The sequence below is a fragment of the Nannobrachium achirus genome (assembly GCF_963921795.1).
Source record: "Nannobrachium achirus genome assembly, chromosome: 20".
In the NCBI taxonomy this organism is placed as follows: Eukaryota; Metazoa; Chordata; class Actinopteri; order Myctophiformes; family Myctophidae; genus Nannobrachium; species Nannobrachium achirus.
In genome coordinates this window covers 59,038,550-59,182,728 of record NC_137827.1, presented here as the reverse complement: position 1 = coordinate 59,182,728, position 144,179 = coordinate 59,038,550, and the positions used below count along the sequence as shown (strand labels likewise).

General features: G+C 42.3%; 6 protein-coding genes across 6 annotated transcripts in view; 3 read left to right on the top strand and 3 right to left on the bottom strand.

Annotated features, from left to right (window-relative positions):
- Nucleotides 1-9,339, bottom strand: part of LOC308305424 (piggyBac transposable element-derived protein 4-like) — a 16,497-nt gene extending 7,158 nt beyond the window's left edge. Inside the window, exons 1-4 of the mRNA XM_080750225.1 lie at nucleotides 9,210-9,339; nucleotides 5,746-5,835; nucleotides 1,183-1,717; nucleotides 1-231 (exon numbers count right to left, since the gene is read on the bottom strand). The exon at nucleotides 1-231 is cut by the window's left edge and continues 31 nt beyond it. Coding sequence (XP_080606351.1) covers nucleotides 1-231; nucleotides 1,183-1,700 — 749 coding nt within the window. The 5' untranslated portion in view covers nucleotides 1,701-1,717; nucleotides 5,746-5,835; nucleotides 9,210-9,339. The remainder of the gene's footprint in view (nucleotides 232-1,182; nucleotides 1,718-5,745; nucleotides 5,836-9,209) is intronic.
- A 6,005-nt stretch (nucleotides 9,340-15,344) lies between these two features.
- LOC308306278 (heat shock protein beta-11-like) lies at nucleotides 15,345-24,343 on the bottom strand (the record flags this gene model as incomplete). The annotated part of the gene is made up of 2 exons (XM_080751178.1): nucleotides 15,345-15,662; nucleotides 23,990-24,343. 2 exons carry the CDS (start codon nucleotides 24,341-24,343, stop codon nucleotides 15,345-15,347), a joined length of 672 nt encoding a protein of 223 aa, XP_080607304.1.
- Nucleotides 24,344-28,100: 3,757 nt separating this feature from the next.
- On the bottom strand, nucleotides 28,101-52,172 carry LOC308305303 (uncharacterized protein). Its single transcript, XM_080750071.1, has 5 exons — nucleotides 51,476-52,172; nucleotides 40,266-40,492; nucleotides 39,300-39,354; nucleotides 33,399-39,154; nucleotides 28,101-33,023 (listed from the first exon to the last, which is right to left on the bottom strand). Exons 1-5 carry the CDS (start codon nucleotides 51,780-51,782, stop codon nucleotides 30,036-30,038), a joined length of 9,333 nt encoding a protein of 3,110 aa, XP_080606197.1. The 5' UTR covers nucleotides 51,783-52,172; the 3' UTR covers nucleotides 28,101-30,035.
- Nucleotides 52,173-78,175: 26,003 nt separating this feature from the next.
- LOC308306277 (uncharacterized protein) lies at nucleotides 78,176-121,973 on the top strand (the record flags this gene model as incomplete). Its single annotated transcript, XM_080751177.1, has 8 exons — nucleotides 78,176-78,376; nucleotides 87,160-87,681; nucleotides 92,620-92,700; nucleotides 102,735-102,850; nucleotides 115,261-115,380; nucleotides 115,748-115,890; nucleotides 118,166-118,250; nucleotides 121,758-121,973. The coding sequence occupies exons 1-8, from the start codon at nucleotides 78,226-78,228 to the stop codon at nucleotides 121,971-121,973; spliced, it is 1,434 nt and encodes a 477-aa protein (XP_080607303.1). The 5' UTR covers nucleotides 78,176-78,225.
- A 1,854-nt stretch (nucleotides 121,974-123,827) lies between these two features.
- LOC308306276 (uncharacterized protein) lies at nucleotides 123,828-128,948 on the top strand (the record flags this gene model as incomplete). The annotated part of the gene is made up of 4 exons (XM_080751176.1): nucleotides 123,828-123,989; nucleotides 127,150-127,288; nucleotides 128,255-128,370; nucleotides 128,637-128,948. 4 exons carry the CDS (start codon nucleotides 123,828-123,830, stop codon nucleotides 128,946-128,948), a joined length of 729 nt encoding a protein of 242 aa, XP_080607302.1.
- A 4,346-nt stretch (nucleotides 128,949-133,294) lies between these two features.
- On the top strand, nucleotides 133,295-137,640 carry LOC308306275 (heat shock protein beta-11-like; the record flags this gene model as incomplete). Its single annotated transcript, XM_080751175.1, has 2 exons — nucleotides 133,295-133,597; nucleotides 137,035-137,640. The coding sequence occupies 2 exons, from the start codon at nucleotides 133,295-133,297 to the stop codon at nucleotides 137,638-137,640; spliced, it is 909 nt and encodes a 302-aa protein (XP_080607301.1).
- Nucleotides 137,641-144,179: the final 6,539 nt, after the last annotated feature.

Genomic DNA, 144,179 nt, shown 5'->3' with positions numbered 1-144,179 from the left:
TCTGCCATGACCCACACCTTGACGCCCTGTCGCGTTTGCTTGTGGGTCTGATAGCGGCGGAATTCCAGTTTCCCCTTGTATTTCACCATGGTCTCGTCTACGGTCACGAAGCCGTCGACCTCGTAGAGCGACTGGAATTTACTGGAGAGGTGGTCGAGAAACCATCGCATCTTCCACAGCTTGTCGGAGCGGTCCACGTCCTCCGCGTGGTTATCTTGCAGGTGGAGATACCTGAAAATACACACAGATATTCACGCAAGTATGTGAGCTGCTTTGGATGAAAGCATGTATGACATAATTATTGTTCGAGTGGGGCCTGTTTTTTTTTTTTCTTATAATTTTTTATCCCACGATTTTGTAACCCATTTTTCACCCAGTGCCAATTGCCTATGTAATCCTGGGCTCTGCTCTCCCTCTGCCGCGCCTGGGGAGACAACGGACTGACCTCATGCTTCCTTCTATGCATGGGTAGTCCAAGTTGTTTCTTTTCACCTGACAGGGGGGATTTCCCTGAAGGAACACGTTATTCCAACCAGTTCCTTTCCCCTCCATCAGGTGCCACGGCTGGCCAGGGGGAGGCAGTATAGAGACCAGGATTACTGCATGTTTTTTGTGAGGGTATCAACCCTAGGAGACATGCAACAAACATGCAAACTCCACACAGAAAGGCCCTACCACCAACCCCACCTAGGGTGTCGGCGCTGATGACGCCGAGGAGGGAACACGCCCCCAGCACCCACAGCGTCCCCCGGCGGGAATCGAACCCAGGACCTTCTAGCTGTGAGGCGAATCGCTAACCACTGCGCCACCGTTTTTTTTAGATTTTAAATTTTGCCAATCAGAAAGCAGCATTCTCAGTGACTTGTGAATTAATTCTCTCCATTGACTTTAATTAAAATTTGAACCCCTCCAAAATATGGAGCAGGGACCCCCACAACCCCTGCTCCATATGTTGACATGGCACACTGTCTAGAAAATAAAAACATGGCACTTATGTAAAGTATTTGTACTTTATTATGCGCTGTCTTTAATTGCTGTGTAAAGCACTTTGAGGCTGAGCTACATTTCATGTCATGAAAGCTGCTATAAAAAAAATAAAGTGTATTATTGTTATTATTATTATTTATCATCTTCATCATCTCATTATAATTAACATCATCAAACAATTACCATCATAATTACCTCCAAATCAAGGAAAATCTGTCCCGTGATATTACTTGGGGTAGGTTGGTTTGGAAAAGCCATTTGGTTTGTCTCCAGTAGTCTCTCCTGGCGGGCAGCTTGAGGATCCCCATGGCGATACACAGCCCGATAAACGTCCTCATTTCTGTCACAGTGACAGGCGTCCATTTTTTATTTCTGGAGTTTTCTGGCAACTCGCACTTGCTCTCCTCCGCGTACGCGTTCGTTTCCGTCACTAGTCGCAGGAACAGCTCGTCGGTGAACATCTTAGAAAACACCTGCAGCGGTGTGGCGTTGTCCGGCAGCTCAACCTTCACCCCGGGCTCGCGGTTAAACTCTGTGGCAGCGACCGGGTGGTAATCCTCTGTCTTCCAATGCTCTTGGAAGTCATTGACATCCTCCTCCTCATCTTCTTCTAAAAACATGTCTCCCATCCACTGGTCCCCGCCGAAATAACCGTTAGCGTCAAGATCCTCGATGTCGCTGCCTTCACTCTGTGGCAACTGTTCCTCTGCCATTGTCACCTGCCGACTCGCTGAAACAAGGTAAAGAACACAGTATTCAGAACGGGTACACTATATTGTGTATCATTATTTTATGATTTAACTGTTGAAAAATAGCAGATATACAAGCTCACAGCGAGCTTGTAGATCTGCTATTTTTGAAAAATCGTGAAAATTAGAATGTTGACCCGATTCTATTAGTGTCTTTTGAATCCTTCTAAGATTTTTTTGAAAAACCTATGTTTCTATGTCAGCGATCTGGCTCGCCATTGTCAAAGAAAAGGTCCTCGCCATTGAATGTCAGTGGTTCTCAAACCTTTTCATGTGAAGGACCCCCAAAATGATATTTATTTGGCCACGGACCCCCATCTCAAAATATCTAGTTCCAGGGACCACCCAGAAGCATACGTTTGCTTTAAAAATACATATATTCAAAGATTTGCACACATTTTCAAAACTTTTTCAAAAATAGCAGATCTACAAGCTCGCAGCGTGGCGGTGCCGCGCTGTGAGCTTGTTGCGACCTTCACACTTTTGCCCTGCTCATATCTCCTCAACCGTTGCCCCGATCCATGCCCAATTTTGCACACACAATCCTTGCCTGCCAAACCACAACCTCCACCCATCAATTCCCACATGGCCCTCTTCTAGCGCCACCATGAGAAAGATTCTTGCAAAACACATTTTTGGACACTGCTCCTGCAAATCGGTACACAGTATGTCTACACTCATCTCATCAACATGGATCTGTCCCATTTAGCGCCTGATTTTTTTAAAACACATTTTTGGACACTACTCCTACAGATTTGGCCCTAAAATCACGCAAATCGCTACAGAGTATGTCTACACTCATGTCATCAACATGGATCTATCCCATATAGCGCCACCGTCAGGCCGCTTTTTTCAAACACATTTTTGGACACTGCTCCTACACATTTTGGCCTAAAATCACGCTGCGACCTGACGGTCGCTTATCTCCCGATTAGGGAGTCTTACTGGTATATCTGCTATTTTTCACTGGTTAAAGCATTCAATAATTCTAGGCCTAAATGTAAACAGTATGACTCCCTAATCGGGAGATAAGCGAGCGCCAGGTCGCATGTAAAAATAGACCTGATGGTGGTGCTAAATGGTATAGATCCTTGTTGATGACATGACTCTAGACATACTGTGTACCGCTTTGCGTGAATTTTGGGCGAAATCTGTAGGAGCGCTGTCCAAAAAAATAGTTTGAAAAAATCGGCCTGATGGTGGCGCTAGATAGATTCGCATTTTGATGACATGACTGATGGTGGTGCTAAATGTTATAGATCGTTGTTGTTGACATGACTCTAGACATACTGTGTACCGCTTTGCGTGATTTTAGGGCGAAATCTGTAGGAGCAGTGTCCACAAATGTGTTTTTGAAAAATTGTCCAGATGGTGGCACTAGATGGGACAGATCTATGTTGATGACATGACTGTAGAGATACTGTGTACCGGTTCTCGTGATTTTAGGGCAAAATCTGTAGGAGCAGTGTCCAAACATGTGTCTTACAAGAATCTGCCTCATGGTGGTGCTAGAAGAGGGCCATGTGAGAAATGAGTGTTTGTGGTTTGGCAGCCAAGGAGTGTGTGTGGCAAGTTTGGCATGGATCGGGGCAACGGTGGCGGAGATATGAGTAGGGGAAAAGTGTGGCGTGACAGAGGGAGGGAGGGACTGAAGGAAGGACTGACAGCCAGTAGAGGTTTAGATAGTATAAGTAACTGCGACCTACAGTAACAGTTGCAATAATCCATGGATGAGTGCTGGGAAAAAAGAAAAAAAAAAAACATTCCATAATGCATTTTGACGTGGCAAAATCTTGATATTCCGACAATAATCCGACGGCCCAAAAATCCTATGTGCCGATAGTCCGGCTATGGAAAAGCCACATTTGTGGCCAAATGGTCAGAAAAGACGTTTGTCCGAACAAAATTGTCCCTATGTGTCGAAACTCAAATGTCCGATGTCCCAAAAGTCTGAGGATGCTGTGAAAATCATACTGCCTCCAAGTCTAACGGAGCTGCTGCTCTCCCTTCCTCCCTGATGGGCCATTAGTCACTGATGGACACTCGGACGCTAAGAATGTAATTCTTCTCTCTCTTTCTCTTGGCTGATCACTGACAAGGATGTGCAACACATTGTTTTTATAATGCTTGCATAGGAGCAATTTGTGTGTGTTTGTGTTAACGTTTGTGTGAGTGTGCGTGTGTGTGTATCCCTCTCTGTCATTGTTATGGCCTAATCATCATATATATCCACCTGTTTCCGCGGGAGTTTACTGGAGATTATTTGGACCTGTTTGGACCACACTTCCGGTTTAACAGCAGACATACAAGCTCACGTCGCGTCGCAGATGCAAACGTTGTGAGCTTGTAAATCACACTCGGCTGCGACGCCGGAAGCTCGGTACAGCGTCTGCGCAATGCACTATGGGGCGTTGGAAACTCGTGGATATATATACCTTAAAATACTTTTGCTGCCCCTTACTTTGAAGGGATGAATTTTCCTTGCTGACGCGCCGCTTCCTCCATAGGTTGTTGCTCTTATTTTGAAGGGCCGGGCGGGAATTTGCGCCGATGTTTTTTCACTTTAATTTCTTCAACGTTTACCCCATCTAGTCACGTGACAGTGTGTTGACATGAACGTGTCATGGCGGCCGCCATCCGAGTGCAGATTGAGCTGTAAGCATGCCAGCCTTGGGATCAAAATGTATTTTTTCGAGTAAATGAAGTCTCTTTATTGAAAGATCACTTGAGGAGATTCACTTTGTGTGCACGCCCAACATGTGTTGTAAACAAATCGCGGACATTACCGATGCAGAATGGACAGCCAAGACGTACAGTAAGTCATAACAGTGTTACTGTATATACAGTACGGCGTCATGGTATTAACCCTTTCATTGACGAGCTGACATGTCAACGGCAGCATAAGTGTTAACAGAGCATCGGCTGACTTTTGGGACATCGGACAATTGGGAGTCTGGGACATTTGAGTTTCGGAACATAGGGACAACTTTCTTCGGACAAACAACTTTTCGGACCATTGGGCCACAAATTTGGCCTTTCCATAGTCAGACTATCGGCAAATAGGATTATCGGTGTTGTGCCCTGCACTGTCCCTCAGCGCCCCCTGTCGTTTTCCCCCTCCACTGACTTGATTTTGCTCATTGACTCTCTTTATTGACTCTCAGCTGTACCTGGTTCTCCTAATTTGTGTCTTGGGTGTTGCTACTTAAGTTAGCCTGTGTGTCTCATTCGGGGCACTTGCATTTACAGTGTTAGTCGTTACTCTGCTGCTCTACTGTCTCGGTTGGACTTTTGACATTGAACACGTTTTTCCTGGCCCCTCGGGCTCCACCAGTCTTTCTTGCCCTGCGAGGCTTTACGTTTATTCTGTTCCCACTGCCCTGTGAGGCGTACCTCGGTTGTTGTTTTGCGACACAAGTTTCCGTACTGTAAGTTGCTCCGCTTTATGTTTACCCGTGTTTTTGACTCTCAGTAAAGTTTTATTTTTGTCTTTGCTACTCCTGCCTACTCCACATCATTATTCTGCGCTGCTTCTTAGCCTCTGCCCAGCAAGCCTAAAGGCCCTTCCATACTTCGACCGAAACCGCCGTTTTCGGCCAAAAGGTCCTTTTCTACCATAAAATTATATCCCTCGGGACTTCTGAAAAGCATTGGACCGAACGGGAGTTCGGAAATTTGCACGTCGGAAAACACAACTCACCGAACATTTCGGTCGAAGTATGGAGAGGCCTTAACAATCGGGACATCGGAAAATATTGCTACAGTACGCACCCTTTTGACGTTCCACCACATTTTTGGAAAAGGACAAAAACATCTAAAATGATGTTAACATCTAAACAAGCAAAGTTTGCAGGCCAATGTTTTATTGCGGAATATATTCGTTGCAACCAACTTTTATTTCCAGCAGTTCACGTCAAAAAGTTAACATAAATAGCAAAGTAAGAACATCGACGCCTGGTCGAAACAAGAACAACAAAATGGAAAGTAAGAAAGAAAGCATGAAACTTACTGAGGTCCCAGGTGATCTTCAGGTTCCTCCTAGACAAACACTGGAGAAGTTAGGATATCTTCACCTGCAGTCTGGACTCCACACACTGGTCTGGAATGAAGGAATTGAATAAGGATTTTGATACATAAATAGTGCTGTCAAATTATTACATAATTGTCTAATCACAATTATTAGACATAATCGTGATTATTTTTCATAATCGTTTCCATGTTGAAAAATGTTCATATAGACCTATATATTTGTTTTAAGTCAAATAGTGGAAATAGATCTACAAGCTCACAACTCGTCACATCGCGACGCGTTGTGAGCTTGTAGATCAACTATTTCCACTATCAATGTTCTTTTTAAGTAATGTGTCAAATATGTCATATCTGCCATGTGCAACATCAAAGTCTAAAACGACAAAAACACAATTAAATCGTTAATCGCAATTATTTGAGTGACAATTAATCGTCATGTAAAATGTCATAATCGTGACAGCCCTATACATAAATTAATTATACATAACTACAAGAAATGTTGGAAACTAACAAGCCAAGCTGTGCTGTTAAAATGAATAATCTCAATATCAAAGCATCTGAGGCTACCTACACACAGTAAAGTCATATGCCCTGTCACTTCACTGACTTCCATAGGGAATGAATTGGACAACACCCTCTCATCCAACAAGGAGAGTGACAGGGCATATTATGACTTTTACTGTGCGAAGTTCTGCGAACGCAGCCTGAGAAGCTATGTGGAAGCACCTAGCAACCCTTACCCTAGGTGATGGTAAAATGAATACATTATCTACAGTACGGTATATAAATAGGGCTGTATATGTCGACGTTCTAGTTAGCAACTGTAATGCCAGGGCTTCAAAATCGGGCCTCCCGCGGAAAGTCCAATATCTTAACCGTTGACTCAAAGGGATATCCCTATGGACCGAGGGAGATACTAGACTTTTGAGGCTGTGAATCACTCTGCTACACTCACCCCCTTTTTGACCTCCTCTACCAGGGAAACCCCATCCAGGTCACAGCACCATTGTTCGTAACGCCTGGGATTCGAACCGGGGTCTCTCGCGTTAAAGTCCAATATCTTAATCAATGACCCAAAGGGTCCCTCGGTACCTATACCTTATTCACACCGCGGCCATCTTGGATCACATTACCACATGGGGTGGCAGCCTGCATTACAAACCATTGTAAACAATGGAGCGATGGTCCCGAAATATGAGTTCTGTTCAACCAATATTTCTTTTGACCAAATTGACAAATGGGCAGATGATAACTTCAACATCACCAAAAGGATTAAATAGAAAGGCTACAGTAACTGGACTGATTACCGGTACATCCACGGTAACAATATTCAAGGTAAGTTAGGTTGCAACCTTACTGTGTACAAATACTTGCCATCTGTGTGCAGTGCTTGCTCCACCATCATATTAACTATGCGTTGTTAGATTGTTCCTGATTAATATGCAAAAATAGCGATACAGTTAATATGATGGCAGAGCAAACTCTATTCTGCACAGATACTGTAGCAAGTAACACTGTAACACTGTAACCTATACCTAACTGCAATGAATATTGTGGATGTACCCTTCTATTTAATCCTTTTGGGGATGTTGATGTTATCATCTGCCCATTTGTCGATTTGGTCAAAAGAAATTGGTTGAACAGAACTCATATTTTGGGACCAGCGCTCCATTGTTTACAACGGTTTGTGATGCAGGCTGCCACCCCATGTGGTCATGTGATTCAAGATGGCCACGGTCAATGGACTCTATGGACCGAGGTAGATACTAGAGACTTTTGAGGGTGTGAATCACTCTGCTACACAACTATGAACTGCAACTGAGGTTGGGGCAAGGTTATGTTTCAAACTACTTCAATAACATAAAAGACACACAAAGGCACAACACCAGAGGGAAGAACCAAAAGAAGAAGAACATCAGCGGGAGCGCCACTGGTGTTGTGAACATGCAGTGTGCACAATCTGCTTAACCCAGATTCGGGACATACATGGGGTTACTTAGAGCAGTGGTTGCCAAACCTTTTAGTTCATGACCTAAGAGAGATTATTAGACCTTTGCCCGGGTCCCAAACTATTGAAACAGCATAACTCGTCGCAAGCTTGTAGACCAGCTATGTTCGCTACTTCTTAAACATTTCTTGTCACATTTATTCATGAAAATCTTCGCTTTTTGCGGAATCAAATGTTTTTTGCTTTCTTTCTTTCTTTTATACATATATATTTTAATAATAATAATTAAAAACAAAATGTAGGAAACAAAGATTAAGGGAGCCATAAAACATGTGTCTGTCGACCTAGTGTGTGTGTTTGTAACACCAGAGGGCGCTCCACTGGTGTTGCACTCCAATGATTATCTGTTCAACCCAGATTCGGCTCAAACATGGGGTTACTTTAGCCTTACATTAAGACGATACAGTTGTGGAAAAAGTACACTTTTTTTTTTACTTAAGTAAAAGTATCAATACTGCACTGTAGATGTAATCCATTACAAGTAAAAAAGAATTCAAAATGTACTTGTGTAAAAGTATGAAAGTATTGGCATCAAATTGTACTTAAAGTAACAGTACAAAGTACTAAATATTTGAAAATAGCAACTGCAAAGTAACTAGTAACTAAAGTTTTCAAATAAATGCAGTGGAGTAAAAGTACAATACATGGATCCGAGATGTAGTGGAGTAGAAGTAAACATATTGGAAATTGGAAATAATCAAGTAAAGTACAAAAAAAATTGTACTTACAATACAGTAGTTGCTTTACACCAGTGGTTCTCAACCTTTTTAGGCTGTGACCCCCAAAATAATATAATAATATTTTAACTGGGGACCCCCCACCCTGACGAGCACTAAGAGTTGAGGCATTACATTTTGTATAACCCGGTTCTATTGTGAAAATAGCAGATATACATGCTCACAACGCATTGTGAGCTTGTAGATCAGCTATTTTCACAATTTTGTCATTTTATAGGTATTAAAAAGTCCTTGTCATTTTAGAAATCTGCATATGCCCTCTATACACGTAAACTTTGTTGGTTTGTTTACTGTTGAGTGAGAAAACACTGTTGCACATTAAGTTAATCATCTGGGGACCCCTCAGAATAAGTTGTGGACCCCCCTGGGGGTCCCGACCCACAGGTTGAGAACCACTGCTTTATTGATTGATTGATTGATTGATTGAAAACTTTAGAAGAAGTTTGCATAGGAAAAAGTAGTTTCATGACGGTACAGTTCACTGGTACAAGGTCTACTAAAAGGAGATCCTAGAAAAGACTAAGCTTATTTCCATAGGAAACCATTTAAATATCTCATATAAAACATACAAATATTTACACCACTGAAACACAGGTTACACAGTGCTTACAGTGTTTACAGACCGTGCACATTGCAGAACAGCCCGTTCCATCACATGTAATTAGATAGCATTTATACAGAGGACATACTCAAACTTACCTTACTGTGTGATGAGGACTGGTTCCATGCACCATGCAGGCTGCTGCGTGTGTCTCTATTTCAGGACGACCCGTGCATACATCTCAGCAACAGTCTGTGACGGACACTGAATGGATTAACTCTTAGCTGTCTAAATCTGTGTTTGTTCGTTCGTTTGTGCGTTAAAAACGGTTACATTCTCTCATCAAAACGTCCTAGTTGTTGTTATTGTTGAACAAGGACCGCATGGTAAAGTCAGCTACAGGCTACCGTAGTGGCAACTTCCGGCTGGAGCTTTCAGAAGGAATGTCTAGCATCAACACGGCCGATGCGGTAAGGTTTCAAAATAAAATGTCCAACATTAGTAGAATCCAGTGGTGTAAGTGGATTTAATCAGGTTCTGTTACTGCTGTAGGCTACTAAGTAAAATTTTGAGGTCGCCTACTTTTACTTTAGTGGAGTATTTCCAATATTCAATGCTTTTACTTCTACTCTTACTTCTACTATATTTCAAATCCAAAAAAAAGAAAAGCTTAGTTATTAGTTACTTTGTGGATTTTGATTATTATTACAAAACATACAACCACTTCAGCCCTATTACCCCTATACATTTCGGCCATTTGAAAATATGTCACAATGCGTCACGACTCACAAGCCACACATTTTGAGCTTAATTCATAATTCTGCATAATGTGTTGCCTTTAGGTACTTTAAGTACATTTATACAATACCTTTGTATAACATTTAGGCCTATATGCCTATAAATTGTTTGAATTCCGACTTTCACTTCTAACAGATTATAGGCCTATGTCTACATTGCAGTACTGATACCTTTTTCATTTACTAAGTAATACATGCCTATGTGAAGTCAGCTGCATTAGCGTTAGCTGCAATAAGACTTCCGGTGCCGATCTCTTCAGAATAAGAGTACCCCTGAGGCAATTGAAAAATGTTGAAAAACGAGTAATTGTCCCATGATATGCACATTCAAAATATAGATTAAGCATTAAAACGAACACACACAATGCTAATTGTGTTTCTGGGTAAAAAAAAAGTTTTATTAACATTAGAAAAACATTATAAATGGATAAATGCAGTTCACTGGAGTGCATAGCCTTTACAAATTGGGCACTGGACAGGAGGCGGCTCTTTGCGTCGGCACTTTGGAGACACGCACGCGTTCGGGGAGACCTCCTCTATCACTCCACACTCTCTGCTAAGCAGGAGAGGTGTAAAATCAATTTCTGTTGGCTGTCCAGTGCAGCCACTCGCTCAAAATAGTGACATTTTCAGACATTTTCAAACTCTAGTTGGCGCTGGAGAGCAGACGGCTCTTTGCGTCGGCACTTTGGAGACACGCACGCGTTCGGGGAGACCTCCTCTATCACTCCACACTCTCCGCTAAGCAGGAGAGGTGTAAAATCAATTTCTGTTGGCTGTCCAGTGCAGCCACTCGCTCAAAATAGTGGCATTTTCAGGCATTTTCAAACTCTAGTTGGCGCTGGAGAGCAGACGGCTCTTTGCGTCGGCACTTTGGAGACACGCACGCGTTCGGGGAGACCTCCTCTATCACTCCACACTCTCCGCTAAGCAGGAGAGGTGTAGAATCAATTTCTGTTGGCTGTCCAGTGCAGCCACTCGCTCAAAATAGTGGCATTTTCAGGCATTTTCAAACTCTAGTTGGCGCTGGAGAGCAGACGGCTCTTTGCGTCGGCACTTTGGAGACACGCACGCGTTCGGGGAGACCTCCTCTATCACTCCACACTCTCCGCTAAGCAGGAGAGGTGTAAAATCAATTTCTGTTGGCTGTCCAGTGCAGCCACTCGCTCAAAATAGTGACATTTTCAGATTCTAGTCATTTTTATACACCACGCTTCTTTATACGGCTTAGCAGAGAATAAACAAATACAGACGATTTAAAGTAAAAAAAAATACCCTTTTATTACTCATTGTTAATAACAGTGTACACTTTCACTGGAAATGAAAACATAACATTTGGACTGAAAGGTTACTTTAATAGTTTAGTAATCACAGTTTTGATCAATTTACTATGTGTGTGTGTGCGCGCTAATAATGGCAAACATTATTCAAACACAAATCACACAAAACTGTTCAATTAATGGTGCAACATGCAATGTACCAACAAGTGCAAACACACTCAAATGTAAAAAGCAATAAATATATGAAGTGCGACATGCTTTGTACCAAAGTGCAAACATCACTCAAATGTAAAAAGGCATAGAACATGCAATAAATGTATAAATGAAGTACAACATGCTTTGTACCAAAGTGCAAACATCACTCAAATGTAAAAAGGCATAGAACATGCAATAAATGTATAAATAAAGTACAACATGCTTTGTACCAAAGTGCAAAAATCACTCAAATGTAAAAAGGCATAGAACATGCAATAAATGTATAAATAAAGTACACACACACACAAACACACACAAATTGATCAAAAGATAGATGTACGTACAGTATATAAAGCATGCAGCTCAGTCCAAACATCGAATACATAGTCCTGTGATCTAACATTTGTTTTAGATAATCACAGTAAGCACAGTAAGACTGACAAAAATCTGACTAAAACAAACCCCAAAGGAAGAAGCTTAACTTATACTTATCTTTACTGCCGTCATGAATGGGAACTTCGATTATATCAGATGGGACTATAGGGATGTGGAGTACAAACCCTTGATTATTAACACGGGACACAGAAATAGTAATGACATCAGGTGCTTCAATCCAACATGTTTGTCTCATCATTTCTGCACCACATCTACATCTCTTTACACCTTCCATGATTGATTGTTCGAAAAGAGAAGTGAGGGATTCATCTTTCTGTGGCAGCGGTAATGAAAATGTAGTCCTTTCAGAAGTGCGTGTGCTTTCATCTTTTGAGCCACATTTTTTACAGATGTCTGTATGTTCTGCATTAACAGTTACTTTGACAGAACACAAATCCAACCAGGTTAATAGGTTTTGTATCAAATCTAGTGGATCATTGTGCCTTAACAAGGACAATGCTGAGATGCTCTTGACTAATTCTTCAGTGACACCATGGATTGTTGTAGCATCAAATGTGTGCCCTGGATCTTGTAAAAACTCCTGGATGAGAATTGCTAAATTCGCAGGCATAGATGACATCTGAACCATAGAAGCAGCTGTCAAGTGTTTCAATTTATCTTGCACTACTTGCAGATGTAGGATGGATTGTAATGTAGCATTGAGCCAGCAGTTATTTTCATTATTCTCAAACCTGCATATTCTATTGCATATTTCAATGTTTGTGTCTCTGTTTTGTGCCTTTGATTTATCTGGCACACTTTCTGGGACATCATTTTGTGAGAACATCTTTGAACGTGAAAATGGCCGTACTTGAAAAGACTTTCTAAGTTGTTTCGGCACTTGTGCTGGTTTATCCCACCCCTCCTCAGGTGGTGGGGGAAGGACACGCTGTATCTGTGGTGGCCTGTGCCTTACTTACTAGTTGAGCCAACTACAGTTTGAAAATGTCTGAAAATGTCACTATTTTGAGCGAGTGGCTGCACTGGAAAGCCAACAGAAATTGATTTTACACCTCTCCTGCTTAGCGGAGAGTGTGGAGTGATAGAGGAGGTCTCCCTGAACGTGTGCGTGTCTCCAAAGTGCCGACGCAAAGAGCCGTCTGCTCTCCAGCGCCAACTAGAGTTTGAAAATGCCTGAAAATGTCACTATTTTGAGCGAGTGGCTGCACTGGAAAGCCAACAGAAATTGATTTTACACCTCTCCTGCTTAGCGGAGAGTGTGGAGTGATAGAGGAGGTCTCCCTGAACGTGTGCGTGTCTCCAAAGTGCCGACGCAAAGGGCCGTCTGCTCTCCAGCGCCAACTAGAGTTTGAAAATGTCTGAAAATGTCACTATTTTGAGCGAGTGGCTGCACTGGACAACCAACAGAAATTGATTTTACACCTCTCCTGCTTAGCGGAGAGTGTGGAGTGATGGAGGAGGTCTCCCCGAACGCGTGCGTGTCTCCAAAGTGCCGACGCAAAGAGCCGTCTGCTCTCCAGCGCCAACTAGAGTTTGAAAATGTCTGAAAATTTCACTATTTTGAGCGAGTGGCTGCACTGGACAGCCAACAGAAATTGATTTTACACCTCTCCTGCTTAGCGGAGAGTGTGGAGTGATAGAGGAGGTCTCCCCGAACGCGTGCGTGTCTCCAAAGTGCCGACGCAAAGAGCCGTCTGCTCTCCAGCGCCAACTAGAGTTTGAAAATGCCTGAAAATGCCACTATTCTGAGCGAGTGGCTGCACTGGACAGCCAACAGAAATTGATTTTACACCTCTCCTGCTTAGCGGAGAGTGTGGAGTGATAGAGGAGGTCTCCCCGAACGCGTGCGTGTCTCCAAAGTGCCGACGCAAAGAGCCATCTGCTCTCCAGCGCCAACTAGAGTTTGAAAATGCCTGAAAATGCCACTATTTTGAGCGAGTGGCTGCACTGGACAGCCAACAGAAATTGATTTTACACCTCTCCTGCTTAGCGGAGAGTGTGGAGTGATAGAGGAGGTCTCCCCGAACGCGTGCGTGTCTCCAAAGTGCCGACGCAAAGAGCCGTCTGCTCTCCAGCGCCAACTAGAGTTTGAAAATGTCTGAAAATGTCACTATTTTGCGTGTGTTCAAAGTGCCAACACAAAGAGCCGCCTCCTGTCTAGTGCCCACTAGAGCTTTTGGGGGCGTTTTCTTTTTTTTATACATTGAACTCCTTACATCCTTGTTCCATCTTTTACTTAGTACATTTTACCTTTCACTCTGTACTTGGTCTCCGGCTTTTTCACTTCAACACCAAACCTATTGCCAAAAATAGCAGATCTACAAGCTTGTAGATCTTCTATTTTTGGCTAAAGTTCTCCTCAGAAAAGGGATGAGAGGGTTGTCCATTTATTCTAAAAGAATGGTCCTATCACACATAGATTTGGTGCCTTTCCCTGTAGTAATTCTGAGGACCCGATAGGGGTCCTGGACCCCCTGTTGAAGACCCCTGGTGTACATGCACACACGGTGTATTTTCATTACTTACATTAATATAGCCCATATAGCCTACCATACATTACATCTGCCCAATCTAAATAAACAGATAAAGTAAAATTGATAATTAAGTAACTGGACCTCATTAGATGTAGCCTACTTGTGTCAACAACCAATTGAAGCTCTTCTATGGATTACAATAGAAAGAATGGAATTAACTTGTTAAGTGGCCTTTAATGGCTCCCATACCACGAATTTCAATCTGAAAGAACCTGGAAAATGTGTTAGGACAATTAGAAGTACACTAGTATAGAGACATACATCATACATGTACTTCTTAAATACATTTGTGTCTTTTAAATACACATTATTTAGTTGACTTTTATTTTGAAGGCTGGAGCTTCGCTTAATGCAGCCAGCTGGCAGGCCGGAAACGCTAATGCAGCTGACTTCACGGACCTGTAATACATGTGTGAACTTTTTTCTTCTTTTTTTTTTTTCTTCTTTTTTTCCCTGAAATGGCACCTCTGCTTGTGGCCCATGCAGCTGCTACACATCATTTTATCAGTTCCACTTCCATTACCTGCAGACCTTGTTCAACTCATGAAGGTCTTGACAGAGTGCTGGATCCACTAGTGAGAAGGTCCTTATTTTGTGTTATTTCATAGGCCGCCTACAAACAGGAAACTGGAACAAAACATGTTGAGATGGGGGTCCGTGGCCAAATACATTTTGAGGGTCCTTCACATGAAAAAATACACCACTGACATAGAAACATAGGTTTCACCTATTGTCATTTTTCGAAAATAGCAGATCTACAAGCTCGCAGCGCTGTGAGCTTATATATCTGCTATTTTTCATTGGTTAAAGCACAAAATGTGAGTGAATCCTTGTAGCCTACCCAGGGCCCAGAATTTGGTGCGACACGACACCCCTGGATATTACTTGTAATAACGTCTCTTGGCTAAAAGATTTGATCATATATTATTTATTAAACACATGTGATTTAAACACCTGGTGAATCAGGCACATCTTTGATTAAACATACACTTAAAAAATCATGTCCAGAAAAAAGGCAGACATTATAGAGTTCTGTTTTGATCTTTGTAGAAAACAAACAAAAACAAACATTCGATTGGGGGTCCTGACTTTTAGTCCGTCTCAGTCTTGGTGCCTGAGGCCACCTCCGCCGCGGTGGTCTTGGGTGTTGTGGCGGCGGTCGACAGCAGCTCTTCCCGTGGCGGGGTGAGGGTAATGGGGACCACCCTCTCCTTGGACCCCGCAGGGTCCTTTTGGCAGGGTGCCTGGATGCACAGGAGACCCCCGTCCAGGGAGCAGGTGACAGACTCGGGGTTGACGCCTTCGGGGAGGTGGAACTCCTGGCGGAACTGGTGGAGGCGGTGCGAGCTGTGGCCGTCCACTTCCTGTTTGCTCTCGGAGCGACCGCTGACCCGCAGCTTCCTGCCCACCTGTCCAGGAGAAAGGAAGGCTGTCAATTGACCGAATTCCCGTTACGCAACGTCCTGGTGCTGACGTCACGGTTGAAGGGGAAAAACTACTAAATATCCCATAGAGTTAACACAGAAATCGCAAATGTAATGCAATTTCCGAATAGTACAGTATAAAATACGGCTAGCATGATCAAGAAAACAAGATAGTAAAAGGCACAAAGCGTTATAATTTACTTTACGGTTCAAAATAATGATTTGTTGGCTTTAAGTCCAGCAATTTCTATGTTATTTTACCCTCCAAAGCTGATGTCAGCACCAGGAAGTTGCTGAGAAATTCGCTGAGTGCGCGTGCGTGGGCGGGCCGTGAGTAGGGTCTATTGTCTGACCACTTTCAACCTGGTGCCCGCATCTTGGTTATTTATTTATAGGCCAGGGTTTCCCAAAGTGGGTGCCGCGGAACCCTAGGGCAGGGGTTCCCAAACTGTTTTGTCTCAGGGCACCCCATGAATATCTTTTTTTAATCCGAGGCACCCCTACATTATAATTTTCACTCCCAGCACCTTATATTTATAGCATATCGTCGTTGGTGGAAACCTTGTTGGTGGAAACCTTGTATGTCCAAAACCGTTCGTTTTGTATTTATCATCTATAAAATGTACTAAACTAGTGAAAAAAGCAGATCAACAAGCACACAACGTCTCACATCGCGAGGCGTTGTGTGCTTGTAGATCGGCTGTTTTCAATAGTGTTGTGCGACAGTCTTGTATGATGAAGACGTACACATTTGAAACTTGGAGATACAAGGTTTCTGCCCGACAGTGACAATATTTTAGTGATTATGTTGACGAGGAAATGGTTCTAACCATTTTGGTTAGAACTGACTGAAAATAACGTTGTACTTCAAGTTTAAAATGATACTAAATATTTGTGTCCAAATAAATTCCAAATATTATCAAATGATCTCACGGCACCCCTGGACTGCCGTCGTGGCACCCCAGGGTGCCCCGTCACCCACTTTGAAAACCCCTGCCCTGGCTGCCGTGATGCAAGTCCAGTGGTGCCGCAAAATAATCTGAAAACAGTTGGAATTCATCAATATCACTTCACTATGCTTAGAAAAACAGACCTGAATTGCACTGTACTTGATGAGTAATCTTGCCATCTACGGCCAACTCTCTCCACCAAAAATAGCAGATCTACAAGCTCACAACGCGTCACGTTGTGACGCGTTGTGAGCTTGTAGATTGTCTATTTTTGGTGAAGCTTCCCCCAGAAGAGGGATGCTGGGGTTCAAGTGGTTAAACGTCAAGGATAAAGTTATTTTCAGTCAGTTCTGATGGAAACTGATATTTCTCCAATATGATGTAAGATTCGCAACAGTGTAATTCAGGTGTGCCGTGGATGAAAAAAGTTATTTACAGGGGTGCCCTCAGTCAAAACAGTTTGAAAACCCGCAACAAAAAAGAAGTTGATTAACAGGGTGAGAGTTGATCATTGAATTACCCACCCAGATTTTCAGGTCACAAGTAGTGCCAGACCATTATATCATCCATTATTAGATTTTGTTTATGACATTGGTATCTTATGTATAGATCTTTTTCCAGAGCGCTGTGGTGTCTGCGCACAGCTGCACACACACACACACACACACACACACACACACACACACACACACACACACACACACACACACACACACACAGAGTACGGTATGTGCCGCTTGACACCGCAGTTACGGTTGTCACTCTGATAAATCGTCTATAGCTGATGTATCCAGTATGTTATGCAATATAATGTCACATGTTGTACATTTTCACCGTAATGCCCAAAATATTGATGCCAGGTTGAAAGTGGTCAATACAAGTTGATAATCCACTTGGTGATAAAATGTAGGTCAAAACATTGGTAAATGGTGAACTAGCATCTACTGGGCTCTAGTCACAAGCATGTGTCCCTAATCTTAACGTTGCACTTTACCCATGCTCAACCTATCTTCATATAATTGGTCCTCAATGCTCATGGCTTAAGATGGCTATGGGCAGTTTCGAACAAGATTTCAAACTTTTTGAGCGGTGCTAACCGCTCCTACACTTGACTTTGTGTGTAGGGCCCTATGTCCCTACCGTATGTCTCTATGTCCATACTTGTATCGGTATGTGTGTGTCCGTATGCAGTACCAACGCTTCAGAGCATAATGCGCGGAACAGACTCCATGTATGGAGATGTCCCTATGTAAGTGTTCCTAATATATGTATGCAGCTCAACCAAGGACAATGGCTTATTTTTCAGCATGCTTTCCAGACAGAGGAAGGCAGTAGTTTCTATTAGAATCCCCATTGATGATGTCATTATTAGGCTAGGCAGGTTTCTGAACTGTCCATGGGCCATCAATGAGACACGGAGTGAGCCGACGTGTCATTATCTTATAATAATGAGTTAGCGAGGACCAGGGACGTGCAGAGAATGTTAGAGAGGCAGGTAGTCCATGGGCCATACGAGTTGTCGGTATCAAAAAGGTGGCAAAGGTTACCATGCATTTTATAAAAGCTCTATATCTGTAGATTATATTTTGGTATGATAACCCTTTCTTAGACACAGCTAAATTGGTTTTATCAGCCACTAGATTTGTTGTCCCATTAACTTTACATTACAGGGGGAAAAAAAGCAAAAAATGAATCTGCTTTAAATAGCATATGAGGGGTCAAACTAGGGGGTTTTCATGATGCTGAATCCATTGCAAGCATCTGTTTTGCACAAAAAAACATTCCTTGGGCTAAAAACTGTCCCACAAGACTATGGTTTAGTGATGAAAAGTGATGAGTCATCACTTTTCACACTTTTGTGGGGGCTGTTTTAGCCCCAGGAATGTTTTTCGTGCAAAACAGATGCTTGCAATGGATTCAGCATCATGAAAACCCCCTTGTTTGACCCCTCTTATGCTACTTAAAGCAGATTCATTTTTAGCTTTTTTTCCCTGTAATGTAAAGTTAAAGGGACACCAACTCTAGCAGCTGATAACACCAATTTAGCTGTGTCTAAGGTGCCGGCTACACAGAGCTGGATATTTCTGAAGCTAGACATTTTTTTGTGCTGTTGGGGCTTGCAGCCACACAAAGCTGGATATTTCGGCTGTGAAACTGGATATTTTTTAAACCGGATAAATACGTTTTTTTTTTACAACAAGGTTAGATATTTTAGATTGTAATTAGAGACTAGAAGAGAAAATTTCTAAGAAATTTTAAGTGTGCCTGCAGCTCGCTAAGTCTGTGCAACCTTGTGTAGCGGTTGGTGTTAGCATTAGCGTTATTTCATTTGACGCAACCCGCGTGTCTGTATGACAAACGGTTCACGAGATCAAGGGTCACTTCCTGTTTGGTGAGGGGCACTTCCTGTTTGGCGAAATAGGCCCCAATTAAGGTCATGGACGATTAATGAATTAAAGCTGCAAGCAGCGATGACCGGGCCCTCGCAGCTCTACCCACGTCACAAGGCCAGCAGCCAATCAGAAACCAAACAGGAAGTCAGCCATTTCGACTAATTAGTGGCGTTTTGGAGCATTTTTGGCCGTTATCACGGGTCGCACTTTAACGACAGTTTTTTGAGAAAAAATTGTTTTGTGAGAAAAAAAAAATTGAGAAAAAAAAAATTAGAGAAAAAAAAATGTTTGAGAAAAAAAAATTGAGAAAAAAAAAATTTGAGAAAAAGAAATTTGAGAAAAAAAAATTTTGAGAAAAAAAAATTTTGAGAAAAAAAAAATTTTGAGAAAAAAAAAATTTGAGAAAAAAAAATTGAGAAAAAAAAATTTGAGAAAAAAAAAATTTGAGAAAAAAAAATTTGAGAAAAAAAAAATTTTGAGAAAAAAAAATTTGAGAAAAAAAAATTTGAGAAAAATTTTTTTTTGAGAAAATTTTTTTTTGAGAAAAAAATAAATGTATGACACCAGCCGCGAGTCTGTACGACAAACGGTTCATGAGTTATAGAGGCACTTCCTGTTTGGTGAAGGGCACTTCCTGTTATAGAGGGGGCGGGGCTTAATCAATTACAGCTCATCCCTATTGGTCGGAAAAAGACCAAAGTTGTGTGAGCATTTTACATTTTAAATGATGTTGCTAGGCAAAAGTATGGCAGAGTTATGTGGCGCCAAAGTTTCTGTTTTTTTTTCGGTGTCCCCCATTCAAAGTCAATGGAGTTTTTGGGCGTCGTTTTTTGCGAATTACGTCGCAATGGTAACGCGGATCGGAAAGAAAAGTAATAGCACACCATTCCCGGCCGAGCCGCACGTTTTGATGTATATATTGCGGGGGTGGCGTAAATCGTGCGGCAGTTATTAAGTGCCGAAATTTCCCCCATTCTAAGTCAATGGGGTTTTTGGGCGTCGTTTTTTGCGAATTACGTCGCAATGGTAACGCGGATCGGAAAGAAAAGTAATAGCAACCTATTCCCGGCCGAGCCGCACGTTTTGATGTATATATTGCGTGGGTGGCGTAAATTGTGCGGCAGTTATTACGTGCAGAAATTTGTGGCGAAACTATGGACTTAATTAATTAAGTATGGCGGATTACAATAAGTGTTTTGCCATTGCGTTGCATGGCAGGCACACTTAAAAAGAAGAAGTGAGTGTTAAAATGTTTCATTTGCTTCGCTCTATTGTTTTATCGCATTTACCGTGTTAAAATGTGGGGCATGTGTACGCATGGGGGCATGCGTACAAGTTGCTAAATATGTATTTTTAGACACAATAAGCCAGCAGTTTCTTTATTGCTATTTACAGTAACACTTCTAGCCCCCATAAGTCACATCCAACCATGAAAGGTTGCGTTGTATCTTGGGAATGGGCTTATTCTGTGTAAAATTACATATTTAGCCACTTGTGCGCATGCCCCCAACCACTGAAATAAGAATCTCTAAAACAATCGATAGAAGTAAATGAAACTAGAAGAGAAAATTTCTAAGAAATTTTAAGTGTGCCTGCAGCTCGCTAAGTCTGTGCAACCTTGTGTAGCGGTTGGTGTTAGCATTAGCGTTATTTCATTTGACGCAACCCGCGTGTCTGTATGACAAACGGTTCACGAGATCAAGGGTCACTTCCTGTTTGGTGAGGGGCACTTCCTGTTTGGCGAAATAGGCCCCAATTAAGGTCATGGACGATTAATGAATTAAAGCTGCAAGCAGCGATGACCAGGCCCTCGCAGCTCTACCCACGTCACAAGGCCAGCAGCCAATCAGAAACCAAACAGGAAGTCAGCCATTTCGACTAATTAGTGGCGTTTTGGAGCATTTTTGGCCGTTATCACGGGTCGCACTTTAACGACAGTTTTTTGAGAAAAAATTGTTTTGTGAGAAAAAAAATTTGAGAAAAAAACTTTTTTGAGAAAAAGACATTTTGAAAAAAAAATTATGAGAAAAAAAAATCTTGAGAAAAAAAAGTGAGAAAAAAAAATGTTGAGAAAAAAATAATTTTGAGAAAACAATTTTGAGAAAAAAATTTTTTGAGAAAAAAAGATTTGAGAAAAAAAAAATTGAGAAAAAAAATTTGAGAAAAAAAAATGTTTGAGAAAAAAAAATTTTGAGAAAAAAAAATTTTGAGAAAAAAAAAATTGAGAAAAAAATGTTGAGAAAAAAAAATTTTTAGAAAAAAAATTTGAGAAAAAAAAATTTGAGAAAAAAAAAATTTTGAGAAAAAAAAATTGAGAAAAAAAAATTTTTGAGAAAAAAAAATTTTGAGAAAAAAAATTTGAGAAAAAAAAATTTGAGAAAAAAAAATTTTGAGAAAAAAAAAAATTTGAGAAAAAAAAATTTGAGAAAAAAAAAATTGAGAAAAAAAAAAATTGAGAAAAAAAAAAATTGAGAAAAAGAAAATTGAGAAAAAAAGAAAAGGCATGACACCAGCCGCAAGTCTGTACGACAAACGGTTCATGAGTTATAGAGGCACTTCCTGTTTGGTGAAGGGCACTTCCTGTTAAAGAGGGGGCGAGGCTTAATCAATTCCAGCTCATCCCTATTGGTCGGAAAAAGACCAAAGTTGTGTGAGCATTTTACATTTTAAATGACGTTGCTAGGCAAAAATATGGCAGAGTTATGTGGCGCCAAAGTTTCTGGGTTTTTTTCGGAGTCCCCCATTCAAAGTCAATGGAGTTTTTGGGCGTTGTTTTTTGCGAATTACATCGCAATCGTAAAGCGGATCGGAAAGAAAAGTAATAGCACACCATTCCCGGCCGAGCCGCACATTTTGATGTATATATTGCGGGGGTGGCGTAAATCGTGCGGCAGTTATTACGTGCCGAAGTTTCCCCCATTCTAAGTCAATGGGGTTTTTGGGCGTCGTTTTTTGCGAATTACGTCGCAATGGTAACGCGGATCGGAAAGAAAAGTAATAGCAACCTATTCCCGGCCGAGCCGCACGTTTTGATGTATATATTGCGTGGGTGGCGTAAATTGTGCGGCAGTTATTACGTGCAGAAATTTGTGGCGAAACTATGGACTTAATTAATTAACTAGAAGAGAAAATTTCTAAGAAATTTTAAGTGTGCCTGCAGCTCGCTAAGTCTGTGCAACCTTCTGTAGCGGTTGGTGTTAGCATTAGCGTTATTTCATTTGACGCAACCCGCGTGTCTGTATGACAAACGGTTCACGAGATCAAGGGTCACTTCCTGTTTGGTGAGGGGCACTTCCTGTTTGGCGAAATAGGCCCCAATTAAGGTCATGGACGATTAATGAATTAAAGCTGCAAGCAGCGATGACCAGGCCCTCGCAGCTCTACCCACGTCACAAGGCCAGCAGCCAATCAGAAACCAAACAGGAAGTCAGCCATTTCGACTAATTAGTGGCGTTTTGGAGCATTTTTGGCCGAGCACTTTAACGACAGTTTTTTGAGAAAAAAATGTTTTGTGAGAAAAGAAATTTGAGAAAAAAACTTTTTTGAGAAAAAGAAATTTTGAAAAAAAAATTGTGAGAAAAAAAAATCTTGAGAAAAAAAAATGTGAGAAAAAATTTTTTTGAGAAAAAAATAATTTTGAGAAAACAATTTTGAGAAAAAAAAATTTTGAGAAAAAAAAAATTGAGAAAAAAATTTTTTGAGAAAAAAAAAATTAGAGAAAAAAATTGAGAAAAAAAAAATGTAGAGAAAAAAATTGAGAAAAAAAAAATTTGAGAAAAAAAAAAATTTGAGAAAAAAAATTTTTGAGAAAAAAAAAATTTTGAGAAAAATTTTTAGAAAAAAACAATTTGAGAAAAAAATTTTGAGAAAAAAAAATTTTTGAGAAAAACATTTTTTGAGAAAAAAAAAATTTTGAGAAAAAAAAATTGAGAAAAAAAAAATTTGAGAAAAAAAAATTTGAGAAAAAAAATTTTTGAGAAAAAAAAAAATTTGAGAAAAAAAAATTTGAGAAAAAAAAATTGAGAAAAAAAATTTTGAGAAAAAAAAAATTGAGAAAAAAAAAATTGAGAAAAAAAGAAAAGGTATGACACCAGCCGCAAGTCTGTACGACAAACGGTTCATGAGTTATAGAGGCACTTCCTGTTTGGTGAAGGGCACTTCCTGTTAAAGAGGGGGCGAGGCTTAATCAATTACAGCTCATCCCTATTGGTCGGAAAAAGACCAAAGTTGTGTGAGCATTTTACATTTTAAATGACGTTGCTAGGCAAAAGTATGGCAGAGTTATGTGGCGCCAAAGTTTCTGGGTTTTTTTCGGAGTCCCCCATTCAAAGTCAATGGAGTTTTTGGGCGTTGTTTTTTGCGAATTACATCGCAATCGTAAAGCGGATCGGAAAGAAAAGTAATAGCACACCATTCCCGGCCGAGCCGCACATTTTGATGTATATATTGCGGGGGTGGCGTAAATCGTGCGGCAGTTATTACGTGCCGAAGTTTCCCCCATTCTAAGTCAATGGGGTTTTTTGGCGTCGTTTTTTGCGAATTACGTCGCAATGGTAACGCGGATCGGAAAGAAAAGTAATAGCAACCTATTCCCGGCCGAGCCGCACGTTTTGATGTATATATTGCGTGGGTGGCGTAAATTGTGCGGCAGTTATTACGTGCAGAAATTTGTGGCGAAACTATGGACTTAATTAATTAAGTATGGCGGATTACAATAAGTGTTTTGCCATTGCGTTGCATGGCAGGCACACTTAATTAAGTATGGCGGATTACAATAAGTGTTTTGCCATTGCGTTGCATGGCAGGCACACTTAATAATTGTTACACTCATCTTTTATATTATTTAATTACAATCTAAAATATGAACCCTTGTTGTAAAAAAACAAAAGTTGTCCTTTAAGGCCACCACTTCCCTTTCCTGCCACTGCAAACACTAATACTGATATGACCTCAGCTTGATTCCACCCACCTGTTTGACGGACAGCTCCTCGGGGGTGTAGTGCTTGGTGTTGAGTGTGAGCGCAAAGGCTCCGCCCTGGTCCTCTTTCATCTGGAATGTGATTGGCTCCAAGGAGGAGCCCGCCAAGGAGGCCGGCGCGGCCGACAGGTCGATCTCCTCCCAGATGCGTTGGTGCAGGCGCTCCATGTAGTCCATGTTCTGTTTCATCAGCTGGAAGTGACGCAGCATCTCCTGCTCCAGCTGGTAGAACAGGGGCCGTGTCTCGGGCCAGAGGCTGCGGACGGGCCAGTGGAAGTCCCTGAAGGGTGACATCAGCAGGGGGGCGGGGCCGAGGGCGGAGGGCTGGTGGAAGGTGCTGAGCATGGTTTAGGTTGGCCTCCGGGCAGTTCTAGCTCTACACACTAGTTTAGTTCAACTTAAAAAACTAAGGTTTCCTCACGTTAGGGTTTCCTCAGAAAGAACTCTGCTCAAAGCTAATGATGTGGGCTTTAGAAGTTAGATGTCCTCTGGTTTATCTGGCCTTCACTCTGTCTTCCAGTCGTCTGCTGTCTCTCTCTGTCTCTCTCTCGGTTCTGTCTTCCCTCTGTGAACGTCCTGGCTTTTTATACCCTGATGGAAAGATCCAGTTACATTCCTGACAGGGTGTCGCGTCTGTGTGTTTCTGTGTGTGTTGACTACCAACAGTGTGATCATGTTCTAAAACTGTCCTATGCGTTTGTCTCTGTCTCTCACTCATTGAAATGTGCATGTGTGTGTAGTAGTAGTAGTACTACCCGAGTATGTGTGTGTGTGTGTGTGTGTGTGTGTGTGTGTGTGTGTGTGTGTGTGTGTGTGTGTGTGTGTGTGTGTGTGTACTTCTATTACTATACTTGTGAGGGCCACATATGAGCGCAATCAATGTATCTGGTCCACAGGACCTGGCCAACACAATGGTAATGGTGTAACCAAAGAGTAATGGTCCTTTTCATATCGGTTGGGTGCGTTTATTTCATGCAATTAATTTGTATTAAACTGCTGTTGGTGTCATGAGTACATCCACACAGGACAAGACAATGTGACAATTTTGAGGTATTTTTTTACTTGAGTAGGCCTATTTCCAATTGTCAGTTTTACTTCTACTCCACTACATCCCAGCGGCAGATTTTGTACTTTTACTCCATTAGAATTATTTGAAAACTTGAGTTACAAGTTACTTACATTTTGATTATTACAAACCTTGACCACTTCTGCCCTTTATAGCCTACATGTACTGTAGGTCATTTGAAAATAGCAGATCTGCAAGCTCACAATTCGTCACAGCGCAACGCATTGTGAACTTGTAGATTTGCTGTTTTCAAAAGATTTGTATACATGCTACGTACTTTTGTTAGGCTACTTTATAAGTATATTTTGATTCCAATATTTTGTACCATTACTTAAATGTTGAATTCAGGACTCTTTTCATAAAAAAGAAAGAAAAAGATCATAGCTCTCATCCCCTTAACTCTTTATATGAATTATTGCCTCCCGGGCCAATGGCTAAAGGCCCTGTAACAAAGAATAATAGGTACAATTTTTCATTTGTACCTACTTCCATAAGGGCCATCAATAATGGAAGCAGGAGGATGTAGCTGTTTAGACTCATGGATGGTTGTTGTTACACTCATTATTATCTGGAACTTGTGACCATGTCTATGTTCTTGTTTATGCATGTTCACTATGAGTCTTTTTTATTTGCTGTAACATGAATTGCCCAGTTTGGGACATAATAAACTTGACTTTGACCTTTTTGCAGTATTGATACTTTTACTTAAGTAAGACATGTGAGTATTTTTTCCACCACTGACAAGGTTGATGTCCTCACAAGCATAGTAACACCAACATGTGTGTGTCACTCACATTACTGAGTGACTTTGCTCTATTAATGGCTTGTCATTGATGACTCACAGACTGGAAAAGGTCCATGACAGTTGCACCTCAGCCAGGGGCGTCAATTGGGTATGGCAGGGGTATGCAGCTGCCATACCCTGAGGGGGGGAAATACAAGTTATCTTTAAATATAAATCCATGAATGTCTCTTTGTCTATCTGTATTATGTTGTTAAATTACATGTTAAATAACTACATTTAACAAAATGGTCACTTCAACAAGGTATTGTGCACGTTTACTAACATGCCAAGTGTGTGTGGGGGGGGGGGGGGGGGGGGGGAGAATGTACTTCTTAAGGTATGGCAACATGACTGGTGTCTTGCACGCGCGCGAAGGCGCGTGTGCAAGACACCAGTCATGTTGCCATACCTTGACTTTTTTCTGAACCGACGCCACTGACCTCAGCTGCATGCATACAGAGCCTGGCCTCCCACCTTATGACTAAAAAATACATAGTGGTTCAAATTGATTGATTGGTTGATAAGGCACTGCATTTTCATTGTTATCCTCTAATACAAGGCTTCCCAAACTTTATTGTCTCAGGGCACCCAATAAATATTTTTTTTTTAAATCCGAGGCACCCCTACATTATAATTTTCACTCCCAGCACCTTATATTTATAGCATATTGTCGTTGTCGGGTGGAAACCTTCTATGTCCAAAACCGTTCGTTTTGTATTTATCATCTATAAAATGTACTAAATTAGTGAAAACAGCAGATCTACAAGCAAACAAATGGCGAGGCGTTGTGTGCTTGTAGATCGTCTGTTTCCACTAATTTTGTGTGACAGTCTTATGATGAAGCAGGGCTTTGCTTTACCAAAAAGATGTACACATTTGAAACTTGGAGATACAAGGTTTCTGCCCGACAGTGACGATATTTTAGTGATTATGTTGCGAGGAAAACATTGAGATAATAGCCATTTTGGTTAGAACTGACTGAAAATAACTTTGTACTTAGAGTTTAAAAGGATACTAAATATTTTTTCAAGTGTCCAAATAAATTCAAAATATTATCAAATGATCTCACGGCACCCCTGGACTGCCGTCACGGCACCCCAGGGTGCCCCGTCACCCACTTTGAAAACCCCTGCTCTAATGAGCATTACGTCCTGATGTGAAAGAAAATGTAACTAAGGTGCCGGCTACATGAAGCTGTATATTTCTGAATCTAGACATTTTTTGGTGCTGTTGGGGCTTGCATGCAGCCACACGAAGCTGGATATTTTTGAATCCGGATAAATAAGTGGAGAGATTGAAAGATATCCGATTCACTGGATCTGTGTAGACAGGGAACCCGGATATCTTTGAAGACTTTACTGTGTGTGTGCTTGTTAGACCTAGATATCTTTGTCATGTGGACCTAGATATTTTTCTATGTGGATATCTGAAAAACCGCGATATATGAAATACCCAGCTCCGTGTGGACCTAGATATTTTTCTATGTGGATATCTGAAAAAACGGGATATCTGAAAAATCCAGCTCCGTGTAGCCATGGCCTTAAAACATGAAAGTTGTTTTGTATAGCCTATGGACAATCAGTTGGAAATATTGATAATTAAACGTAATGATAACGTGGCACACTGACTATCAAGAAAATGAAAACTTGGCACTTTGTGCCAAAAAGGTTACCAATCCCTTCTCTAATGCTACGCAGAGCAGTGAAAAGGAGAGGGGGCGCTGATGGTTGGCCAGATTGATCCTGTATGAGTTCTCAGTCCTGACTGGATAAAATAGGTTTCCTTGCTTTGTTATCCTAAAAACAAGATCAAAAAGAATCTGCGACTAGATGGATGGACTAGATATGACAGCAATATATTTTTTTTCTTTCTGTTGCAGTCTTGTAGATGTCAAGCAAATGATCTCAAACATGAGGTTCAAACATGTACCTTTATTGTTTTATTCTTTTAACACAAAGAATGACTATTCCTTTTCTCCCCTTATTTCAATACAGGTTTGGCAATCAGTTTTAGGAACAACTGTTGGAGACTAGGGCATTAACTAGGGCATTAACGACTCGACTCAGTAAAAAGTCGAGTCGAGTCTAAATTTAAGGACTTTTTAATCCCTCTAAAATGACAAATTAAACATTGTCCAAATTGTCAAATATATAGAGGCAGAAATTGTGAAAATAGCAGATCGACATGCTCACAACGCCTCGCATCGCGAGGCGTTGTGAACATGTAGATCTGCTATTTTCACATTAGAAAGTATTACTTTTGTTCAACTTCGACTTTCGACTTTCTCTGGTGGGAGTCGACTTGTGTAATGAAGTCGACTTGTCGACTTTTTCGTTAATGCCCTTGTGGAGACTATGGGGGAAATCAGTGGGAACTAAACCGTGTTAACACAGGTCATAAAATCAAAACAATGTTAGAAGGATATTTACAATTGGTTTTGCAGTATTTCTACGACACTATCATACACCGGAAACAAAATATTGTCACAGTGTCTTCTCTGGATTCTGCCTGGAAACATGGTTGACTTGTCAAATAAAAGATACACAAATAAAATACAATAATATGAATCACTCGTAGATAAATTGTATCAGTATGAACTGATCAGGAAACCATCTAATTTCTGAGAAAACGCTAAGCATTCCTTATTTAGCCTGGAAACGAGACAAATCTGCCAGTGCAAAAAATAAACAGCCCTAATCAGATTTGGTCTGGCCTTGCTCGGTTGTGATTGGATTTCCCTGACCCCAAAGGGGCACCAATCAGGGCCCCGTTTGCTGGGGAGGGGTTATCACCAGAGGCATTTCTTTTTAATAGAGGGTATGCTCGTGGCATCATCATACCCGGAAGTTAAGCAGGAAAACCTACTGAGTGGCAAAATAAACTACTTTCTGGCCTTGACAGCCTATACATCCAAACAGGAAAGTCCTTTTTGATTGCATTAAACAACGTTAAATGATGTTAAACTCACTTTGCCGCTCACTTTATGCATGTGCACACCCTCTATTCACCCCTTGGAAATGCATGTTCCACACAAAGATTGCAGACTAATATCTACACAGTATTAGATATATAATACATATTAGTCTGGCCAAGCTATTTCGTTACTGCTTTTAAACTGCAAATGAAAAGAATCAAAATAGAAAATTATATATCTTCAGAAATAACATATTGAATATCACACAATAAACAAATAACAGCCGTTCTTTTCAGCTGTCAACAAAATATTGCTTAACATTCATCTGAGGGCCATTACAGAGCAATGCCAAAAAAGGGTGCCAACTCCAAACATTTAGCAAAGCAACTTGTGTTAAAGCTCAACAGTCTAATGGTAGATCTCTAATAATTGTACTATTGTTTGAGAAAATGTCACAGAAAAAAAAGAAACAAAAAAGGTGATCCCACATGATAAATGTATTTTCTGCATTTGAGTCATCAGTGTGCACACACACACTGGGTCACGGTTAGGAGGAGTTAAGTCTCTTAGTCCATGGGCCAATCGAGATGTTGATCTCAGAAAGGTGGCAAAGTTTACTTAGCATTTTTAAGAAGCTCTAAATCTGTATTAATATTTTGTTATGATAACCCTTCCTGAGACACAGCTAAATTGGTGTTATCAGCCACTAAAGTTGGTTTCCCTTTAACTTTACAATACAGGGGGAAAAACAGCAAAAATGTAATCTGCTTTAAGTATCATATGAGGGGTCAAACTAGGGGTTCCGAATCCATTGCAAGCATCATGAAAAGCCCCTAGTTTGACCCCTCATATGCTACTTAAAGCAGATTAATTTTTAGCATTTTTTTCCTGTATAGTAAAGTTAATGGGACACCAACTTTAGTGGCTGATAACACCAATTTAGCTGCATCTCAGAAAGGGTTATCATACGAAAATAGTATCTACAGATATAGAGAAAATGCCAAGTAACCTTTGCCACCTTTCCGAGAGCGACATCTCGTATGGCCCATGGACTATCTTGCTAAGACTGGCGGAGCCAAGAAAGTTAAGCAACGGGAAGGGGGCCCGAAAGCCATCAGGCCTGAGGGAAAAAACTGAACAACAAAACACCTGACTGCTCATCAAAGACTGTCTCTTTGTCTGTTGATTTGTATTGACGACTTGCGCTTGTCCTCGATGCATGAAGCCATTCCCTACGTGTGGGACATGGTGCCATATTCTGAGAGTTCTGTTCTCACTCCTGTTTGTGTATAGTTCTCAGGTGTTTCTTGAGGTGACCAGTTTGTGTGAATTTCTTGGGGCAGTGGGGACAGGCTCTGGGCTTCTCTCCTGTGTGCGTGTACTTGTGTATTTTTAAATTGTTAGAGTCCAGGAAGCCCTTGTCACAATAGGGACACCAGTATCTCTTCTCCCCATTGTGCCACCTCAGGTGTTTGTTTAGGTCCATTTTCCTCTTGAATTTCTTTTCACAAAGGTGACAATGGTACGGTGTCTCCCCAGTGTGGACTCTGATGTGAGATGTCACCTCTTCTTTGGTGGAGAAGTCTTTGTTGCAGATTTGGCAGACAAAGGGCTTTATTCTACAGTGCACCATCTGGATGTGCTTGGTGAGGGTGAATTTGTAGACAAATCCCTTACCACACTGCTCACATTTGTGGACCCTTCCGTCGCGGTGCTGCTTGTGATGCCGGTTGAGGGCCCTGTTGTCGTGAAAGCCCTTCCCACAGTGCAGGCAGGTAAAGGGTGAAAGGTCTTTGTGCAGGCTAACGTGGTTCTCCAAGGTAAGAGGGGTGGCGAATATGCGGCCACACTGCCCGCACTGGTTCTTGAGCAGGCGCCTACCGAGGACCGATAACGGCTGCAAGGGTGAAACGATTGGTGGCGCTCTGAATAACACGGGTTTGCCACTGATGCTGGATCGGCTGCTGGGGGGAGAGATTTTCATTTGAAAAGGAGAAGAGGGGCGACTAGAGGTGGGTGTAAGAAATTTTGGGTTAATTGGTGGGACAGAGAGTGAAAAGGGAATTGGTGGGGGAGAAGGCGAAAAATGAAATGGTGGTGGAGAAGGTGATACATGGAATGCAGGGGGAGAAGGGCAGAAATCCATTCGCGGAGGAGAAGCCGATGACATCAATGGGCTGCGATACCGTTTTGGATTGGTTGGGGTCTGCACTTGGGCCTCAGTGTTAGCAGGATTTATTGATGAAGTTCTGTTCTTGCTCACTGTTGATCCACTGGCTTCCATTCTGGGTGTGGCCAAGAAGATTTTAGCTTTAGCTTTTCTTATGAGAAAATCGACATCGATTTTCGATTGGCTAGATTTAGCTTCATTTTCTGACTTTGACCGAGTGGAATTCTCTGTTCGATCCAAAGTCTTAGTTTTTATCACCTTGGACAATTTATGAGTATCAGCTGCTTTGGGAAACCTTTCCTCACTGCTTGTGTGAGCCAAAGTCTTAACTTGTTTCATCTTGGATAATTTAGTAGTATCAGCAGCTTTGGGCAACCTTTCCTCACTAGCTTTTTGAGGCAAAGTCTTAGCTTTTTTCATCTTGGACAATTTAGGAGTATCAGCTGATTTGAACAACCTTTCCTCACTGGCTTTTTGAGCCAAAGTCTTAACTTTTTTCATCTTGGACAATTTAGGAGTATCAACAGCTTTGGGCAACCTTCCCTCACTGGCTGTTTGATCCCAAGTCTTAGCTTTTTTCATCTTGGACAATTTAGGAGTATCAGCAGATTTGGGCAACCTTTCCTCACTGGCTGTTTGATCCAAAGTCTTAGCTTTTTTCATCTTGGACAAATTAGGAGTATCAGCTGCTTTGGGCAACATTTCCTCACCTGCTGTATTACCAGTCTGTCTACACCTTTTGGGGCTCACAGTATCTCCAATTAATCTCTGCCTCTTAGCAATTAACGGGCTGGTTTCATTTAAACTAGTTTCACGGCCATCTTTAGTGGGCCCTGGTGTCTTGGGCTTGCGAGAGGAAGATTCACTAGTAATCTTCTTAAGGCCAGCAACAATTTTACTTAAGCTAGACCTTGTAGGACTGAAAGCAGATTGTGTAACATTAGCCTTTTGCTGGGTCAACACTTCTTTAGTTGATTCACATCTTTGAGGACTGACAGGAATGGTAGGGGTCTTGTCCTCTCCAACTAATCTAGCTTTCTTCGCTGGGACAGGTGTGGGTTGAGGTTCTGGAAGTATTTCAGAGGAGGACGTGGTAGGGGCCTCCTCTTCCCCAACTAATTTACCTTTCTTATCTGGGATAGGTGCTTTTTTAGCTGGGACAGGTGTGGGTTGAGGTTCTGGAAGTATTTCAGAGGAGGACGTGGTAGGGGTCTCCTCTTCTCCAACTAATTTACCTTTCTTATCTGGGATAGGTGCTTTTTTAGCTGGGACAGGTGTGGGTTGAGGTTCTGGAAGTATTTCAGAGGAGGACTTGGTAGGGGTCTCCTCTTCTCCAACTAATTTACCTTTCTTATCTGGGATAGGTGCTTTTTTAGCTGGGACAGGTGTGGGTTGAGGTTCTGGAAGTATTTCAGAGGAGGACGTGGTAGGGGTCACCTCTTCTCCAACTAATTTACCTTTCTTATCTGGGATAGGTGCTTTTTTAGCTGGGACAGGTGTGGGTTGAGGTTCTGGAAGTATTTCAGAAGAGGTCGTAGTTGGGGTCTCCTCCTCTTCAGCTAATATAGCTTTCTTAGCTAGAACGGAGGTGGATTGAGGTTCTGGTAGTATTTCAGTAGAGGACTTGGTAGGGGTCTCCTCTCCAACTAATGTAGCTTTCTTAGCTGGGATAGGTGTGGGTTGAGGGTCTGGTAGTATTTCAGTAGAGGTCTCCTCCTCCTCTCCAACTAATATAGCTTTCTTAGCTAGAACAGGTGTGGTTTGAGGTTCTGGGAGTATTTCTGTAGAGGACTTAGTAGGAGTCTCCTCTTCAACTAATTTACCTTTCTTAGCTGGGACAGAAGTGGGTTGAGGGTCTGGTAGTATTTCAGTAGAGGTCTCCCCTCCAACTAATCTAGCCTTCTTAGCTGGGACTGGTGTGGGTTGAGGTTCTGGTAGTATTTCAGTGTTTGGTTCTGTACAACTGGGCTGTAATTTGTGGGATTTGAGTTGACGACGATGACTACGGAGTCTGTTTAGGCGGGGATTTGTATCCACCTGTTCACTGTCACCTTTCTCAGCTTGTGTATCCATGGCATCACTGGAGCAAGCCTGAAATTACAATGACAAAGAAAGAGAGAAAATAAATAAACATTATTTGGGCAAAAGAAAAGCTACAGAGTCTGCAACTCTCAAAAAAACAAAAAACAAAACATGCATTATCTTTGTATTTTCTAAATGAATAAATAAATCTTATCAGTTCTTGTTACCAGAATTTTTCAAAAATAGTGAAAATAGCCCAAAACCGTATCTGTATTTCTATTTTCAAAAGATTAATATAAAGAAAATGGCAGATTTACCCAATTGTGAGTTATTTTTGTTATGAGTTTTTGGGTCAGGTACCAAATTCCTCTTTTGGGACTTGAGCTGAAAAGGTTTGTTAGCGACTACAATGTCTGGTAATTAACATTATGCACTCATTATTACCTGTTTCTTAACATGATCTACAGGTAACATTGCCATCTGGGACAGGAATTGGGTTTTGGTCATCTGCAGATGAGGATCAGATGTGTTGTCCTTTTTGATGGATGGAGGCAACGTCTTAGAAACCATGTCATTTTCTTCTGTAGACGCCATTGGCTGCTTGATCGATTTAATGGCAGATGACTTCTCACTGAAAACAGATGTTACCTCTGGAGGCGCACATGTTTGTATGCATGGGATATCTGGAGAATCTTCCCAACCATAGCAAGGATCAGGAGAATCATCAGCGTCATCATCATCAGCATCATCAATTGAATCTGAAGTTGGCTGAGCTGATTTGACTGCTTCTTCCTCTGGTTTCTCGTGGACAGTAGCCGTCACTATTGGTGGTACAACATCCACCCTCGACTGAGCTTCAGTTGGTTGAGCTGATGTCAGAGAAATTGTGTCAACGTCTTGCTGAGATGCAGGTGACACCTGAGATGATGTTCCTGCTGCTGCTCCTGGCATCTCCTGGTCAATGTTTGGCACCTTAGGTGGAGCAGAGGACCCTGCATGCTTTTTTAGAGTTGAGTCTTTCTTTTCGGAACTACAGCTTTCAGTGATAAGCGATCGAGTCTTCAAAACCAGGGACATTTCTTTTTGCAATGCAGTCAACGACAACCTAGTCAATCTGACCACTGGATACCGTTTTTGATGTGGTGGTGCACTTGGTGGTACTAAGCTTTGTACATGAGTGGATGAAGTTGAGTCTTTCAAACTAGAGCAAGCTTCGGTGGATGCAATGGTTTCACAACCTGCATTATTGGTTTGGGTTGATGTTTTTGCTGAACTGACTGCTGACATATCCGTTTCAGTTGATGTTGTTGCTGAACTGACTGTTGACGTGTCCATTTTAGTTGTTGCTGAATTTGCAGACTCCTCAATCTCTTCCACGTCTACCAGAGGAATGCCTGCCGGCTCTTCCTCCTCAGCTGTGGGCTCATCAGTGTTTGATTCCGCTTTCCGTTTGATTGCAGATGGTCTTGTTTTCTTCGGTGGTCTTCCTCTTTTAGATGATTTCACTGGAACGATTTCATCTGCTCTGGGTGAAAAGGACTTGTCAGCCTCATCATCAACTGAACGTTGAGGACAATCCGTTTTAGTTGCTGGTGTTGCAGAATCAACTGCTGACACATGTGTTTTAGTCAATTGTTTTGCTGAATTGACTGCTGACGTATCCGTTTCAGTTGATGTAGTTGCTGAATCAACTTTTGATGTATCGGACTGTGATTTATCGGTTTTCGCGGATGTTGCTGCTGAATTGACTGCTGACTCCTCAATCTCTTCCAGCAGAGGGATGACCGCCTCCTCCTCCTCCTCAGCTGTGGGTTCATCAGTGTTTAGGTTTTCCATTATTGATTCCACTTTCGGCTTGATTGCAGAGGGTCTTGGTTGCTTAGGTGGTCGTCCTCTTCTAGTTGATTTCACTGGAACGATTTCATCCACTCTGGGTGAAGGTGACTTGTCAGCCTTATCGTCAACTGAACATTGAGGAGAATCTGTTTTAGTTGACAAAGTTGCTGAATCAACTGCAGTTAATTGTTTTGCTGAATTGACTGCTGACGTATCCGTATCCATTTCAGTTGATGTTGTTTCTGAATCGGTATCCTTTTTAGTCAAAGTTGTTGCTGAATTGACTGTTGAATTATCCGTTTTAGTTGTTGTTGATGAACTGACTGCGGTTTTTGTTGATGTTTCTGCTGAATCCATCTGTGATTTATCGGTTTTCGTGGATGTTGCTGCTGAATTGACTGCTGACTCCTCAATCTCTTCCATGTCTACCAGAGGGATGCCTGCCTCTTCCTCCTCCTGCTCAGCTGTGGGTTCATCAGTGTTTGATTCCGCTTTATGTTCGATTACAGAGGGTCTTGGTTGCTTTGGTTTTCGTCCATCAACTGAATGTTGAGGAGAATCCGTTTTAGTTGCTGGTATTGCAGAATCAACTGCTGAGGCATCTGTTTTAGTCAATTGTTTTGCTGAATTGACTGCTGACACATCGGTTTCAGTTGATGTTGCTGAATCGACTGCTGTTTTCGTGGTTGTTGCTGCTGAAATGACTGCCGACTCCTCAATCTCTTTCACGTCTACCGGAGGGATGCCTGCCTCCTCCTCCGCAGCTGTGGGTTCAGTGTTTGATTCCACTTTCCGTTTGATTGGTTGCTTTGTTTTTCGTCCTCTCCTAGTTGATTTCACTGGAACAATTTCATCCGCTCTGGGTGAAGGGGACTTGACAGCCTTATCAACTAAATGTTGAGGAGAATCCGTTTCAGTTGCTGATGTTGCTGATTCAACTGCTGACACATCCGTTTTAGTCAGTTGTTTTGCTGAATTGACTGGTGACATATCCGTTTCAGTTGATGTTGTTGCTGAATTGACTTGTGATGCATCAGTTTCAGTTGTTGCATCAGCCGAATTGACTGCTGACGTCACTGTTTTAGTTGTTGCTGAATTACCTGATGACACATCGGTTGTAGCTGCTGATGAATTGACTGTTGATGTCAGCGTTTTAGTTGTTGCTGAATTGACTGTTGATCCATCGGTTTCAGTTGCTGCTCCCCCTCTTCCAGGGGATAATGCTGGAACAAGTAAAGTACATTCCTCAATCTCTTCCCCGTCTACCAGAGGGATGCCTTCCTCCTCCTCTTCAGCTATGGGTTCATCAGTGTTTGATTCCACTTTCTGCTTGATTGAAGAGGGTCTTGGTTGCTTAGGTTTTCGTCCTCTTCTAGATGATTTCACTGGAACGATTTCATCCGCTCTGGGTGAAGGGGACTTGTCAGCCTCTTCATCAACTGAACGTTGAGGAGAATCTGTTTTAGTTGCTGAATCAACTGCTGACACATCCGTTTTAGTCAATTGTTGTGCTGAATTGACTGCCAACGTATCCGTATCCGTTTCAGTTGATGATGTTGCTGAATCGACTGCCGTTTTTGTTGATGTTGCAGCTGAATTCACCAGTGATGTATCTGTTTTCCTGGATGTTGAGGCTGAATTGACTGCTGACTCCTCAATCTCTTCCACGTCTACCAGAAGGATGCCTGCCTTCTCCTCCTCAGCTGTGGGTTCATCAGTGTTTGATTCCACTTTCTGTTTGATTGCAGAGGGTCTTGGTTGCTTAGGTGGTCGTCCTCTTTTTTTCACTGGAACGATTTCATCCACTCTGGGTGAAGGGGACTTGTCAGCCTTATCATCAACTGAACGTTGAGAATCCGTTTTAGTTGCTGGTGTTGCAGAATCAACTGCTGACACATCCGTTTTAGACAATTGTTTTGCTGAATTGACTGCGGACGTATCCGTTTCAGTTGATGATGTTGCTGAATCGACTGCTGTTTTTGTTGATGTTGCAGCTGAATTCACCAGTGATGTATCTGTTTGTGAGGCTGAATTGACTGCTGACTCCTCAATCTCTTCCACGTCTACCAGAAGGATGCCTGCCTTCTCCTCTTCAGCTGTGGGTTCATCAGTGTTTGATTCCACTTTCTGTTTGATTGCAGAGGGTCTTGGTTGCTTAGGTGGTCGTCCTCTTTTTTTCACTGGAACGATTTCATCCACTCTGGGTGAAGGGGACTTGTCAGCCTTATCATCAACTGAACGTTGAGGAGAATCCGTTTTAGTAGCTGGTGTTGCAGAATCAACTGCTGACACATCCGTTTTAGACAATTGTTTTGCTGAATTGACTGCGGACGTATCCGTATCCGTTTCAGTTGATGATGTTGCTGAATCGACTGCTGTTTTTGTTGATGTTGCAGCTGAATTCACCAGTGATGTATCTGTTTTTGTGGATGTTGAGGCTGAATTGACTGTTGACTCCTCAATCTCTTCCACGTCTACCAGAAGGATGCCTGCCTTCTCCTCTTCAGCTGTGGGTTCATCAGTGTTTGATTCCACTTTCTGTTTGATTGCAGAGGGTCTTGGTTGCTTAGGTGGTCGTCCTCTTTTTTTCACTGGAACGATTTCATCCACTCTGGGTGAAGGGGACTTGTCAGCCTTATCATCAACTGAACGTTGAGGAGAATCCGTTTTAGTAGCTGGTGTTGCAGAATCAACTGCTGACACATCCGTTTTAGACAATTGTTTTGCTGAATTGACTTCGGATGTATCCATTTCAGTTGATGTTGTTGTTGAATTGACTTTTGACGTAGTTGATCTTGCTTCTTCATTGACTGTTGACTTTTCTGTAGACACAGTTGCTCTTCCAGAGTTACCTGCTGAGTTGAGTCTTAATTTCAAAACTGAAAGCGGCAGTGGTACTACAATTACTCTTGGGAAGCGTGGATCGATAAACTGCGTAGACGGGTTGGTAGTTGCCCTGGAATTGGCAGCCGTTTGTGGAGGGGCAATGGACCGCAATTGGCTGGATGTAGCAACCGCCGTCTCTACAGGAGCAGTGGCAACAGACGGTGGTGGTATTTTTTCACCAGCTGTAGCTTGGGGTAAACTATTCTTCTGTGAAGACACAACACTATTCTTCTGTGAAGATACAACAGTTGTGATGACAGTTGACATGTCTGTTGGTGAAAGGGTTGAAATCGCCTGGGGAGCACATGAGGATATTAGTCTTGGCACGACAATTATTTTCTTGGAGGTCACGTTGGGCGACTTTGAGAAAGTTATTATCGGAGTTGGGATAGGCTGTCTCAGTGTTAAACCGAAAGTTGTCGTTGTTACTGAGGGTGCAGTAGTTTTGGGAGGAACACGATCATCTTCATTTGGAGGGGTAAGCGGCAATGGAGAATGTTGAGTTTCAGGCAGTGCTGATGTGGGCTGCACGCTAGGTTTATTCGCCATCGTTGCCTCATGGGCATAGTTTGCATTTGAGGCTTCAACGAGTAGCATTGCTTCTTGAAGAGTTGGATATGACATACGGCGTTCTCTTGGTGGAGCTGATAATGGTGCTTTTGCGGACTCCGCTGATGGGGTCTCCACCGTCTCAGTCACTGAGGGCGTTTCATTAAGTGAAGATGGAGTCACCTCATCCAGTTTCACTGGTAGCAGCTTGGATTTGGAAGGACTCTGTTCTCTTCCAGGGGATAATGCTGGAACAAGTGGAGTACATTCCTCAATCTCTTCCACGTCTGCCAGAGGGATGCCTGCCTCCTCCTCAGCTGGGGGTTCATCAGTGTTTAGGTATGCCATTATCGATTCAACTTTCCGTTTGATTGCAGAGGGTCTTGATTGCTTTGGTTTTCGTCCTCTTCTAGGTGATGTCACTGGAATGATTTCATCCGCTCTGGGTGAAGGTGACTTGTCAGCCTTATCGTCAACTGAACGTCGAGGAGAACTCCAGGATTTCACTTTCATTGGTGTCCTCCCACTTCTTCGGGATGGTGACTGAGGACTAACCTTAACCTTTGTCATGCAAACTGGAGCAGCAGATTTTTTTCCCTTCGTGGGGGTAGCAGCTGCCTCTGACAAGTTCTTTTTTGTACGCAGCTGAACCCCTGGTGGTTGCAGAGGAACTATAAACGATCCATCTTGATCCAGCGTTGAGGTCTCTGCTACTGCCATCGTCACTGGTATCTGCTGTATGATGCGAGACTGCTGTTCCATCTTCTCCTTCAATGGAAGAGGACGTATGATGACCAGTTGAGAGGCCTGGCTCTGGGTCCCTCTTTCACAAGAGAGCTGTGGCGGTGTATCCGAGAGTTCTCCGCTTGAAGATGGTTGGTGTTTGGGAAGTTCAATGGTAATGCGTTTAACAAAGGGCTTGGCTTGGCCTGTTTAACAAAAGAGATAAAAGAGATAAAAGGAGGTAAAGGTATAACATTTTTCTCCAACCAAAATATTTTTTCAGGATTTATTAATACCATTTTCTATTTATCTGAAATCATTTTGGTCTTTGTTTGGAAAAGGCGATTGTACCTGCTTTGTCTCTGATGACTCGTAGGTGGTACACTGGGTTTGGCTTACCATCCTCCTGGTTCAACAAGATATGCAGAGAAACATGTCACAATCAAATCCCAAGGGTGAAAATTACTCATACTCAAAGCTGAGTACATCTACTATTACATACTCGCCTATTCACAATTATTTGAGATAATCGCAATCACTCTTTGCATAACTGCCATAGTCATTTCCATGTTGAAAATGTTTCAAATATTTTCAAACATAGTCAATGCTACAGAAATAGCACAAATAGTTCAAGAAGCATTTTGAGCTTGCAGATCGGCAATGTTTTATGACGTAATTCAATTATTTAAGTTAATTGTCATATCTGTGCTACTTTTGGCCAAAATGCCAAACAGAAATGCATTCATAGTCTGTCATAACGACAGAAACACAATTAAATCACAAATATTTGAGGACAATTATCATCAAGTAAAATGTAATAATGGTGACAGCCCCAACAGGATTAACAGGATTAAAAGGGTAGTTCACCGCCAGAATTACTTTTCCCCCTCTAATTACTCACTCAAATACATTTGTGTCTCCATCCGGAATCAGAGGGGCAAAGTTTGTTGTAATCAAATTATTGGCTTAGGAATGCAACAAAAACTAAAATATCCATGAATTCAAGACTCCATGGGGTGAGTAATAAGTTCAAATATGATTATGGTGGGGGTTGCGGCCTGAAAAGGTTGAGAACCAGTGGCAACATCACTGGCTGCCTTCCAGCCAATGGATTCAGGAGAAGTGAAACCTTTTAGTTGCTCCTCATTTCAGCTTCACATGTAGGGGGAGGTGGCAGTCCATTATTACTAAACATTTTGGGGATTTAGTTGTGCCCAATTATTATTACTAGTAATGGATTCCAAGCATTTTCAGGCTTACAGTGAAAAGAAATGCAATTTGTTTTGGACAGAGCAGGAAAGCATGTGAGCGCCATACCGTTGGAGGTTGTGCACCTCCATGGGTCTTGGGCTGTTGCTTAACCTCCACAGACAGAGGCTGTGCACCTCCATGGGTCTTGGGCTGTTTCTTAGCCTCCACAGACAGAGGTTGTGCACCACCAGGGGTCTTGGGCTGTTTCTTAGCCTCCACAGCCTCCTGGACGTCTTTCAACTTGAGGGCGCTGTGACACTGACCCACCAGCGGGGCTTCCACACGGACCAGGTCTAAAAAACACGAAAAAAACACAAAACCAAGAAACGAGACATGAGGCAATAAGACCAAAGGAATTCATCTCCTTCAAATGAATTTTCGGTGAAATGCAGAGTAGAGACTAGATTTTGGATGTATTGTGATGTATCTTTTCCGTCACCCTATTTTATACTTTTTAAAAATGTGTAAACGTGTCGTACACTGTGAGATTATGTATCCGCTATAATGGAACATTTTATGTTGTCGTCACAATATATCGATGAAGGTATTTGGTCAGTATTTATATACAGTACATATATATTACATACTGTGTATTTATTTAATGTATCCATTTTATTGTTCTATTTTTCCATTTGGACTCTGTGTGTTTTCTGTGTGTTTTCTATTTAGCAGTTTTCTACTAAAACATTATCCTTCCCATTACTAATAGGTCGGTTAAATTTGTTTTTTTGAAAAGCCTAGCTATGAAAATTAAGCCAGTCTTTCTTTCATCAGATACAGAACAGGCTAAATATGCTTTGTGTGAACAAGTTGTATATCACTCCCTGATGAACAAACTTTGCAGAGAACTTTGGAGAGACTGATAACAAGAATAAAATACAACATAATTAATTAAAAACAAGTGCACACAATATTCTCTGCAAAGATTCTCAATCTACACAGTAGTCACAATAGCTCAGTGAGTTGACAAAGACATGTCTGTCACAGCGTTTCTCCTCAATGGCTGGAGCAATTGATCTGAAATCGCATCACCATTAGCATATGAACATACCTGACATAACTGTGAAGCCGGTTTGTCACTTTCACAAATCGTATGCTGTATATTAGCGTTTTTATGGTGTATCTATTCTGCATCTAGCATGAGGCTTATCTATTCTGCATCTAGCATGAGGCAACATGTTTAACCAGCTCTGTGTGTGTGTGTGTGTGTGTGTGTGTGTGTGTGTGTGTGTGTGTGTGTGTGTGTGTGTGTGTGTGTGTGTGTCTGTGTGTGTGTGTGTGTGTGTGGGGGGGGGGGGGGGGGGGTCTGGCCCTGTTACAGATGTTGTCCAAAAATCATGCAGATCGATACACAGTATCTCTGTAGCCATTAAACGAAACGGGTATTTCTTACATTGATGCTCCTACATATTATCATGCAAGCACCAGTTAAAGTTACTTTCCATCCCTCATATACTGTGTGCACAGTGCACACCCCATAACCCACACACTGCACATCATTTCAGAGCTCATATCTTTGAACGGTAAGGGCTAGTTATTACATAATCGTCTAATCACAATTATTTGAGGCAATATCAATTATTTCGCATAATCGTCATAATCGTTTCCATGTTGAAAAATGTTCATATATTTTCAAACATTTTGAAAAACAGTGGAAATAGCAGATCTACAAGCTCACAACGCGCCACGATGCGACGCGTTGTGAGCTTGTAGATCGTCTATTTCCCCTATCAATGTTATTATTTTTTTAAGAATAAAGTTGTCAAATATGTCAGTAATTTTTTTGTATATTTAGGTTATGTGTCTGCCATGTGCGACTTCAAAGCCTACAAGCCAAACAGAAATTTAGCGTAGGAACATGGTGACGCAGCCAGTTCGGGGGAGTGGTCCGGAGGTTGCGCGCGCTCACGCGGTCGGGACGTGCGTTCCGACCCCTACCCAGAATACTTAGGGGGGGCTATGCCCCATAGCAGTTCAGTTGCCACTGCGCTGCTGCTCCGCCACCTCCCCAGCTCCACCTATGGGTTCTGTGTCAGGCCCCGCGGGGGGTCTCGGATCAATTGACCGCAGATAGGTTGAAGCCCACGATGTGCGGTACCCTCGGGATCGCGGGCCTGCGGGAATTGATCCGAGCGCAGAATCCAAGGCCATAGTCATGCTCTGCTTAGTCTATTAGGATGCTGTATTAATGCTCATTAGGTTATCGTATCTATGCCTGGTATACACTGCACTTTATGCATTAGGCTGCTGCTACTTATGTCATGCTCTGCTTAGTCCGTTATGCTTAGTGTATGCTGCTTACGCTATGCTGCTGCTGTATATATCATGCTGCTGTTTATATGTTTATATGTTTGCTGTTGCTGCTGCCATTCTTGTCAATAAAGTACTATTCAACCTAAAGAACGCTCCCCTGAAATGTAATTGTCAACGACAAATACACAATTGAATCGTTAATCGCAATTATTTGAGTGACAATTAATCGTCATTTAACTCATTGACTGCCAAGGCACGAGTTTCACGAGTTATTACAGTACTCCCAGGCTGCCACAGCCCGAGTTTCCCGAGTTGGAAGCCATTTTGAAAAAAAAAAAAAAAAAATCAAAAAATTTTTTTATAAAAAATTTTCTAAAAATGCCTCAAATGTATTAGGCATGATCGCAATTGCGAAATTGCATGTTTAGCCCCATAACAAACACATCTTTCAAAATGTCAAAAATGGCTGTTTTGTCTGACTTTGAAGGCTTGTATCTCATGAATGCCTGAACGGATTTCCAAGCGGATTTTTTTGTTTGAAAGCTGTTAAAAAGTACTACACATATGGTGCATGATCTAGGCATGGGCGTGCACGATCCGTGCACTAAAAATTGATCCGTGCACTAGAAATTTGGAAGGTGGCAGTGTTTGTTTTGTCTGACTTTGAAGGCTTCTATCTCATGAATGCCTGAACGGATTTCCAAGCGGATTTTTTTGTTTGAAAGCTGTTAAAAAGTACTACACATATGATGCATATATGGTGCATGGGCGTGCACGATCCGTGCACTAAAAATTGATCCGTGCACTAGAAATCTAGGATAGTGGCAGTCTGGTACTTGGGGGCCATCTTGAAATGGCATTCAATGAGTTAATATGTCATAATGGTGACAGCCCTATCTATGGGCAGATTCACACTATGCTCTGGGGGCTGGGTGTACCAGGGACCACTGGGGGCTGGGTGCACCAGGGACCTCTGGGGGCTGGGTGTACCAGGGACCACTGGGGGCTGGGTGCACCAGGGACCTCTGGGGGCTGGGTGTACCAGGGACCACTGGGGGCTGGGTGCACCAGGGACCACTTGGCAGATGTTGTGGTAGTGTGTGTTCGCTTGGTTGTGTACAGCAGGGGTCTTCAACGTTTTCAGGCCAAGGACCCCTTAGTTGAGAGAGAGATGAAGCAGGGACCCCCACAACATTTTTGTAGATTCCATATAGTTCCATCGTTTGACAGCACAATCATCAGTGTATTTTGGATGTATGTCAATTAATGTTTTCAGATATTTAACCACTTGAACTGTTAATACTTAACACTTAAGTTGCAATCAATTAAATCTATTTGAAGGTCCAATATGCCATGGTCTCCATAGACTTCCATGTAATTCATAGTGCACGGATTGTGCACGCCCATGCCTAGATCATGCACCACGTGTGTGCAGACTGTTCACAGCTTTCAAACAAAAAAATCCGCTTGGAAATCCGTTCAGGCATTCATATGATATAGCAGCCATTATGTTTTCTTCAGATGTAAACAAACATGGCTGCCATGTTTGAAAGAATGGGTTGGTATGGGGGTTAAACATGCAATTTCGCGATCGCGATCATGCCTAATACATTTTTTGAGGTCCAAAAAACTGTTTTTATTTTTATTTTATTTTTTACGGCCCAAACTCGGGGTTGGCACAGGGGGGGTACCTATACAAACTCGGGAAACTCGGAGTTGGCAACAGAAGTGTTCTTGACCTTTCACTCTGTACTTAGTCTGAGCTTTTTCCCCGCTACACCAAACCTCTTTGCCGAAAATAGCCGAGGCGTTGTGAGCTATAGTATTTTAGAATATAGCTTGTAGAATATAGTATTCTCAGAATATGGACGTTAGGGTTCAAGTGGTCAATATAAGAAAAGGAGAAAAAAGGTTTCTATCACACAAAGATTTGGAGGACCCCCTGTAGTAACTCTGAGGACCCCCTAGGGGTCCCGGACCCCCTGTTGAAGACCCTTGGTGTACAGTATTGCTTTTCTGTGAGCTTGCAGATTGGCTATTTTTTGGCAAAGACATTTGATAGAGTGAAAAAAAAAATGTATTCGGGAACAGTTCGAATCAATCGGACCCACTGTGAATCCGCCCTAAATTTCAACTTCAACTGTAGTTTTTTTCTTAGATTATTAAGGCCCTAAATCAGGGGTCCTCAAATACAAATCTTGAAGGTCCACAAATATTTTTTTGAAACAGGTCCGGGTCCGGGAAAAAAAAAAAAAAAAAAAAAAAAAAAAAATATATATATATATATATATATATATATATATATATATATATATATATATATATATATATATGTCACCTGATGTTAGAGAAACAGGACGGCCGAGAAACGGAGCACTCGCGGTGCCGCACGGGGCGGAACAAGCGGTCGCCCACAACAACGTCCTCCAGGCGGAGCCCATCGATTGTCCACGACATTGCAAGCGGCGCGAAGGCCAGCGGACCTTGGTCCTGCTCTTCGCCCCCGAGCGCCGCAGGCGCGAGTGGTCGCGAAGAGCGGGCCAGGGCCGCGCGGCCGGCGGAGCGCCGCGCGAGTTACGAAGCCGTGGTGAATGCAATCGTTATATTTATGCCCAGGCCGTAAGGCCTGGGCAAGCCCAAGATAAACGCTCATAGTAAGCTAATGGCTAAGCTAATGGCTAAGCTAATGGCTAAACACCGCCCAGCTAGGCTAGTAAATAAAGAAAGGGAGTCGCAAACGAGTGACGTCAGCGCCTGCACTAGTGAATGGCTGTCTATGGGCTGTCGTCGCCATCTGGTGGTGATTAGTGTGTGGTGAACGAAACAAGCGCTCTTACAATGAACGTCCTGAGTTACCCAAACATACTGTAACATATATATATGCCCGTCTGGCAAGTACAGTTCATGTCCTACTTGCCCTCATAACCTTAATTAGGGATCCCTTTCATACATTATTTTACATTGGCTAATGTTTTTTTTTTAGTTTGTTGATGCAGTAATGGTCTTTTTCTGTTTCTTTCTTTATTAAAAGGGTGTTAATTAATTATGACTTCACTTTCATCTGGCCTGGGGACTCCTCCAAAATCATTTGGGGTCCTCTTTGACCCACAAGTTGACTCACTTGACTAAAGAGTAACAACCCGTTGAAGGGAGAACAGAATGTAATAAAACAAGGTGGAGCAGAGATATTTATTTTACGAAGATTATTTGTTTGCGCTAGTGTTTGTTTCTTTTAGCAAACTGGGATAATCTTCAAATGATTTATGCTTGTGTTGCAACGTGAATATCGATCCGAAAACGAGGTGTCGCGCGTCGGAGACGATGCGGAACGTGGCTCACTCCTATACCGAGTGTGTGGCTCGCAGCTGGCTTTGCTGCATGGCTCGCTGGCTGCAAATCCATGGAGAAAGAGAGAGGCAGCCATGGCCTGTGGCACCTCGCGAAAACTCTCTGAAGAGAAGATTATAATCCTCATCCTGCAAACGTATTCACGTTGATGTTGTGCTTGTGCGCGAATGAAACCCACAACTAGTTTACAGCCTGCAGCTAATCGCTGCTGCTGCGTGCTCCCTGCCTCGAAAGTTTCCGCACTCCGCCGTCTGTGAAATGAACAGAGGCGGTGGTAACAGCCTATCAGCGCGTCGTTGTCAAAGAGATGACAAACCATAATAGTTTATGCCCCGGCATCAGCCAATCAGCGTGGCGTTCTCTCTCTCTCTCGCACACAGACTTCAGAGCGCATGCAATGAAGTGGAATACAATGAGAAGTGGAAACAAAACAGAGATTTTTTTTTTTTACATATATAATTCGTCCTGAGTCCGGTCGGCGGTGCCTCGCGGTCCGGACGTGGACCGCGGTCCGCCTATTGAGGACCCCTGCCCTAAATAGTGTTGCATAAACATAAAGCTACTGCTTTTTAAAGTGATAATGAAAGTGTTTGTATAACAGGGCTTGACATTAACTTTTTCCGGCACTTGTACATCTCCCATTCACTTGTACAGGCACACAAGTCACTTGTCCGGATAAAAAATAGACATTTGACAGTGATTTCTTTCAAAATGCATGCATAGAAGTCAGACATTGAACTAGCATGAATAACAAAAGGACTGCTAACGACCCCCCCCCTGCTCCCTCCACTCCATAGTATGGTCAGTCCATAGTCTGCATACGGCACAAAGCTGCCAGCAGCATCACAGACAAAAGTGAAACCAAGAGCCACTTGTCCAACGGACAAGTACATTTTTAATGAACTTGTCCGGAAGGATTTATTACTTGTCCCCGACAACAGGACAAGCCTTCAGGGCATGTCCTGTTGTACGTTATTTAGAAAGAAAATATGTAGTCCAAACTGTATGTTAACAATAATATGCTTCATGCTCTTCTACTGAGACATTTATATCCTGTTTCTAGATTAGAGACAGGGCCTTTGACACAATCCTGTAATGGCTGTATTGGTGTGAATATAACGTGTAAAAAAAAGCTCCGAAGCTCCGAAGTGCGAATGCTTTGAATTTTTTGAATTATTCGAATCAACAGTGGATTTAGAAGCCAATATTCGAATGCCATTTTTGGCAAATTTTGACAGGCCTAAAAGTAACTGACATCACGAACAGAACGGCCCATACAAGGAGATGTAAAAAGGCTTCTTTTAAGCACTTTGTGAAATCTGAATGTTTGTGTAGCTGTAAGGGGCTAATTAAATCGCTCTGCCCGAAACCATGTCAACCCAGAACCATGACAGTCGTGAGCGACTGTCATGTTTCAGGGCTATTCACACAGGTGTTTTTTTAAATATGCTTTATAGCAATATAGAAATATGACCTATAAGCTCAATACGCCTCGTAATCGTTTATTTTCACAATATGTAACTGTGCAAGTCAAACTAAATGTAATGCCTCAACTCCTACAATTCAAAGTGCTTGCTCAATTATGATTCCCCCGTTCAAATATTATGTTGGGGGGTCCCCAGTTCAAATGTGATTATTTTGGGGGGTCGTGGCCTGAAAAGTTTGAGAACCAGTGGCTGAAGTTAACATCACTGGCTGTCTTACAGCCAATGGATTCAGGAGAAGTGAAAGCTTTAGTTGTTCCTCATTTCAGCAATCCCATATTAAACATTTTGCGGATTTATTGTGTGTCCAATTATTGTGCACAAGGCCGAAAAGCATGGCCTACACTATGTTTTGTTTGTAATTCATTCTAAGCATTTGTATAGGCTACTTGTGATAATCTACAGATAATGTTCAAAAAATGTGTAAACACAGAGGCATAAAATAATCCAATGTTTTGGTAGCACTTTACAATAATGACCTGTTATAAACAAACTGTTTATTGACATTTGTAAATGTTTACCTAAACATTTATAACCGTTTTAAACATCATTTACATGTCATTAGTAAGGTATTAGTAAGTAGTAAACTAATCATGAATAAACCATTTATATACATTCGTAAATGTTTACTAAATCATTTATCACTAATGCTAAACATCAACATGTAATGTGTAGGAATGCATTTACAAATGTCTGTTAAGGTGACGTCCATGTTTAATATACGCTTTGTAGATGTTATCAAGAGCCCTAATGTAAAGTGAAGACTATTCATTGCGACAATCAGGTTGCAAGTTACTATGAAAACCTCTACCGGTTGTCTGTCATTCCCTCCGTCAGTCTGTCCGGCATGTCACGTCACGTCACACTTTTGGCCCTACTCTTATCTCCGGCACCGTTTCCCCAATCAATGCCAAACTTGCCAAACTGCTAAACATGAACAAACATGGAGGCCACATTAACAGACAGACAGTTGTAAATAATGAATAGTCTTCACTTTACATTAAGGCTCTTGATAACCTCTACTAATGATTTATAGATGTTTAAAGGATGTTTTACAAAGCATAACCATGAACAAACAAGGAGGCCACATTTACAGACAGATGTAAATAACCAGTAAGACTCCCTAATTGGGAGATAAGCAACCTCATGGTGGCACTAGAAGAGGGACATGTGAGAAATCAGGGGCGGGGGTTGTGGTTTGGCAGACAAGGAGTGTGTGCAAAGTTTGGTATGGATAGGGGCAACGGTGCCGGACGTGACGTGACGTGACGTGACGTGACGTGACATGACAGACAGCCGGTGGAGGTTTTCATAGTAACTTGCGACCTCACGGTCTTCACTTTACATAGGGCTCTGGTTAACATCTACAAAGCGTATATATTAAACATCAACAAACATGGAGGTCACCTTAACAGACATTTGTAAATGCATTCCTACACATTATATGTGATTTTTAGCATTGGTTATAAATGATTTAATAAATATTTATGAATGTATATAAATGATTTATTCATGATTAGTTTACTACTTACTAATACCTTACTAATAACATGTAAATGATGTTTAAAACAGTTATAAATGTTTAGTTAAACATTTACAAATGTCAATAAACAGTTTGTTCATGTTTATTACTCATCTACAAACTGCTTATAAATGTTTATAAATTATTTATAACAGGTCATTATTGTAAAGTGCTACCGATACGTGCTACTGATAAACATTAACAGTATCATCATGAACATATCATGAAATGAGCTTAAATGAGGTTCCAAGAGGACTAGTCGACTATTTAAAGGGATATTCCACTTTCAACAGGGAAACAGCTATGGGCTTTTATCCACACACACACCCATTGTAACTTCAAACTTCATTTTAACCATGATAGATTCATTAAAAACACCAATTATTTTTTTCCTGGTGACTCATTTTACCCTCCTAATACGTGAGCAGGACGTTGTGTTTTTTTTTTTTTTTTTTTTTTAAAAGGATCCCTGGCTTATCTATCTATAAATGCGAGAAGTCTCTGCGTGTCTGTAATCCGCGTATCTCGAGAACCGTTCGTCCCACCGGCTTCAGATTCGGCACGCGCGTTCCCCGCCGCGGCACGGAGTGCAGTGCCGGGTCTCGACCCGACCCGACGCGCGGTTTTCCCGAACCGGCGCGAAACGTTCGGAATCTCCTTATGCGGGGTTGATTGTTGACATCAGGCTGTTCCGGAGGAAATCGGCGAAAGCTCTGACTCATTGTGACATCACTTCATAAAAGGCTCTGACATCACGTACGCCACATGAGTCAACAAAAAATCTCTGTGAGTGTGTATGTATGTATGTAATCCGCGTATCTCGAGAACCGTTCGTCCCACGGGCACGCGCGTTCTCCATATATGGGCATAAAATGAATGCCCCCATATATGGGCATAAAATGGATTGCAGACAGACAGATACAGATATCTCCATATATGGACATAAATGGACAGAGGCAAACAGATGGTCAAAGATCTCCATATATGGGCATAAAATGGACGCAGACAGACAGATACAGATATCTCCATAGATGGGCATAAATGGATCTGTCTGTGCCTCCAACTGTGTTGCAGACACAGTGCCGGTTCCCCCTTTAATGCAAACCTCATGTATAATGGGCATATATGGGCATAAAATGGACGCAGATAGACAGATATCTCCATATATGGGCATAAAATGGACCCAGAACTATAACTGCAGTGATCTCCATATATGGACATAAAATGGACGCCGACAGACAGACAGACAGATACAGATATCTCCATATATGGGCATAAATGGACACAGGCAGACAGATGGTCAAAACGGGTCCTATGAAAACAGGTATAATGGGGTTTGCATTAAAGGGCGGGGCATTCATTCCCTATTTACATTGATCCGAGTTGGCCAGGCCGCCCAGCTTCTAGTATGACAAATATGCCTTAATTCATTATAATTGTCCTCTATAACTACAATGTACAATTAAAAACACCTTAAATATTTTATTTCTTCCAGAAATAGCTAATCTTTCCCTCAATAGGGGAGATGCCTGTCGCAAGTTGATGATGTCATAAATGTCATGTGTCATTTTTACTGCATGCATGTGCAAAAAAACAAAACACAAACACATTTGAAATATTTGATTTGATGCTCATATTAACCATAGGAAGTATTATGTTTGTTTTTATTGCACATGCATTTCATAAATTCCATAGGGATAGATCACAAATTACATTTATGACATCATCAACTTGCGACGGGCATTTCCCCTATTGAGTGAAAGATTAGCTATTTCTAGGATGAATAAAATAATTTAGGTGTTTTTAATTTTACATTGTATTTATAGAGGACAATTATAATGTATTAAGGCATATTTGTCGTATTAGCCAGGGATCCCTTTAATAATTATTACGGAAAGTGGAAAAATGAAATATAAAAAATAAATGAAAAGTTATCGAAAAACACGGCCTAGTCACGTATTAGGAGGGTAGTATGAGTCACCAGAAAAAAATAATAATGGGTGTTTTTAATTAATCTATCATGGTTAAAATGAAGTTTGAAGTTACAATGGGTGTGTGTGGAGAGGCCCTTGGCCTGGAGGGCCTGGTAACATTTACATCAAATATCTAAATATTGAATCAAGCAAATTAAAAACTGTTCAGGCTGTTCATAAAAGCCTGATTAGACGATAAAATGAACAAACTTTTTTTGAAAGTGAAATATCCTTTAAAACAAAAATCGCCAATTTGGATTTTCTACGATTTATTTGTTGACATAAAAAGTAAGCTATTTGATAATTAGAAAAAAATCTATATATTATTTTTTGTTTTGTTTTTCGAATAGATTTATAAAGCTCAGAACATAAGCGATTTTCATTCCTCTCTGGAGTGAAACCTTTAGTTGCTCCTCATTTCAGCTTCACGTGTAGGGGGAGGAGCAGTCCAATATAAAACATTCGGGGGATTTTATTTGTGCCCAATTGTTGTCTCCGCCAGGCCGAGACTATGTTTTGATAGTAAGTAATTAAATCTAATAGAATTATAGCTCAGAAAACGATTGTCATTCCTCTCTGGAGTGAAACCTTTAGTTGTTCTTCATCTCAGCCTCACAATAGGCCCTATAGGGGGATCGGGGCAGTCCAATATTAAACATTTTACGTCGAAACGTTTAGTTCCCCAGAATAACTCACCACATTGAACGGCAGAGTCTCGTCTGTCCGTCGGTCCAGGAGCTTCAGAAGCCCCCTCGGACGGCGGCGGAGGTTCCCCCGCTCCAGACGGCTCGCAGGCGGCCGTGGTGGCGGCGCCGGGCTCGGTCTCCTCCTCCAGGTCCATGCACTTGGAGCGCAGCTCCTCGTTCTCCTGCTTGATGGCGTTGATCTCCTTCTTCAGCTCGTCCACCATGGTCTGGAAGAGCCGGGTGGTCTCCGCCACGGCGCCCCGCAGCATGCTGTCCATCACGGTGGCGTAGCGCGACTGGAAGTCCTCCCCGGACATGATTCTAGGCCTGGTCGGGGTGTTTTTTTTCTTCTTCTTTTATTTCTGTATTTTATTTAAATTTAAGACCCGGTTTGGGTCGTTTTAGACCCTGTTTAGGTGGTTAGGAGTGGGATAGTTCGTCGGTTTCCTCGCAGGCCTCTGTGCGGGTCTTTTTCTGGGGTTGTGTCTTGTTCACAACAAGAAACGCGGCAGACAGAAGACGGACCAGAAGTCGACAAACTCCCGAGCTTCAAAATGCACTCACATTCTCCTTCTTATTGACGAAAAAACAATGAGAAATGTGACGCTGGTGTCAATGGACACCTAAAGCGTCGAGGTCTGTGTTTCTAAGTCACTTTCTATCCGATTAAAAACAAGAAACTTATCCTAGCGCCCTGCTGCTAGCTAGCTCTCTCTCGACGTAAACAACAGTAGAGATGGGACGTTCGCGAACGAATCGAGTCTTTTGAACGGCTCTTTGAAATGAACCGGGACCCGGTTCGCAGTAGGGAGCCGTTCATTTTGTAAACGAACAGTTGTGGGAAAAAGTACAAACATTCTTCATGTAAAAGTGTCAATACTGTAGAAATACTCTGCCCCAAGTAGAAGTTTGGAATTAAAATTTACTTGAGTAAAAGTTCAAAAGTAATTTGGTATCAAAATGCACTTAAAGTAGGCCTACCAACAGTAGAAAGTAGTCATTATACAGAATGTCCCATTTCACAAGTTTTCCAATGAATAAAATGTAGAAAAATCATTTGGAAATAGATTGCGACACATTGTGAGCTTGTAGATCGGGCTATTTTCAAATGGCAGAAATGTATAGACCTACTTGGCAAAATAATGTATAGGGTTGAAGAAGTGATTTGTAATTATAATCAAAATCTACAAAGTATAAACTATAACTTAAATAACTAAAATGAGACAGTCTTTTGAACGGCTCTTTGAAAGGAACGGATCCCAGAGATCCGGCTCACTTCAAAGAGCCATAAATCCCATCTCTACAGGAAAACAACGGGAACAGCTTCCGGGGTCTACGGAGGAGGCGCTTCCATAGCTCTATGGGCGCTTCCCTTGATACCGCCACCTACTGGAGTCAAATGGAATCTACTCAGGGGTCTTCGTTTACAGGCCAGGGACCCCCAAATTGATGGGGAGATGGAGCAGGGACCCCCTAGCTCGTAGGGTGTATGGGGCTGCATGGGGCTAGAACATAGGCTATATTGTATACGTAGCCTACTGTATGTTTAAAATTGTGTTTCATTTGTATAAAAATACCATGTTATTGTACCGGTACATTCATGCTATTACAATGATAGATTCATGTTATTATTTTAAACATGCATGTACAAGTGGCCATACCACTGCCATTTAGATTATACCTCATTAGCTGAGAATCAATACTATCAATCTATCATTAACAATCTGTCAATTGCACAATAATCATGTATAAATGCTATTTAAAAGAGACATAGGCCTAGTCATGTTTTTTTTTCTTTATATTTAAAGACAAATTTCATTTTTTTCTTTCTTTTTTAAATAAAAATACTATATAAAAAGTTTTTTTTTTAAATGTTTCTTTATGCACAGCTGTGTTTATCACATGTAATAGCATTAGACAAATGAAAACGTCAGAAACAATGTATTATTCTTGGTCCCAAGGTGGAATCGAACTCCGGTTAACATTTGTAATGATGAGAATTGCGATAACAGGCTGGACCATTTGTTTATAATGCTTTAAATATAATGCTCAAGGCGCAATTTTGAGGCGGAAGCTTTCATTCAAGAGATTACAAATACATTTGATTATTTATTTATTTATTTATTGGAGCTGTGTGAAGCACAGGCTCCCTATACGTGGCCGTGTGGGTCTGTCTGTGTGTCTGTCTGTCTGTCTGTCTGTCTGTCTGTATGTAGCCTGAACTTCCTAAACTTCGGCACGCCACTAGTCCCACAGTTTTGCCACCACACACTCGCGCCATATGTCAAATCGACCGGCTTACTCGGGAATCGTGGGCTATTACTTTTCTAAGAGAAAGGTTCTATAGTTTAATTGATATTAATTTATTAGTGAATTAATTTTCCCCATTGACTTATAATGGGAATCGCAAAAACTCACATTCAATTATTTGTCTCTCGCAAACCATAGGGGCTAGAGTTTCAAGACTTGGAGAGGAGGTTCATAATGATTTCAAGGATTAAATAAAAAATAATTGTGTCATTTGGCCACATGGTGGCGCCATAACACCCCACTTTACGTTTTGGCCTGTAACTCTTGAACCGTAGGTCGGAAAATTAAAAATATTTTTCCCTGGATTCCTTGGGTCATGACGCATCTCCCCATATAGGCCACGCCCATTTGCGCCATGATAGATTTTCCGCCATCTTGAATTTTCTCCAAAACACACTTTTTGCTCCTTTTCCTACATATTTTCTTCAAATGTCACAAAAATCGGTACACATGATCCACACACACACACACACACACACACACACACACACACACACACACACACACACACACACACACACAGCTCCACTTCACACGGGTGTGATTTTTATAGAACTGGTCCCATATAAATAATCCCAACACTAGGCCTACTGCTTGCATGTGTCCTCTGCAGTCACTTAAAGGCCCCTCCATACTTCGACCGAAACCGCCGTTTTCGGTCAAAAGGTCCTTTTCTACCATAAAATTATATCCCTTCCTTGGGACTTCTGAAAAGCATTGGACCGAACGAGAGTTCGGAAATTTGCACGTCGGAAAACACAACTCACCGAACATTTCGGTCGAAGTATGGAGGGGCCTTTTGGCAGAAAGTGAATTTAAGTCAACTTTTTGACTTAAAGGGATATTACACTTTCAAAAAACTTTTTGTCATTGTATGGTCTAATCAGGCTTGTATGAACACCCTGAACAGTTTTTAGTTTTCTTCATTCAGTATTTAGATATTTGATGTAAATGTTATCTGGCCCTCCAGGCTCAGGGCCTCTCCCCACACACACTCATTGTAACTTCAAACTCCATTTTAACCATGATAGATTCATTAAAAATACCCATTATTTTTTCTGGTGACTCAAACTACCCTCCTAATACGTGAGCAGGCCGTGTTTTTTCCATAACGTTTTTCATGTATTTTTAATAATTCTTTGTGAAAATGGAAAAAATTAAATACAATAAAAATATATAAAAAATACATGAAAAACGTTATGGAAAAAACACGGCCTGCTCACGTACTAGGAGGGTATTATGAGTCACCAGAAAAATAATGGGTATTTTTAATGAATCTATCATGGTTAAAATGGAGTTTGAAGTTACAATGGGTGTGTGTGGGGAGAGGCCTGGGCGTGTCGGGCCAGATAACATTTACATCAAATATCTAAATACTGAATGAAGCAAATTAAAAACTGTTCAGGGTGTTCATACAAGCCTGATTAGACCATACAATGACAAAAAGTGTTTTTGAAAGTGGAATATCCCTTTAAGCATTAATGATTTGATGATTGATTCTAATAGGCAGGATGAATCAGTAGTAATCTAGTAGTAGAGTTAGGCAGACATACGTAGGCTAAATAAAGGCAGATAAACATGACTTAGGCTAAATTAATATTTGTATACAGTATTTTCCCTTCACGATTGTTCATTTGTCACCTCAATTACTTAGAAAGACGGTGGTTGTTCATGTCTTCCTTACTGTATGCCTATTCTTGAAAATATAACTTTATAATGGGCAATTATGCTCTGAGACTAAAAAACAAACCTGGCTGGAAACCTGCTGTCCTAAAACTATGTCAGAACCACGGCCAGTGTGTGAGTTGATGATGCATTATTAGGGTGTTTTGGGAATTTGGGTCTAAATTTCTAAAATAACATAGGACTTGGACAAAAGCTGAAGGATGTCTACACAAAGGATGCTATCCACAAGTTTCCGCTGGAGTTTACTGGAGACTATCAGGACCAAACTTCCGGGTTTAACAGCAGACATACAAGCTCACGTCGCGTCGCAGATGCAACCCGTTGTGAGCTTGTAAATCGGCGGCGGAAGATCGATGCAGACGTTTGCGCAATGCACTATGGGGCGTAGGAAACTCGTGGATAGGCCTATTGAACCCTCTGCCTATTCAAAGGGTGGGGGAAAAAAAGGAATGTACTTCATTAAGTTCATACATTATACGTGGGTCTTCAACAGGGGGTCCGGGACCCCTAGGGGGTCCTCAGAGTTACTACAGGGGGTCCTCCAAATCTTTGTGTGATAGAAACCTTTTTTTAACCACTTGAAGTGTCCATATTCTGTGAACTTTAGCCAAGAATAGCAGATCTACAAGCTCACACCTTGCGCTGCGAAGTGTGCCGGTATTCCGACACTAGAACTAACCCTGAACTTAACCTCGGTGGCCGTGCCTCAGTGGCTAACCTGCAGACGCTAGTCGGAACAGCGGCCCGTCGGGATAGTGAGCGGACCCCATGGAATCTGGGGGTCCCTGCTTCTTCTCTCTCTCAGCTAAGGGCCCGCAAGGGGTCCTTCCTTAGCAAGGGGTCCTTCCTTGGCCTGAAAACGTTGAAGATCCCTGCATAATCATTATTTACAGGGTAAAGCACAGGGTTAAAGACCACAAAAGGGGCATCAAATGGAGCAGTAGAGACCTCCACCAGCAGGTGGCAGTAAACATGAAACCACCACCTGAAAATCGGCGGCGAGTTGGCGACCCGGAAGGTCTTCTTCATAGTAACGGTCGGAGCTAAAGCTAACGTTCAAATAATAACGCTTGTCGGCGAGAGAACCAACAGTTGAGACGTTGTTTATCAGCTTGTTATTTGAACTAAAGTAACAATGTGTGACATAGAGACGTTGAGGGCCTTGAGGCTGTTCGTCAATGATCGACTGACCGCCGTTGCAGAGGACATTTTAGCTGTGTTTGTCAGAACTATCGTACAATACCAACAACAAATAGATCTGCAACACAGACATGGAGTCACCACCATTGAACTGGCAGGTTGGTAACTGGAACACTTCTTAGAACAGTAAGGAAGGATGCAGTTGAACACAAAGTATGAAGGAGTAGTTCACCCCCAAATGTTTTTCTTTTCTTCTATTGATTAGTCAGCATCCTTTAAAATTGCCCTAAAAAACCACTTACAGGCAGCAGCCGTTCACAACTGGTAAAAACCTAGCCCAACCCTACCCTCCCTGCCCCTTCCTTGTATATACTGTACATACTGATTGTTTAGACTTACTGTTACCTGCCCCTTCCTTGTATATATTGTATATACTGTACTTACTGATTGTATAGACCTACTGTTTTCTTTTTCTTTCTTTTTTTCTTTACATGTCTACTGCATAGTACTGTGTTCTATTTGTCTGTCATTCAATGTTATATGAGATACTTAAATGGTTTCCTGTTGAAATAAGCTTAGTCTTTTCATGGATCTCCTTTTAGTAGACCTTGTACCAGTGAACTGTACCGTCATGAATCTGTACATTTTCCTATGCAAACTTCTAATAAAGCCTTCAATCAATCAATCAATCAAACCATGGAGACTTGAGTTCAATATTTTTTTTCTATTTGTCGCATTCCTACGACAAAATAATAATAATATTCTACATTTTTGTTATGTACATGAATTAAATACCAAGGACTTCCAACATAAAAAAGACAGTAAAAGTTCATATTTGGGATGTTCCTTTTAAGCAGGGTGTTTAACTGTACTTGTTCTGTACTACATTTCTATTGTATTGACTATACTTGTAGGCTACTGTTCTCCATTTTTGTCTGATAAAATAATCAGTCAATCAAAACCCCCATTGATTTTGAATGGGGACCCAAATGAGGCCCTGAATGGGGACCCAAATGCATTTGGGTCAGAATCAATGGGGGTATATTTAGGGTCAAGTAAATGTACCCCCATTGATTCTGGCCCAAATGCTTGTTGGTCCCCATCCAGGGCCATGCATTTGGGTCCCTATCTGGAATGAATGGGGGTAAATTTACTAAATCAACATCTTATCCTGTGTTTCTTAAACTAAGTCTCCATGGCGTGAGTAATCAATAGAAAAAAAAAGTCATTTTGGGGATTTACTAAGTAAAAGTATCAATACTGCTGTAGAAAAAAATACTCTGTTACAAGTATAAGTATGGATTTCAAAATTGACTTGAGTTAAAGTGCACAAGTATTGGCATCAATAAGTATGTAAGCCAAAGCACCAAAAGTAAAAATGTTTGAAAATAGCAGATCTACAAATGGTAAATGGTGCATTTATATAGCGCTTTTATCCAAAGCGTTTTACAGAGATTGTGCATTACATTCACCCATTCACGCACACATTCATACACCGGTGGCGGAGGAAACCATGCAAGGCACCAACCTACTCACCGGGAGCAATTAGGGGTTCAGAGTCTTGCCCAAGGAGTAAGGACCCTTCTACATTAACTCAAGGGGAGCCCGGATTCGAACTGGGAACCCTTCGGGAACCCTTCGTGCTCTAATAACGGTTTCTCTACCCCTGAGCTATGCCGCCCCTGCGGCATACAAGCTCACAACGTGCCACAATGCGACGCGTTGTGAGCTTATTGATCATCTATTTTCAAATGGCCACGGTATAAAATAAGTGGTTTATTTATGTTTTATAATATTATAATAATAATGTGTACGAAGTAACTAAAGTTTTCAAAAAAATGTAGTGGAGTAAGCGTACAATATTTGCCTCTGAGATGTAGTGGAGTAAACATATTGGAAATACTCAAGTAAAGTACAAATAAAATACCTCAAAATTGCAAATGTACTAAGTTACTTTACACCATTGATTAGACCTCTATTAGGATCATTTCTGTCTATTTGGTCTTTGTCTCAGAGGAGGTGGCTGTGGAGAGAAACATGTCTACTACCAGTGACATCATTGGTAGGCAGGTTTTGTCAAATCATCAATATTTGTAACAAGATTTCAACCAAAAAAATTAAATTAAAAATAATAATCTGTCAATGCATATCTATAACATGAATGTGTTGTAAGGAAATTAAGCTAAACACCACAGAACCCGGTCAATACTCACTAGGGATGTTAATCGACGCATTATTTACGAATCGACACGTCGCGGCCGAAAATCGACGCGTCGATCGACTTTTTTCACTTTTTTTGTTTTTTGTTTTCGCTAAGCAGCAGCTGAGAGGAGACTCAGGAGAGCACAACACAACGGGGCATTACTTTAAGCAACACAACTTATGCAGCTGCACCCATCAGAACTTGCATCAAAGCCCTAATAATACTTATAATTGCTCTTCCTTGCGTTAGCACAGAGTCTGTTCTCTAGAGACTAGAAGCGGAGTGACAATTTAAAGTCCATGGAACGTAGTGGTAGCGCTCTGGCTGGCACCCCAGGCTAGTGTATCAATGTGGAGGAGCTTTGGTCTGCCTCGATCTCTCCCTCCCCGACCGCATCCACGGGTGTCGCATTAACGACGATGTATTTTGTGTTGTTTTATTGTCAATCTTGACAAAATCACTGCACACGAGGCGACGCTGCCATTAACAAGCGAGCTTTCGTGTCAAGCATGCATGCACACAGGCACGTAAACTAAACACATCCAGTCAGCGCGGTGAGCGCGCACTGCTATGACGCGTGCACACGAACAGACCAGCAGTGTTTCTCAACCTGTAGTCCGCGGACCTGACTAGCGCCGTATGCATGTGAATCTGCGATGCATGCATGCACAACACAGACCTTCATTCGTCCCCGACACAGAGACACACACACCGGTCCGCTCACATTTGGAAAACATTAACGCTTATAACGTTTTTGAAGCGATTCAAACATTTTTGGGGGAAAAACTTTAGAAAAAAAATAAAAATAAAAAAATCGACTCATAGGGTTCCCGCGGGTCCTTAAAAAGTCTTAAATTGTCTTAAATAAAAAATCGTGAATTTAAGGTCTTAAGAAGTCTTAAATTTGACCAAATCTGACCGTAGGTATTAAATTTGAATATGGTGTTTTTAAGGCTCATGGGGAAATTAAGCCATAAACATTTGTAGGCCTACGTATTCATTTGATTCGTTTATTTGATTTATTAATATTAGACGATGAGAGACGACTGCAAACAGGCTGAAGCTAGCAGCAGTCAGTGGGAAGAGGAGCTTGCTTGTTGTTCTCGGCTCCGCCCGCTTTGTCAGTACTGTGGTGATGTATGTGGAGGCGGAAGAGGGTAGTTTTGTTTTTGAACAAAACAAGCGCTCCTTTTCTCTAGCCTCCCGTCACATCAACTGCCCTGTGCTCTCCCTGTTATGTAGCGCTCTCACATCACACTGTGAGTGAGCGCAGATGAGAGCATACAAGTAAACACACTTGGCGTGTAGTGGAGTTGTGCTTGTGGGCTGTGGAGTGGAGTGGACTTCTTAAAAAGTTTTAGATTAAGACAATTCGCGATGCGGCCGTGCGCGATTCTGCATTGATGCGGGGATGTGACATAATCGATGTTTGTTGATTTTCCTCAACCATGAGGAATTAGCTAGCTACATGCTAAGGCTATTGTCCCGTTCCTTCTGCCTGTGCGACAGAATGAAGCTGACAGTCATAAAGTTAAGGTCCGTGAAATGAGCAGAAAGAACGTTTCCGGTCTGGGCGTTAGCAGAAATAAGCCAGGCTCCAGCCTTCAAAATAAAAGTGCAGTAAATAATGTATATTTAAAAGACACAAATGTATTTAAAGATGAGTACATGATGTATGTCTCTATACTAGTGTACTTCTAATTGTCCTAACACATTTTCCAGGTTCTTTCAGATTGAAATTCGTGGAATGCGAGCTATTAAAGGCCACTTAACAAAATTAATTCCATTCCAATTCAATTCGTTCTACTGTAATCCCATAAAAGAGCTATCATAGGCTAGAGCAGGGGTTTATCTGTTTATTTTGACAGGACAGATGCAAAGTATGGTAGGCTATAATGTAATTAATGAAAATATACCTGTAACAACTCACCATAAAAGTGCTATATAAAAATACTCTGTTGCAAGTAAAAGTCACAGAATTCAAAATATACTTGAGTAAAAGTACAAAAGTATTAGATAGATACTTGGCATTAAAATGTACTTAAAGTATCAAAAGTAAAAGTAGGACTACTCATTGTGCAGAATTCCCATTTCAAGTTTTCAAATGTTTAAATAAATATCTTTTGAAAATAGCAGATCTACAAGCTCACAATGCGTTGCATCACAACTCATTGTGAGCCTGTAGATCTGTTATTTTCAAATTAAAATTGAGTACAAAAAGTGCAGTTTTCAGAATCTAGTTGGCCCTGGACAGCAGACGGCTCGCTGCGTCGCAACTTTGGAGACATGCACGCGTTCGGGGAGACCTGCTCTATCACACCACACTCTCCGCTAAGCGGGAGAGGTGTAAAATCTATTTCTGTTGGCTTTCCAGTGCAGCCACCTGCTCAAAAAAGTTGACATTTTCAGACAGTTTCAGACTCTAGTTGGCGCTGGAGAGCAGGCGGCTCGCTGCGTCGGTACTTTGAACACACGCACGCGTTCGGGGAGACCTCCTCTATCACACCACACTCTCCGCTAAGCGGGAGAGGTGTAAAATCTATTTCTGTTGGCTTTCCAGTGCAGCCACCCGCTCAAAAAGGTGACATTTTCAGACATTTTCAGACTCTAGTTGGCGCTGGAGAGCAGACGGCTCGCTGCGTCGGCACTTTGAACACACGCACGCGTTCGGGGAGACCTCCTCTACCACACCACACTCTCCGCTAAGCGGGAGAGGTGTAAAATCTATTTCTGTTGGCTTTCCAGTGCAGCCACCCGTTCAAAAAGGTGACATTTTCAGACATTTTCAAACTCTAGTTGGCGCTGGAGAGCAGGCGGCTTGCTGCGTCGGCACTTTGAACACACGCACGCGTTCGGGGAGATCTCCTCTACCACACCACACTCTCCGCTAAGCGGGAGAGGTGTAAAATCTATTTCTGTTGGCTTTCCAGTGCAGCCACCCGTTCAAAAAGGTGACATTTTCAGACATTTTCAGACTCTAGTTGGCGCTGGAGAGCAGGCGGCTCGCTGCGTCGCAACTTTGAACACACGCACGCGTTCGGGGAGACCTCCTCTACCACACCACACTCTCCGCTAAGCGGGAGAGGTGTAAAATCTATTTCTGTTGGCTTTCCAGTGCAGCCACCCGTTCAAAAAGGTGACATTTTCAGACATTTTCAGACTCTAGTTGGCGCTGGAGAGCAGGTGGCTCGCTGCGTCGGCACTTTGAACACACGCACGCGTTCGGGGAGACCTCCTCTATCACACCACACTCTCCGCTAAGCGGGAGAGGTGTAAAATCTATTTCTGTTGGCTTTCCAGTGCAGCCACCCGCTCAAAAAGGTGACATTTTCAGACATTTTCAGACTCTAGTTGGCGCTGGAGAGCAGGCGGCTCGCTGCGTCGGCACTTTGAACACACGCACGCGTTCGGGGAGACCTCCTCTATCACACCACACTCTCCGCTAAGCGGGAGAGGTGTAATATCTATTTCTGTTGGCTTTCCAGTGCAGCCACCCGCTCAAAAAGGTGACATTTTCAGACATTTTCAGACTCTAGTTGGCGCTGGAGAGCAGACGGCTCGCTGCGTCGGCACTTTGAACACACGCACGCGTTCGGGGAGACCTCCTCTACCACACCACACTCTCCGCTAAGCGGGAGAGGTGTAAAATCTATTTCTGTTGGCTTTCCAGTGCAGCCACCCGTTCAAAAAGGTGACATTTTCAGACATTTTCAAACTCTAGTTGGCGCTGGAGAGCAGGCGGCTTGCTGCGTCGGCACTTTGAACACACGCACGCGTTCGGGGAGATCTCCTCTACCACACCACACTCTCCGCTAAGCGAGAGAGGTGTAAAATCTATTTCTGTTGGCTTTCCAGTGCAGCCACCCGTTCAAAAAGGTGACATTTTCAGACATTTTCAGACTCTAGTTGGCGCTGGAGAGCAGGCGGCTCGCTGCGTCGCAACTTTGAACACATGCACGCGTTCGGGGAGACCTCCTCTACCACACCACACTCTCCGCTAAGCGGGAGAGGTGTAAAATCTATTTCTGTTGGCTTTCCAGTGCAGCCACCCGTTCAAAAAGGTGACATTTTCAGACATTTTCAGACTCTAGTTGGCGCTGGAGAGCAGGTGGCTCGCTGCGTCGGCACTTTGAACACACGCACGCGTTCGGGGAGACCTCCTCTAGCGGAGAGTGTGGCGTGATAGAGGAGGTCTCCCCGAACGCGTGCGTGTGTTCAAAGTGCCGACGCAGCGAGCCGTCTGCTCTCCAGCGCCAACTAGAGTTTGAAAATGTCTGAAAATGTCACCTTTTTGAGCGGGTGGCTGCACTGGAAAGCCAACAGAAATAGATTTTACACCTCTCCCGCTTAGCGGAGAGTGTGGCGTGGTAGAGGAGGTCTCCCCGAACGCGTGCGTGTGTTCAAAGTTGCGACGCAGCGAGCCGTCTGCTCTCCAGCGCCAACTAGAGTTTGAAAATGTCTGAAAATGTCACCTTTTTGAGCGGGTGGCTGCACTGGAAAGCCAACAGAAATAGATTTTACACCTCTCCCGCTTAGCGGAGAGTGTGGCGTGGTAGAGGAGGTCTACCCGAACGCGTGTGTGTGTTCAAAGTGCCGACGCAGCGAGCCGTCTGCTCTCTAGCGCCAACTAGAGTTTGAAAATGTCTGAAAATGTCACCTTTTTGAGCGGGTGGCTGCACTGGAAAGCCAACAGAAATAGATTTTACACCTCTCCCGCTTAGCGGAGAGTGTGGCGTGATAGAGGAGGTCTCCCCGAACGCGTGCGTGTGTTCAAAGTGCCGACGCAGCGAACCGGCTGCTGTCCAGAGTCAAATTTGTGTAGGCTATGCACTCCAGTGAACAGCATTTATCCATTTATCATGTTTTTATGTTATTAAAATCTTTCTTTTTTACACAGAAACCTAATTTGCATTTTGTATATTCGTTTAGATACTTAATCTATATTTTTAACGTCCATATTATGGCAAATTATCCGTTTTTCAACGTTTTTCAATGGCTTTAGGGATACTCTTATTCTGAAGAGATCGGCGCCGGAAGCCTTATTTCTGCTAACGCTATTTCTGCTCATTTCACATAGGCATAAAGTTATTAGTCAGCCCGTTTTCAAAGAGGAGAATCCACCAATCATCTGTGATTTACAACAGCTGTTGTACCGAGCGATTTTACCTTCTACACGCTCATCAATACACCGCGTATCTCCTCCTCTCCCGACTTGAGTCCCGTTCACTCAGTAATATAATAATTTGACTCAGTGACCAGGGTTGCCAACATTGGACAGTCAGAATTCAGGAGATTTTAGGGGGGTAGTTTGGGGGGACATATGGAAGAATTTGATTTTATAACTGAAGCAATGTAAGACCCATATGTACTAATATTCACTACTTAAGTGGATATCTCACTATGATTACATGCACTGCTCAGTGCCCACACCCTTAAGCCCTTAACTTTTTAACATAGCAGATTTCTGGTGTTCTGGTGATCTCAGACTGTCTGAGATTAACATTGAGGGGTGGCATTCTCAGCTGTGATACATGCCTGTCTTCTAAGACAAGTCCCTAATTTGGCTATTTGGATCTGTATATCATAGGCTTTATTATATTTTTTATTGTGTATTAATATTTTATTTTTTCATTTCTGTGGTAGGAGTCCCAACATTTTACTGCTTGTATGTATGAGTCAGTAAATACAGCATCTTGTAGTTGTAATTCACTGCAGAAGCTGGGTTTATGGTTTCAAAAGACAATATTGTGCATCTCCAATTCTGAATAATGGTGACAGGCCACGGTGGTCTGCTGACCCACCTGCTGTCCGAATACGCACCCGATCCCCAAGTTATCAACCCATATAATAGATTGGGCTCTAAAATACAGGTCTGTTCGCCCTCCCAGCCGTTCGCCCTGGGTGTCTATCCAGCGTAATCGGGGGTGAAATTATTTACTATTCTGTCCCTATTGTGACAACTCAGACAGCGCTGAGCCGGCTCATGCGACCTTCTCAACGCTCGACATGGCTACTCGCTTGCTTTAGCTCGCTCGCCAGTGTCTCACGTGGATCAAGGTCGCCTGAGACGGCGCACCTCCGTCATCTTCACCGTCAGTGTGGTGAGCGTGAGGTAGGGCGAAGGGCCCGGGAGGGCGATTTGGGTCTTAAATTACATTTGTTGAGGTCTTAAAAAGGTCTTAAAAAGTCTTAAATTTTACTTTCAAAATGGTGCAGGAACCCTGGTCATACGTATTTGAGTCGCGGTGAGCATGAGTCGATTTTCCAGTCAATTTTCGATTTTTTTTCACATCCCTAATACTCACACCTTGCAGATCGACACAAGGGGTCAGGTTCTTTTGCAGACAATATCTAGACAGAATCCTAAATATTTGCACACAACATATCTCAGTTTCTAATGGCTATGAAATTGCGGAGTACATTCATCTTCCCTGGAGTGAACAGCCAAAGTTCCTTCTCACTACCACAGCTACAAATTGGATCACTATTTAACTATTTAATGGTCCACTACCACTGTATCCTTTTTCCCTAGACCTCCTGCACCCCCCTGTGTCCGAAGACGAGGGTTCCGCTGAACATCAACAGATGAGCTCCAGTGCCATGAAGGAGGAGATTAAAGAGGAACACGAGGAGATATTTCAAATACCTCAGGGGGCTCACGTGTCAACGATGCCATTACGATCAGTGAAAAGCGAACACAATGAAAACGGAGAGGCCGAGCCTCTCGCCAGCACCTCAACTGAACACGTGAAAACACGAGCGGGCGTAGAGTGCGGTGGAACATCACAACCGACCGGTGACGCCCAGCTCCTCTCCTCCGACAGTGAAGAGAGTGAATCGCCCGCCTCTAGTAGGCCCTCTTCCCCTTTTCAAATCAAAACCCCTCCTCCCAGCGGCCGGTCAGCACCCGTATTATTAAGAATGCCAGCGATCGTTTCACCCTTGCAGCCGCTGTTGATCCTCGGCAGGTGCCTGAAGAACCAGTGCGGGCAGTGTGGCCGCATATTCACCAGCCCCGCTGCCTTGGAGAGCCACGTCAGCGGGCACACAAACCTGTCACCCTTCACCTGCCGGCACTGTGGGAAGGTCTTTAACGACAACAGGGGCCTCAACCGGCACAAGGCTCAACACGACGGAAAGGCCCACAAATGTGAACAGTGCGGTAAAGGATTCGTCTACAAGTTCACCCTCACCAAGCACGTCGCACAGGTGCACAGCGGAATAAAGCCCTTCGTCTGCCCATACTGCAGCAAAGACTTTGCCACCAAAGCAGAGGTGCAATCTCACACCAGAGTCCACTCCGGGGAGACACCGTACCATTGCCACCTTTGTGAAAAGAAATTCAAGAGGAAGTTGGACCTAAACAAACACCTGAGGTGGCACAATGGGGAGAAGAGATACTGGTGTCCCTACTGTGACAAGGGCTTCGTGGACTCTAACAATTTAAAAATACACAAGTACACGCATACAGGAGAGAAGCCCAGAGCCTGTCCCCACTGCCCCAAGAAATTCACACAAACTGGTCACCTCAAGAAACACCTGAGAACTATACACAAACAGGAGTGAGAACAGAACTCTCAGAATATGGCACCATGTCCCACACGTAGGGAATGGCTTCATGTATGGAGGACAAACGCAAGTCGTCAATACAAAGCAACAGTAGGGATGGGACGATATGAAATTGTCATATCACGATTACTGTGACAAAGGAAATCGCGAATTACGATATTATCACGATAATCAAAATCCATTATCCTGGAGTGGAACATTTGACACAAAATAGCAGATCTGCAAGCTCACAACGTGTCTCAACGCGACGCGTTGTGAGCTTGCAGATCGGCTATTTTTTGGCAAAGATATTTCATAGAGTGGAAAAATAGACTATCAAGTATGTTTATTATAAGTACCTTTACCAATTATAGAGGGTTTAAGTGGTACCGGATATGCAGCCCGGCAAATAAAAGGTGAATTGATCCAAGCGCATGACGGAGGACGATATCACGATACATTAAATCTCCACAATACGATTATTGTGAGTGTTTTATATCACGATAAATGATAATACGCTTATCGTCCCATCCCTAATCAACAGTTTTTTCTCTTTTCCTTTTTTCTTTTTTTTTTTAATTTTCACTTTCTTGGCCTCTCCAGTCTTTGTGTCGACGTGTCCCTGAGCAAAACACTTTAACTCTTCCTAACTGCGACCCAGTGTGCACACCTGAGCAAGCACACTGTTGGCTCAAATGCAGAAAAGACATTTACCATGTTGGGATCAGCTTTTTTAAATGTTTTTTTTTTTTTTTTTGCTGGGACTTATGTCTTTTCTGCTTCCATAATGCTGAAACGAGTGAAATAACAGATCCTTCTTGAAAAATGTGAATATTGTGTAAAAGTACATGAACTTGAAACTTTCATATATCTCTTTAAACTTTCATATATTCCAGATACATTGGACATTCAGTGAATTATTCCAAACTTTTTTTTTTTTCAAAATCTTTATGGCATACAGCTCATGAATATCAAAAGTCCATATTTCAAAATATTACAATATTACTTACACAAGACCACTCAAAACAAGGATTTATACTAGAAATATCAACCTTCTGAAGTCAGAGTCACTGAAGTCCAGTGGGAAGGAAGTTGTGGATAAAATCAAGAAACATTTTTTTCTTATCAAATAGACTACTGTTGATGCCAACAAATAAATTGGAGAAAATAAAGGCAGATAAACGTGACTTAGGCTAAATTATTATTTTGTTAATTTGTCACCACAATGACTTAAGGGGGTTCCACACTAGCCGCGGTCACCGCCTCCTAGCAATTCATTTTCAGTGGGAGGCGGGCGGCTATTTTGGCCGCACAGTGAGGTTTTGGGGCGGCGAGGCGAGTCGGCGCGGTCCCGTGAAACCCCCCCGCGAGCGTGCTCGTCTGTGCATGCGTACGCGGGCGGTGAGAGATGGATTGTGTTCATCGTTGTGAAATACCGCGCAGCGTGTCTCACCGCAGTGCGGCCACCGCTGATCCTAGCGGCAGCCCCGACGGCAACCGCCTGTAGTGTGGAGGGAACCTTAGACAGACAGTGGTTGTTCATGTCTTCCTTCCTGTAGGCCTATACTGTACCTTGAAAATATAACTTTAATGGGCAAAAAATGGCCCCAGAAATTTAATTATGGTTTAGTGTTGAAAAGTGATGACTCATCACTTTTCACACTTTTGTAGGCGTTTTCCGTGGCCCTTTCTAGCCCAAGGAATGTTTTTTTTTTCTTTTTTTTTTTGCAAAACGAATGCTTGCAATGGATTCAGCATCATGACAAACCCCTAGTTAGACCCCTCACATCCTACTTAAAGTGATCCCTGACTAATACGACAAATATGCCTTAATACATTATAATTATCCTCTATAACTACAATGTAAAATTAAAAACACCTCAATTATTTTATTTATTCTAGAAATAGCTAATCTTTCACTCAATAGGGGAAATGCCCGTCGCAAGTTGATGATGTCATAAATGTCAAGTGTGATCTATCCCTATGGAATTTATGGCATGCATGTGAAAATAAAAACAAACTTAATACTTCCTATGGTTAATATGAGCATCAAATCAATATTTCAAATGTTTTTGTGTTTTGTTTTTTTGCACATGCATGCCATACAAATTACACATGACATTTATGACATCATCAACTTGCGACAGGCATTTCCCCTACTGAGTGAAAGATTAGCTATTTCTAGAAGAAATAAAATATTTAAGGTGTTTTTAATTTTACATTGTAGTTATAGAGGACAATTATAATGTATTAAGACATATTTGTCGTATTAGTCAGGGATCACTTTAAATACCCAGAAAAAACACATCCTACTTAAATACCCAGAAAAAACATGTTTTTCTGGGTATTTTCCTCCTGTATAGAAAGTCAATGGGAGCCCAACTTGATTTGGCCGCTGTGGCGACCCCGAAGGTCGCAGACTCGGGCGCCCTAGCTAAATCATTAGAGCATGCCCTGGGATACATCTGTGCAAAATGTGGCGCTTTTAGATTAATTATCCCAAAATATCCCTAACGCCCCCGACTATATGTCAGAACCACGGCCAGAGTTTGATGCATTAGGGTGTTTTGGGTCTAAAATAACAGGACTAGGACAAAACCTGAACTGGGCATGATGCTCCAGTGGTTCTCAAACTGTGGTACGTGTACCACTGGTGGTACTTGACCCCCCCCCCCCCCTCTGGTGGTACTCAGAGGAGTCTCCCCCCTGTATTTTAACATTATGGTGGTACTTGGAGAGACAGATATATTCTGAGGTGGTACTTGGTGTAAAAGGTTTGAGAACCACAGGGCTAGACAAAGGATGTCTACACAAAGGATACTATATTGAACCCTCTGGCGAGGTGTATTAAAGCCTATATCGATATTCAAAGGGTGGGGGGGAACAAGGAATGTACTTCAGTTCATACATTATACAGAGGTCTTCAACAGGGGGTTACTACAAGGGGTCCTCCAAATCTTTGTGTGATAGACATGAACCTTTTTTATCTTTGTTTTGTTCTATTAACCACTTGAAGTGTCCATGCATATTCTGAGAACTTTAGCCAAAACTAGCAGATCTACAAGCTCACAACGCTTTGCGCTGTGAGGTGTTGTGAGCTTGTAGATCAGCTATTTTCGGCAAAGAGGTCTAGTGTAGAGGGGGAAAAGAGAAGACTAAGCACAGAGTGAAGTTTTTGACGTTTCAAGCGGTTAAATATCTGATAACACAAATTGACATGAATCCAAAATTCAAACGATGAAACTATATGGAATCTGGGGGTCCCTGCTTCTTATTTCTCTCATCCAAGGGGTCCTTGGGCTGAAAACGTTGAAGATCCCTGCATTATTATTTACAGGGTTAAAGACCACAAAAAGGGCATCAAATGGAGCAGTACAGACCTCCACCAGCAGGTGGGAGTAAGCATGAAACCACCACCTGAAATGGCGAGTTGGCGACCCGGTCACCCGGAAGGTCTTCTTCATAGTAACGGTCGGAGCATGGGTGTGAATCAAAACAACATCCCGGTTCCACAATGGATCAAGGGCGGAGCGCTTGTTTTCGGTGGAGATTCATGAAGTGTCTTTAATTATAATTAGTAAAAATAGTCCAATATTAAGGACAAATTGTTCTGCCCTCAACATTATCAAACCAAAATGCCTAAACTACTGTAAATGTAGCTCTATTATAACTAATGGTTCTTGTAAGTCCCAATTATTAAGTAGAATACTTGACCTTATAAATAGGCCTATAGAATGTTTATAATGTGTGATGATTATTCTTATATGTTATGACACATCGCATGTAGGCCTATTATATTTGGCTACCTATACACGAGTGAGCTCTCGGTACCTCCGCGCGGTCCAGGCGAACACAACGGAGCGCTCCCTACCTCCGGTTCAGCCAATCACAAGCTTCCACTGCTGGAAGCGGGATGTTGTTTTGATACACGCCGGTCGGAGCTAAAGCTAACTTTCAAATAACGCTTGTCGGCGAGAGAACCAACAGTTGAGACGTTGTTTATCAGCTTGTTATTTGAACTAAAGTAACAATGTGTGACATAGAGACGTTGAGGCTGTTCGTCAACGAACGACTGACCGCCGTTGCAGAGGACATTTTAGCTGTGTTTGTCAGCACTATCGTACAATACCAACAACAAATAGATCTGCAGCACAGACATGGAGTCACCAGTGAAATGGCAGGTTGGTAACTGGAACAGTAAAGGAAGGACAAGGACGCAGTTGAACACAAAGTATGAGTTTTAAAGGAGTAGTTCACCCCCAAAATGTTTTTTTTTTCTTGTCTTCTATTGATTAGACAGTAGACACACGAGACTTGAGTTCAATAGTATATATATATGTTTCAATAGTATATATATATGTTTTGTATTTGTCACATTCCTAAGACTAATAATAACCAGTAAGGCTCCCTAATCGGGAGATAAGCGACCGTAGGTCACTTATCTCCACAAATAGGGCAAAAATGTGTTTTGCCAAAATCTTCCTGATCCATGTTGATGACATGAGTGTAGACATACTGTGTAGTGATTTTCGTGATTTTAGGGCAAAATCTGTAGGAGCAGTGTCCAAAAATGTGTTTTTAAAAATCGGCCTGGAGGTGGCGCTATATGGGACAGATTCATGTTGATGGGATGAGTGTAGACATACTGTGTACCGATTTGTGTGATTTTAGGGCGAAAATTGTAGGAGCAGTGTCCAAAAATGTGTTTTGCAAGAATCGGCCTCATGGTGGCGCTAGAAGAGGGCCATGTGAGAAATGAGGGGTGGGGTCTCCGCGCCGGCAAGGCGGACGAATAGGTACCGGCCCCGGCTGTCCCGGTCGCTCCTAGCCGGAGTTACGGCATTTTATGTGAGCTGCAGTGTAGGGGGTCCTCCACTGGGGGCGCCACCACTTTTGCATCCGTTCTGGAGCACCAGGAGTCGGTGGTCCCCGGGAATTCCCCGTGAGCAGCCCCGTTGGGGTGGTCATTTGGTCATGTTTGCGCATTTGGTCATTTTTTACATCTGGGGGTCCCCCAGGGACCTGGGGGTCCCTGGAGCTCCGGGGGTCCTTGGAGGTTGTAGTTTGGCAGCCAAGGAACGTGTGTGCAAAATTTGGCATGGATCGGGTGTGAGGTGTGACAGACAGACTGACAGACAGACGGAGGGACGGAGTTACACTTTGTGGTGGTTTTGATAGTAAAGTGCGACCTACGGTCGCAATAATCTTATATTACACTTTTTGTTGTATACATGAATCAAAAACCAAGGACTTCCAACATAAAAAAAAAATAGACCATAAGAGTTCTTATTTGGGATGTTCCTTTTAGGCAAGTACTGTTAAACAGTACTTGTACCGTGCTATGGCATAGCTCAGGGGTAGAGAAACCGTTATTAGAGCACGAAGGGTTCCCAGTTCGAATCCGGGCTCCCCCTGAGTTAATGTCTAATGTCCTTGAGCAAGACTCTGAACCCCTAATTGCTCCCGGTGAGTAGGTTGGTGCCTTGCATGGTTTCCTCCGCCACCGGTGTATGAATATGTGCGTGAATGAATGTAATGCACAATCAGTGTAAAGGGCCTTGGATTAAAGCGTTATATGAACCATTTACCATTTTATTTAACATTTACTACATTTCTATTGTATTGATTGACTATACTTGTGTGACGGAGAGAGTCGCAGTCTAGAAAGTCTAGTATCTGCCCTCGTTCCATAGGGATATCCCTTTGAAGTAATGGTTAAGATATTGGACTTTCACGCGGGAGACCCGGGTTCGAAGCCGAGTGGGGAGGTTCGGATCACCTTCGTTACATTGGTGCCGTGACCCGGATCCGGGCTTCCCCGTAGGAGGAGGTCAAAGGGGGGTGAGTGTGGCGGAGAGAGTCTCAGCCCCAGTCTTGAAGCTTCAAAAGTCTAGTATCCACCCTCGTTCCATAGGAGCCGGGTGGGGACATTCGGATTACCACCGTTACACTTGTACTGTTCTCCATTTTTGTCTAATAAAATAATCAATCAAAACCCCCATTGATTTTGAATGGGGACCCAAATGCATGGCCCTGGATGGTGACCAGAATAAGGTCAGAATCAATGGGGGTACATTTAGGGTCAAGTAAATGTACCCCCATTGATTCTGGCCCAAATGCATTTGGGTCCCCATCCAGGGCCATGCATTTGGGTCCCTATCTGGAATGAATGGGGGTACATTTACTATAATCAACATCTTATCCTGTGTTTCTTAAACTAAGTATTGGCGTATTGAGTAATTAATAGAAAAAGAAAGTCATTTTGGGGATTTACTTAAGTAAAAGTATCAATACTGCTGTAGAAAAAATACTCTTTTACAAGTAGAAGTACGGATTTCAAAATTGACTTGAGTTAAAGTGCACAAGTATTGACATCAATAAGTATGTAAGCCAGATTGATAATAGCAGATCCACAAGCTCACGATGCGACAAGTTGTGAGCTTATTGATCATCTATTTTCAAATGGCCACGGTATAAAATAAGATCAAAGTGGTTTATTTATGTTTTATAATATTATTTATAATGTATATATGCAAAGTAACTAGTAACTAAAGTTTTCAAATAAATGTAGTGGAGTAAAAGTACAATATGTGCCTCTGAGATGTAGTAGAGTAAACATATTGGAAATTGGAAATACTCAAGTAAAGTACAAATAAAATACCTAAAAATTGCAAATGTGTGTACTAAGTTAAAGACAAAACAACTTTAATACCTATTTTTCAAACATGTTCTACTTTTACTTTTAGTGCTTTAAGTACATGTTGATGCCAATGCTTTTGTACTTTTACTCAAGTACATTTTGAATTATGGGATTTTACTTGAAACAAGAGTATTTATACATAGCAGTATTGATACTTTTAAAACATTTGAGTACGTTTTACACCACTGCTTACGATTGTACACTCTTATGAGAAAGTAAAGCATACCTTTATTAATGAACATGACCAAAAACATGTACACTATCGCTATATTGATAGCCTTACATTAAGACGCATTCCGCCGAGACTTCTGCATTGAGACCACATTGTCAACCGTGCTTCTCTTCTGCCCACAACTAGCCAGTAAATGATAAAAAAGGAGGGGCTGCTTAAAAGTGACTAGAGTACCCCATAAGAGCAGGAGATGGCTGCCATGTTTGATAGATGGGGTTGCTATGGGGGTTAAACATGCAATTTCGCGATTTCTATCATGCCTACTACATTTTTTGGGGTCAGAATTTTTTTTTGAAAACATTTTTTTTTTGATTTTTTTTTTTTTTTTTTTCAAAATGGCGGAAATTCTCGGGACTATCGGGCCTGGCAGGGAAAGACATTGAAATAATCTCGGGACTATCGGGCCTGGCAGGGAAAGACATTGAAATAATCTCGGGACTATCGGGCCTGGCATGCAATGAGTTAAAAGCAACTAGAGTCCCCCATAAGAGCGGGAGCGCTGGAATTCACATCCTCTGTGCCGACGGGCGCGTTCAATTGAAACAAACGTGCTGTGAGCCTAGCTCCGCCTTATCCTCCGCATTCTGTCTAACATGACTTTCAGGGCAGTTTTTGCGAGCTCAAATTGGATCTGTGTTTCACAACACGGATCAATAATAATCTGTCAATGCATATAACATGAATGCGTTGTAAGGAAATTAAGCTGAACACATGCCACAGAACGCGGTCAATACTTACCCCTTGCAGATCGACACAAGGGGTCAGGTTTTTTTTTGCAGACAATATCTAGACAGAATCCTAAATATTTGCACACGACATTATCTCAGTTTCTAATGGCCAGGGTGCTATGAAATTGCGGAGTACATTCATCTTCCCTGGAGTGAACAGCCAAAGTTCCTTCTCTCTACCACAGCTACAAAACGGATAACAAAGGAAATGCAAAACATTTTCACTATTTAATGGTCCACTACCACTGTATCCTTTTTCCCTAGATATCCTGCACCCCCCTGTGTCTGAAGAGGAGGGTTCCGCTGAACATCAACAGATGGGCTCCAGTGCCATCAAGGAGGAGATTAAAGAGGAACACGAGGAGATAATTCATAGACCTCAGGGGGCTCACGTGTCGACGATGACATTACGATCAGTGAAAAGTGAACACAATGAAAACGGAGAGACAGAGCCTCTCGCCAGCACCTCAACTGAACACGTGAAAACACGAGCGGGCGTAGAGTACGGTGGAACATCACAACCGACTGGTGACGTCCAGCTCCTTTCCTCTGAATCTGACAGTGAAGAGAGTGAAGACAGTGAATCGCCCGCCTCTAGTCGGCCCTCTTCCCCTTTTCAAATCAAAACCCCTCCTCCAAGCGGCCAGACAGCACTCGTATTAAGAGCGCCAGCGATCGTTTCACCCTTGCAACCGCTGTTGGTCCTCGGCAGGTGCCTGAAGAACCAGTGCGGGCAGTGTGGCCGCATATTCACCAGCCCCGCTGCCTTGGAGAGCCACGTCAGCGGGCACACAAACCTGTCACCCTTCACCTGCCGGCACTGTGGGAAGGTCTTTAACGACAACAGGGGCCTCAACCGGCACAAGGCCCACCACGACGGAAGGGCCCACAAATGTGAACAGTGCGGTAAGGGATTCGTCTACAAGTTCTCCCTCACCCGTCACATCGAAAGGGGGCACAGCGGCAGAATAAAGCCCTTCGTCTGCCCATACTGCAACAAAGACTTTGCCACCAAACAAGAGGTGCAATCTCACACCAGAGTCCACTCCGGGGAGACACCGTACCATTGCCACCTTTGTGAAAAGAAATTCAAGAGGAAGATGGACCTAAACAAGCATCTGAGGTGGCACAATGGGGAGAAGAGATACTGGTGTCCCTATTGTGAGAAGGGCTTTCTGGACTCTAACAATTTTAAAATTCACACGTACACGCACACAGGAGAGAAGCCCAGAGCCTGTCCCCACTGCCCCAAGAAATTCACACAAACTGCTCACCTCAAGAAACACGTGAAAACTATACACAAACAGGAGTGAGAACAGAACTCTCAGAATATGTCACCATGTCCCACACGTAGGGAATGGCTTCATGTATGGAGGACAAACGCAAGTTGTCAATACAAATCTACAGTAATGTTTTCAGGCCTGATGGCTTCAGGCTTAACTCCTAACTGCGACCCAGTGTGCACACCTGAACAAGCACACTGTTGGCTCAAATGCAGAAAAGACATTTACCATGTTGGGATCACCTTTTTTATGTTCTCTTTAATTTGATTTTTCCTGGAACTTGTTATGTTTTTTATGCTTCCATAATGAAACGAGTGAAATTACAGATCCTTCTCGAGAAATTTGAATATTGTGTAAAAGTAAATTTTTTGAAACTTTCACATAGTTCTTTAAACTTTCCTTTATTCCAGATACATTGGACATTCAGTGAATTATTCCAAACATTTTTTTGTTCTAACTTTGAGTTTTTTATGGCATACAGCTCATGACTTTCAAAAGTGCATATTTCAAAATATTACAATATTACACAAGACCACTCAAAACAAGGATTTATAATAGAAAAGTCAACCTTCTGAAGTCAGAGTTGCTTGAAGTGCTGTGGGAAGTTTCCGCAGTCAGTTATGATTTGTGGTGCTACCGTGCTATGGTATCTGCAATGCTTTTTTACACAATATGACAACTTTAGTTTTTTTTTTTAAGGCTTCATATTTTAGATTGTAATTAAAGAATATAAAAGATGAGTGTTAAAATTATTTCATTTATTCTTTCTATTGTTTTATAGATTCTTATTTCAGTGGTGCATGTGTACAAGTGGCTAAATATGTAATTTTACACAGAATAAGCCCATTCCCAAGATACAACGCAACCTGTTCATGGTTGGATGTGACTTATGGGGGCTAAAAGTGTTACTGTAAATAGCAATAAAGAAACTGCTGGCTTATTGTGTCTAAAAATACATATTTAGCTACTTGTACGGATGCCCCAATGCGTACGCATGCCCTATATTTTAGCACGGTAAACACGATAAAACAATAGAACAAAGCAAATGAAAACATTTTAACACTCACCTTTTCTTTTCTCTAATTACAATCTAAAATATGAACCGTTGTTGTAAAAAAACAAAGTTGTCCTTTAAATTTTCGAGAAGGATTTGTATTAGACTAATAGAGCTCTAACATTAGACTATAGACCTTTAACCCAAGTTGTTTTGCTAAATGTTCTGAGTTGGCACCCTTGGTTGGCATTGCTCTGTAATTTATGTATTGGCCCTCAGATGAACGTTGAAGCAATATTTTGTTGATTTTACTACAGCTGAAAGATGGAGGCTCTCGCGTCATCCTTGCGCTCATATTTTCTTTGTGTGTATCTTTTATTTGACAATTCAACCATGCTTCCATTCAGAAGAGAAGCCACTGTAACAATATTGTCATATAATTACTTGATGCAGAATCCAGTTGTAAATATCCTTCTAATGTTTTGATTTTATGTGTTTAGTTCCCACTGATTTACCCCATAGTCTCCACCAGTTGTTCCTAAACTGACAGCCAAACCTGTGTATATTGAAATAAAAATAAACAAAAGATATTTGTTAAAAAAAAAATGTTTGACATCTACAATGCTGCAAAAATGACGGTGCCAAATGCCAATTTCTGTCACATCTAGTCACAAATTCTTATTGATCATGTTTTGAGAATAATTAAAGTAAACAATAGGTCCAAAACATCCAAGCTATCCATCCACCTGTTTCCACGAGAATTCACTGTAGTGTTATTTGCGGGACACTTCCGGTTAACAGCAGACATATGGCTTGCGTCGCAGATGCAACCGTTGTGAGCTTGTACTCTCGGCTGCGGCGCCGGAAGCTGCCTGCACATTCTGCGCAATGCACGATGGGATGTTGGAAAGTTGTGGATAGTACTTAAGATAATTCAAAAATCAATTGTTTCTTAATACACAACTGTGTTTATCACATTTAAAGGGATATTTCACCTTTAAAAAAAAAACGTGGTCATTTTATCATCTAATCAGGCTTTTATGAACACCCTGAACAGATCTTAATTTGCTTGATTCAATATTCAGTAGTTTGATGTAAATGTTATCAGGCTTTCCTCCTGCAGGACGCCTCCCCATACACACCCATTGTAACTTCAAACTCCATTTTAACCATGATAAATTCATCAAAAACATACTCACCACTATTTGAACATTATTTTTCCACCACTGCTTCATACAATTACATTTGTCAAATTCTGATTGATTGATTGATTGATGACTTTATTAGAAGTTTGCATCGAAAAACATACAGTTTCATGACGGAACAGTTCACTGATGCAAGGCTTATTTCAGGAAACCATTGAAGTAGGCTATCTCATGAATGACAGACGGATAGAAGTAGAACACAGTACTATGCAGTAGATATGGTCAGGAGAAAAAAATAAACATAAAAAATAAAATGTGCCAGGGCAGCGTTCAAGTCATATAATAGGTTCAAGACATAGTTATATATAATAGGTTCAAGCCATAGAGATATATTAATGTTCAAGCTCACACATACGGCATCAAATGGAGCAGCACAGACCTCCACCAGCAGGTGGCAGTAAGCATGAAACCACCACCTGAAAGTCGGTGGCGACAGAGGCGTCAATTGGGTATGGCAAGGTATGGCAGCTGCCATACCTTGCAACAATATAAATGTACTTCTTAAAATACATTCATCATTCCTGTTGCTAAGGTATGGCAACATGACTGGTGTCTTCGTGCAAGACACCAGTCATTTTGCCATACCTTAGCTTTTGCTGAACTGACGCCACTGGGAGGCGACCCGGAAGATCTTCATAGTAACGGTCGGAATAAATAAACAACTATCTGAGGAACAGAGAACCAGCAGCGGAGACGTTGTTTATCAGCTTGATATTTGAACTAAAGTAACAATGTGTGACATAGAGACGTTGAGGCTGTTCGTCAACGAACGACTGACCGCCGTTGCAGAGGACATTTTAGCTGTGTTTGTCAGAACTATCGTACAATACCAACAACAAATAGATCTGCAGCACAGACATGGAGTCACCAGTGAACTGGCAGGTTGGTAACTGGAACACTTACTTAGATAGAATAAACACAATACACAAAGTATGAGTTTTAAGTCTGCTGAGTGGTTTTGAATACACTTTAGGCCCTGTTAAAGGACCACTTCACTCATGCATTCCAACCTATCTTCATATAGTTAGTTTTTTGTTTGATTGAGGTATAACATCTCACTTTTTAACTGAAGCTAGTCCTCACTAAAACATAAGTAAAATGCCTGTAATATTTTTTTTCGTGATCATTAGAATGTCTAGAACATGTACATATGTTATTATTGTGAAAAATATCCCCAAAATGCAAATTAGAGCATGATTTATGAGTTATGGCTATACAATCTTACAAAAACATTATTAATTTTTTAACATTACATTTTCCTGTGATTAGGACTCCTACAACACCATCTGATTTTTTTTTTTGGCCAGTAGAAATTAATTCGGGTCTTGCAGGGTTAATAGAAGTTTGCATAGGAAAAAGTACAAAGTACAGTTTCATGACAGTACAAATCACTGGTAGGCCTACAAGGTCAACTAAAAGGAGATCTTAGTAAGCTTTTCAGCTTATTTACAGATCACTATGTAGCCTATTTCATATAAAACAATGGTTGTCAACCTTTTCATGCTGCGACCCCCAAAATAATCATATTTTAACTGGGGACCCCCCACCCTGACAAGCACTTGGAGTTGTAAGAGTTGAGGCATTACACTGTGTATTATAACACGGTTCTATTGTGAATAGCCGATCTACATGCTCACAACGCCTCGCGTTGATGTAGATCGGCTATTTTCACAATTTCTGCCTGTGATATTTGACAATTTGGCCAATGTCTGATTTGTCATTTTAGAGGTATTAAAAAGTCCTTAAAGGGGAAGAGCACCCATTTTCAATATTTAAATATGTCATTAATATACCTTAGGGTAGTTGTGTGGGAAAAAAAGTCCCCCCCCCCCCCCCCTCCCCCCCCTTATGTGTTGCCTAGAACTGGAGGATTGATTTTGGGGTTTGTATTGTAAAGTACAACGGTGTGATGTCATCACATTGTACTTTGCAATACAAACCCCAAAAGGCCTAAAAAACAACAACTTTGGTTTCCGGTTGGCTGTCATTTTAGGGCTGAGTAGGTAGGGCATTTATTTTATTTTATTTTATATTTTTATTTTTTTGTGGGCATGATGGGTAGCAAGGAATTTTATTTTATTTCCTCATGGGAAGGATGGGTAGGTAGTTTTTTATTTTATTTTTTATTTTCCCTATGGCAATGATCGATATGCTTCTTTTTAAATATATTCTGTTTTCCTGAGTTACCAATTTCTAAATCATTAAATGGTTCATGTACACTGCACTTACAAAATAGTGTCTGAAAACAACAAACAATAAACAATTGAGAAGCCGACTTGTCTCTCTCAGGGGTTGACACTAAGGTCTCAGAGGCACTTGCCCGTCGGGCAAGTACAGGTCATGTTCTACTTGCCCTCAGATCATGGCCACTTGCCCTCATAATCGCAAAATCGTAACATTTGAATTAACGTTAAGGTTTTCAATATAATGGGGGACCCACAGGTGGTCATTCAAATAGGTCCCAGAAAAAAATTATGGGTCCCCAATTAAATGTTTTTGAGAGTTCAGGGGAGCGTTCCTTAGGTTAAATATACTTTATTGACAAGAATGGCAGATGAGCGCAGCAACAACATAGCATATACAGCAGCAGGATAAGAAGGGCAGCAGCACAATACATAGAGGCAGCAGCATACACTAAGCATAGGCATACTAACAGCAGCAGGAGAGCGGCATGGCATGACATATATAACTGTGATACTATACTAAAGCAACAGCATACTAACAGCCTAGGAATAAGAACAGCATCTATAGTAACCTAAGCAGGAGCATAGCTTTGGTGATGGATTCTGTATTCGGGTCATTTCCTGCAGGCCCACGATCGCAAGTGTACCATGTACGACGAGTACATGTATGGCCGATCGCACGTGTACCATGTACGGTGAAGTACATGTATGGCCATGTACAGCGTGGGCTTAACATATCTCTGCAGGCAATGACCCGAGACCCCCAACTAGGGGTGGCTCGGTATCAACATTTTGTTATCGCGGTTACCGTCCTCCCATTTACCGCCGGTATTGCGGTAATTACCGCACCCCCGTATCTATTAATTAAGGTTCGGCGATAAGACAAAATATTCCTATCATCTGCCCAAAATTCGTCTCTCCACGGTCCTATAAGCCCGACTGCTCGAGTTCCCCGTACAGCACAGTGGGTCTGGCTTTTGAAAGTAGCAGATCTACAAGCTCACAACGCGTCGCGTTCGCAACGCGTTCTGAGCTTGTAGATCTTTGCAGTGTCGGGTTACTATAGTAACGTAGGCTACAGAGGTGTCAATTGGGTATGGCAAGCTATATGGCACCTGCCATACCTAGGCTACAGGGGGAAATAATAAAATGTACTTTCATCGTGCCTGTTGCTAAGGTATGGCAACATGACTGGTGTCTGTCATGTTGCCATACCTTAGCTTTTTCTGAACTGACGCCACTGGTAGGCTACTGGGGCTTCAGACACTGCACGCTATTTGTGAACAAACCAGATGAGACGGGTATAGTGATTGTGTGTGTACGGTCTGTGATTATGCAAACTCACGTCTCAAATTGCATTGATTGAGTGGTGATATAAACATAGTAAACAGGTTTTAGTTACCAGACTTGACAGAAAAGGTTGTAGTCGAACAACGACGGGCACACGCGCTATACTGTAAAAGTACTCACTAGCGCTGGTTTCATTTTCGGTTTTAGTCCTCGCGCTCCGCGCGTATGAATAAAAAAAGAAACGGCCACGAGGTATGTATAAACATACTTGTGTGAGTTGTGTCGTGTGGATTATGGAGAAAGTTTAACTCTGCTGAGGCTACGAGGCTACTGCACTGCTCCAGTGTCTACTGTGTCTCACTCTCTGTCGGAGACTGTGACGGGCCAAGCTCCCAATTGTTCCAAACATGTGGTGCGCGGCCCAGAGCAGAGCGGCATGAAGCGCATGCGGTCCTCGCTTCTCCCCCGTTTTAAAACTCGCTCGTTCTCAATAAAAATAGCCTATTTTTTGTCTTTTTTGACCGCGGTAAGGACCCTGACACCGCGGTAGGCCGCGGTATACCGCGATACGGCGGTACGGCGGTTACCGAACCCAGCCCTACCCCCAACACAAGCATATCCCCCCAAAACACGCAAGTGCTCAGAATCCACTGCCAGCAGCCAACCAACGGTGAGGATGGTGGAGCTCTGCTGAAAGTTTTGCGATTTTATTAGAGCGCCATAACGTTTTTTTTTTTTTTTTTTAATAATTAAAGCCGCAAGAAGTTTACTGCTAAGCGGGCTGACCGCAGGTCTGCCCCAAGCGCGGTGTGCTCTATCCTAAAGGGACACCCCAGCAGCCACCTTGCTTTTGCATAATTCAATACGTGAGAAGCGCTGCGTAGAAGCAGCAAATAAAACGCGCAACCTATCAGGGGCGCGTGCCCCGAGTAAACGCAGCAGAAGCAGCAAATAAAACACGCAACCTATCAGGGGCGCGTGCCCCGAGTAACGCAGCAGAAGCAGCAAATAAAACACGCAACCTATCAGGGGCACGTGCCCCGAGTAAACGGAGCAGCAGCAGCAATTGAGCATGCAACCTATCAGGGGCGCATGCCCCTGGTAAACGCAGCAGAAGCAGCATAGTGAACCCCTATGGAACAACCCTGCTAATAGTGCCTGCAGCACTATTAGCATCAGCAGCAGAAGCGTTTACTGAAGCGCGTCCGACTCCAGCTTGGAACAATCACGCTTCGGTCAGTCCTGTGTTGTGTGTGCTTGATAGCTCGGCGTGCAGGATCTGGAGTTAGCTGAGGGCACCAGAAGTGCTGGTGGTGTGGCTGCTCCGATCCGGAGAGAATGCAGTGTGAAGAGGGGCGGGCCGCAAGTCTGGCAGCTCTCTCCGGGGGTCGTGTGACGAGGGCGTCGAGCAGACAGCCCGGTGTTCAGCATGGACATGAAAGGACAGAAGGGAGAGTTAGTTCTGCGACTGTCACTGGTGTACCTTCCCTGATTTAACTGCGAGCTGCAATCTCAGAGGCCATGTGCTAGTCACATCTTAAGCCTGGCCTTGGTGACCGCATGTGCTTGCTGCAGAAAATACAATCTTAGCTTTAGCTGACCATAACGATGAAACCACGCCTAGGGTCGCTGACTTTTAGGATCACAGAGAAATTTTCGCAGCCCACAGAGCGCTCTGCTGCAGAGTCTGCTGCTGCACATATAAGAATATCCACGAGATCCACGTCTTGACCTTTAAAGGCAAGCTATGCAAGCCTAGAGAGCGGCTAAAGCCCAACATTCAGTACAAGCAAGTCGCTGCTATGTAACTATGGTTGCCTATTATTAGCAAGCTTAGAGAGCGGCTGAACGCTCACAGAATCGAACAAGCAAATGCGTTGCTATTTACCTGCTAGAGTGTGGCTCCTCAGTGCATCTGGGAAAGCTGCAGCTGGCGAGAGGAATGGAGTTCCCACCGCTGGTGCTGAAACTACAGCTTCCCATGTTCCCTTGCGACCTGGCGGTGGCGACGACGGTCACAGCCTGACAGCGGCCCCGGAAGATGGGCCGGCACCACAGGCTTCCAGCACGACGCAGCGCTGGTTCATGCTCATGGTATCAGCAGTAATAGCATTAACTGATGCTGTAGCGGGTGGGCGGGCAGCCGGACGGGAGGGCCGGCAGGCGGGCGGGAGGGCCGGCAGGCGGGCGGGAAGGCAGGCAGGCAGGCGGGCGGGCGGGAAGGCAGGCGGTAGGCCACTTCCGTCTGCTGAATATGAAGCTTGCAGGCGAGCGTGCAGGCGAGCGGGCAGGCGGGCGGGCGGGGAGGCAGGCAGGCAGGCAGGAGGGCGGGCAGGCAGGCTGGCGGCTCATGGTAGCAGCAGAAGTAGCGGAAGCTGTAGTAGCAATGCCCTCCCCAGTGCTAACCAACTCCTGACTGGTCTCATGGAATTATACAATAGTGGACGAAACTATAAAGATAAACATGTTAGCAGAAAACACTCAGCCGCTGCAGCGCGACGCTGCAATGAAGACATGCTGTAGCAGCCGCTATGCAGCGTCTCCAGCAAGAAGCTGAAAGACAAACATGATGCTAGCAGCAACATGTAGCAGCCGTGGCCCGAAGCTATAAAGAAAAACACGATTTAGTGGAACATGTAGCAGCTTTAGCATCAAGCTGCAATGCTAACCTGATGCCGTGGCAGGGGGCATGCCGCAGCTCCGGCCTGGAGCTGTAATGATAAATATGTTAGCAAAAAACCTCAGCAGCTGCAGCGCCATGCTGCTATGGCGACCTGCTGTAGTAGCAGCTATGCAGCAGCTCCCACACGAGCTGAAAAGATAGAAATGATGTTAGCAGCAGACATGTAGCAGCCGCAGCAAGAAGCTATAAAGTAAAACACGATTAGTGGAACATGTAGCCGCTTTAGCATAAAGCTGCCATGATAACCTGATGCCATAGCCGTGGGCCTGCAGCCCCTCCGGCCTGGAGCTGAAATAATAAACAGGATGTTAGCAACCAACATGTATTAGCTTTAGCATGAGCTGTAAGAACGTGATGCAGCATTTCTACAAGCATCAGCCTTAGCTGTAATTATTAGCAGTTATGCTAGCACACAGACGCAGGTTGAGTGGAGCTAACAATAGCTGAAACTATAGGAGACATAATAGTATCTGACTGTAGAGCCACTCGCACCATACTGAGACCATTTTAGCCTCCAAGATAGCGGCACAACGGATAAGGAGAAATCCTGGATATGAACATGATGTTAGCAACAGACATGTAGCAGCTTAAGCATGAGCTGTAAACCAGCACTGTAGCCAAGTGCAGCGGCTACGGAAACACCACTAGGACATACAGTGTGCTATGTGACCCAGGACTATAACCTTAGTTTGAAACAAATATTTAAATTAAATCCCTTTTACTTCTGATACACTGGTAGCAGCTTTAACATGCAGCAGTAACGATAACTTGATGGTGTAGCAGCGGACCAGAAGTGCTTTAGCCGGGAGCTGTAATGATACAAATAATGTTAGTATCAGACACGTGGCGGCTGAGCATGAACTGCCCAGATAAGCATGATGTCAGCATCCTACAAGCAGTAGCATCAGTTGTAATTATTAGCAGCCATTACAGCAGCATTAGCAGCTTGAGTAGAGTTAGCCTCAGCCGAACCCACGGAGACATGACAGTATCTGACTGCGGCAGCAGCAACAATTGGCCTATTTTTCATAGCATTTAATATAGCAGTAGAACTGACAACTTAGAACTTATCAAACCCTAACTAAAAGCTTGCGGTGCGAGGAAAAAGCTGATGAGCTGCAGCTGATGGATGCTGAAACTGAAAGAGAATGGTTAGCTGGAGCTACCGAGCATTTAGAGTAGACTACGATTCCTTGCATGCACTAGCGAGTTCAACTGGTGACGTCAGGACAGACAGGCACGTGAGCGCGCGCAACCTCCAGACCACTCCCCCGAACTGGCTGCGTCATTATATTCCTATGCTAAATTTGTGAGCTTGTAGATCAGCTATTTTCCAACATTTGCATCTTTCTTGTATTATTTTACAATTTGGCTAGTATTTCTTTTTATAGTATAGTTTGATTACCTTTGATGCAGCAATGGTCTTTTTTCTTGTCTTTAAATGTATTTAAAAAGTCCTTAAATTATTACTTCGTTCCAAAATCATTTGGGGACCTCTGGGGGGGTCTCGACCCACAGGTTGACTCACTTGACTGAAGTGGAAGGGAGAATGTAGTTTTAGTGGATGAATGAAAGTGGAGCAAAGATATTTGTTTCAAGTGTTTATTGCTCTGGTGTTTTCTTTTTACAAACTGTGATTCTCTTCGAATGCTTTATGCTTGTGTCGCAACGTGAATGATCTGAAACAACGGTGTGCGTCTTGGCTCGCTCCGATGCCGACTACCGTGTGCGGTTCGCGGCTAGCTTTTCTGCGTGGTTCGCTGAAAAGACAGGCGGCCACGGCACGTCGCGATGGTAAAATCTTGCTCTTTCGAAAGACTATCATTTCGTCCGGAGGGTTTTACCGACTCACCCCATGGAGGTTAAGGTTAGAGTTGGGTGTAAAAAAGATGACATGTAGAAACAGCAAAGCTATCCCCGTCGCGACAGACACTCTTTGGAGAGAGGATTGATCCTGCAAACGTATTCACATTTAGGTTTTGCGCGAATGAAACCCACTGATTTATACATAGTTGCAGCTGTGTGCGCGTCGTGTCTTCATCATAATGTGATCTTGTAGATTAGCTGTTTTCGACGGAGGCAAGGAGCACGCACGTGTTTGCGTGTGTGTGTGTTTGTAGGGACTGGGGAGGAGGGATGGACTGAGGGGGGAGAGAGAGAGATCTGGGTCGCACGTATTTAATAGGGTCAGTCGCCAACCGGAAACCAAAGTATTTTTTTGTTAGGCCAAATCAATCCTCCAGTTCTAGGCAACACAGAAGGGGGGAACATGTTTTCTATTTCCACACAACTCCTCTAAGGTATATTAATGACAAAGTTCAATATTGAAAATGGGTGGTCTTCCCCTTTAAATTGTCACTTTAGAAATGTGCATAAACCCTCCATACACTTAAACTTTATGTTGGTTTGTTTACTGTTGAGTGAGAAAACAATGTTGCACATTAAGTCAATAATCTGGGGACCCCTAACATAATTTACAGGTTGAGTTATGTTCATTATGATCATTTCTGTCTATATAGAACCTCACCCGTCGCTGCATACTGTTGTGCTCCGAGATGAGGTCCTATAAAGGTGGCGCAGCGATGGCCCGGACCGCCTCCACATCAAGTTGGAAAACACTCGAAACAACATTTTATCCAAAAAGTAAAGGTAGTTCAGAGCTCCCAGACTATGGTTTTCCATCCCACGGTACATAAAACATGCACCAGGGCATGAAACAACCGCTTATATTGTTAGTTTTGTAATGTTTTCCCATTCAATCGGAACTGTTGCCAGTACTGTAGTCTCACGTAACCAGAGAGTATTTGCAAATCGCGTTGGACAACAGTCTGGCCACGCGAGACTATGCAAGGGGCTTTTCTGACTTTAATGAGACTAAATAAGCGATTTAAACCGCTTTCCCACCGCTGTGGTGCATGTTTTATGTACCATGGGATGGAAAACCACAGTCTGGGAGTCGGAACTACTTTTACCTTTTGGATAAAATTTCGTTTTGAGTGTTTTCCAACTTGACGTGGTGGGGGTCCAGAACATTTTACATCCATCATTCATTCATTCGATTCCTTGGCCCAGAAAACATAGGATTATCATGTTTAATTAAGTTTCTAGGTTGTCTAGAAGCCAAGATAGCACAAATTATGTATTTTATGTCAGCCATTTTGAACGTCCAAAATGGCGGCTTTGCAGGTGTCTGTGCAAATGCAAACGGTTGTCTAGAAGCCAAGATAGCACAAATTATGTATTTTATGTCAGCCATTTTGAACGTCCAAAATGGCGGCTTTGCAGGTGTCTGTGCAAATGCAAACAAAGATTTTTGGATTCCCCATGCTCTGAAGATTCCAAAAATGTATAGTTTTACAAATCTCCAAAAAATTCCAACGAATAAACCTTTATTAACATAGTGAACCTGACTATATGGCCAAAAAGGGCATATCGGTCACTAAAACACACATTTGTACTTGTAAGTTCAACTATGTAATGGTCCACTATCACTTTATCTGTTTCCCTAGACATCCTGCACCCCCCTGTGTGTAAAGAGGAGGGTTCCCCTGAACATCAACAGCTGAGCTCCAGTCCCATCCAGGAGGAGATTAAAGAGGAACATGAGGAGACATGTCACAGACCTCAGGGGGCTCACGTGTCGACGATGACATTACGATCAGTGAAAGGTGAACACAATGAAAGAGAGACAGAGCCTCTCGCCAGCACCTCAACTGAACACATGAAAACACGAGCGGACGTTGAGTACTGTGGAACATCACAACCAACCGGTGATGTCCAGCTCCTCTCCTCTGAATCCGACACCGAAGACAGTGACGAGTGGGAGCAGACCAGGGAAGATCAGCCGGCTCAAAACGCAGTGAAATCTCACAAGACACGCGCTGTGGGCAGGCAGAGGTCGTCTTCGAGCAACAAGGTGTCTCAGGAACCGAACGCATCGAGTACAGAGAAGACCCCCTTTAGTTGTACAGTTTGTGGGAAAAGGTTTAATCAACCTGGAAATCTAAAGATGCACATGAGAACACATAGAGGTGAGACCCTTTTGTTGTAAAGTCTGTGGCTTAAAGGGATATTTCACTTTAAAAAAAACATTTGGTAATTTTAGCGTCTAATCAGGCTTTTATGAACACCCTTAAAGTGATCCCTGGCTAATACGACAAATATGCCTTAATACATTATAATTGTCCTCTATAACTACAATGTAAAATTAAAAACACCTTAAATATTTTATTTCTTCTAGAAATAGAAAATCTTTCACTCAACAGGGGAAATGCCCGTCGCAAGTTGATGATGTCATAAATGTCATGTGTGATCTATCCCTATGGAATTTATGGCATGCATGTGCAAATAAAAACAAACTTGTACTTCCTATGGTTAATATGAGCATCAAATCAATATTTCAAATGTGTTTTTTGCACATGCATGCCATAAATTCCATAAGGATAGATCACACATGACATTTATGACATCATCAACTTGCGACAGGCATTTCCCCTATTGAGTGAAAGATTAGCTATTTCTAGAAGAAATAAAATATTTAAGGTGTTTTTAATTTTACATTGTAGTTATAGAGGACAATTATAATGTATTAAGGCATATTTGTCATATTAGCCAGGGATCACTTTAACATTTTTTTTTTTTTTTTTTTTTTTCTCAATTCAATATTTAGATATTTGATGCAAATGTTATCTGGCCCTCCAGGCCCAGGGCCTCTCCCCATACACACCCATTAAAACATCCATTATCCTTTTCTGGTGACTCATACTACCCTAATACGTGAGCAGGCCGTGTTTTTTCAATATCTTTTTTTTTTTTTCAGTTATTTTTAATAATCCTTTTGGAAAATGTAAACAATTAAATACAATAAAAGAATATAAAAAACTAGAAGAAGTGCTCTTCCGATCACAGGTCTCCACCAGCCACGTGTCCTGGTGGTGGTATAATAGGCCAATGTAAAAAGGGTGGCATGTGTTCTTCACCAATCTTAGACCTTTCATGGCGCCACCATGAGGCTGATTTGAACATTTTGTAGTGTAATTTCTGCCTTGGCCTTTTGCGAATGTGCGTGCACAATGTCATTACAATTGCACGCTGTGTTTGATTTGAGGCATTTTGTTTGAAACGGATCAATCCTGCAAAGTTTGGAGGCCAATCTTAGCCAATCAGGATGGAATATTTAATACAGGACAGATCCGTCTTGATCATATGACTGTAGAGATACTGTGTACTCATCTGTGTTCATTTTGGGTAAAATCTGAAGGAGTAATATCCAAAAATGTGTCTTACATAAGTCGGCCTCCAGGTGGCGCTATAAAAGGCTGATGTGAAAAATGCAAGGAAAGGGTTTTTCCTTGGCCTATAGGGAGTGCGCTTACAAAGTTTGAAACTGATCGGTGGAGTTATAGGTAAAACCACAAATTGGCCTGTTATAGCGCCACCATGAGGCTGATTTAAAAAAAATAAGTAGCATTTCTTCCTCATCCTAGTGGGAACGTGTGTGCATGATTTCTTGTTAATTGCACTCTGCGTTTGTGATTTGAGGCATTTTGTCCAAAACTGACCAATCTTACAAACTTTGAAAGCCAGTCTCAGCCAATCAGGATGGAATATGGACAATCGGAGACATCCATGTCGATCACATGACTGTAGAGATACTGTCTATCGATTTGCATGATTTTTGGACAAAATCTGTAGGAGTACTGGCCAAAAGGTAGTTTTGCACAAATTGGCCACCTGGTGGCGCTAGAACAGGCCCATGTGAAAAATGTGGGGCAGAGGTTCTGAATTGGCATCCAGGGAGTGTGTGTGCTCATTTTGGCAGCGTCCGGGCCAATGGCGCCGGAGATTAGCTGGTAACAAACTCGGAGGACGGACGGACGCACAGACGCACGGACAGGGGCGAAAACATACTCTCCCCCTGCCTTCGGCTGGTGGTGGAGACAACAAATGAAAAAATACGGCATGCGCACATATGAGGGTAGTATGAGTCACTAGACAAAATAATGGGTGCTTTTAATGAATCTATCATGGTTAAAATGAAGTTTGAAGTTACAATGGGTGTGTATGGGCAGGGGCCCTGGAGGAGGAGGGCCTGATAACATTTCCGTCAAATATCTAAATATTGAATAAAGCAAATTAAAACCTGTTCAGGGTGTTCATAAAAGCCTGATTAGACGATAAAATTACCAAAAAAAAATTGAAAGTGAAACATCCCTTTAACTTATGTTCTGTAACTAGTTAATTCAATTTGGGATTCATTAGACTTTTAAACTTGTCATGTCAGCTTAAAAATAACACTCATAGCAATTACATGAGCACCCATCACACTTACCGGCATCTACATCAAATAGGTAGGGATGTTCCGATTGCGATTTCCGGGGCCGATACTGATCACCGATCAACTGGAATCAGTATCTGCCGATACCAATATATTCCCGATCACAGCGTCACATCCATAAATTCTTCTATTTATTGCAGCATTTATATTTAATGATTGTTCTTAAAAAAACATTGACATTGTATATTAAGTATAAACATTAGGAGATTGCAGGCTGAGGTCCTTTAGAATCCAATTCAACTTTCAGCTTCAACGAGTTGAAGCTGAGGTTACATTCAGTCCCACAATTAAATATTGTGAAAATAGCTGATCTAGCTTGTAGATCGGCAAAGCCGATACCGATCAAAGCCAATATAGGCAGTATCGGCCGATCGCCGATCACTCACCGATCAATCGGCACATCTCTACAAATAGGCTGGTGCAACCTGAACTCTTCATCGCCTCAGTACCTGCACCTCCTACCCAACCCCCAAACAAACAAACAAACAAAAAAAGGAATGCGTTGAATATGTTTATGCCGGTCAGCTACAACCCGCATTTTTATTTGAAATATGATACAGTCAATGGGAAATAATTGGAAAATGTCCCAATTCTTGATACTTGAAAACTTGGCATGTATTCCAAGCCTAAAGTTTATCCTACTGTTTGTCATCGATGCATAAGCTATTTCTCATTGAGGCTGGTCATCACCTAGACTTTTTTTTTGTGTAGCATTTCAGTCACTGTGAAATCTGTTACTAGTCTCTCGTTTTCCCAGAACTGCTATTTCATGTGTCCCGTGTAAATGGTGACCCCATTTTGGTGCTGAACGACCCATATCAGAGTAATGTAACATGATGTGTACTGCCTTCCATATCTTCTGAAGTGTAGGAGGACGAGAGTGTGAGGTTGAGAACCACTGCACTAGAGCAGTGGTTCCCAAACCGTTTAGCCTGTGACCCAAATGAAAAACAAACAAGGAACACAATCTAGTGAAAATAGCAGATCTACAACCTCACAACGTGTCGCGTCACGTCACACTTTTCCCCTACTCATATCTCTGCCACCGTTGTCCCTATCCATGCCAAACTTTGCACACACACTCCTTGGCTGCCAAACCACAACCTCCACCTTCTCATTTCTCACATGGCCCTCTTCTAGCGCCACCATGAGGCCGATTCTTGCGAAACACATTTTTGGACACTGCTCCTACAGATTTTGCCCTAAAATCACGCAAAGCCGTGCACAGTATGTCTAGTCTAGAGTCATGTTGGCTCTGGTCCATAGCGTTAGTGGAGTTCTCCCTAACGCTATGTTCCTCTATACCTCCGTATTCCTTGGCAAAACCGGAAAACCCCACTGTCTGGTCCGAAAATAATGAGAACTGTTTCGCCCCCCTCATCAAAACCAAAGGTATCAGCAGTGGACAGTTGAAAGCTTACTCTACTTAGTGGACGCAGTCTGGGCCCCCCACCACACGATTACAATACATTTCTTGGGCGAAATAAAAAATAATCCACCGGATGGAGACTCCATTTCTTCTAGTTTTTTACTATTTGTCGTCGCCATCACCGTGCCAACTCACTACTGCCGCGCAGGTCAGAGCACCGAAATGCACCGCATTAACAGAGCATTAGTCTCATTGGGTGTTATTCAGCTCTGCGACGTTGGAAGCGCCGTTTCGTAAAAACAGTCTTCAACCAGGAAAAGTGTCTCCGTCAGGTGGATTATTTTTCATTTCGCCCTAGAAATGTATTTTAATCGTGTGGTGGGGGGCTTAGACCGCGTCCACAAAGTAGAGCAAGCTTTCATCTGTCCACTGATACCTTTGGTTTGGTGAGGGGCGAAACAGTTTTTGTGATTTTCAGACCAGTCGGCGGGGTTTTCCGTTTTTGCCAAGGAATACGGAGGTAGAGGAACATAGCGTTATAGGGAGAAGTCCACTAACGCTATGGACCAGAGCTAGAGTCATGTCAGATAGATACCTTTATTATCCCACGAGGGGAATTCAGTTGCCCAGTGGCAGCACAGCAGTTTAAGGTTACAAGTTACAAAGAAGTAGGAAAAAGAAAAAGAGTACTGTAGTCCAAAGAGCAAGCACAAAAAAAAAGAAGAATATAAACAAAGTGTCAAAAAGCTATTACAAAAAAGAAGAATATATACATAAAGTGACCACGAAAAATTCATGTCAGGCCTATTTGTGTACCCGTAATTGCCGGACTATAAGCTGCAGCTTTTTTCCCATGTTTTGAACCCTGCGGCTAATACAACGGTGCGGCTTATATACAGATTTTTACAGCTAACGGTCAGTTAGTTAGTTTTACAATGGTCTTTAACAAGGATTTATATATAGATTTATACAGCTAACGGCCACCAGGGGCGCTCTGGCAGGAAGCAGGAAAGACACCTGCGGCTTATAGTCAGGTGCGGCTTATATATGTAAACATTCGTTTTTTTTTTTTCTAAATTCAGCTGGTTAGGCTTATATTCAGGTGCGGCTTATAGTCCAGCAATTACGGTATACATGTGACCTGTCACCTGGCGGTCGCTTATCTCCCGATTAGGGAGTCTTACTGGTTGTTATTATTTGTATTCAGCATTACATTACAAAGGGACTTATTTTGTCGTTGTCTTCCATCTGCTAACATCTCAGGTCAGGACCAGGCCACTGACAGCTCCTCTCCCTGGGGTCAGACAGCCTCCTGGCAGAGTGGTCCTCCATCCATACCCAACAGTAAGTCCAACTTCTGCCTTAATGCTACAGCAGTGGTCCTCAACCTTTTCTGTCCGCGACCCCCAAAATAATCATATTTTAACTGGGGACCCCCCACGAACACTGAGAGTTGAGGCATTACATTTTGTATAACACGGTTCTATTGTGAAAATAGCTGATCTACGTGCTCACAACGCCTCGCAGCGCGAGGAGTTGTGAGCACGTAGATCTGCTATTTTCACAATTTCTGCCTCTAATATTTAAAAGGCAAAAACTCCACGCACACTGTCTTCAAATGCAAAAAGGGGGAATTTAATAAAGTGATGCAACGTTTCGGTATTTAAACCTTCATCAGGCAAACTCAGAGTTTGCCTGATGAAGGTTTAAATACCGAAACGTTGCATCACTTTATTAAATTCCCCCTTTTTGCATTTGAAGACAGTGTGCGTGGAGTTTTTGCCTTTTCAGTTCACCGACCATTGTTTGGTCTTTCCTCGACAGCACCTGTCGTAGGTGTGCAAAAGCCTTTCGTTTCATTGCCTCTAATATTTGACAGTTTGGCCAGTGTTTAATTTGTAATTTTAGAGGTATTAAAAAGTCCTTAAATTGTCACTTTAGAAATGTGCAGATAACCTCTATACACATAAACGTTATGTTGGTGTGTTCACTGTTGAGTGAGAAAACAATGTTGCACATTAAGTTACTAACTGGCGTTTCTGAGGACAGTACGCATGCTTCACACTATCAAAACATCTGCCATGTAGCCTCGAGTTCGCACTGGAGACCGCAATGTGAATCCGCCCTTAAAATGTGACTTTTCTTAACCACTTGCACCCCAGTATCCATATTCTGGGGGGAACATTAGACAACAATTAGCAGATCTACAAGTGTTCACCTTGTCTTTGTCCAACATTCTGTGAGCATCTTTCTGTTCGTCCGTCCATCTATCTGTGAACAGCTTATCTCGGGCACCGCTGGACCAGTCGAGGTGAAACTTTGCAGGCACACACCCGGGAGGCCAAGGAAGACCCTCCTGCCCAAAACTTTCATTTAATCTGTGGTCACATTTGCAGTCTCACTCGACATTTGACACGCTTAAAACCCATTTAGGCCTAGAATTATTGAATGCTTTAACCAGTGAAAAATAGCAGATCTACAAGCTCACAGCGCGGCACTGAGTGCCGCGCTGCAAGCTTGTAGATCTGCTATTTTTGAAAAAGTCGTGAAAATGTGTGCACATTTTTGAATATATGTATTTTCAAAGCGAACGATTGTAACTCAAATTTTGCTTCTCGTGGTCCCTGGAACTAAATATTTTGAGATGGGGGTCCGTGGCCAAATAAATATCATTTTTGGGGTCCTTCACATGAAAAAGTTTGAGAACCGCTGACATAGTAGTCTCTCAAGAACAGACTAACTGAGCTCCAGTTAAGTGAAAAGGACCTTTTCTTTGACGATGGCCAGCCAGATTGCTGACAAAGAAACATAGGTTTTTTCAAAAAAACCTTAGAAGGATTCAAAAGACACTTATAGAATCGGGTCAAAATTCTAATTTCTCTTGATCTACAATATGAGCTTGTATATCTGCTATTTTTCAGTAGTTAAAGCATAAAATAATGATACACAATAATGTGTACCCGTTCTGAATGGGTTTAATTTTCCTTCGGTCTCGCTGTCGCTCTCTCTCTCTGACAAACTAAGGCTCCCGGTGTGGAAATGATCTTTCTCTCGTTTGTCATTCTTTTACGATCCCTGGACATAGTCGCCAAATTGTAGCAATACCAGCAAGCTACGACGTCGATCAAAGATGAAGTGCTCGTCTGAGGTCATTGATTGTGCGTCATTTTATCGTTGCAGGGAAACCTTCGTTTTCAAAAGCAGGACGGTCGCCGATTGCAATTGCATACAACTCTGAGATGGGAGATTGATTGATTGAGTATTTTATTAGAGAAAAAAAAGGAGAACAGTACAAGTATAGTCAATAAAACAAATATATATCGATTTATCGAAAGGTATCGATTTTCAATATTACTTTTCCATAGTATCGATAATATCGATACTAAGTTTCTACCTTTCTTGTTGGGTGAGACACACTGCGTGTTTTTTTTTTTTTTTTAATACAGATTGCACAGCCTTATTTGTACTTCGAATGTGAAAACCTCAAAGGCAAACTTTTGAAAAGTGCTCTACCATCTACCTCAAAAAGTTCTATATTTTTCTTTCAATTAAAATAAACACGTTTCCATGAAAAATCGCAGTGGTTGCGTGGTATCGAAAATGGTATCGAATATCGATACTTTTTTTCAAAATATCGTATTGAAGTTAGAAATCCAGTGTCGTGACAACACTAGTGCCTAACACCCTGCCTAAAAGGAGCTTCCCAAATAAGTCCTTTTTTCACGTCGATCTGTTAGATGACGAGGAGGAGGATGATCCTGCCGCCGCGGAGGAATACATCCCACTTGATTTCGCAGATCTGGACCTCAGGCCCGGGGAAGGACAACGACCGGGCGATGTCGCTGCGTACGTCGCACGCCACCGTCGTCGCCCACACCCGGCCAGAAGGTCCCGGGTCGTTCCCGTCCCGCACGTCTCCGTCCGCACGCTTTCTGCCGGCCATCTCCCGGAGATGGTGGACCTGAAGAACCCCAAGCGCTGCAGGGAGCAGGGCTGCTCCGGGAAGACGCGCGTGCGGTGCACCACGTGCAACGTGTTCCTCTGCCTGCAAGGACGCAACTGCTACGCGGCGTTTCACACAGGCCGCTAAAACCGCTCCAAACCAGCAGAGAGACCGCCCCGCTCTATGGAGAAGGCTAGAGCTGAGGTCTTCGACGTTTTCAGGCCAAGGACCCCTCAGTTGAGAGAGAGATGAAGCAGGGATTCCATATACTGTGGTTTCATCGTTTGACAGCACACTCATCAGCGTATTTTGGATTCATGTCAGTTTGTGTTTTCAGATGTTGTTGTTGTCAGATGTTTAACCGCTTGAGCCGTCATTACCTAATAAACTTGACCTTTTACTCTGTACTTAGTCTTCTCTTTTTCCCCTCTACACCAAACCTCTTTGCCAAAAATAGCCGATCTACAAGCTCTGCGAGCCTGTAGATCTGCTATTTTTGGCCACAGTTCTCAGAATATGGACACTAGGGTTCAAGTTGTTAATATAAAAAGGATTGGAAGATTTTGGTAGTAACTCTGAGGACCCCTATTGAAGGCTGAGAAAGAAGAAAAAAAAGCTGCTCGGGGAAATGTATTTTATTTCTACACAGCTGTGTTCAGGCATTGAAATGAATCGACTACAACTTCATCTGTAACTGCTTTGCAGCATTTGTAGGTGTTATTGACTGTCCATACAAACACAAACTACTTTGGGTTTGGGGTGGGCGATATGGAAAAATACAATATCACGATAGTCTTCCTAGCTCTATCATGATACACACTCTTATCACGGTTCTTTTCCATGTTGGTTTTTATGGTTATCTTTCAAGTTACTTAACAGTACAACCGCCTACAAGGTAACAAAAACTAAAAGAAAAAGGAGTAACAGACCATTTAGACCAGTGGTCCTCAATGTGGGGTCCAGGGACTCTGGGTTCCTTTTGGGAGGTCTGAATTGACCCTTACGAGTATGTAACTCTGACAGTATACAAATGAAACCAAATGGGCCCGTAAATTTGGTTTCACTTGTATTTGTATTTCATTTGTATACTTCAGAGTTAAGGGGAGACCTTGACATTTTAAAGTTTGAGAACTACTGATTTAGACCAAAATGTAGGTTTAAATGCATTCTGCAATGAATCTCTATTAACAATTCAACAGGATTTTTTTATAAGGCTCCCTCACTGTATCACGATATCTTTGAAAAGGAATATCGTCTCAATGATATTTATCACCATATCGCCCACCCCTACTTTGGGTGATTATTTGGCATTGTTTGCACTTTTGTTTTTGCTAATGTTTCGGGCTTCAAATAAACCGTTTACACTTTCGTTGGCACATGTGTTGTTATACCCTCATCTTTACAGTTTGAAATAAACTGTTTTCTACTTTGTTAACCTGTGGTGTCTTTATTGTGTCGTACAGTGAGATGGAGGAGAACTGGTTGAAACGTTGTTAGTTTGCAGACTTTGCACATTAAACTTATTAGGAGCAGCAGCTGTTGTGCACACACCTTTTATTCAGGCCTAGAATTATTGAATGCTTTAACTATTGAAAAATAGCAGATATACAAGCTTGCAGCCTGCGAGCTTGTAGATCTGCTATTTTTGAAAAAGTCGTGAAAATGTGTGCAAATCTTTGAATATATGTATTTTTTAAGCGAACGTTTGTAACGCAAATTTTGCCTCTGGGTGGTCCCTGGAACTAAATATTTTGAGATGGGGGTCCGTGGCCAAATACACATGAAAAGGTTTGAGAACCACTGACAGTAGTCTCTCAAGAACAGACTAACTGAGCTCCAGTTAAGTGAAAAGGACCTTTTCTTTGACGATGGCTGGCCAGATTGCTGACATAGAAACATTAGAAGGAATCAAAAGACACTTATAGGGGTCAAAATTCAAATTTTCACGATGAAAAAAAATAAATAGCAGATCTACAAGCTCGCAGCGCGGCACTCGGTGCCGCGCTGTGAGCTTGTATGTCTGCTATTTTTCAATAGTTAAAGCATAAAATAATGATACACAATAATGTGTACCCGTTCTGAATGGGTTTAATTTTCCTTCGGTCTCGCTGTCGCTCTCTCTCTCTGACAAACTAAGGCTCCCGGTGTGGAAATGATCTTTCTCTCGTTTGTCATTCTTTTACGATCCCTGGACATAGTCGCCAAATTGTAGCAATACCAGCAAGCTACGACGTCGATCAAAGATGAAGTGCTCGTCTGAGGTCATTGATTTTGCGTCATTTTATCGTTGCAGGGAAACCTTCGTTTTCAAAAGCAGGACGGTCGCCGATTGCAATTGCATACAACTCTGAGATGGGAGATTGATTGATTGAGTATTTTATTAGAGAAAAAAAAGGAGAACAGTACAAGTATAGTCAATAAAACAAATATATATCGATTTATCGAAAGGTATCGATTTTCAATATTACTTTTCCATAGTATCGATAATATCGATACTAAGTTTCTACCTTTCTTGTTGGGTGAGACACACTGCGTGTTTTTTTTTTTTTTTTAATACAGATTGCACAGCCTTATTTGTACTTCGAATGTGAAAACCTCAAAGGCAAACTTTTGAAAAGTGCTCTACCATCTACCTCAAAAAGTTCTATATTTTTCTTTCAATTAAAATAAACACGTTTCCATGAAAAATCGCAGTGGTTGCGTGGTATCGAAAATGGTATCGAATATCGATACTTTTTTTCAAAATATCGTATTGAAGTTAGAAATCCAGTGTCGTGACAACACTAGTGCCTAACACCCTGCCTAAACGGAGCTTCCCAAATAAGTCCTTTTTTCACGTCGATCTGTTAGATGACGAGGAGGAGGATGATCCTGCCGCCGCGGAGGAATACATCCCACTTGATTTCGCAGATCTGGACCTCAGGCCCGGGGAAGGACAACGACCGGGCGATGTCGCTGCGTACGTCGCACGCCACCGTCGTCGCCCACACCCGGCCAGAAGGTCCCGGGTCGTTCCCGTCCCGCACGTCTCCGTCCGCACGCTTTCTGCCGGCCATCTCCCGGAGATGGTGGACCTGAAGAACCCCAAGCGCTGCAGGGAGCAGGGCTGCTCCGGGAAGACGCGCGTGCGGTGCACCACGTGCAACGTGTTCCTCTGCCTGCAAGGACGCAACTGCTACGCGGCGTTTCACACAGGCCGCTAAAACCGCTCCAAACCAGCAGAGAGACCGCCCCGCTCTATGGAGAAGGCTAGAGCTGAGGTCTTCGACGTTTTCAGGCCAAGGACCCCTCAGTTGAGAGAGAGATGAAGCAGGGATTCCATATACTGTGGTTTCATCGTTTGACAGCACACTCATCAGCGTATTTTGGATTCATGTCAGTTTGTGTTTTCAGATGTTGTTGTTGTCAGATGTTTAACCGCTTGAGCCGTCATTACCTAATAAACTTGACCTTTTACTCTGTACTTAGTCTTCTCTTTTTCCCCTCTACACCAAACCTCTTTGCCAAAAATAGCCGATCTACAAGCTCTGCGAGCCTGTAGATCTGCTATTTTTGGCCACAGTTCTCAGAATATGGACACTAGGGTTCAAGTTGTTAATATAAAAAGGATTGGAAGATTTTGGTAGTAACTCTGAGGACCCCTATTGAAGGCTGAGAAAGAAGAAAAAAAAGCTGCTCGGGGAAATGTATTTTATTTCTACACAGCTGTGTTCAGGCATTGAAATGAATCGACTACAACTTCATCTGTAACTGCTTTGCAGCATTTGTAGGTGTTATTGACTGTCCATACAAACACAAACTACTTTGGGTTTGGGGTGGGCGATATGGAAAAATACAATATCACGATAGTCTTCCTAGCTCTATCATGATACACACTCTTATCACGGTTCTTTTCCATGTTGGTTTTTATGGTTATCTTTCAAGTTACTTAACAGTACAACCGCCTACAAGGTAACAAAAACTAAAAGAAAAAGGAGTAACAGACCATTTAGACCAGTGGTCCTCAATGTGGGGTCCAGGGACTCTGGGTTCCTTTTGGGAGGTCTGAATTGACCCTTACGAGTATGTAACTCTGACAGTATACAAATGAAACCAAATGGGCCCGTAAATTTGGTTTCACTTGTATTTGTATTTCATTTGTATACTTCAGAGTTAAGGGGAGACCTTGACATTTTAAAGTTTGAGAACTACTGATTTAGACCAAAATGTAGGTTTAAATGCATTCTGCAATGAATCTCTATTAACAATTCAACAGGATTTTTTTATAAGGCTCCCTCACTGTATCACGATATCTTTGAAAAGGAATATCGTCTCAATGATATTTATCACCATATCGCCCACCCCTACTTTGGGTGATTATTTGGCATTGTTTGCACTTTTGTTTTTGCTAATGTTTCGGGCTTCAAATAAACCGTTTACACTTTCGTTGGCACATGTGTTGTTATACCCTCATCTTTACAGTTTGAAATAAACTGTTTTCTACTTTGTTAACCTGTGGTGTCTTTATTGTGTCGTACAGTGAGATGGAGGAGAACTGGTTGAAACGTTGTTAGTTTGCAGACTTTGCACATTAAACTTATTAGGAGCAGCAGCTGTTGTGCACACACCTTTTATTCAGGCCTAGAATTATTGAATGCTTTAACTATTGAAAAATAGCAGATATACAAGCTTGCAGCCTGCGAGCTTGTAGATCTGCTATTTTTGAAAAAGTCGTGAAAATGTGTGCAAATCTTTGAATATATGTATTTTTTAAGCGAACGTTTGTAACGCAAATTTTGCCTCTGGGTGGTCCCTGGAACTAAATATTTTGAGATGGGGGTCCGTGGCCAAATACACATGAAAAGGTTTGAGAACCACTGACAGTAGTCTCTCAAGAACAGACTAACTGAGCTCCAGTTAAGTGAAAAGGACCTTTTCTTTGACGATGGCTGGCCAGATTGCTGACATAGAAACATTAGAAGGAATCAAAAGACACTTATAGGGGTCAAAATTCAAATTTTCACGATGAAAAAAAATAAATAGCAGATCTACAAGCTCGCAGCGCGGCACTCGGTGCCGCGCTGTGAGCTTGTATGTCTGCTATTTTTCAATAGTTAAAGCATAAAATAATGATACACAATAATGTGTACCCGTTCTGTAAATACAGTAAAACCAACTGGATGAATTATTTCCATATGCCACTTCCAACTTGGCATCCTTATTTTTGGCTTTGGGGGGAGGGGAATTGAAAAAATGTTCAAAATGGCATCGTGAGCTTTTGGGCTATTTTTTTTTTTAAGTTTCCTTTTGCACAACATGCACTGTAGTTATTTTTTTTTTCTAAACAAAGACACCCCTCCTACTTGAAAGTATCATTAAAGGTGGTGCCATAGTGTTGTACTTTTGTTTTGTTTTGTATGTGTCTATGGTTAACATTACTCTAATACAGTGTTTCTCAACCTTTTTTTCTGCATGGGCACACTTTTCATGTCCCAAGAATCCATGGGCACACCAACATAATACGGGGGTGTAAATATTGTCAATGTCGGGAAGAAACCTTGTATCTCCCAGTTTCAAATGTGTATGTTTCTTCGCAAAGTAAAGCCCTGCTTCATCATTCAAGGCTGTCTCACAACAGTAGTGAAAACAGCAGATCTACAAGCACACAACGCCTCGCACCGACGTTGTGTGCTTGTAGATCAGCTGTTTTCACTAGTTTAAATCATTTTTAAAATGATAAATACAATACTGGCTTTCAAGCAGTTTCAAGGGGCACACTTGACCCTTCTCAGGGGCACACCAAAGGTCCCCAGGCACAGTGGTTGAGAAACACTGCTCTAATAGACCCCCAGGTGTGGTTATAATATGCAAATCTGTCTTCCCTGCATGTTTTTGGTTACTTCCTGAAAGCTGAAAGCCTCTTGAGTCAAAAGGCCCAACTGAAACACACTGATATAATATCCTCCCCTCCCATTTTTATAATGTTAACACTTTGTGTACACTGTTTTGAAAGAAAAAAAAACCCTCCTCCAAGTATAATCATAATACCTGACGTGATGTTGTAGGGAGGGGAAAAAATCACGGCACAATGTCTTTACGTTTATGGCATGTTACATAATTTTATGTTGATTATTGGTACCATTGTCAGCCATTTCTTTGTATATATGTCACAGTTAGTTTGAGATTCGGTTAGATTGAGAACAGGAGCGCTCGTTTTTGTGCACAAGGTGGAGCTGGCGCCGCTTCCTTCGGGGAACTAGGAATAATTTGACTGAGGTTAGGGTTAGGATAAGGGTTAGGTTTAGGCATAGTTTTTCTGAGGTTAGGGTTAGGATTAGGGTGAGGTTTAGGCATAGTTTTACTGAGGTTAGGGGTCAGGGTCAGGGTTAGGGTCAGGGTTAGGGTCAGGGTCAGGGTTAGCGTTAGGGTTAGGTTTAGGGTTAGGGTTGGATTGGGGTTAGGTTTAGGGTAAGGTTTAGGGTTAGGTTTAGGCATATTAGCATTCACCAGCGTGGGACTAATGCAGTCAAATGCTCTACCACTGGGACATGAGCTTCTTCCACATCCAGGTGAACAAAAACAAGCGCTCCTACCCCAATCTAACTGAGTTACCCAAACTAACTGTAACATACCGTATTTTCCGGACTATAAGGCGCACTTAAAAGCCTTTAATTTTCTCAAAAAACTACAGTGCGCCTTATAGTCCAGTGCGCCTTATATATGGATCATTCATTGACATTGACATTCCATTTAGCACAGCTCCATCTGTTTGATGCATAACGCAACGGTAGCGTCTATTATGTGCGCCTTATAGTCAGGTGCGCCTTATATATGAAAACAGTTTGAAAATAGACCATTCATTGACAGTGCGCCTTATAGTCAGGTGCGCCTTATAGTCCAGAAAATACTGTATACAACTCACTAAAATGCTGACAAATGTAATTTTAGTTATGTATATGAATGTTCCAGTGTCCAATGCAACAAAAAAGGCAATTAAATCATTAATCATAATTATTTCTCAGCTAAACTGTGCTGATCTTCTAGGGATGGGACTAAACGCGATATTATCGTTTATCGTGATAAAAACGATAATCGTATCGTGGACATTTAATTTATCATGATATCGTCCTCCGTCATGCACTGGGATCAATTCAGCCTTTATTTGCCGAGCTGCATATCCGGTACCACTTAAACTCTCTAGAATTGGTAAATGGTACTTATAATATACGTACTTGATACAGTCTTTTTTTTTCAACTATCTATCAGATGTCTTTGCAAAAAATAGCAGATCTACAAGTGACGCATTGTGAGCTTGTTGATCTGCTATGTTTTGGCAAATGTTCCGCCCCCAGTATTTTGATTATCGCGATAAAATCGTAAATCGCAATTTCTTTTGTCACAATGATCGTGATATGAGATTTTCATATCTTCCCCATCTCTGCGATCCTCTCGACAGCTCTAACCCCAGGAAGCCCGGCCTCGGCAGCCATGGTGTGGAGGGTGCAGGAGGTGGAGGCTGCGTCTCCATCCTCCCAGTCCCAGCCCAGCACACTGCCAGCCCCACAGCCCCAGGTAAGAGCTGTGACGCTGTCGCTTCTCCTCGCAGAAACCCTCGTAGAGCAGGGGTCTTCAACAGGGTGTCCGGGACCCCTAGGGGGTCCTCGGAGTTACTGCAGGGGGGTCCCTGTGATGGAAACATTTTTTTTATCCTTTATATTGACCACTTGAACCCTAGCGTCCATATTCGGAGAACTTTAGCCAAACATAGCAGATCTACAAGCTCACAACGCCTCGCGCTGCGAGCTTGTAGATCGGCTATTTTTTGGTAAAGAGCTTTGGTGTAGAGGGGAAAAAGAAGTACAGAGTGAAAGGTCAAGTTTATTAAGTATTGACAGTTCAAGTGGTTGAATATCTGAAAACACAAATTGACTTATAGAATCTATGAACAGGTTGTGGGGGTCCCTGCTTCATCTCTCTCTCAACTAAGGGGTCCTTGGCCTGAAAACGTTGAAGACCCCTGTTGTAGATCCATATTTCAACTTTTTATGTTTTCTTCTTTGCTGTACTACAAGCATGTCACATAAAAGTTTCAAAAAAAAACATCCAATCTAGAAGCTCATGGCTCTTAATACTTTTGAAAGATTTTGATGTATGTGGTTCATAAATATTGAACCACTGAAAATGATGAACAACAAGATCTTTCTAAATGATAACTATGCTGGCGTTGGACATACTGTACATACTGTACATACTGTACATACTGTACAGCAGGGTTTCCCAAAGTGGGTGCCGTGGCACCCTAGGGCAGTGGTTCTCAACATGTGGATCGGGACCCCCAGGGGGGTCCCCAAATTATTCTGGGGGATCCCCAGATGATTAACTTAACAGAAGTCGGTGCCATATGTAAAGTGGGACCTCTTATATTGCCGTTTTGCCACCAAAATGGTACAAATGGTTAAAAAATAGTGTGCACGCTGCACAACTTCGGGCACTGATCATGCACTACGCATGTGCACGCTTTTCACAGCTTTCAAACAAAAACATCTGCTAGGAAATCCGTTCAGGCATTCAGGAGATAGCAGCCCTTATGTTTTCTTCAAATGTAAACGAACATGGCTGGCTTGTTTGAAAGATGGGGTTTGTATGGGGGTTAAACATGCAATTTCGCGATCGCGATCATGCCTAGTACATTGTTGTAAAGACTACAAAAGACAGGCAGGGAAGGCCATAGTTAAAAAGACAATGTTATTATAGATTTTTGGCATGGTTTGAGTTAAAGGAGCTATAGTCAACTTTTTCATTGTCTCACAATGGCCAAAATGATTATTTTATCATTATTTTACGCTTTTTGTGGTCATTTTTGAATAGAAACACATATATGAAGCTTATTTTTTTATAAAATATTTTCGCAACATTATTAAAGTTGACTATAGCTCCTTTAATGTGCAACATTCTTTTCTCACTCAACAGTACCTGCACGTTTCTAAGTGACAATTTAAGGACTTTTTTAATACCTCTAGTCTAAATTGACAAATGAAACATTGGCCAAATTTTCAGAAATTGTGAAAATAGCAGATCTACAGTACATGCTCACAACGCCTCTCAACGCGAGGCGTTGTGAGCATGTAGATCTGCTATTTTCACAATAGGACCATGTTGTACAAAATGTAATGCCTCAACTCTTTGTGCTCGTCAAGGTGGGGGGTACCTAGGGGTGCCACAATACTGAACTGAACCGGTATACCGAACCGAACAGCCCATACCGAATGAACCGAATTTCTTTATTTGTTTGGGGTGTGGCCACATAAAAACATAATTTTAACTCTTTCTGTACACTTTTTTGGAGAAAGTCTAGTATAATCATAATAACTGATTATCATGTTTTAGGGGGGAAACAAATGATTGCACCCCATCTTTAAAATTAACAGAACATTTGGGATTCTTTATTTTTTCATTTTCAATGTGTTTTTTCAGTGTCAATGCAGGCATTGACACTAAGGCTTGCCCACCTGCCCCCGGCAGGTAAATAAAACATCAGGGCAGGTGAAGTTGGCGGTTGCCCGACAGGGCAAGTGCTCTATAAACACAACACGAGATATCTGTCTAAACACCTGAACGTGGCCAGTGTGCTGTGTCTTCTGGTCTGTGGAATGTAAAATAAGAGCACTATTTACCTATAATGTGCTGTTTTTACTGTTGCTACATTTAAAAATATAATATAACAAGTGTGAAACCATAGACATATTCAATCATAGCTAAAGTATTTGGTATTTGGATTTGGAGGTATTGAGGTATGACATTTTATCGCACAGCCCCAGAAAGTAAAGAAATAAGTCTTAAATTGAGCGGTAATTAAAATCGTACCTATCATTCATGGACGATTTACTTTTCGGGCAAGTGGGCATTACCTTCGGGCAAGTAGAACATGACCTGTACTTGCCCGATGGTGCCTCTGAGACCTTAGTGTCAACCCCTGATCTGATACCATTTGGAATTCATCCATATCACTACATCACTTCACTATGCTTAGTAAACCAGACCTGATTTGCACTGTACTTACTACTTGATGAGTTCTTTTTCCATCTACGGCCAACTCTTTCACCAAAAATAGCAGATCTACGAGCTCACAACATGCCACGTTGTGAGCTTGTAGATCAGCTATTTTTGGTGAACCTTCCCCCCCAGAATAGGGATGCTGGGGTAGGGGTGGGCGATATGGAAAAATACAATCACGATATTTTCACAAGCTGTATTTTTTTTTTTTTTTTTTTTTGTCAATGCCCTGGTGGATGAATTTGTTAATGCTCTATACCAGGGGTTCTCAAACCTTTTTAGGCTGTGACCCCAAAAATAAACATATTTGAACTGGGGACCCCCACCCTCACAAGCACTTGGAATTGTAGGTGTTACATTTAATGTGACTCGGTTCCACAGATAAATATTGTGAAAATAGCAGATCGGCTAGAGCGGCTATTTTCACAATGTTCACCTCTTGCTTACTTAATATTTGACAGTTTGGCCAGTCCTGTCGAATATTCGACTATTCGAATACTTTGAGGTCGAATAATTCGAATACTAAAAATCACTATTAGTGAATGCCCTAGCGTTGCGTAATATGATGTGAGATTCTAAGAATCAAAAGTGAGTGCCGTAGTAAAAGGTTATTAACAGGGGTGCCCTGAGTGAAGAAAGTATGAAAACCCCTGCTGTACAGTACAAGGGTTCCACCCGACAGTGACCTTATGCTCAGTAACGCACAGGCGTGTGTCTCTGATAAGGGTGCAACATGCAGTGCTAATCAACCTAATTGAGTTAATCAATTATACCAAATTATCATCTATCTATAAATGCGAGAAGTCTCTGCGTGTCTGTCTGTCTGTAATCCGCGTATCTCGAGAACCGTTCGTCCCACCGGCTTCAGATTCGGCACGCGCGTTCCCCGCCGCGGCGCTGAGTGCAGTGCCGGGCCTCGACCCTACCCGACGCGCGGTTTTCCCGAACCGGCGCGAAACGTTCAGAATCTCCTTCAGCGGGGCTGATTGTTGACATCAGGCTGTTCCGGAGGAAATCGGCGCAAGCGCTGACTCATTGTGACATCACATCATAAAAGGCTCTGAGATCACGTACGCCACATGAGTCAACAAAAAATGCCATGGTTACGTATTCTGATGTTCCTATATGGGCATAAAAGGACACAGGCAAACATATGGTCAAAACGGCTCTTATGACAACAGGTATAATGGGGTTTGCATTAAAGGGTGGGGCATTCATTCCCTATTTCAAATTCGGCACGCGCATTCCCCGCCGCAGCAGGTAGTGCAGTGCCCGGCCTCGACCCGATCCGATACACGATTTTCTGGAACCAGCACGACAGGTTCGGATTCTGATGTCTGACATCAGGGTTTTCCGGAACCGGCACTGTGTCTGCATAGATCTCCATTTATGGGCATAAAATGGATGCAGACAGACAGATACAGATATCTCCATATATGAGCATAACTGGACACAGGCAAACAGATGGTCAAAACGGGTCCTATGACAACAGGTATAATGGGATTTGCATTAAAGGGGGAACCAGCACTGTGTCTGCAACACAGTCGGAGGCACAGACAGATACAGAGATCTCCATAATGGGCATAGAGGGACACAGACAAACAGATACAGAGATCTCCATATATGGGCATGAAATGGATGCAGATAGACAGATACAGATATCTCCATATATGAGCATAAATAGACACAGGCAAACAGATGGTCAATACAGGTCCTACAGAGATCTCCATATATGGGCATAAAATGGACGCAGACAGACAGATAATTCCATATATGGGCATAAATGGACACAGGCAAACAGATGGTCAAAACGGGTCCTACAGAGATCTCCATATATGGACATAAAATGGACGTAGACAGATAGATATCCCCATATATGGGCATAAATGGACACACGCAAACAGATGGTCAAAACAGATCCTATGACAACAGGTATAATGGGGTTTGCATTAAAGGGCGGGGCATTCATCCCCTATTTACATTCGGGCGGCCGAGCTTCTAGTTAGTAAAATAACTGATTTTCTAGAATTACACACAGTGTTTCATTAAGTGTCCCGTTTGGCCAATGCGGGACGGACATACATACTGACAGACAAAGCCAGATGTACAGATGTAGGAGTGATTTAGCATTGCTCAAAAGTAGCTTAAAGAGAATCATTGATTTTCCAAAATAGCGAAAAGGAGCTGATCTACAAACTCGGGGTTAAGTGGTCGTCTATCTTTGCTATTGTTGTGCGACGCCGTTCTATGACGAGGTATAACATGGGGCTTAACCCATTTAGGCCTAGAATTATTGAATGCTTTAACCAGTGAAAAATAGCAGATATACAAGCTCACGAGTGCCACGCTGTCTACTATTTCTAGATCTACTATTTTTGAAATAGTCGTGAAAATGTGTGCAAATCTTTTTTCAAAGCGAACGTTTGTAACTCAAATTTTGCTTCTGGGTGGTCCCTGAAATGAAATATTTTGAGATGGGGGCCCGTGGACAAATTTATATCATTTTGGGGGGCTTTCACATGAAAACCACTGACATAGTAGTCTCTCAAGAACAGACTAACTGAGCTCCAGTTAAGTGAAAAGGACCTTTTCTTTGACGATGGCTGGCCAGATTGCTGTCATAGAAACATAGGTTTTTCAAAAAATCTTAGAAGGATTCAAAAGACACTTATAGAATCGGGTCAAAAATCAAATTTTCACGATTTTTCAAAAATAGCAGATCTACAAGCTCGCAGCGCGGCACTCGGTGCCGCGCTGTGAGCTTGTATGTCTGCTATTTTTCAATAGTTAAAGCATAAAATAATGATACACAATAATGTGTACCCGTTCTAAATGGGTCATGTCATTAATCAGACGAATTGATCGAGAAGCCGCTGACTGCGCGCTTCGAGGGGCGGAGCTCAATGTGACCGGCTGCGAAGGTCAAATCCTCTGTTTTAAGTTCCCCGCCGGCTGTTTCAAGTTACCCCGGAAGCTTCTCGGTTCAGTTCACAACAATGCGTTCACCACACTTCGAAGCTATCAAACACCATATAACCTTGCATGAAACCATGGAAGTAAGTGAGACTGTTATTATGCATAATGTATTCTGTAAAGTTCATTTTTAGACCAGTGCAGCAGTGTTAGCAGCACCCCTTTGTCACGCAGCAATAAGAGACGCAATTTCCATAGGCTCTGTGCATGACTGCAGTTCTTCTTTTTCCAGGAGGTGGCGTCCCCTTTTCCTGTTCGACCCCAGTTGGCCATAGTTCCTTTTTATTGGCTCAGCAGCAGATTTGAACCGAAAACACCTTCATTTATACAATACAAATACAATATACAATGAAATTCAAACTTTATTCGAGACACACAGGGGGTGGGTCCTTAGAGTAGTCAACAACATTTAAAAACTATAACAATGTATCCAAACACAATAAAAACAGACCATACATTGAATGCCTTAAGAGAGCCTCACATGTGTGGATACCTCACAGTACAAACAAGTGACTGGCACTATGCCATACAGTATGTTTCCTGGTTCAAATGTGCTGGCAAAGCTGACCCGGAAACCGGGAACGCCACCCTCTGGAAAATGTACGGTCATGCACAGAGGTTATTTGGAATGAGATAGATCTTCATGAATAGTTTGATGCAAAGTATTCGCTGACGCATTTTTGGATTGTTATACATGATAATTATTTGCCATGCTCTCGGTGTGTAAAAAGACGAGCTTTTATTTGGACTAGAGGAGTAAGGTCTACATGTACAGTAGTTAGTCTGCAAACAATTTGATTGTTGCCTTTCTGTTTCTTTATCATTATTCATTACCCAAGTTACACACATTATGTTACTTAGTGGCGTCAGTTCAGAAAAAGCTAAGGTATGGCAACATGTCTGGTGTTTTGCACGCGCGTGCAAGACACCAGTCATGTTGCCATACCTTAGCAACAGGCATGATACATTTATTTTAAGAATTACATTTTACTTGTCCCCCCGTTTCTACGGTTTCTTGGGCTGGATATGGCAGCCTGGAATGGTTGTTCAAGTGCAGCTAAACTCGGCATGTTAGTAAATGTGACACAATTAACAATAATGCATTGCACCTGTGCAGCTGACCTGCGGAACCTGGGAATATACCATTCTGTCAAGATTGGTAGAATACAAGTGTGGAGAATATAATTATAATACCTTGTTAAAGTGAACATTTTGTTACATTTTGTATTTGTAGTTATTTTACTGTGATAACCAGCACAGATAGACAAAGAGACATTCATGGATGTATATATAACATTAACTTTTATTCTCCCCCTGGACCCAGGGTATGGCAGCTGCATACCCCTGCCATACCCAATTGACGCCCCTGAATAATAATGAAATAAAATGCTTGTTGCTTATTTCATGCCATACTAATTGCCATGCCTTTCATTTATGTCTTATGCTTATAGAGACACATCAGTGTGTTGGTGGAGGGCGAGAGACCCAAAATTGAGAAATGCAGCAACAGTGAATTTTATAAATGTCCCTTCTGCAAATATAAGGCTGCTCAGTATATGGTCCACTACCACATCATAGCCCATGCGTCAGTCAAGCACAGAGGTAGCTACTATTTATGTTTCTTTCTTGAATCGCATTGCTATGATTTTGCAATATTTTTTTTTACTAAAGCATATTTTATTTTATTTGAAAACTCACTCCTTCAGAATCTACATCACTCCCCCCTCTTCAATCCTTGTATCCCTTCTTGTTGTTGCCTATTTTTGAGTGGTGGTCTCACCACTCCTGTGATTCGCTTTCACGATGTTACTGGCTGGCCGTGTATGTCTGTCGCCTGCCGTGTATGTCTGTCGCCTGCCAATCTGCCATACCTCTCCTGACCAGGAGAGGGACACACATACCACAAACACACACACACGCGTTAAAGGAGGGGCGCTATTGAGCAGGCAGACTCAACACACACACACACACACACACACACACACACACACACACACACACACACACACACACACACACATGCACGCACGCGCGCACACACACCCCCCCAACAACCTTGCAATACTTTGACTCTTTTTATTTGACCACCACTCAGTTCACAAGGTGCGATTTTTGATAGATGCCTAGGTATACTAGAAATTCTATATTGAGTCACTTTCTTAAAATAATGGCTTACATAATTGTGTTGAGGAAAAATATATTGTATATTGTCTAAATCAGCTCGTCATGACACTGGTCACTTCTTGTTAAAAAAAAAAAAAAAAAGATATCCTAATTGAAAAGGATCATGCTTTTCCTGCCCTTTTTAGTATGAATGGCCTATCTCAAGAATGTGACTTGGGCCAAAATGGTCTTGTGATTTAGGCTTGATAAAAATCCTGCCTGGAGTAATTCAGTAAATATTTTGGTCAGGTTTATAATATATGTTACTTAACTGACAGACACGTGTTATTTTTATGTCAGCAGTCATGTATTGTTTTAACGTTTTGGGTGAAATGATTAAAACATAGGCCTATCATATAGTTTAGTTTTGGGTCATTGTTCTGGAAAATATAAAAAAAGAATAGGCCATTATTTTAAGAAGGTGACGATGGGTTACTTTGTGCTCATACTGTTATGTTGTGCATGTTATTCTGATATATGCTATTGTTATTTAGACACTCTAGACCAGGGTTCCCCAATTAGTTTTCCCCAAGGGCCGAATTATGTCTTGGGTACCAAGCCGAGGGCCACAACATTGCAGGGGGCGACGGTGGCGTTCCCACTACTCCAGTGACAGTTTTCGTCGTTGTCAGGTGAAAACCTTGTATGTCCAAAACCGTTCGTTTTGAATTTATCATTTTAAACATGATTTAAACGAGTGAAAACAGCCGATCTACAAGCACACAACGCCGCGAGGCGTTGTGTGCTTGTAGATCTGCTGTTTTCACTACTTTTGTGCGACGGCCTTGTATGATTTGCGAAAGAACGTACAAATTTGGAGATACAAGATTTCCACCCGACAACGACGATATACTAGTGTCGTTGCTGCCCTTATACCACCATTATTACTGGGGTTGGTGTGGGCCAGACAGTAGCCCCCCGCGGGCCGCAAATGGCCCGCGAGCCGCCTATTGGGGAACCCTGCTCTAGACATTTGCTATTTAGTTGTCAACTTGCCCACAACTCACTCTTAATCCTCTCTTCCAGAGTTCACCATCATAAAGTGTGGCTTGAACTGCAGAACGGCGACACACTTCCATTGTTGCTATTGCCCAGCGACGATAGTCAACCGAGCCCAGTTTCTGAAGCACCTGGAACTGAGGCACCCGCTGGACTCTCAAGGGCACCCACTCCCAGAGCCCCTCGATCAGCAGCACCCAGAGGCCCCCCCGGAGCACCCACTGGACCCCCCACTGGGCCAGTGGTTCTCAACCTTTCTGGCTGGCGACCCCCCAAAAAGACTGGACCAAGTCTCACGACACCCTATCTGACAACAGTCTTATCACGCACTGAACAAACACGCGTGCACAAACTGGGGAGGGAAAAGAAATCATGTTTGTGCACGCATCCAGACTGCTATAACATTAGGCAAAATAAAAAAGATACTGTCAACAACTATATCTATTATAGTTATGGCTTTAATATAGGTACAGTAAAATGTTCTTATACAGGGGTTTTGATAAGTGTGTTGCTGTTTTATATTTTGTATGTGTGCGCTTTTATTTTATTTTACTAAATTGTAATTTATTTTCAACACCGATGTTGTTGAATGCATTGTATTACTCGACAACACGGCAAATGTTTCAAATATTTGTATTGTCCAGCACAGGATATGGTAAGATTTTAAAATCAAATAATTATACACTGCTTCCTTATTTTCTTTAATGAGCTTAACTCTTTACAGTGTAAAAATCACTCCACCAGTTTATCAATGTGATGTTTGCTGTGGAAATACCTCTTCATTGTACCTGCCATTCCCTCAGCTTTCTTGTGTCAAAACCTCAGAACACAGACACACATTGGGGCTGATCCATTTCATTATATGGCAGGTGACCCTTTGTTTTCACTTTTCCCTGCAAGTCAAATGACGTCATGATGACGTTACGTCCCCCCGGTGACGCCGGTGAAGTTCAGAACTAGCCCATATGGGGATGATCTTTACCAGAACATCATATGGACTTTTTTTTAGTTTGACAGGATTATTGAAATATGAGCATATACGGTTAGACGTCACTGATTGGTCCAGGTCCTGACCGTGCTTACCGGGTAATTACTATTATTTATCTGTAAAAGGACTGCCCTCAGCACTATCACACATCTCACACAGGGTAATAATAATAATAATAATAATTTAATTATAAAGGCACTTTACATTTCTTTGCTGTCGAGCAGAAACCAGAAATCTCCCTGTTTTAACCTTGTGTGTATTTCTTCGTAAATGAACGCCCCACTTGATCATTCTACACAGCGTCACACGAAAGCATCAAAGGTAGCAGATCTGCAAGCTCGAAGCACGGCATGAAAGCAATGCGTTTGGAGCTTGTCAATCTGCTGCTTTTGCTATTTTAGAATTTGAATCCTGAAAAAGTAACAGTGTTCAGTTTCCACCCGACAGAGGCGATTTGGATCGAATCTCAAAGTCCTAGAGTAAAAACATTGGCATGGAAAAAGGCAAAAACTGAACGACTAACCCGTTGTGCGTGACACTTCGAGGTGTCTAATGGTGCTACTGCTAAGTGCTAATCGGGTGCTAACATGCACGGCCACGTAACAACGTGTTACAGAATGCTATGACACCGCTGTGCCTTTCATGCTGGAGATGTAATTCTTCCATTCCAGCACTCAGAGCACTCTTTGTTTTAATGTGCTTTCTTTCCTTCCCCCAATTTAGTCCATATGCCAATTCATTCCTCCCCACACACACACGTCTGTGTGTTATCACTGCTGTTGTTGGGAGCCCCCACCGGGAGGACGTAGAGCCTTCGTCGTCCTCCTCCCGCCCAGCACTCCCTGCTGACAGGTGTCGCCCCAGCCTGTAGAAGTACCTGTAGACACCAGGGGCGTCACAAGGGGGGGGGGGGGGGGGGGAGTGGGACTGAGTTACTAGGGCCCAAGGTGGACGGGCCTTAATTATTTTATACTTTAGCTGTTGAAAAATAGCAGATATACAAGCTCACAGCACGAGTGCTGTGCTGCGAGCTGCTATTTTTGAAAAGTCGTGAAAATGTGTGCAAATCTTTGAATATACAGTATGTATTTTTTAAGCGAACATTTGTAACTCAAATTTTGCTTCTGGGGGGTCCCTGGAAGTAAATATTTTGACATGGGGGTCCGTGGACATATCATTTTGGGGGTCCTTCACATGAAAAAGTTTGAGCACCACTGACATAGAAACATGTCAAGGGTTTGAAATCTTCAAAGACTTGCACAAGCTTTCACGATTTAAACAAAAATAGCAGATCTACAAGCTCGCAGCGCAAATATCACCCCCCTTTGCAAACCGTCTTCCCTCCCCCAAACAGAATTGTATTAGTACACTGGGTAGACACTAGACAATAATTGTAAAGTTGTTTTTAGTCATGCCTAAATACTGTTTTTGGTTTTCATATCACATGCAGAGATTCTGCTGACAGTGTTTGCTTATGTGTCACTTAAAATAAACCAATGAGTAACATGCTTTTAGTTGCCTCTTGTCTTGTTTAAATCCTTGTGGCAAATGTGAAGTAAGCACTCCATCTTGTGGTACAAAAGTGAATTGTCAGCTCCAGAGAAATGGCTGAGAATTTCACCAACATTCAGGTGAATTAATGGTGGAAGTGAATTACTAATTATTACATTAAGCATGCAGAAAACACATTTTCATACGCAATGCCTGATTCATAGATTCATAGAACAAATAAAATGGTGGTAGTACTCTTTAGTTATTAGTATTGCACTTTTACTCCATACAATTATTGGAAAACTTTAGTTACTAGTTACTTTGTAGATTTTGATTAAAACAATACATTAACCACTTCCACCCCATATACATTTCGGCCATTTGAAAATGGACGATTCAGCCGCTCACAATGTGTCACATTGTGTCACATTGTGTCAGCTTGTAGATCTGCTGTTTTCAAAACATTTTCTTGAAAACTTGTGAAATGGCACATTCTGCATAATGAGTATTTTTACTACTTTAATCATTTTGTAGCCAACATGAGCTTGAAGAATGGTTATTTTCACAATGTTTGCCTCTTTCTTATGTAATATTTGACAATTTGGAATTAAATGAAAAAGTCTTAAAAGTCACTTTAGAAATGTGATACGCCAAGGTTCTTCAACAGGGGTCCGGGACCCCTAGGGGGTCCTCATAGTTATTTACTACAGGGGGTCCCTCCAAACTTTGTGTGATGGAAACCTTTTTCTATAAACCACTTGAACCCTAGTGTCCATATTCAGAGAACTTTAGCCAAAAATAGCAGATCTACAAGCTCACAACGCCTCGCGCTGCGAGGCGTTGTGAGCTTGTAGACCGGTTTTGGTGTGGAGGGGAAAAAAGAGCAGACTAAGTACAGAGGGAAAGGTCAAGTTTACAGTATTAAGTATTGACGGTTCAAGTGGTTAAATATCCGACAACACAAATTACATGAATCCAAAATACACTGATGATTGCACTGTCAAACAATAAAACTGTATGGAATCTCTGAAAAGGTTGTGGTGGTCCCTGTGTGACGGAGAGAGTCGCAGCCCCAGCCTTGAAGCCTCAAAAGTCTAGTATCTCCCCCGGACCAAAGAGATGTCTCTTTGGTCTTGTGGTTAAGATGTTGGACTTTCACGTGGGAGACCCGGGTACGAACCCGGGTGGGGAGGTTCGGATCACCTCCGTTACACCTGCTTCATCTCTCTCTCAAATAAGGGGTCCTTGGCCTGAAAACGTTGAAGACCCCTGTGATACGCTGTATACACTTACACTGTATGTTGGTTCTTCATAGGTTGCCATTCCCTCCCATCCAGCCAGCTCTGCAGAGGGTCATGCATCATACCTAGACTTAGTGGAGATGGCCATCGCAGAAAATACTTCCACCATGACTTTGCAATTTCAATCTTCATTTGTAAGTAACTGAAATGAAAACATCATGCATTCAAACGTGATCCTAATGAAAATTCGATATTTTTAATTTAATTATAAATAATAATTTAACGTATGTTTTAATTAATTTCAGCTATTAGGTCATTTAATGTGCATTTGTATTTACAGTTAGTTTCTTTTGGGTGGAAACCGTGTATGTCCAAAACGTACTTTTCAGGTTTCAAATCCAAAAGTAGCAAAAACCGACAAGCTCAATGCAGCGTTTTTTCGAGCTTTGAGCTGTACTACAAAATGCTAAAATTAAGTCCAAGTCTTGCAGAGAGGATTTGTCGGTCTTTGATTGTGATTCATTTTATTCTCTTTGATTCGCTCTATTCTCTTTTTAAAAGGCAATTCGTCAGATTTTGGAAGGCACTTTTGAGGGCAGAGCCATAGTGCAGAGTCTGGATGTGGAGAGGTCTATCACCACCAAGCAGAGGAAGCAACTGGTCAGACTGCTGGTGTCTTACCTGCTGGACAACATTGGACAAACGTGAGTGAGCTGCATAGAAGCTAGGGTGGAGGACAGGGACATGCTGGGCCCCTGATTCAGCCCGGGAAAAAGAGTTGGAGAGGCCCTCATTGCGCGCTATAGAGAGTGATCTCTCTCTATAGCGCTGCTGCTACTCAAAGATTTGCCATTTCAGATCATGACAAGTGACAAGCCAGTGGGCCAATTACATGAGTTATATTTCGTCGTTGTCGGGTGGAAACCTTGTATGTCCAAAACCGTTTGTTTTGTATTTATCATTTTAAAAATGATTTAAACTGGTGAAAACAGCTGATCTACAAGCACACAACGCCTCGCGGTGTGAGGCGTTGTGTGCTTGTAGATCGGCTGTTTTCACTACTTTTGTGCGACAGCCTTGTATGAAATTTGAAACTTGGAGATACGAGGTTTCTGCCCGACAGTGACGATTTACTTTGTTGGCCGCCCAGCCCCCAAAATGGAACGTACGCTGAATTTTTTAATTTTTTTTTCCCCTAATGGCCGGCCTGGACCGGCCGGGAATGAACCAGCCGTCCCGCTTTTCCCAATGGCCAGCATGTCCCTGACGTTATGATAACGTCCTCTGGTGACTCTGGTGACGTTCAGAACTAGGCCAGATCACAGCCCATATGGGGATGAACTTGACGTCATTACAAGCACGTCATATGGACTTTTTTGTTTGACAGGAGTGTTGTTATTGTTTGTAACGTTTGTTGAAATATGAGCATATAAGGTTATAGTCTGCGTAATATCTGACTAGTTAATGATATTTATCTGGCCTTGATCGGACCCTCTTTGATTAATCCAGGACGTCCGTTTTCGTGGTCAGGATTCATGTTGGTTGAAATCAGGTGATATTCTAGGCCAGATCTGACTAGTCATGGTTTGACTTGATCTGGCCCCAATCGAGACGTCACTGATTGGTCCAGGTCCTGACCGTGCTTGCTGGGTCAAGTAACGGCACCATAATTCATAATTCAAGTCACAATTCTATCCTACATATAATTTTAGAGATGAGGTCAGTCACTCACAAATGCATTTCCACCTTTATCTCTTCAGCAACTGATCCCAATTTTCACATTTCTCATTGGCCATTAGCATTAGACAGAGGCTGACGGAGCCCGATTTCCATTTTCACCAAATTCAAGCTATTTATTCGCGTTTTTATACCACTTCTGTTCAACTCAACTTCAGCCTGTTGTCAGGGCAACGGTCCGTTCCTCCAGGCCATGGGATCTGTCTCTCATGTGGTTTGCCTGCATGCACGGGTCACTCATGCACCGGCTGCATTTGATGTGTGTCTTATATCTTCAAACGGGTAAGGTCTAGTATCATATAAAGTCACAATTCAATGTAATATTAAGTCACAATTGTATACGATTTCACGATACATGTCCTGATCTATGCATATTTTTCTCAACAAAATGAGATGCCACACAGACAATTGATGACAGAAAATCTCTAACAATAGTATTATATACACAGTGGATTCCACCATCTCCACTGATTCTACGTACAGTCTCAGAACTTGGGTGGGTGGGAATGGCACTGCTGCATTCACAACTTTACAGATATGACCTAATACAGGGGTCTTCAACAGGGAGTCTGGGACCCCTAGGGGGTCCCCAGAGTTACTACAGGGGGTCCTCCAAATCTTTGAGTGATTTTTTCCCCCTTTTTTATATTAATCACTTGAACCCCTGTGTCCATATTCTGAGAACTTTAGCCAAAAATAGCAGATCTTCAAGCTCACAACACCTCGCGCTGCGAGGTGTTGTGATCTTGTAGATCGGGCTTGTAGATCGTCTATTTTTGGCAAAGAGCTCAGCATTGTAGAGGGGGAAAAGAGCAGACTAAATACAGAGTGAAAGGTCTAGTTTATTAAGTATTTGAGGTTCAAGTGGTTAAATATCTGAAAACACAAATTGAAATGAATCCAAAATACACTGATGATTGTGTTGTAAAACAATGAAACTATATGGAATCTATGATAAGGTTGTGGGGGTCCCTGCTTCATCTCTCTCTCAATTAAGGGGTCCTTGGCCTGAAAACGTTGAAGACCCCTGACCTAATAGTATGATGTTTTGCATGCAAGAAAGAAAGAAAGAAAGAAAGAAAGTAACACAAAGAGTGTGTGCAGTGAGTGAACACGAGAACTAAAAATTAGATTATGGACTTACAATCTATCTGTGCTTGATACATATTCCAATTCAATGATTTGTTATAGTCACATATTATTATTTATAATGATGAACTTGATCAACTGTACTTTTAACAGGCCACCCTCAGAAACCAAGAAAGCCCTTGCCCTGGCCTTGGTGTGTGAATTTCCATGTCTTATGGACGATACGAGCACTGGATATGTAAGTTAATTCATTTCATGGATGATACAGGCCCTTGCTATGTGATTTCTCTTTAAACTGCATATTTATAGTTATTGTTCTAGTTATGGTGCTTGGTGTGAACAGCCCTGTATATCAAGGGTGGGCAACTTTGGTGATGGCGAGGGCCACTATATTTCCACCTTCACTCCAGAGGGCCACATTGCATATATTGCTGCATACTACTTTGTCATTCTAGTATCTCATACAAAAGAAGCAAAAATAGCAGATCTACAAGCTCAAAACGCTTTTGAGCTTGTAGATCGGCTATTTTAGCTTCTTTTGAATTGGAATCCTGAATTATTTTTTTATTGGAATCCTGAAATGTAAAATGTTGATTTAATTTCAAACCCATTTACCGTAATTGCTGGACTATAAGCCGCACCTGAATATAAGCCGCACCAGCTAAATTTAGAAGAAAAAAAAATGTTTACATATATAAGCCGCACCTGACTATAAGCCGCAGGCGTCCCTCCTGCTTCCCGCTAGAGCACCCCTGGTGGCTGTTAGCTGTATAAATCTATATATAAATCCTTGTTAAAGACCATTGTAAAACTAACTAACTGGCCGTTAGCTGTAAAAATTGTTATATAAGCCGCAACGTTGTATAAGCCGCAGGGTTCAAAACATGGGGAAAAAAGTCTCGGCTTGTAGTCCGGCAATTACGGTAGTTATATATTCATGTTGACTCTATGAACCTAAATACAAATACCTGCATTGGACATAAAACAATACATACTAGTCATTAAGCTACTAATATAGACATATTTAAAGCAGGTCATGTTTGGAATTGTAACAGCTGAAATCAATAATATATCAGTATTCCGGTATTAACCAGCGGACCACATTAAGTGAAGGTGAGGGCCGAATGTGGCCCCCGGGCCGCCAGTTGCCCATGTATGCTGTATATCCAGGCCACTTGAATATGAATTTAATGTAAGTCCTGTGCCCGGGGGTGTGCGATGAAGGATTGAATGTAGGAAGTAATGTTGGAGAACCCAGACCGGTGCCCGTTGGGCAGAACAGTCACCATCGACGTCCAGTTGTGCAATACCCATTGTATCCATCTGTCTGGCTGGCACTCTTTTATGCCCATACATGGTGTTCCGCGTCCAGGCCAGTCTGTGATGTCATCTCCAAATTTGAGCATTGTCGAGATGTCAGTCAGTGATGTAATTTGGGCACTCATACACTGATATGAATGTAAAGTAATATTATATTACAGGGACCGTGGTACCCTGATGAAACGCAGATGTCTTCAACAGGGGGTCCGGGACCCCTAGGGGGTCCTCAGAGTTACTACAGGGGGTCCTCCAAATCTTTGTGTGATAGAAGCTTTTTTTTCTCCTTTTCTATATTAACCACTTGAACCCTAGCGTCCATATTCTGAGAACTTTTAGCCCAAAATAGCCGATCTACAAGCTCACAACGCCTCGTGCTGCGTTGTGAGCTTGTAGATCGGCTATTTTCCTCAAAGAGAGTTTGGTGTAGAGGGGGAAAAGAGCAGACTGTAAAGAGTGAAAGGTCAGGTTTATTAAGTATTGACGGTTCAAGTGGTTAAATATCTGAAAACACAAATTGACATGAATCCAAAATACACTGATGATTGTGCTGTCAAACAATGAAACTATATGGAATCTATGAAAACGTTGTGGGGGTCCCTGCTTCATCTCTCTATCAACTAAGGGGTCCTTGGCCTGAAAACGTTGAAGACCCCTGATCTAATGTAATGTTATATTACAGGTAGGGATGGGACGATATGCGATATTATCGTTTATCGTGATAAAAAAACACTCACGATAATCGTATCGTGGAGATTTCATTTATCGTGATATCGTCCTCCGTCATGCACTGGTATCAATTAACCTTTTATTTGCCGAGCTGCATATCCTGTACCACTTAAACCCTCTAGTCTTTTTTTTCACTCTCTATCAAATGTCTTTGCCAAAAAATAGCTTGTAGATCTGCTATTTTTTGGGCAAATGTTCCGCCTCAAGATAATGGATTTTAATTATCGTGATAATATCGTAAATCGCGATTTCTTTTGTCACAATAATCGTGATATGAAATTTTCATATCGTCCCATCCCTATAACTACAGGGAGCGTGGTACACCGCCAGTGTAATGTAATGTTATGTTCCAGGGAGCGTGGTACACCGCCAGTGTAATGTAATGTAATGTTCCAGGGAGCGTGGTACACCGCCAGTGTAATGTAATGTTATGTTCCAGGGAGCGTGGTACACCGCCAGTGTAATGTAATGTAATGTTCCAGGGAGCGTGGTACACCGCCAGTGTAATGTAATGTTATGTTCCAGGGAGCGTGGTACACCGCTAGTGTAATGTAATGTTATGTTCCAGGTAGGGCTGTCCTCGACGCAGGATTTATCAAGTCGATTCGAGTCGCGGGGGTTAATCCGACGCGTCGACGAATCGTTTATGTAAAAAAAAAAGGGGAAAAAAAGAAAAAAAAAAGTGGTGCTTTAAGCTTTTAAACCACGTCAACGTAATACAATAAAACAGCAATATGCTTTAAGCCTTTAAAGTGAATTAGATCCATGAACTACCGTGCATATTGAGACATGATAGCGGTGGACACTGGACATTAATGACGATAAGATTGCGTCCAGCCGTGCGTAATTTGCCGTGCGTAATTGTGAATTGTGGAGCAGAGTAGAACAACGGAGGAGAGAATAATGCATCTCTTTGACAGCATGTCGTGTATTATTTCCACAAGTTGTATTTTCTCAGAGCACCGCTGCTGTATCAAAAGAGCTATGTTGCCGATCTGGTGCGAGATAATAAAAAGAAAACAGTTCGCCCGTCGCTATTCCTCAGCCTGAGTCCAACCACCACACACCCACGGCAGTGAAAGTGAAAGCGCATCGCGCTGGCTCTGCTGCTTCTTTGGCCAGCTCTCAAGTAGAATAACAACTCGTCGACGCATTTCCTTTCCAAGCGGTTAACTTCAAAATAAGAGCTCCCTGTTATATGATCAAGGCAACTTTCAAGTCACGTGAACTGATTTTATTTTTAAGTCTAGTTTACAAGTAGTAGGAAGTATGGACTCAATAAGAATTACATGACAGTCACAGTCCAGCGCTCTCATACCGCACCACAGTATACTGGTGTGATAAAAAATATATATATTTTTGACGGCTCGACTCAAACAAATGGCGTCGATTCCGGGGGCTTAAAACGACGCGTCGATTCGTCGATTTTTAGAGGACAGGCCTAGTTCCAGGGAGCGTGGTACACCGCCAGTGTAATGTAATGTTCCAGGGAGCGTGGTACACCGCCAGTGTAATGTTATGTTCCAGGGAGCGTGGTACAACGCCAGTGTAATGTAATGTAATGTTCCAGGGAGCGTGGTACAACGCCAGTGTAATGTAATGTAATGTTACAGGGAGCGTGGTACACCGCCAGTGTAATGTAATGTTATGTTCCAGGGAGCGTGGTACACCGCCAGTGTAATGTAATGTTATGTTCCAGGGAGCGTGGTACACCGCCAGTGGAAAACGTAAACCTGCCACAGGGTTCCTGGAGGAGCGCTTGAGGAACGTCAGGAAGCGCCTGAGGAAACGGAGCCGACAACAGGAACAACAGAAGGACCAGAGCGCCTCTGCCACGCCAGAGAACAATCTGAAGCTACATTCAGTCTGCTCTTTACACCCCGGTGGGGGTTCATCAGTCTCAGGGGGTAAATAAGCTACTTTATGAGTTTGATATCACATTTCTAAAGGTATTGGAAAATAATGTAATTTAGAATTATATATTGGTATTCATTTAGATCAGGGGTTTTCAAAGTGGGTGACGGGGCACCCTGGGGTGCCGTGACGGCAGTCCAGGGGTGCCGCGAGATCATTTGATAATATTTGGAATTCATTTGGACACTTGAAAAAAATATTTAGTATCATTTTTCAGTCAGTTCTAACCAAAATGGCTATAATCTCAACGTTTTCCTCGCAACGTAATCACTAAAATATCGTCACTGTCGGGCAGAAAATGTCTTTTGGTACAGTAAAGCCCTGCTTCATCAAACAAGACTGTCGCACAAAACTAGCGAAAACAGCCGATCTACAAGCACACAATGCTTCACGATTCGAGGCGTTGTGTGCTTGTAGATCTGCTGTTTTCACTAGTTTAGTACATGTTTTGATTTGGACATACAAGGTTTCCACCCGACAATGACGATATGCTATAAATATAAGGTGCTGGGAGTGAAAATTATAATGTAGGGGTGCCTCGGATTAAAACAAATATGTATGGGGTGCCCTGAGACAAAAAAGTTTGGGAACCCCTGATTTAGATTGACACACAGGGCTGTATTTTGATTGTCTTAAGTACCAGTGTTGTAGTTTATCTCGAGACCAGATTTTCTCGTGACAGAGTCAGTCGTCGTCCTGGTAACACTAAGGAGAGGTGCCACTGCTCAAAAATATGTACTTAAACATTCCAGAGAGCTTCCTGATGGATAGATTACACTTTGGAGCAAAAAGGGATCAAACGGGCTCACCAACACTCCATGGGCTATGTTAAATTAATACACAATTAAATAAATAAAACACGCGCAAATGCAAAATATAAGGTACTCCCTTCTTGCTCCAAGTGTAATCTATCCAACAGGAAGCTCTCTGGAATGTTTAAGTACATATTCTTGAGTGGTGGCACCATCTCCTTAGCCTGTTACCAGGACGACAACTGATGCTGTCTTGAGATAATCTGGTCTCAAGATAAATTACCAGCTCTCATGCCTTAACTCAAAGGTCTGTCGACCACCAAACCTTTCGTCAGAGACTTCAGACTCTCCGATGTGCAGCTTTCCGAACTCTAATTCTGGGTAATGCTTTTCAGAGGATGAGAGGGACATCATTTTGTAGTTGAACCGGACCTTTCCGACGAAAGGTTTGGTGGTCGGAGACAGTATGAACAGGCCTTGAAGTTAATGCACAAAATAGAGCCCATTGAATCTTTTTGTATTCATTCATTCATCTATGAATTTTTGCTTTCTTTTTGAAGATTTTTCTTTTCTAATGCTGCTTGCAGAAGGAAATAAAGACGTAAAAAGGGCCATAATATAAATAGCATGTTTAAATGATTGATTATTATACTTAACCAAAAGTTAAATCAAAACAAATAAATCCATAATAACAGAAACATTGTTGATATGTTTATGTATGATGCATGGCCAAAGCTGTGTCTAGACAAAAACATACAGGTGATGAGAGCCACAGAATATGAACTACAAAATCACTCTACAGTTTTATGTCCCTTTAACTAGCAAAACGGTTACATAAGCCCCATTTTCCACTGTAGGGCCGACCCAGAACTAGAACCAGAACTTTAGAGAACCAAGAACTTTCAAGAACCTGTGTAAAATGGGGCTTAAGAAATGTGCGTTTGAAGCTTGTTAGTAAGCCGCAGCGATGCCAATGGAAACAAATGGCTAGCTGCTAGCTGATTAAAAAGACACAAACTGGTTTTACAGGTAACGGTAGCTTCACGCCAGCTCTTCATCAAGCTTCAACAGAATCGGCTGTGGCTCCTGCAAGATTTCAAGACATGGTTGACTGGCTGAAGGTCCATACGTGTCCAGTGTCTCAAGTTGAAGCCTACATGAAGGAAACGGCCGTATACAGAGGCAAGTGGATTCGCAGCAATGGATCCAAAAGCATCCAGCAAATCCTGAACGAGTTCCCCAGGCTTGTCGACAGTCCTGTCATGGTACGATTTTTTTTTTTGCTATTGTGGTTTTGATTAGCGTAATTGCCGGACTATAAGCCGAGGCTTTTTTCCCATGTTTTGAACCCTGCGGCTTATACAAAGGTGCGGCTTATATATAGATTTTTACAGCTAACGGCCAGTTAGTTAGTTTTACAATGGTCTTTAACAAGGATTTATATATAGATTTATACAGCTAACGGCCATCAGGGGCGCTCTAGCAGTAAGCAGGAAGGACACATGCGGCAGGTGCGGCTTATATATGTAACCATTTGTTTTTTGTTCTAAATTTAGCTGGTGCGGCTTATATTCAGGTGCGGCTTATAGTCCAGCAATTACGGTGTTTTAATGACTAATTCTCTTGCTTGTATGTTTAACCACTTAAACCCTATATACTGTATTTAGCTGGCTGGGGTTCCACAGGGTTCTATTCATGTTCCCCTCCTTTTTTTTCCCTCAACACCGAATCTCTTCACAGAAATTGTCAATCCACGAGGTCACAACGCGTACAGCATTGTTATCTTGTCAGCTATTTTCACTGAATATTCACTTGTTTTTGCATACTACCAGTATTTGCCTGTTACGACATGGCCAGAATAGGAACGCTATGGTTCATTATGTTTTGTAATATAAGATGAAAGAGACTACTGTTACGCTGATTATCAGCATGTCTGTGATTTTGTCAGAAGTGGCGTTTCCATAAAGCCTCATAGTGCGCATTAACACGTTGACGTCCGAAATAGAATGGTGGTTGGTAGATTAGCCGTGACATTTCTATTATTGTATTGTGATCTGAGACATAATATTATGTTTATAAACATGACCCCGCAGCCCCTCCATCTTGAACAGCGCCGCTGTTTTTTCTTTTTTTTTTTCCCCCAGGCCAGTAACTCACCATGATTTTCTCGATTTCCGTTGGGATAGAATGGGGGTTTTGGCCGATCGTCGATGTCCCCGTGCGTTTCGCGTGCGCGATCCTTTCACGTAAATGTCCCCGCAAATAGTCCATGTGTGACTGAAGAACAGAACTGAAAAGTTTCGCTAGCATAGCCCCAAGCATGGCTGCAGGAGGAGCTCGAGTGTGTAGACAGTAAACGGATGGGTGGAAGGTGCCTTGGAGAAGGAGAGGCGCTGACGTCACCTCTGCTTCATGCACGGTCTGCATGAGCTATCAGTGCACGAGTGGTGACTAGGGAAGGTTAGACGATCGCCGATTTTCGGATCAAAAGCTTTTATTCCGGTTTTAAAGACAAAGTCCGGGAATGTACGACGTGGCTGAGAGTCCCTGGGGGGATGTGCGATATAGTACGGTTTTAACATTAAGGGGCTCCCCTTGGCTTAGAAGGTGTTAAAGGTTATTCGCTTATTATAATTTTTTTATGGAAACACTTCAAAATTCGAATAAACTTGTATTATCCGCAAAAACTTTTATCCGATTGTAGGAGGTGGATTTTGAGGCTTTATCGAATAAACTAAATGCGCATTTGTGAATGGAAACAGGTCAAATAAATGCGAATACATTATGACGTTCTCGGTCCATATCGTCCTCCAACTTCACACTTCCCCCTGCCGCTTAATGTCCATTGTATAGCGTTTATAGCCCACAAAACAAACCGGTTGTTTGTTACACATGGAGTGACACGGACCGTGTGTAAAATCCTCCCGTTTTCAAGCCATCCGTGGCTAACCCTTCCTCATCACACAATGTTGCGTGCCAAAAGTGGCCGATCTACAAGCTTACAGCAGCTCGCATCCGCGTCTCCACACCGCGCTGTGAGCTTGCAGATCGACCACCTTCCAGAGGATGCTGAAACTTCGTGCTCACGTCTCGGTTCTGTCTGAAAAAATCAGCCCGATCAACTCATGCGACCGTCGCTAATTCGAATGACACCCGCAAATGGAAACATGCTAAATTTGTTTTGTCTTAATGCGAATTTCTGATAATTCGCTTCCTACTTTCCAATAAGCTTATGGAAACATGGCTAGTGTCACAAGGTCACATAGGACAAGTGTTGACAATCCCAGACTTAAATGTCCCTAAACCAGGGGTGTCCAAAGTGCAGGCCGGGGGCCAAATGCAGCCCAATGTCAAACTTTATACAGCTGTCACAAGTATTACATAATCGTCTAATCTATTTTGTGATAATCGTCATAATCGTTTACACGTTGAAAATTCTTTATACATGAAATAGCAGATCTACAAGCTCACAACGCGTCGCATCGCGATGCGTTGTGAACTTGTAGATCGGCTATTTCCACTAATGTTGTGTAAAGTTGGCAAATATGTCAGTCATTTCTTTGTATATTTAGGTTATGTGTCATGATCTGCCATGTTTAACTTCAAAGCCTAAAAGACAAACAGAAATGTAATTGTCAACGACAAAAACACAATTAAATCGTTAATCGCAATTATTTGAGTGACAATTAATCCTTGTGTAAAATGTCATAATGGTGACAGCCCTACCTGCAGCATCACTCCTAAATTGTATTATAAACGGCCCGCCAGCACTGTCAAACATGAATATTTTATAGTATAATTTGTCATGATTCCTTGTTCTGTTCTGAAGGGGTAAAAAAAAAGCCTATTCTTTTACCTTGCATGTCTAGTTACTTGTGGTAATGTGAGTTATGTGTTTTGTTCAGAGCACACACCTGGCAAAATACCATTGATATTAAATATTGGTGATGATAGTTAAATGAAACATTGTAATTACGATGCATATGTTTGTGACTTTGTTATGGTCCGACTGAAAGTACATTTTGTCAGGAGATGTAGTTTGGACTTTGGACGCCCCTGCCCTAAACCCTTTCCTCAACCTGTGGGTCGGGACCCCCAGGGGGGTCCCCAAATTATTTTGGGGGGTCCCCAGATGATTAGCTTAATGTGCAACATTGTTTTCTCACTCAACAGTAAATAAACCAACATGAAGTTTAAGTATATTGAGGGTATCTGCACATTTCTAATGTGCAGATCTACATTTCCAAGTGCGTTGTGAGCATGTAGATCTGCTATTTTCACAATAGAACGTGTTATACAAAATGTAATGCCTCAACTCTTAGTGCTCGTCAGAGTGGCGGGTCCCCAGTTAAAATATGATTATTTTGGGGGTCTTGGCCAGAAAAGGTTGAGAACCACTGCTTTACATTACATGTGTTGTACCAGATATCACAAGACTTCCAGCAGCTTCATCCCAGGGCGGTGGGGAAACTGTTGGAGAACTGGCCGTCCATGAGCGACAGAATACTTGCATATGCCCAGCGAGAGGGGAAGCTGCCCCTGGTGCTGTACGACATGACACCAGGTAAGACGTTTCTTCCACTACTGTGTCATCATTATCCGTGGTCGCAGTTACTATCAAAACCTCCACCGGCTGTCAGTCTGTCTGCCCGTCACGTCACACGTTTGCCCTACTCATATCTCCGCCACTGTTGCCCCTATCCATGCCAAACTTTGCACAAACACTCCTCATTTCTCACATTCCTCTCTGCTAGCGCCACCATGAGGCCGATTCTTGCAAAACACATTTTTGGACACTGCTCCTACACATTTTGGCCTAAAATCACGCAAAGCGCTACACATTATGTCTATAGAGTCATGTCATCAACATGGATCTGTCACATTTCCCATAGTCCCTCCGGATTACCATTTCCTTCTAAAGTTTGTGTATGCGACCCGATCAAATATGTTTCAACAACTTTGACCCAATACAGCATGCATCAGCTATTTTTCACGTTGTTTAGACATACTATTTAAATGATAACGCACCACTACTCATGTTGTTTAGACATACTATTTAAATGATAACACACCACTATTCATGTTGTGTAGACATTATTTAAATGATAACACACCACTACTCATGTTGTTTAGACATATTATTTAAATGATAACGCACCACTAATGTTGTGTAGACATATTATTTAAATGATAACACACCACTACTCATGTTGTTTAGACATATTATTTAAATGATAACGCACCACTACTCATGTTGTGTAGACATTATTTAAATGATAACACACCACTACTCATGTTGTTTAGACATATTATTTAAATGATAACGCACCACTACTCATGTTGTGTAGACATATTATTTAAATGATAACACACCACTACTCATGTTGTTTAGACATATTATTTAAATGATAACGCACCACTAATCATGTTGTTTAGACATATTATTTAAACGATAACGCACCACTAACCACTACTCATGTTGTTTAGACATACTATTTAAATGATAACACACCACTATCATGTTGTTTAGACAGAGCTTTGAAGGTGCTGCCGGCTCTACTTCCTCCGTCCGTCTTCCAGAGTGGGGGGAAGGTGTTCAGACCCACCATAGAGGAGTCTCGCAGGGCCTTCATTGACATCCAGCCTGTATGTTTTACCCTACATTTTCTACTGTAACAATGGTGGACGTGCCCGCACGCGTGTGTGTGTGTGTGTGTGTGTGTGTGTGTGTGTGTGTGTGTGTGTGTGTGTGTGTGTGTGTGTGTGTGTGTGCGATGGGATGTGGACATCAGTCTCAATGTGGGGTCTCCTCTTTGTGTTCATTTTAGCCCTAGAATTATTTAACCCCCTAGGGGTCCCGGACCCCCTGTTGAAGACCCCTTGCACTGAAGTAACCGCTGTGTAATCCACAGGTGGGGACCGACATGGCGGAGTACCTCCAGCGAGCGGCGACCGCTCAGCCCTTCCCGCACGTCCTGTGCCTCGGGGACGAGGAGAGGACGTGTCAGGCCTTCGCCGTGGTGTCGGACAAGGCCGTCGAGGCGGACTCGCTGCTGGCGGCCGTGGATCTGTGTTTTAAGGCTTTCTTCGTGTTCGACATCAAGTACCCGAAGCAGTGTCTCCCCACCTGGGAGTTCATCCAGCACACGGTCTATCAGATCGACGGACACGAGTCCTCGAACGTCACCTTTCTGAGGACGTCCATTTTCTCAGCCCACACTTAGGTCTTTCTATAAAGGTACACAGACAGAGAGAAGCAGCCCGAAGTTCTTACACGCCGGGAGCGTGAAGAATAAAGGAACCAACATTGAATATCGTCGTTGTCGGGTGAAAACCTTTCGTTTTGCATTTTTCATTTAAAAAAAGGATTTAAACGAGTGAAAACAGCCAATCTACAAGCACACAATGCCTCGCACCGCGAGGCGTTGTGTGCTTGTAGATTGGCTGTTTTCACTACTTTTGTGCCTTGTACGATGAAGCAGGGCTTTACTTTGCAAAAGAACGTACATATTTGAAACTTGGAGATAAGGTTTCCACTCGACAACGACGATATGTCAGATCAAACTACTCATTTTGTGATGCATTTATTTACTGTTGAAAATGTACCTCGTATTGAAAAATAATGGCCACATAATTGTGTTCCGTGTCTTCATGACACAAACAGTTTAAATTCATTTGAATTAATCACACTAAAAACTAAATCGCTGCTGCCTTTTAGTGAAGTGATTAATAGACTATCGAAGTTTAGTCTTGCGTGGACAGACTGTTGCCTCCAACAAATTTCAAATGCTTCCGGTCATATACTCTATAGTATATAGCATTCAGAGATTGTCTAATAGTTGTCTGGCTACACGAGACTAACCAAAGTCTGACAGGGTTTTGTTTTCCCATACTCGTGTTTCATATCGCAGCATATAAGAACTAGTATAGATGGACAGGGGGGTCCGCACGCATAGGGTGGATCTTTTTTCGCCACCTGTTTATTCTTAATCCTTGAAGGGTATATTTTAAGATTCTGCCAGGTACCAAGCTGAAATATGTTCTCAAGGGGTTCATTTTTAATGTTTTCTTGCGCCTACCCATTCACATACTATACAGGAAAAAAGACCCCCCAAATAATATTCTTTAAGTAGCATGTGAGGGGTCTAACTAGGGGTTTTTCATGATTCTGAATCCATTGCAAGCATTTGTTTTGCACGAAAAACATTCCTGAGGCTAAAAATGGACCCTATAAAACTGTGAAAAGTGATGACTCATCACTTTTCATCACCAAACCATAGTTTTCGGGGAGCCGTTTTTAGGCCAAGGGATGTTTTTTGTGCAAAACAAATGCTTGCAATGGATTCAGATTCACAATAAACGATAGACACCTACCTCACTTGCTACTTAAAGGAGATTTTTTTGTTGGCGTCTTTTTTTTCCCTGTACAGTATAGTAAGTGAATGGGTAGGTAGGTATAAGAAATCATTAAAAATGAACCCCTTGAGAACATATTTCAGCTTGGTACCTGGCAGAATCTTAAAATATACCCTTCAAGGATTAAGAAAAAAACAGGTGGCGAAAAAAAATCCACCCTATGCGCGCGGACCCCTCTGTCCATAAACCATGTTCCAAAAATAAACACATGAGCCGGGCGGTTTGACTCATGAATGCGAAGCATCAACTGATGGCGGAGAAAATGGCAACGACTGTATCAAATATGTGACTGACTATCGTAAAAACGATACATTCGCCACCTATCTGACCATATCGCCGGGACAATGTGTTTGCTTTTGGACCACGATTCCTGCATGGCGCGATATGAAACACGTCCATGGGAATTCAGAATGGGGAACTGGGGTGACCCAGTGGATGAGCGAGTGATGTCTGGACCTCTGTACAATTATTAAAGGACAGTAGCCATGCCATGTCCTCAAGACACAACACAACACTAATTGTGTCCAAAACGTTGGACACGTGTGTTCATATAAACTGCACCCACAGTTCCTGTTCATGTTCTGTTGTGTTGATTCCTTCTTATTCTTATTGGTATTGATAAGCAAATACATTTTGGTTGCTCCTACAGTGTATACTGTGTAAAAATATATACAGTCAAACTTTGCAGCATAATGTACTGCAGAACAGTTTATTCAGTGTAGCTGTAGCCTGTCAAATCCCTGACTGCGTTTGATTTCCCATTCATTCATTCATAATTATGGTACATTTTGTTCAGTTCCGGCATTTCTTTTTGTGAAATGTTTTGATATGTTTTATATTCATGTTTGATAATCTCACAATTTAACTGGTTAATACAAAAATAAAGAATGTTAACCACAGTGACCCTGGCTCTATTTTGGGCACATTTTCAATTGTATCTCTACATTTTATATATGTATATGTAGTTTTCTTTTCTTTTTTTCTAAATGAAAGCTGCACTATGTAATTGACATTTTCTACCCTGCATTTGAACCCGGGTCTCCGTGCTGAATTTGTATTACCATTGAGCTAGTAGAGCCTGCCTACTTGCTCAGGGGATGAATTGGTTGATTGGTAGACAGGACCAGCCCCTTTTCCACTGGCCCAACACCACACCACTCCACACCACACCGCCAATACCAAGGGAAGTAGGGGTGCTGGGGGTGCGGCCGCACCCTCTCCCCCAGGTCCAACCACACCCCCACCGCCCCCCCTAAAGGGGGGTTGGGGGAAAAATATTGCCCCTTGGCAAGTAGAGGCTCTGACAGTGGCATGAAGTAGGGGCTATTTGGCTACTTCTATTTCCAGTCCAATTTCAAAATAAACATGTGTTGAATGATCGATTGTATAGACAAAAAAAAAAGAAAGAGTAATGGAAAATGTAGATATTTGTATGTGGTGCGGTGTGGTGTGGTGTGGTGTGGTGTGGTGCTAAAGCTGCAGTCGAAAAGGGGCTTAAAAGTCTCACTTGGAGAGCAGGGAGACTAAATTCAACCACCCCAATTGTATAAGTTATGTTCTATTAACATACTCAAGTTATATTGTATTAACATACTCTACCATACAGATTGTAGAAGTTATATTGTATTAACATACTCTACCATACAGATTGTAGAAGTTATATTGTATTAACATACTCTACAGATTGTATACGTTATATTCTATTAACATACAAGTTATATTGTATTAACATACTCTACCATACAGATAGTATAAGTTATATTCTATTAACATACTCTTCCATACAGATTGTATAAGTTATATTGTATTAACTACCATACAGCTTGGACCAAAGTACATTTTATGAATTAAAAAAGTTAGTGAAAATAGTGAAAAGAGCCGATCTACAAGCTCACAACAGAGCACAGACGACTCAGCCCTTCCCCCACATGTGGTGCCTTGGTGATGAAATGCCAGGTCTTCACCATTGTGTCAAACAAAACGCCACTGAAACAGACAAAGCATGGCTGGGTGTATACTGTATACTACAATAGTTCAATTTGTTTTATTTGTCATTCACACAGGAAGAATATTAATGCTGATGTCTTCTACTGCTAGGCTACTACCAGTAATGCTTCTGTCATATATGTTTTTTGAGAGTGTGAGTCAACCTTGACAGACCCTTTGTGCTCAAAATGGAACGAAGTCTCTATTAGGAATTTCACACGCATGCACGCACACACACACTTTGAATGTTGTCAGAGAGAGAGAGAGAGAGGGACAGGGGCGGGGGGGGGGGGGGGGAGGTATTTTATAGAGCTTGTAGATCTGCTATTTTTTAAATCTTTCAAATACGTATTTTTAAGCGAACATTTGTAACTCAAATGTTGCTTCTGGGGGGTTCCTGGAACTAAATATTATGAGATGGGATCTGTGGTCAAATACATTTGTGGGTCCTTTTTTTTTTCAAAAAACCTCAGAAGGATTTGAAATATTCAAAGACTTTTTCAAAAATAGCAGATCTACAAGCTACACTCGGTGCCGCGCTGTGAGCTTGTATATCTGCTATTTTTCAATAGTTAAAGCACAAAATAATGCGTAAGAATGCGTTCCCAGTCTAAATGGGTTAAAGCTCCTCCCCCTATGAAGAACATCCATGGGGGGCCCGCAGTGAATCTTGTACCCAGGGCCCAGAATGTGGTGTGACACCCCTGGAGAGGGAACCTCATGGGACAATTTTAGAATATGACACACACACACACACACACACACACACACACACACACACACACACACACACACACACACACACACACACACACACACACAGACACGACATCCTGCCAGGAATGTAACTGGATCTTTCCATCAGGGTATAAAAAGCCAGGACGTTCACAGAGGGAAGACAGAACCAAGAGAGAGACAGAGAGAGACAGCAGAAGACTGGAAGACAAGAGTGAAGGCCAGCTAAACCAGAGGACATCTAACTTCTAAAGCCCACATCATTAGCTTTGAGCAGAGTTCTTTCTGAGGAAACCCTAACGTGAGGAAACCTTAGTTTTTTAAGTTGAACTAAACTAGTGTGTAGACTAGAGCTAGAACTGCCCGGAGGCCAACCTAAACCATGCTCAGCACCTTCCACCAGCCCTCCGCCCTCGGCTCCGCCTCCCTGCTGATGTCACCCTTCAGGGACTTCCACTGGCCCGTCTGCAGCCTCTGGCCCGAGACACGGCCCCTGTTCTACCAGCTGGAGCAGGAGATGCTGCGTCACTTCCAGCTGATGAAACAGAACATGGACTACATGGAGCGCCTGCACCAACGCATCTGGGAGGAGATCGACCAGTCGGCGGCGCCGGCCTCCTTGGCGGGCTCCTCCTTGGAGCCAATCACATTCCAGATGAAAGAGGACCAGGGCGGTGCCTTTGCGCTCACACTCAACACCAAGCACTACACCCCCGAGGAGCTGTCCGTCAAACAGGTGGGTGGAGTTATGGTTTCATTATTGGCAAGGGGGAACATTAAACAAAAATAGCTGAGCTTGTACTGTAGATCCGCTATTTTTGGGAAGGGGATTTGTTGTGGCCTGCATTTCTTTTTTTCTTTTAAGCGGTTCAAGTACAGTGCAACTCAAGTCCATTTGACAAGTGTTACAGTAAAGTCTGGGAACAGTCTTTACAGTATGAAGAAAAAAATTATAATAAATACTATCTGCTCCTGAATCTATCTTAGCACTAATCCAGTGCCTACAATCTCCTTTAATTGCTTGATTAGAATGTAATATCTTCCTACATACATTTCTGCCTTTGTCACCTTTTTGGTGCAATAAACACATTTAAAGCAAAACAATAGCCTTACATGGCATAATGGGAGATGTGATGAGTAGTAGTAGTATTAGTATTAGTATTTTTTTTTTAATCACACCCAGTGTGAAGTGAGCGGTGCTATTATGAGTTAATTTCATTAAGCGCCCTGCGAAGCTTGGCCAAAGTGACCCTGGACTGCAAACAGACGCGGGACAAAGGCAGATGTAGGAGCGGTTAGCTCCTTACAGGAGCACCGCTCAAAGTATAAGTAGTAGGCTAGTAGCACTAATTATGGCTGCATTAGTACTAGTACTATTGTAAAGTAAGTAGTCGCACTAATAATTACTGCATTAGTACTAATACTATTGTAACATTTTCAACAAGTCACCCTAAAGTTCAATGGCCTTGTGGTCCGTGTGTCCGCCCTGTGACTGGGAGGTCAAAGACTGGGGACCCAGTGTGTCCCTGCTTGGAATTCAGCATCAACAATTCAAGGGTTGGATATTTTGCATAAAGCAATGTAGACAAATAGAGGGACTTTAACTTTAAAGCAGTGTTTGTCAAAGGGGGTCAGGGAACCAACAGAGTTCCATGAGGGGTTCCCAAATGGACCCTTACAGGTTCTGTAACTCTAAAAGAGACCTCTAATGGTCCATTTTGTACACTCCCGCAGTTCCTTAACCCTTTAAGACCTGGAATTATTTTATTTGCTTATTTATTTTAATTATTTATTAGCTATTGTAAAACAGATATAGAAAGCTCACGTCGTCTTTGAATATATCTTTTTAAAGGCGAACATTTGTAACTCAAATATTTGCTTCCGGGGGGTCCCTGGAACAACATATTTTGTGATGGGGGTTCTGCGACCAAATACATGTATGTTGGGGGTCCTTGACATGAAAACGTTTCAGAACCGCTGATTTAGAAGAAGGATTTAGAAAACATTTATAGAATCGGGTCAAAATATATTAAACGGCGTGTTCACAAATGTTCAAGATTTTTTAAAAATAGCAGATATGTGACTAGGTCTGGTACTTTGTTCCTTATGTCTGCATTGGTCATTTTTCTTTTTTGTACAGATTATCCAAGTACAGAATCTAAGCTTTCATATGATGTATCATTTGTTGGAATTGGAGCATATTTGAAGAAGTTATGGACATTTTAAACTTGTTACACCATAAACCCCAAAGTGCTTAAAAAGCCATTTGAATGCCAGGAACATTTTTACACCTCTAGGTCGCCAGAAGTGGGTGTGACAATGGGAGGGACAATAGGTACTTACCTACACCCCTAAATCACTCCCCCAAGTCAAACCACACCCACAGTGGTAGCTGTCAACTTCAAATTTACTTTTATTTACTACAATTATTTAAAACTACTATTTAGTAGTAGACCTGTGCCATGTCAGAAATAGTGGCCAGTGGTCTTTTCTACCTCCTCCCCTCCTTATATGCTCATCCTGTCATTTTCTTCTTTTTGTAGTTTTTATTTTTCACTAAAATAGTGTGTTACAAAATTACTTACATTTTATAATTAAGTAAAAGTATCAATACTGCAATGTAGAATCACTCTGTTACAAGTAAAAGTCCAGAATTAAAAATGTACTTGAGTAAAAGTACAAAAGTATTGGTATCCAAATGTACTTAAAGTACCAAAAGTAAAAGTACAAAATGTTTGAAAATAGCAGATCTACAAGCTCACAACGCGTCGCACCGCAATGCGTTGTGAGCTTGTAGATCGGCTATTTTCAAATAGCCTTGGTATAACATAGGGCTAAAGTGGTTTATGTATGTTTTAAACTTTAGTTGCTTTGTAGATTTTGATTTTAATAGTCCAAAACATACATTAACCACAAAGGCACAAAGTTCTATGGGGCACCAGTTTTCGTCAGTCCACGTTGCTCTAAGGGAATGCACGTGCGCAACACCGTAACTCGTGACCTATCGAAATTGGTCGCCAGCTAACTCTGTGCTATACATGTAACATCATCAGTGTTTGTGTAGCCTCGGAAACCCAGACTTTTATTTTGGCGATAGGAAGAAAAAATAAAGTGTTTGTGTAACTTCAGTCAGAAGGATAATCTGACGGTTCTGACAGGCTTAACCGCCCGCGTTGTGAGCTTGTAGAAGAGCAACAATTCCAGTTGTGTATACGATGCCTGCGTTTGCCTGCAGCTAGCGCTAGCTAACGTTAGCGTTAGCCGTTAGCCACTGCTAACTGCGTGAAGCTAACGCGTATCTCGCAGCTCGGCCACTAGTCTGTAGTATAACAAAGCCCCGCCTTCTTCTTTTGGTCGTAGGCTACTGTGTTAAGCAGAAGCCTTCTATGATTTGTAATGTAAACGCTGAGTTCAGAGTCTCTCAGCAGTTTATTTATTTAATGCTTAAAGCCAGCGAAACAATTAATAAACCGTGAGGAGGAGGAGGAGACGCTTGACGCTATGTCACCAATGAGCCCTTACGAGGCAGGAACGGCTGCGCACCCTTTCGGCTATACATAAAAAAATACATCCTTCCAGAATACTGTCTTCAGCAAACCGTTAACATTAGCGAGATGAAGTTAGTTACAGCGTAGACTGTTTACAAGCAGATAGCACGCTGTATGGGCGTGCTGAAATACGAGACAATGCATTCCTTAGACCAATCGCGCTCCCGTGAAATCGCTATGCAAATCTAAAGAGCTCCATTCTCCGCCTCCTAAAACAGCAGTAAAACTCTCCCAAAGCAAGGCAACTTTGCTACACTAATGTTGCCATTTAGCGACCTTAACAAAGATATCTTATGGAATGAAAACCCTCTAATATATTCAAACTGTGTTTATATCAAAACAACAAAAAACAAAGACAAAACTAAATCACTCTTGTTTTCGCGTTTTCTGACTTTTAAAACTGCCGACATTTGGACGGTTTCTCCAGCCTCGGACACATATACAAGCTCACTGCGAGCTTGCAGTGAGCTTGTATATCTGCTATTTTTCAAAAAGTTAAAGCATAAAACAATGCTTGAAGTGGTTAAAATCTAAAGTGAACAGATTTGCGTTCAGGCGTAGATGGGTTGAAATCAGTGTGAGAAGCAGAGTCCTATAAACTGTGGCCTTTCTTTCTCCTGGACAGTTGGGCAGGAAGCTGCGGGTCAGCGGTCGCTCCGAGAGCAAACAGGAAGTGGACGGCCACAGCTCGCACCGCCTCCACCAGTTCCGCCAGGAGTTCCACCTCCCCGAAGGCGTCAACCCCGAGTCTGTCACCTGCTCCCTGGACGGGGGTCTCCTGTGCATCCAGGCACCCTGCGAAAAGGACCCTGCGGGGTCCAAGGAGAGGGTGGTGCCCATTACCCTCACCTCCACAACGTCCAAGACCACCAGGGGGGAGGAGAGGACCTCCACTACAGCCAAGACCACGGCGGGGGAGAAGCTGGTGCCCATTGCCCTCACCCCGCCACGGGAAGAGCTGCTGTCGACCGTCGCCACAGCACTCAAGACCACCGCCAAGGAGGAGAGGAACTCCACTACAGCCAAGGCCACGGCGGGGGAGGAGAGGACCTCCACAATGTCCAAGACCACCGAGAAGGAGGGGAGAACCTCCACTACAGCCAAGACCACGGCGGGGGAGAGGCTGGTGCCCATTACCCTCACCCTACCAGAAGAGCTGATGTCCACCACCACACCCTCAGACACCAAGAAGACTGAGACGAACTATAAGTCAGCCGTGTCAGGACCCTAAATAAGATGTTTTTTTTATTTTATTTTTTATTTATAAAAACTTAAAAGAAATTAAAAACTATGATGTCAACCTCTTTCTGGCCATTAATAATGTATACGTGTCGGTTTAAATCAAGTGTGTTTAATAATAAATAAGACTTTTTAACAGGGAAGTGTCAATAAAAGTAATATGAATGATAATTGCCACAAAACTGTGAGAACTATATAATAATACATGCATACATACATACATACATACATACATACATACATACATACGTAGGTACGTACGTTCGTTCGTGGCCTACATCTGGCCTAGATATGGCCTACTACAGCAAGCAACACTGGTATACTCAGCTCTGTTTTATTGCTTCAACGTTTCGATCCGTTTGGATCTTCTTCAGGAATAGTAGAAGGTCCAAACGGATCGAAACGTTGAAGCAATAAAACAGAGCTGAGTATACCAGTGTTGCGGACTCTATTCTTCTCTTGTATTGCTGTTTGTCCAGCACCTGGGCTAGAGTGGATTTGTGCATGCACTATAGCCCCTTTTCGACTGCAGCTTTAGCACCACACCACACCACACTACACCACACCAAATAAAAATATCTACATTTTCCATTACACAAAAGTACCCCTATATCGGTAAGAAACAAATTCACCCTTTTAACTGTGATTATAATACACTATACATTTGTATTACAACTATCCTAAATTATAATACACTATAATGGATTATAACTGTGATTATAATACACTTATAAAGTATTAATGTATTACTATGATAAGTATAATACATCTATACATACATTTTAGAACTGCAGCCAGTGGTATTTATTTGTTTGTCAGACACGACCGTGGCACACGGAGTTCTTAACCGGAAGTGCGTCCGGCGGTCAAATATGTCCGACCGAAAACGTGCTGCGGCACAATAGTTCCCCCCCAATTTTTTTTTTTTTTTTTTTTCCTTTTTTTTTTTGTTTTTTAGTAAAGAAGCGGGCGTGGACTCTAGATGTGAGCGGCCCGAAGGGCCGCGAACCTCTAGTTATAATACATTATATTAGTGGTTATAACACAATAGAATCTATTATCACTAGAGGTTCGCGGGCCTACGGCCCGCTCACATCTAGAGTCCACGCCCGCTTCTTTACTAAAAAAAAGTTAAGTTAAGTTAAGTAAAAAAAAAAAAAGAAATTAAAAAAACAAAGTTAAAAAAAAAAAAATTGGGGGGGGAAGCATACTATAGCTTAGGATAGAGGAGGATACACAGGCTTGGCTTCCAATTCCAAAGTTGACCAAGTGCTTTCAATTAAAGTTATAATTATTCCATGGTTGCATCTAGAACAAAGCAGATGAAGGCTGTTTGAGCTGAAACCTATGGCTGAAACACGTCCCTTATTCCTGGTGTCGGTGAGGAAAATAATGAATAATTGAGGACTGCTCTGCTGCCTTCTGGCGTTGTAAAGTTTCACTTTCGGTTTAGACCCACGGGGACTGTAAAGCCTCTCTCTCTCTCTCTCTCTCTCTCTCTCTCTCTCTCTCTCTCTCTCTCTCTCTCTCTCTCTCTCTCTCTCTCTCTCAGGCTTGTTGTATGGGCTGGTGTAGGGTTACAGATCCATGGGCTGTGCCACGTGATCATTCCTAGCCAATTGGAGTGCTGCATTTGGTCGTGTCTGAGTAACAAACTGACTGACAAACAAAAACCGCTGGCTGCAGTTTACAAATGTAATATAAGATGTATTACAACTATATCCTGGTGGTCTAAATGAAAAGTCAGTGAGTGCTCAGTCATTATGAAGTGTTTGGCCCTGTTTGGCCTAGCTCAGACCTACTCTAGATTGGATACTTTTTAGTACCACGTTTAGTACCACTTTCACACCACTCTACCCAGGTCCTTGTAGTGGAAAACCTGGCACAAGTGGGTGGTGTGGTGTGGAGTGGTGTGGTGTTGGGCCAGTGGAAAAGGGGCTTATCACCCCTACTACAGCAAGCACCATTTCCACAGCACCACTACTTTGATGATTTGTACGCCATCATCTGCTCCCTGGGCAGAGTGTATACGTAATTGTGACAATCACTCAAATTTGAGAAGGAAGGGGTTGATCCAGTGAATCAATACAGGCTCTGGCTGATCTCAGAAGGGGCAGGGTGACACTTCCTGGATTCAGCGCAGTCAGCTGTGACATCTGAGATATGAAATACTGTTAAACGCTCCTTTGGGTAGAAACAAGGCTCAGGCACAGCAACATAAAGGGACGCCACAACGAGAGACAAGATAAGTGCGCATCCCCAAGCAAGGAGCTATTTTTGGACAGGGGCGTCAATTGGGTATGCAGCTGCCAGACCCTGGGTCCAGGGGGAAAATAAAAGTTACTTTTAAATATAAATCCACGAATGTCTCTTTGTCTCTGTGCTGGTTATTATGTTGTTAAATTACAGTAAAATAAGTAAAAATGATACAAAATGGTCACTTTAACAAGGTATTATGATTATATTCTCCACACTTGTATTCTCCCCATCTTGACAAAATGGTATATTCCCAGGTTCCACAGGTCAGCTGCACAGGTACAATGCATTATTGTGAATTGTGGCACGTTTACTAACATGCCAGCTGTACTTGAACAACCGAAAAAATACAAATGAAATAAAATGTAGGGTTTGGGTTAGGGCCTACTTCATGAAAAAATATATCATGCCTGTTGCTAAGGTATGGCAAGTTGGCAACATGACTGGTGCCTTGCACACGCGCAAAGCAAGGCACCAGTCATGTTGCCTTACCTTAGCTTTTTCTGAACTGACACCTCTGTTTTTGGAATATCAATTTCTAATCTAATGCACGCAAGCCCACGTGCACAAAGGCAAGCATGCGTTGCACGCACGTACTGCACACACATACACACATGCTCGCTCCAAAATATTGATGTGGGTTTTTTATTTTTTTTTATTTTAAGCGGTGCTATAACCCTCCTACGTCCGACTTTGTGTGTCCCTATATCCGTAGTAAGAGTCTGACGTCACACAAGACTAACGTCATAGAAAGTACGCAGAAACCGACTCCACCCCAGCTGTCACGGACAGGACGGCCCATACCAGGAGATGTGCACGTGTGTTGTGTTTGATAGCTTGGGCACAGGTGCGATGTTTCCCTTTCATTGCACATGAGATCATTTTAAAGATGTCATACACGGGAAGTCAGGGTCAAGAATGAAGAATATAAAAGCTCACAATGCATTGTGTTGTAGCTAATGTTCAAGTGTTTTTTTATGTTTTATTTATTTTTTATTTTTACTTTACGTATTATACGGTGAGTATTTTGGGCATCCCCTACTTTTCTTACATGGCCAATAAGCTGATAAAACATAAAATGTTACAATGTACACTATAGTTGAATGATCATAACAACTATTAATAAAAATAAAAATACAGTAAATCCACACAATTACGTTTTAACATTGACAAGTTTAGTTTAATTTGGTTTAAAAAGAAGAAAAAAACGTATCTGCCGATATCGGCCAATATTTGCAGTTTTCGTTCAATAACGATATCGACAAATAAAGCTGACAGTTATTTATTTTAATGAAGATGTGTTTGTTTCCCTAGCACAAAAGGGGGAAATAAGTACATACTGTAGTACATATCAATTAGAACAAATATCGGTATCAGTATCAGCTAAATTAATTATTATAATTATTAATTATTAAACACACTAAAAAAGGGCTGACATAGGTCTACCGTATAAAAAGAATGCTATGTAAATTACATGTATGGTCATTGAGGGTAGGCAAGTGGAATGGGCTAAGTTGGAGTCTGAAGAGGTGAGGCAAAGGTTCTGTCAGCTTCCCTGTGTTAGCTGATCTGATCTGTGAAGTATACATGGTTTTCAGGTGAGTGGTGACCCAGCTGAAGCCACACCCACAGCTGTTGTTGTACAGTAAAAAGGGGAGGATGTTGTGTCACTAAAGTGGTGTTTTTCGATTGGGCCTTTTGACTCAGTGGCTTTCAGCTTTCAGGAAAAAAATAAAAATAAACAGGGAAGATATATTATAACCACACCTGGGGGCCTATTAGAGTAATGTTAACTCCATAGACACATACAACACAGAAAAAGTACAAAACTATGGCAGCCATGCTTTAAAATCGTCCATTCTGTAAAATACAGAAGAGCATCATGGACTGTGCTTTAGTGATCTGTGGGTTATGCCAGGGAGTAGGGCTGTCACGATACGACATTTTACATGACGATTAATTGTCACTCAAATAATTGGCGATTAACGATTTAATTGTGTTTTTGTCATTGATAATTACATTTCTGTTTGGCTTTTAGGCTTTGAAGTTGTACATGGTAGATATGACACATAACCTAAATATACAAAGAAATTACTGACATATTTGACAACTTACTACTTAAAAAATAACTTTGATAGTGGAAATAGCCGATCTAGTGACGCGTTGTGAGCTTGTAGATCTGCTATTTCCACTATTTTGGAAATTTTTCAACATTCACGATTATGACGATTATGACAAAATAATTGCGATAATGTCAAATAATCACGATTAGATGATTATGTAATAATTGTGACAGCCCTACCAGCGAGTCATCATTCTTGTCTTGTTTGTTTGCATTATTTTTTAGCAGGGACGGCTCCAGGAGGGGGCTAGGGGGGCAGTGCAGTTGTTGATAAATTGTGATGAAAATAATTTATGGAATAAATAAATGAAATATATATGAATATGTGAAAGACAATTGACTGACTTCTATGTAACCATACTATAGGGACAGTTTGTTCTACACTGTCACTATGCTGGAAAGCGTCTTCAGCCTTACAAAAACCCTATCAGATCAGATTGGAGTTGGCATCTACCCAGTGTTCGAGTTATACTCCCAGAGCTATGGGGGCCCTACATGGGGGGGGGGGGGGTCATGCACGCGCGGTTTTTCGCGGTTTTGATTGCGTTTTTATCGCATTTTATTGGGGTTTCCGCAGGGGTTTTTTTGCTAAACAATCGGGAACGGCACACTACACTTTCACTTTGCCCCTTTCCACATGCACCAGCCAGCAAGATAGTCTATATAGTTATAGTAGATGGAATTCTTGGTACCAACACTCCAACAGACAGACAACACCAGTATCATATAATCATTCAGTTCCAAAAGCTTTTCAGTTATCTACTTAATTTTACACCACTGTTCTACTACAGCAAGCATTATGGTATTGCTTCCCAAACGTTTTAGCCCGTGAACCAAGAGAAACTAAACCCAAACAAGTAGAAGTGAAAATAGCCGATCTACAAGCTCACAAGGAGTCGCTTCGCGCTGCGTTGTGAACTTCTAGATCTGCTATTTTCAGGACCCATACAATGTGTCCACAACGCTAGCCAAAACAGTGTTAGCTAGCAGCATAGCATCCATCATTACTCCAACTTTAGCCACGACTCACTCACCAATTGTTGACTGAGTGACGATGAGACGAGCAGGACGATGTTTAATGCCTTTATAGCCTACATGGTCTTGTCTTGGTGTTCTGTTATATTCCTTTATGCCTGTGTTGTTAATTTCACCACGAGTCCATCAGGGCGCAAGATACGCACTGACGACAGAGTGGACGACCGTTAAAGGCTCGTCCTATGAAAGCCATTTCCTCTCTGCACAGAAGCGCATTTCAAAACAAGAGTCTTTATTTTATTTTTTTCATCTATACAATTGATCATTCAACATGTTTATTTTGAAATTGTCCTGGAAAATAGTAGCCAAATAGCACCTACATGCCACTGAGAGGTTACGTTTGTGTTGATGAGAGCCAGAGAGCGCAGGGGAGAAAAAAAAAAAACACTTGGGAAAAAAAGAGACCCCATAGGGGTTTTTGACTATGGGTTCCCAGACTTTATCTATGGGGGCTAAGCCCCCATTGGCCCCCACATAACTCGAACCCTGCATCTACCAATGATTTTGTCTGTTCAGTTATCAATACCCTAAGCGAGAGAATTGTGTTTGTCGTAATAGTATTATTCATTATTGTTTGTTGCCAAAATTCATTAGCCCCCGCTCTATAAAAGCCAGCCCCCCCATAGCCCCCCCAGTCACAAGTCTCTGGAGCCGTCTCTGTTCTTTTGCAGACGTTTTTCTTTTTCTGCTGCTGTTCATATTCATGGCTTCCATTTCCCACCTGATGTTGTGTGGGAGTTCCCACTGCTCCAGACCGTACTGAATAACTGCTAGCTTGCATAAAGTCTTGAGACTAGGACTGAGGTCTAAGATATACAGGTCATTGGGTGTTTTGCATCCCCCAGTGATGATGATACGATCTCCCACTATGCAACAGCTCGCACCATACATTAGATCCGGTCCTTTCCCCTTGGGCACAACCTTCTTCCAGGAGAAGGTCTCTGGGTTGAAATTCCACAGATCATTGAAGTACTTGTTGTAGTCAGTGGAGGTCCAGTTGTAGCCACCAAATATGTACAGCTCTCCATTGTAGGCGAAGGCTGCATGTTCGTTGCGTCTGTCTGGAGGAAGCTTTGCAGAAGGCGTGTTCAGCCAGCAGTTGGTCTCTGTGTCAAACA

Bases quoted from the DNA above. Each gene is read 5' to 3' on its own strand.
- LOC308305303 (XM_080750071.1), bottom strand. From the start codon at position 51,782: ATGTCCGGGGAGGACTTCCAGTCGCGCTACGCCACCGTGATGGACAGC. The intron at 39,355-40,265 runs GTATGGCGCTCA...TTGTTGAACCAG, and splicing joins GAGGTGCACAACCTCCAACG to GAGGATGGTAAGCCAAACCC. The intron at 39,155-39,299 runs GTACAATCGCCT...TTTGTTAAACAG, and splicing joins AGTCATCAGAGACAAAGCAG to GCCAAGCCAAGCCCTTTGTT.